This window comes from Hippoglossus hippoglossus, chromosome 12 (assembly GCF_009819705.1).
Source record: "Hippoglossus hippoglossus isolate fHipHip1 chromosome 12, fHipHip1.pri, whole genome shotgun sequence".
Lineage (NCBI taxonomy): Eukaryota > Metazoa > Chordata > Actinopteri > Pleuronectiformes > Pleuronectidae > Hippoglossus > Hippoglossus hippoglossus.
Window position 1 is genome coordinate 4,215,293 of NC_047162.1, and position 144,179 is coordinate 4,359,471.

The 144,179-nt window shown below is 42.2% G+C and overlaps 4 protein-coding genes across 15 annotated transcripts; 2 read left to right on the forward strand and 2 right to left on the reverse strand.

The window, feature by feature from the left end:
• Positions 1–54,761: 54,761 nt before the first annotated feature.
• arhgef28a (Rho guanine nucleotide exchange factor (GEF) 28a) lies at positions 54,762–111,150 on the reverse strand. Of its 10 annotated transcripts, none has more exons than XM_034602253.1 (37): positions 111,144–111,150; positions 103,184–103,276; positions 99,275–99,329; positions 91,438–91,582; positions 90,700–91,077; positions 87,879–88,068; positions 86,027–86,216; positions 85,296–85,365; positions 83,545–83,591; positions 83,281–83,356; positions 79,852–79,964; positions 79,509–79,765; positions 78,994–79,177; positions 78,774–78,885; positions 77,358–77,444; positions 75,336–75,378; positions 74,049–74,150; positions 73,337–73,460; positions 71,732–71,867; positions 71,588–71,643; positions 71,426–71,483; positions 71,125–71,260; positions 70,340–70,455; positions 69,696–69,836; positions 69,305–69,555; positions 68,974–69,099; positions 68,754–68,871; positions 68,376–68,630; positions 67,642–67,718; positions 67,293–67,471; positions 67,116–67,207; positions 66,853–67,038; positions 65,200–65,435; positions 64,432–64,479; positions 63,279–63,797; positions 60,738–61,023; positions 56,989–57,191 (listed from the first exon to the last, which is right to left on the reverse strand). In XM_034602253.1, the coding sequence occupies exons 3-37, from the start codon at positions 99,305–99,307 to the stop codon at positions 57,016–57,018; spliced, it is 5,343 nt and encodes a 1,780-aa protein (XP_034458144.1). In that variant the 5' UTR covers positions 99,308–99,329; positions 103,184–103,276; positions 111,144–111,150; the 3' UTR covers positions 56,989–57,015. The 10 variants fall into 10 exon arrangements, with proteins under 10 accessions (XP_034458154.1, XP_034458146.1, XP_034458144.1 ...); XM_034602254.1 differs by lacking the exon at positions 111,144–111,150 and having other exon boundaries at positions 103,184–103,233; positions 103,275–103,447; XM_034602255.1 differs by lacking the exon at positions 111,144–111,150 and having other exon boundaries at positions 56,606–57,191; positions 103,184–103,447.
• On the forward strand, positions 106,948–111,232 carry ankra2 (ankyrin repeat, family A (RFXANK-like), 2). The gene is made up of 9 exons (XM_034602264.1): positions 106,948–107,050; positions 108,480–108,826; positions 108,932–109,090; positions 109,193–109,258; positions 109,582–109,679; positions 109,789–109,914; positions 110,073–110,139; positions 110,278–110,358; positions 111,165–111,232. The coding sequence occupies exons 2-9, from the start codon at positions 108,535–108,537 to the stop codon at positions 111,218–111,220; spliced, it is 945 nt and encodes a 314-aa protein (XP_034458155.1). The 5' UTR covers positions 106,948–107,050; positions 108,480–108,534; the 3' UTR covers positions 111,221–111,232.
• A 1,693-nt stretch (positions 111,233–112,925) lies between these two features.
• btf3 (basic transcription factor 3) lies at positions 112,926–117,905 on the reverse strand. Of its 3 annotated transcripts, none has more exons than XM_034602701.1 (6): positions 117,794–117,905; positions 116,468–116,536; positions 115,552–115,665; positions 115,263–115,464; positions 114,260–114,316; positions 112,926–113,447 (listed from the first exon to the last, which is right to left on the reverse strand). In XM_034602701.1, exons 2-6 carry the CDS (start codon positions 116,534–116,536, stop codon positions 113,401–113,403), a joined length of 489 nt encoding a protein of 162 aa, XP_034458592.1. In that variant the 5' UTR covers positions 117,794–117,905; the 3' UTR covers positions 112,926–113,400. The 3 variants fall into 3 exon arrangements, with proteins under 3 accessions (XP_034458592.1, XP_034458593.1, XP_034458594.1); XM_034602702.1 differs by having other exon boundaries at positions 117,731–117,853; XM_034602703.1 differs by lacking the exon at positions 117,794–117,905 and adding an exon at positions 117,658–117,717.
• Positions 117,906–128,472: 10,567 nt separating this feature from the next.
• foxd1 (forkhead box D1) lies at positions 128,473–130,443 on the forward strand. Its single transcript, XM_034603044.1, has one exon. It carries the CDS (start codon positions 128,772–128,774, stop codon positions 129,846–129,848), a length of 1,077 nt encoding a protein of 358 aa, XP_034458935.1. The 5' UTR covers positions 128,473–128,771; the 3' UTR covers positions 129,849–130,443.
• Positions 130,444–144,179: the final 13,736 nt, after the last annotated feature.

A 144,179-nucleotide genomic window follows, 5' to 3' on the forward strand; every position in this document is an offset into this window, starting at 1 on the left:
GCAGCGCGGCCTAAATGAAGACAGACACATTTGCCCACACAGTCACCACCCTCTGGTCGGGCTGTCAGCATCAGTCAGTGGGCGTAATATTTTAACAGGCTGGGGTAATGTATAGGCACTAATCTAGAGACCGCTGACGTCCCTCTGGCGGGCGGCCAGGTGGGTTTCCTTCCCAAACTCGGCCCCTCTCGTCTCTCCTCTCTCTCGCTCTGCATTTCTTCTTTTTCTCCTGTATACTTACCCCCCCCCCCCATCCTCTCTTTATCTTTCCCCCACCCACAGTCTCTCATTACATTCTTATCGCAACTATTAATCTCGCACAAGTACTTCACTCAGCAGGCCTTATTGTTAGAGCCACCTGCCCTGAAGTGGGGGGTAATGAATATGATTGCTCCATTCACATTAGCGACCGCCATTGCCCCATTTTCTTTTCTTCTTTTTTTTCTTTTTATCTTTTCTTTTTACTCATAATTTTCATGTTTACTCACATTTCTGTCAAACCAGGTCGTGGTGTCCTTTAGAGGCACCAGTGCCTCAGCCGGCTGAGAGCCTCCTGACCCTCTTCGAAGGGGCTGTATAGCTGCTTTCAGACATGCAATGAACTCCGAAGATTTTCTGTGGAGGATGTGCATGTGCGAACGCAAATGTCCAAGTGAGAGGCTCCACAGTTTCTGCGGACTGTCTCCACCTGGCCTCCTAGTATAAAGTCTGAAGAAATCCAGGAGAATCTGATGTGTAAACACAGCAGGGGATCCCCCACGAGCAAGTGGGGGGTTTGATGAGGCTTCTAACATGCAGCAGACAGACCTAACAGAACAAATATCTCGTGGTGAAAAGGTGGTGTCATACACGTAGAAGAAACCGCCGGAGATGTCTGGAGAGTTTGTGGTGATAAGAGCTGACACTGGTGATCTCCGGAGTTAATACGTCACTTCCTGCCTCTGCCTGTGGCACCCCGCTGCTCCACCTCTCGCCTGAATAATGAGGAGGATTTGTTGCTGTTGTGAACGCGTCAGTGGAGAGAACCTCACACTGTGCTGTGCATGTGTGAACGGCAAACTGCGGGTAAGCTCTGTAGCCAATTCTCCGGATTTTACCCTCAGGTCTTGTCTGAAAACAGCTGAAGTGTGAACGTGAACGTCTGAATGAGAGCCTCCAGACTTACTGCTGGCTTTCTCCGACCAGTCTCCATGTAGAAAGTCTGCTGAAAGTCTGAAGGAGCCAATGTGTGAAAAAACATCGCAAAATCCTCCACAGGATTCACTGTGAGTGAGTGGGTGTGTTGATGGCATTTCTAAAAGGCTGCAGATGCAAAACTGAAAAAAATATAAAATAAGTCAAATATCTCTGGATGAAAAAGAGGCACCTTTTCCACAGAGGTACTAATACATTGCATCCTGCCTCAGTCTGCGGCACCACCCCTCACCTGAAAGAGGTTTCTGTGTTGTTGTGAACACATCTGAGGGGAAAACCTCCTGCTGTGTTGTTCGTAAAAAGCAAAGTCCAGAGAAAGTCCAGACTGAAAATGTCTTTATCTGCACATGCGGCACAGCAGGTTTCCTGTTGAAAACACAGAGCATCACCATCCAAGTAGATCCCTGTTTCAGTGGATGTGAACGGATGTGATGAGTTGAACCAGTGTGGGAGATTTCTGAGCCAAGTAATTACTTCTGATTAAGGCTACCGTCACTGTCATGATAATGCTGCTCTATTATAGTGAACTCGAAACATAAAACCTCAATAAAAAAGTAAATTGATTTCTGTATATAGACGGTATAGATGGTAGACTTAGACTTAGAAATGTCGTGATTCCCTGTGGGTTTGTGCTTGGACTTGTGGGTGGTGTGTTCCTGTGGAGGTCAGGATGTAGACTGCAGCATCTGTTTGCCTCCTCTGTATTTTGTCAGGCTGGAAAACAACCAATGTGCTTGGTGCTTGGTGACATGTCCTTCAACAGTACGAACCAGACCTTTAAAAGCAGAAAGAAATATTTGGGGAATGTTTATGAGAATCAGTCATTTTCTCTTGAGGATTGCTCAAAGGTTTCACTTTCTTGTTGACAGCCTCAGACCGTCGACCTCAATGTCAGAATGCAAACAAGGGGATTGAAAAAGTTATATATTCCTTCGCTTCTTTTTATTGAATAAATAAAGTTTACTGGCACCAGCGTGTGTTTGCATCCATGTGCAACTTGTGGGTTTCTGTTTGTGCTTCTGAAATCCAATGGCAGACGTTTACATCTGATCCCTGGATGGTTCTTGTCTGAGCGCACTCCGTGACCCCACCCCCCTCCGAAGGCACCCTGTCGGCGGGACAAAGAGTGTGTTGTTGTACGAGGGGCTTTAGATGTGTAATTACCCCCAATCTACTCTGCAGGAAGCTCCTTAAACACACAACTACATACCTCGCACCTGAAAATTACCCTGGGTAGGGGCAGCAGATAAATTCTTTAGAGAAGCACATAAACGTGAGTGACAGCAAGCATTGAGCAAACAACCTTTTCCTCCTCCAGCTGCACAACCATCAAATTGGTGAAACCAGATATTAGGAGACAAAAGCAAAGATTTTTTATTTTTTGGGGCACATTATGATTTTCTTTCCTCGGAAATGAAGGGAATCATCTTCCACCACCACCACTTCCTCTGAAGAAAGGGGGCACTTAATTGTGTGCCTGCCGGCTGCAAGATGCTGGTATTTGCCTTGAAATTTGCATATTGAGCATTTCATTAAAATGGGTGACCTTTTCCTTTTGACCCTCGGGGTGATCGTTTACATTCCAGATTCACATGTGGGAGGACGGGCCACGCAGCGTGAGGAGTGAAAAGACTGGAGGATAAAAATGAAAGAACAGGGGAATATGCAGTTAAACTGCCACCTCAATAAATCACTGTCATCTTGGAAATCTTACACACAGTTATGATGACATGTGCTTTTCTCCCCACACACCGATTAAAAGATTTACACATGAAGGTTTCAATAAATCATTGAAAGGCCTAAGCCAGTATTTTCCGTCTTTGAAAGGAAAGAACATTTGCTGCTTACTAAAGACATGACAGTAAATGAAATGTGGGAGACAGTGAAACCAGTGTTCACACAGAGACACTTCCTCTAAATCAGAGATCTGACAAAGCTGGATCAACCAGTTTGGTGCTGGCACCCGACAGATCAGCAAACGGTCACACACAAAGACAAAGAAGAACACAATAATCACGGTGACACACACACATACTGTGTGCACCCACAACCATACATGAGGGACCTTCATTTTAGAGGATTCAAAGTGGCTGACATTACGGAAGCATGCTCTCACAAGCGTGAAAGACATTTGACCTCTGGGGAGGATTTGCATTTAAGAAAGATCAAGGTTTAAAGACACGGCCTGACATAGAAGCATTTTCTCGGTTCTTAGAGCTCGTTCTTTAATTATTCCTTCACACTCTGCTCTTTGTGTGGGCAGCAGCAATGCAAAGTATATTAAATGTGGTTTCTATGGGTTTATAAAGGGAGACACAGCCTGACGAAGGAAGGTTATATATATATATAAACATATTTAATTTTGTAATCAGTCACCAATTGTTTAAAGGTCGTTCAGAAGCATTGATTCAATGCTTAAGTTCACTAAATGTGCTTATCAGCATGCTAACATGTTCGGGTGGGGGGTGTATCTGGATGTCTGTATAAAATGTCATCTGCAATCCATCTTCAGAGCCAGGATGCTCATGCATTAAAGGAAACGTGTTATTACTGGATGACTTTATGCATCGTCTCACAGCAGCTCCCTAAATATTGTACCAGGAGACATACATTTTGCATGCGTGTTTTCCATTAAGAACATTATATATGAACATGTGTCTACTTTATAGATGAAATGATAATTTGCCATAATTGAAAAAACACCTTTAGCCTGGCAGGATTCATTTGTTTCTATTATGCCTGATTGATATTTCCATTTTCCTTCGTCCTGCTTCTTTCTCGGCTCCGTATTTATGCACATGGCTAAATAACCCTTTATTCCCCCCCGCTGCTGCTCTGATGCATCTTCATTCCTCTCAGTGTCTTTACAGCGCTGGCCCCTGACCTCTGCGATCCCTCATTTTGCAAGTGGAGTGTGACTGATCCTCCCGCAGCCTCCTCCTGTGAAGCCGAGCTCACGTGATCGACCCATCCTTCACGTCTCGATGTGGGAGCCTGACTTAGCCCAAGTTCCTCCTGGGTTAACATTCCACTGCATTCCACGACTGGACTTGACATGGTGTCATGCCTCTGAAACGCAAGTTCAACCATGTCCAAGGTGCTTATTTTCCCCCACAAGATAATTTTCCTTCATAACAAAAATAAACGCAGGCTGCATTCCTAAATATGAGGTTAGAGTATCACACCCACTCAGTGCTCCCAGAGATCCTCTGAAGATAAGTACTGTGCAGTTTGTGTGCACCTATGTGATGTCTGAATGTCAGAGGCTGTAAGCTTCACTTCACTTCTTTTATAGGAAGGAAAGTGTGACAAATCAGCAGTAACAGTTTGTAGGTTTTTGAGAGGGATGTTTTAGCATATATATAAGATGGCTGATAATAATAGGACTCATCTAAGTATGCGAGAATCCTTTAAATGATTCACTGCTTGTTCTTTCTAAACCTGCCTGTCTGGAATGGGCTGTTTGCTTGACCTGTGAATTCTGGTGGATTCTACAGGATTCTCTATTTTTGCACCAAATATATTTATGTTTTTCATAAGATGAATTAGCTTTGTTACTGTGGTTCTGTAATTCTGCTCGGTATAAAGCAAAAACAAACGCTGTGCTTTTAATTTGGAGAGAAATTGCTAAAGAGGAAGTGAATGCTGGTGCCATGAGATCAGTGAGAATGTCTGTGTCAGTCTGATATAGTGAAATAAAAAGAATCGAATTATCAAAATGATCTGGACAGATATTATTTCTGGCGGCCAGTTTTGACCAGTTGGTCGCCAGTTGCCGACCACTGATGGAGTCTGAGGATGTAGAAGAAGACGTATTCAAGTCAATCTGCAGACTGCCAGTTTGTGCACGCTGCCCGGCCCCCACTTACTGCAATGTGCAATGTTTGCCTGTTCATTCAAAATGTATTAATATATAAAAAATGTCACACCAAATTCTACACTGCCCTCCCGTGGGTCATTAACAATACACACAGGAAGTGTGAAACTGATAAGATGAATGGTTTGTGAGACAAGTGTTGCACAGACAGACAGACAGACAGACATTTGTTGGAATTAGTAGGTAAATGCAGCAAGTGCAGTGCAGAAAGTAGAAAATGGTGCAAGAGGTGCAAATGTGCGACGAATAAACAGAGCGGTCCGCAGGGGGAGAGAGAGAGTGCGCGGGCTGAGCAGAAACGCACAGAGCCTGTGATATGAGCGCAAGGTAGTTTACATGTGTGCCGATATTCAGGGGAGGCGGATGCAGCACAAGGCTCCACTGTTGATGGCAGGATGAGGGGAAAGGAGCAGCTGACTGCCCAGCCAGGCAGCGATAGCCCCCCCCCCCCCCCACCCCCACCTCAGCTGTCAGAGCCCGGAGAAGTGGTCAATTCACACACAGGACATTGGGCCAGTGTTCAAGGACTGATGGGACATCGAAACTCGCGGCGCACATAGAGGAAGGAGTGTGTTCGCGACAACATGCATGGGAGCAACACAAACAGAAGGAGGTGTAGGAGCAAATGTATATGGAGGCTTAAAAACAACGTACAAGCACAAACATTATATTTGACACACTGCAAAATATGCCTCATTTCATTTGCTCTACATCTTCCACAGCTGAACCATAATCTGTATATTCAGCTCAAGTGTTGTTTTTCATCAAGCTTTATCATATGTTCTATTAAAACACTATAAAAGCTCTGGAGCTACTTATTCCTTGTCATTAGTTAGTCCTCCTCAAACAGTTCTACAATACGCTGACACTTTTTATTGTTTGTGTGCAGAGATTTTTATAAACAGTCTATATTGCAGAGTGAAGTTAGAAAAGTTTGTGTTCATCCTACCTGGTTTATCTGCAGTGACTATTTTATAGTCAATGTTTTTCACAAAATGAAATTGGATTTGATTTATTACTGTTCTCATGTGTGACAGTAATAACTGCTGTTATTTTACTTGCCGGCCATTCCAGTGGTCTGTTAAGCAATTGACACAATCTTCAGACCGAAGTTCCCAACTCTTCATAACAAAAGCTCTGTTGCTAAAAACGTTGTGCTTTTACTTTGAAGAGAAATGGCCAACAGCTAGTAAATATCTGAATGTTGTTGCCATGACAGAGGTCATTGTGTTCTTTGTGTGTGTGTCCCAGTCCTATATTGTGTAAAAAAAATAATAAAATAATAAATAACTGTCTTCTCAAAGGCCACATGGAGCCAGTGGTCAAGGTCGAGCACTTTTTAATCGGCTGATTGCTGCTGCTGCTTTTGTGTCTTTGCTCCAGAGTTGGCTGAAGGAAGCCATGGATTGTTTTAATTAGCAGTTCCCACTTAACTCTGTCCTGTCAAATAAAGGCATAATAAACTATAATATCTTTAAAAAAAAAAACTGCAGGTAAAGCTATGATGGATTAGAGTACATCTATGCAGTTAGTTGAGACCCATCTACCCCCTCAAATACACAACACACACACTCTACAACACAAAGTATAATTTTCCTGATTATTTTCTTCAGGCTACACACACATCTACATCCACCTCCTCCCAATCTCTCTTTTGTTAATTAAAGTTTGCCAGATGATGGACTTCTTTCCCCGATATCTGTTTGCCACATTTGTCTTGTTCTTTTTCAATTAAAGTGACACGTTAATTCCATCTTTATCTATTGATTTCCAGATGGGGGGGGTGAGAAAATTCTTTAGTGTCCACTTCACAAAATTATCCATTCTATGATCATTCCACCCAGCGACTGCAGATATGAAGATTAATGGCCTGGTGATGATTGTGTAATGATTCTGCCAGCTACCGTTATTAGCTCTTTCTAATTTAGAAATGTTTATGCAGTTTATCAATTGATTGCAAAGCCTTGGGCGGCCATAAAGATGTCATGTGTATTCGAAAAATAAATAAGATCCATGTATCTTTACAAAGTAAACAGTGATTTGTTAAAAATACTCACCCTGTTTGAGGTGGATTTTTATGGTTTTTAATAAGTTCTGTTTGGTTCTTTACTGTAGAGCCACATAAAGAACAAGGCAAGTACATGTCGCTGAGTAAGTGACAAGATTTACGTTGATCATAACTGTGAGAAATGAGGGTCTCGGATGAAAAATATCTCAATTCAACCGAGTAAATCCCTCTTGTATAGGTGGCAATTTACAGCTCCCAGTGTTTCCTGGGGAGGAAGGTACCGCCAGTGAAACGTAAAGCAAGGAGGTAAAAGAGAGGTCAGGCGATGATGGAAAGAGGAAATCAGCAGAAAGATAAATGACAGTGGTTTGGGAAGAGAGGAAGGAATTCTCTCTCTCAAAAAAAAAAAGAAGTAAAATACCAGGGAAACTGGAGGGAACCACGGGGTGGAGTCTCACATCTGTGCCTGCAGAGGACAAATGTGCAGAGAGTAACGCGAGGGAACTTCTGACAACTCGAGAGACAAAACACAGGCAGCAGGAACGACTGGTTCCTGCAAATAGTCTCAAAATGGTTTCAGCAAGAGACGGTGGGAAGGTTAAGAAAAGGGAAGCCGCCTTGTCGCTGGTCTGCTGCAGATTAGAGCCTTAACTTCCATCTTCTTTTTTATCCACCCGATACTGTGTTTAACTGTAATTGAAGACTGGAGAGTGAGACACATTAGGTGCAGATTTGACGCCTGCTAAGGTTTCTTCCCTCTCTCTTGGTAGATGTAGTGTCACCATTTGGAGGTTATGTTTTCATGCCCATTAAATTGTTGGTTTGTTTGTTTGCAAGAAACGATACACAAAAACTCCCGTACGGGTTACCACAACACAATGGTTCCTCCGTTTTTTCAGTAATTCATGGATCTTGATGAAAAAAAAATCGGGCATATTTACAGAATTGATATCTATAGTGTGTCGAATGTGGTGCAGCTTGATTGGATTTAAGGGGATTGCTGGGTCTTTGCAGAGGTATGAGCTCTACTGACTGCCAGTTGGTTTATTTGTTTGTTAGTTTTGTTTATTTGTTAGCAGGATTACTCAAAAGCTACACCAAACTTGGTGAAAAGGTGGAGCCTGGGCCTGAGAGCAACCCATTCATATTTGGTGCAGATGCAGACTAAGGGGCAGATCCAGGACCAGAATATGTTGTGAAGGATGTATTGGCCTCGGTGGAGGTCCAGTATGTGCCATCCTAGTTCTCTTTTTTTTTTAAATTCCTTTAAGCTCATTGCGTTTGATATTAAACTTTTCTTTGAGACTTACAGACAAAGAAAATATAATTGTGGTCAAAATATTTTGAAGTCATTCTCTTGCAGAGAGCTAATCTTCAGCTATTATCGAAATCCCTGCTGATTTCCTTTTAACTCACCACTTATCAAAAGCGAAATTGTTCCTTGAATAGACCTGTGCGTGGATGTTTGTCGTTCTTCTACACAAAGTAGAAGTGAGGTATGAGTCTGAACATGAATCGAGGGTCATATCAGAACATCGGAAAAGGTACTGTGGAGAAATTGTTCCTTCTGGGATAAAGCAGGATTCGTTTTTTTTTGTGAAGTTTTCAAAGCTGCTGCACAGCCTGAGCTTGACAGAGTGAACCAAACTGTTGGTAGTCTGCTTCTTCAGGTCTTTGTTGTGAGCACTTGACACCACATCCTCCTCTATGCGATGTTATGAATAATGGACTACTGGAACAGTTGAGACTGACTGCCTCGGGCTGAATTCCAACATCAGGTGGTCTCGGGCTTGCGGGGGGGGGGGGGTTAAATCAGACACCATTGTTCTCTCCGGCTACAGCGAGCTGCTGAGGCCGCTCTGTGGTTGTGATAAAATGCTTCCAGGCAGCCCGGCAGCGGCCCAGGTACAGAGAGCAACTGACAACAACAGAGACGCGAGCGCTCAGTTTTTCTTGCGTGATGAACTGTCCACTGAATCACTCATCCCATGCCAATATTTACTCTGCATCATATAAATATTATGGATTCATCCGCTCAGTAAACATGAAGTTGGAGTCAGTTCCCTCACAGCGAGGGTTTTCCATAGAATCACGCAAACTGTTAAAACATGTACAACAATAAGGATTTCCAGCTGATCCGGAAAAAAAATTATATATACCACTGTCAAATCCAGTGCTGCTTCAGGTGAAGTGCTGGTTATGTCCGTTGATGCTTTTTGTTATGCTAGTGAGTGGGAGATTCACTGTGTTTGTGATTGTTGCTGCAAACAAATAGAGAATAAGAATCTAGAACCATCTTGACCCAACCTCAAGGTGTGGTGGTGTCCACTTACAGTGAACTGCTCCCAATATAGCCGAAAGTATGATAAATAGTTGCTCACGACAGTTGTGCTGGTGATGAATTAATATGAGTCACTGCTGTCACCCTGTAACTGATCAGGTGACTTTGGCGAATGAGTGAGAAAGACCTGGCACGTGTGGACGAGTCATGATGGGATACGATACCAATACATCAACCCCTCCTATTAGAAGCTTTTAATGTCCAGACAGAGCGGAACAGATTAAGCTAAGTGTTCATTAAAGCTTTGTTAAATGATCTTTAGATGCAGCTCAAGTTCAGTTTAACTCTCTTTGTAGTAAAGGGTAGATGAACTGATCTTATATAGCACTTTTCTACCTTAAAGGTCAAAGCACTTTACAAATTGGCCCCTTATTCACATGTATTTCCTCTGTTATGAGAACACTGAAGGTACCGGACTACATAATGCATTGCAGCAGGTGCCCATATGATTACATCCCCTCCCTGTATTTTTGCTGTGACGCGTACACAGGTGCTCGCAGCAAACCTGCACGCCTGTTAGCGCATACTGACTAAAGTGCACACAATTTGCGTTATGGCCAAAGAATTCAACCGATTTTTTCCAAATGCAAGACACGGCAAGATTCATCAAGCTTATCAGTAAAGCTTAGGGGGGAAATTCCCACTGTTCCATGCTCACATTCCCCCGGCTCGGCATCGACATGGATACTGTTTATAATCTGTGGGCTGGTGACAGGAGGAAATTGCTGGTAAACAAACAACCAAATCTTAACCCGATGAAACATGAAAAAGAAAGGCCTGGCACTGTGTGTGTGTGTGTGTGTGGGCAGACAGCGAGTGTTCATACCTTCTCCCCACGGCGTTTGCGTCCTTATCTCCCATCGGCACATGAGAGGATTCCCGCGAGCAGCCGTCCCTTTGAAATCCTCCCGGCTTGTTTGTTTATGTCAAGCACTCGCGTGTTTCAGGGATTACATCTTTTCTTTTCCTTTCCTGAATTCCCCTCCTTCCTCGGAGGAATTCAGCAGCTACTTCCCCCCCCTTAGCTCCTGACACACACACACACACACACACACACACACACACACACACACACACACACACACACACACACACACACACACACACACATTTTCTTGTTATAGAATACTACCTTCCACTCTATGTGGCAGGGATTATGAGAGGTTATTAGGACAATTTCTTGTACAGCAACACATGTGGGATTGCATCACAAAAAACTGCAGAAAACAGGATGAAAACAGGGATGTGGATAATTTATTAAATGTAAATATTGCGATGCGGCAAGAGAACAGTCGGGAGCTTCCTCTTGCCAACGTGTAAAATATTTGTTGCACCGCAGTTTCTCTCTCTCTCTCCTTCAATCATCCTTTCGGCTTAACGGTCAGGCTAATTAGGTCTTGAGAGAATTCTGCTGTCAGACCAGTCAGAGTTGTCACTGGAGAGGAACCCAGAGAGACCATTAGAGCCTCAATTGATGTCCACTAGACAATCCCTGCAAGGGTTGTTCATTTGAGACTAAATGAGCCCCGGCAGCTACACCGGTGTACGCAGACAGAGTGCTCCAGTCACTGTTGGGTCATTTCATATTTATAAGTGGTGTGAACACTAGTGTGTGTTAATGACATAAATATTACATTCATTTATGAATAATCTGCATTTGTCTTTTAAAGAAAGGTCAATTAAAATAACTATATTTTTATCAACATAATGTCAATACAGAGACGATGTAAAAACACGTGTGAAGGCTTCGAGCACTGACATCTATTTAAATGTTTTTTCTGGAACTGTATAAACAAAGGAAAATACAATGATCTCGACAGAGTTGAAGCAATTTAACACGTCAGCATCAGGCTTTAATGCACTGCATATGTAATTCATGAGCCACACATTATAATCAGCTCGTTCACAGTTGATGGATGTGCTGTGGGGAGCTATGGGTGCAGGCCTCCATAGACGAAACTCAAAAACACATGATCACAATGGGCTCAGAGTGCAATCCTGAGCTTTTTTAAATGTTAACTAAGTTGGTATTGTATAGAAGGGCTGAGGAGTTCATTCTGATATTTTAATCAATAAAAGTACGGAATTTAACATAATTTCTGTGAAACAACTCAGGTTTGAAATGTTTATTACAGCAGCAGACCATGGATAGAGAGGTTGGCGTCCAGGCTTCGACCTCATATCAATGACCCAACCCCCCCCCCCCCCCCGTCGAAGCCAGCAGGCGGCTGCTGCTGGTGGTGGTGGGGCTGAATCGACAGGCAGTGACACAGAGGCAGGGCAGCAGAGGCATTGAGAAGCAAAGGGAGAGATGGGAAATCTTTGCAGTTTAAATAAATCGCGTACGGTCGAGGATTGTGGAGAAGGTGAGGTTTGTCGCCTGAGGAGAGCAGAGCAGCTCAAGTGGACTATAGCTCACCAATAGAGCTCCTTTTACTGTTCCTTCTAATGTATTCATGCAGAATTTTGCATATTATTGGTAACATTCAAACTGCAGGAGACTGATGCAAGATCACAAAAAACGAATTTTGAGGACGTCTGATAAAATATGCAAATATATGCACCGTTTTTTTTGAAAATGCAGGAAGCACATCAACATGACACAACATAAATAATTAATAGGATAAAACAAATATATGGATACCACAGCTTAACGATGTGAGATATGAGTACTTTTTAATATGTTTATATAACGCAGGTCAGACAAGCTGCTCTTGTAGTTATCGCCTTGACAATACAAGCTGAGGGAGGTCTGACGTGCCAGGAATTCAACCATTAAGACCAGTTTGCGATGAGAACGCACACACACACACACACACACACACGTACGCAGACCCTCACACAGCAGACGATTGTAAAGTGAATTTCATTTCACACTCAAGTCTCATTTTGCAGTTTGCTAATTAATCTGTGAAATTATCGGCATTTGGGTGCAACCTTGAGCAGAGGATGAAGTCTATCCCCTTGCCTGCCATCACTGTGCCTATGAATATGCATGAGGAATATATTACAGCCAGTGTCAGAAGACACAAAGCAGTGAATTGTTTTTAAGGTACTGTGCTTTCTGTGGGCGGATGTTTAGCTGGAACAGAGACAGCAGGGAGGTTTAGAGGAAAACACAAAGTTTTTTTGCTTAGTAATTGCCAGTGTCTGATTTAATATGACCTTAAAGTGAGATTTATAAGTATTTCTTTGACTGTATGAAAAAAGTCCCCTCATGTCATAAGTCGAGACCCCAAGTCTCAGCTGTAAAACAAATCCAGAGTGACATCACAGGTAAGCACAAGTTCCATCTGATGTAACTCATACAATAATCAACAGTCTGGATATTGTACATCCTCAGAGTCGGTCTAATGAGCTGCGCTGCCTGTGACTCACTCTGAGTCATGCAGCAGGCGGCCGGAGAGGTTTTGGAGGTCCCTTCAACATTATAAAATAATTGATGTACAGTGTTTGCATTCCTTCTCTGCCTTCTGTTGCAGGCTCCCACGGATAATAAGCCTGTCTGCGGTGACGAATGCTTTATGTAGATGTATCGAATGGTTCTTCATTTAGAAAACAAACTTTCCTGCTGACGCTCTCTGCAGCCCAAATGGAGAGTGAGCATCCTCATCTATTTCCCACGTCTTCCCCCTGAGCAGCGCCCGGACGAAACCGTCACTTTGTGGTAGTTTACTGCAACCACTGTGACTCTCGCGTCGTTTTCGTTCATTTTAATGAACGCAGGACGTCAACAGCAGCTGTTGTCTCAGTTGAACGTTTTATTTTGACACTTGCCTGTAAGATCAAGTCATGCGTTACGGCCTCTCCTCTCAATCATCTTCATACTTTATTAATTAATCTCTCATCTGAGGTGATAAACATTCAACTTTCTGTCACTGTTTGACATAACTTCAAAGCGAGCTCAGAGTTGCAGTTGGCCTTGACTGAGTGAAGTATGCAGCTACCGCCCTGTTCACAGTGGACTGATCAAGTTCCGACCTGAACACTTGTCACTCACTTTGATAAACTGTCTACTTATAATGTTTAGCTGCAGGTAACAGTCGCCCCAAAGATTTAATAAGCACAAAGGTCTCTGAAGGTCATCAAACTTAGTTATGTTAAATTAATTATGTTTTGCTTTTGGCGTAAGTGTGAAAGGAAATGTCAAATAAAATTGATGTACGTTTGCTAACTCGTCAGAAAAGCACGATTTTGCCTAAAAGAGATTGTGAAATATGTTAATTTGATTCATGGCCAAGATTTAGTCAAGAAGATTGAAACCACCCTCATAATCTGTTTGTTAGATCGAAGGGTTGGGGTAGAGTAAGAGACATTTAGCTAAGTTTAGCTTAGCATAAAGACTGGAATCTGCAAGCCTGAATCTGTTTGACAGCAACAAACCTGCACAACAGCACCTCGAACTGTTAACGCTGTACGTGGGACTCAAAAAGGACGGACATCTCATAAACCAAGCCTCCACCATATGAGTGGATGGGACATGGACCAAACTAAAAAGTCTGCGTCAAATACATTTTTCTCAAAGATGGTTTCTGTCATTATAGGTAGTTAGTCACACTGATGAAGGAACCAGGAAGTGAACCAAAAAATACTGAATACAAATTCCACCATTGTTAAAATGTATTCCTCCGATCTTTAGGTCGTCTCACGTGAACTATTGGACACACTGTCCCCCATGATTTATTGTGGTACTGGGAACGAGGAAATGAACACAGAGTACGGACAGAAGGCTCCATTTCTAAATGTATCTGTTGATGAGCTAACCTAATCCATAACAGTGTTGTCTAACTCACTGCTAGAAAGTGAATAAGTGAATTTCCCAAAATGATAGATGTTTGCTGTAAGCATAAATTGGCTACATGTCATTTCAGGGTAAAAGACTTCACAAGGATTTTTTCTACTTCCAATATAAGACTCATATACAAATTGGACAATACATTCAAAATGCTCACACATAATCTGTTTTCCTATATGAAACGGTAAAAAAAAGAAAAACATCATTTCTTTCTTCTCTTGACATTGGTTGTGGTGCTCCCAGCATATTTCTCTCCCTGCTTTCTTCCTTTAATTCGGCAGAATTAGATGTAGAGGCTTCTGTAATGGCCCCCTGGAGGCATGAAATTATGAGAGCGAGCAGAGAGAGCAAGGTAATTACCGTCAAGACTTTGGGCCTCAACCAAAAGCACATTACCCACTTCAAACGCTGGGAGAGAAACGTAAGCACAGAAGCAAGATAGCTACTGAGCTGTTTTCCCTGAGCCCTCTGACCACCCGTTTCTACCAGGCCTTTGTTTATGGAAAAAACAATATGTGAAGAGTTATTCGTTTCTCTTCTGTTCAAAGATGCATTCATGGTGCTCATATATATATAATTTAATATATTGAATTTAATTAGTTTAATCCTCCCGTGAAAATGTTCTCTGGAGGTTACAGCAGATTAATTGAGTTTGGTAGCGTATATGTGCTGTAGAAGGAGATGTGAGGAAATACCAGCACACTCACTTGCCCTTTTCAGACATGAATTCTGGAGAATGTCCGTACGAGTGGGCCCGGACTTTTCTTTGAAGAATGCAGCAGGTGAGGGGGGGGGGGGGGGGGGGGTGGGGGGGGGGGGGGTGCAGCAGGCGAAGGCAGGATGTACTAATACCACTGTGGAGATCACAGCATTACAGCACATACACCCTGGCGTCGGCCCTTATCATCACAAGCTCTCTTGACGTCTGCGTCGGTGTAGGGAGGTCTGAGTGCACGGCACCGCTTTTTTCATCCTAAAAATATTTGTATTCGTTTAGTTTTTTTCATCAACACACCCGCTTGCTTCGTGGTGAATCCCCTGGAGGATCTCCTGCTGTGTTCCCCATTCGAACATCCTCCTGAGTTTTTAACCAGATCACATGCAGGCCCTCCAGAGAATGTCAGGAGACTATCTGGAGTTCGGTGCATGTGGGAAAGCAGCTACTGCAGGCGTGTTCCTCATGAAGAAACTTTGGTTCATGTCAACAGCAAAGATAAGTTAGTCTTTGAAAATACGTAAGTGTGTTTTACAACAGTGTATTTTGGGGCCGGCCTGAACTTAGTGGTGACTCAAGGCAAATATGGTGCCTCTTTTTATCAGTTTTTCTGCTTGTGCAAACAAAGGCTAATTAGATTTTTACTGTTTTTGGAGGATACCGTTTCCTGCCGTGAAAATGACAGAGCACTGTATACAAACTAATAATGTACTCCATCTTTTAGAATGACTGCTTAATGGTTTGTGTATTTTATGTTTTATTAGTTTCTCTTAAACTATCTCGGAGCCTCATTTGTACAGTCAGCATCGATTCAGTGATGCAACCATTACGCTCTCCCCAATCAATAGTTCTCAAAATGGCACTAACTAGATGCAGTATATATGGAGATCATCTCAGTGCGCGCTCTCGCATGACTGGATCAGACGGCCAGCACAGGGAGGACAAACAAAATCTATAAACAATACAAACATGGCAACGAATGATTATGTGAAGCCTATTCAATCCTGACCCCAAAGGTAACCGTTAAAACTGAAATAGCGCTTTGGTGCTCTTTGTAAAACTGCTTCCGCAAGGGAACAGAAAGTGTTGTAGTAAATAAAATGGTGGAGGGAGCCTGGAGATTACACGCTGCGGTTATTACTGTGCTCCGAGAAACGCTTTCCTCTCCCTCAGCAATAACTGCGGGTCTCTGTGCTCACCGAGAAGCTCATTATTGCACTGAGCATCCTCTAAATTAGAATATAACGCAAATAAACATAAAAATGGGACTGTGAAGTCTGGAAAGAGGAGTAAGAGTATGATAATCAGCCAGTTGAAGGTATAAATCTGCATTTTAAGCACTTAACAGACTCTAAAATGTATAAGTAGTGTGTAATATTCACACTAATGGCTGCTGTGTTGTTAATTATGAATAATGAAGCGGTCATGCCCATGAGCAGCTCCTTATATCACACTGAATGGTATTTTGCGGGGTCTCGTCTCGTCTCTCTCTGAGGTCGGGAGCCGTTCTGCTCCGGAGATTTAATTTTCACCAGCATGAAATTGGACCTTTGTCCAGTGGAACCTCGCTGCACAGGAGTGTCAGGACCTGACGTTTTACCCAGTACCGACACAAATCTGAACCAGGCCTGAACGCAGCGCGGCGTAAACAACAGCAAACAGCCCCACGGAGCCCAGCGTGCTTTCGAGTGACCCCAGTAAAACCAGGGGCCGTCTATTGGGATATTGATCTGTTTCTAATATACTTTATTCGAAGAAGCAGTCTTCTCCTTTATATTCATAACAATGCACCAATTAGAATAATTGACTAAGTGGTGCTCCTGAGCATTGGAGCTTTTAGAGGGCTTGTAGTGTACATATACAGTACATATTATTCACAATATACAAGTAACAAGTCTCTGAGGTGCAGTTAATTGAAGTGGTACTGTAAGAGTGTAACGGAAAGCTTCTGCATACATTATATCATAGCTGTGTCTGTTCAAGGCACAAGAATATGTGTATTCAGATATAAACTGCAAGAACCACAAGTTGTCAGAAAACGCCAGGATTGTTTTCAACAGACATTGACTATATTCTCCGAATGTCAATTAATTTAGCAGCCAACAAAACACCATCATATTTTAACCTACTTAAATCAATCAAATAAAACCCAATTTGCATTTAAGCTGAATCTGTATAAAATGGTCGGGGAGGAAGCGAGTAGAAGAAATCGAACGCGAGGTTCAAGTTTATATTGTAGCCAATGTTTTTCTTTAAAAAAAATGAGATTATGGGAGGATGTTGAAATAAATAATGTTGAAACAAAGTCAAGTCAAGTCAGTTTTATTTATCAAGCATGAAATTATGTGAATAAACAGCAGGACATCCTCTGGAGGGTTCACCGCGAGCGAGCGGGCGTGTTGATGATGTTTCTCACATTTAACAGATGCAAAACTGAAAATAAAACAAAAATAAAACAAATAAATCTCAGGATGAAAAAGCGGTGGAAAACACACATAGAGATGTCAAGCGAGCTTCTGGTGATAAGAGTCGACGCCGGTGTTGATGTGCTGTAAACAGAATGTTTTGATCTCCGCAGTGGAATTTATATGTTACATCCTGTCTCTGCCTGCTGATCCATCCCCCCCCCCCCAACTGAACACTCCAGAGATTTCTGTGTTGTGAACATGTCTGAGTGGTGATTCTCCTGTTGCTGTTGTTCATGTGTGAAGATGGAAACTCTAAAGCCCCAATTCTGTGGAGTTTCTCTGGAGTTTGTCTTAAAACGACCTATGAAAAATATGAGAAGATTTTACTGTTGGGAGGTTTGAGTATTTATTTATATATTATGTTTATGTTCATGTCCATCTCTGGATGGAGAGAATTCAAAAGATTGATCCACTTACTGGAGATTTGTAACCTGGTGAATTGGAACAAAGCATCAAGTGCAGCATGTATCTAAAGGACAAATCCCTCTTGAGTTCCTGCCGATAGATGGATAAAATGTAATCTAATGAAGGGTTTGTTGTCCAAGGTTACACGGAAGCCTCGCCTATAGTCAAAACAAGACGGACAGTTTGGGATAAATTTGTTTTGACTTCAAAGAACAGGAGACAGATGGATCAGCATTAATTTAAAGCAACTGCCAAATGAAAGAAAAAGAGGAGAGAGACGATGGGTTCTTTCCCTGTACACACTCTCTCATGTATATTTTAATTGGTCCTTTCGTTTGCACATTTTTGCTTCAGAGAAGCCAAAGTTCATTAAATGTCAGGAGTCTTGTTGGAGATACTCAGAGGACCTCACTGACTCATGGCTGGGGTGTGGTGCTGCTGTACCTGCTTCGACACATCACTCCTGTTCTCCATCTACCTCCGTTTATCTACACACCTTATTGAAATAATTCACATTACAAACGTATTAGTTTACCTCAATTATCAAAACCCACAGGTTTATTCTCCTATTGATTTAATTCACCTTCTGGCCATTATTTAGCTGTGCTGCATGCGGAGATCTTCTGTAAAACAGCTGATATAATTGTTTAAGCCCAAAAGCTGGACCCACACTGTGCAACTTCAGAAATGTTGTTAAATAGTCTGGGATGAAAAGCCAAACCTCAAGATTTATGTGTTAGTAATGTAATTTCTGTTTGACACGACTTGACTGATCACGCAGTTCGTTGCGTTGGTTTTGTCAAAGAAGAAGAAGAAGATAAAGTGTATTTGCTAAGAGGGTTGAAACATCCTGGCTTAATCATATGTGTCATTCTGTGTCGAAACGTCCAAAGAAAAGAGGCGTCGGCATATCGACACCCATGTGGTTTGGAAGACGTGGCAATACTTTACTTTAAGAACCCATTTATCTTTTCTTTCTTGCTTTACAAATACTTCCAGCCAATAACTCCTCCATCTCCTACTGTTGTGTTTGGTCATTTTTTCGCAAATTTCCTGAGGGAATGTGTTGATTTTAGGGGGAATCAACTTGTGCTCCAACTGTGCAAGAGCCTGATAACGGCCCGCCAAAATGTCTCACACGTCCGAATGCTCCTCCCACCCCTCTGTAGACTGCACGACCTACGATGCTGGAAAGCAAAGCTGAAAATCTGTCCGACTCTTTAATTTTCCGAGTCAAATGTCTGAGAAATCGCGTCACAATGGGGCTCGACTCGCACAGTGTACGTCTAGTTTTAGCCGCTGGAGATGTTTGTTCAATAACAGTGTTTTATTTGCACTGTAATATGTGTAACCAGCAGTTTTAAATGAACATAAATTGTGCTGAACCCAGTGATTAAACACTCTGACAGTAATTGGCCAGACGGAGCAAATGGTGTTTGTTTTAATAAAGTAATGCTCCTGAATAATTTGCACTGATGGAGTTTTTTCTTTTCCTGAAGGTGATTAAATGTCTAGCAGTATTCCTGCCGGCACATTTCACATGAGAAAATGAAAAAAGGAAATGTCTGTAACACCCACAGGTAAACGCTCTTCCCCTCAATCTTAAAATCTCAGTCCTACTTCCCTTCAATAAGCCTCCACACTTGTTTCAGTCACAGTCGCAGCAGTGAATGGAGATGTGGGCTGAGAGAAAACACTTGAGAGGGATCACGGAGAAGTAGTTGAACATGTGTGCGGTGAGACAATTTATTTGTCTTCTGTCACGCCGCGTTTATTGAAACATGAAAGTAGGAAATGACAGGACCTCAGCTCATTTCCATGGTGCCTTGGGGAAGATTATGAACTCAGACAGACCGATTTTCTGACTGATCCTGTGAAAACACTCGCAAAGACGTAACTGGCACAGCACGCCACTCGGCTGAAGAGGGTTTCGACAGGTTCTCTAAAAGTAATATGAAAAGTGTCAGTCAGCAGAGATACCCACAGGTAACCCTTCCAGGTCCTCAGGATCTTATAGAGGGTGATCGTTGCAGATATTTAATTCATGGAAAGAAAAACTGTCCAAACTGTGGTATGTCTGGACAGAATTAGTGTTTACGGAAACTGTGGGATAAAGACAAAGCCTGGGTTTGTTTCTCTTAGCACATACTGGTTCCATATGGGATGTTCGTGATGCTTCCAAATTATGTTGAGGAAAAACGGGCTCATATGTCTGCAGCAGTAATCTCACATCAATAAACAGCTGCGAGCAGTGACCTGCAGTGCTTGGGAGGTCAGAGAGGGATCCTTGATTTCTGTTGTCTTTACCATTTCAAATTCCCACCCAGTGAAGAACAGCGTTCTCACATGCGTGTGAACACCGTGCTCATCTGTCCCTCCTGCAGCTGATGTGATAACAACACAGGGTTCACTACTTTTGAATAAACGGACATTCATTGTGAGAAGGATTTTTATAATTACATCTTTTATGTTACGTCTGTTTGTCTAGCAGGTGTTTCAAGGGATTATTTTCAATTTTTTCCAGCGGACGTCATGATAGACGGTGAACAGAGCGTAACGTGTTTGCGTGCAGCGATGTGACATCAGTTCAGGTCCAATGATATAGCACAGAACAGAAATAGAAAGCCCAGTTGTGGCTTTGTGAGGGATTATCTGACTCTGTGGACGTTGTTTTTCTTACTGTATGAGAGCAACAACTCATGAGCCACGTCCACACTAATGCAGACAAACCTGAAGCAAGGTCCTGCCCACACGTCACGTTACAGGCTTCAGATAGATTTTTAACAGCCATACTAAAATTAAAGGACAATCAGTCAAACATTGTCTTCTTCTTTGGCAAACAGCAACACTGCACATGGCCGAGGGAGCGAATCAGACTGTTTTGAGAGACAAAGCCGGATTCTGAGGCTTCAAACTAAAACAATCTCTGTCCACACGAGCGTTTTAATCCCCGTCCATACTAACACGCCTGAAAACGCATTTCACAGGGTCACCCTCGCACGCTGGGCATACACGTGCAGGTGTAAACAGGAAGCATTTGGTTGTTAGATGCAGATTTGTCACAAATCTAATAATCAAATAATAGCTTGTCTCCTACAGCTGTTAGCTAAGACAACAGACATGGCTTTCAAACATCTCCATTGCTGCCCGTACTAAAACGCTGCCCCTGATTTTTCAAACTAATACGGTCTAGCAGCGTTTGCAACCTTCCCAGTTTCAGGGACTATAAAAGTCTGGAGCAGTGTGGATGTCGGGTAAATCAGAAGCAGAGGTGACGCGTTTTCAAATGAAAACATAGTAATGTGGATGTAGCCTGAGTTAAAGCGCCAGTCTGTGGCGTCTGACTCTCTGTAATCACTCATATTGTGTTTTAATATGGCTGAACACATAACACCAGCGTTGACATTAGCTTTTGCTCATAAAAAAAAAAAGAGCTTCAACTAATTTGATACTTTAAATGCGTCCTGGTAACTGAAGTAACTCCTCTGATATCCTTTATGAATAAATGACAGGAGGAATATATATTACAGAATTTAGTTTTTAATCCTGCTGCTACAGAGAAGTATTAAACAATGTTTGCAAAGATTCACAATCATAAGTCAGAGTGTGTCATTTTCAAATTCTCTTATTTTGAAATAAAGAAAGAAAGAGCATGTTTTTTTCAGATACTGTATTTCTGCATTAGTATGGATGTGAGCACATACTGTAAATTCAGCACAAATTTATGAAAAGAACACGAGTATTGAGGAATAAATCATGATCCGTTCTCAGAAAGAGCGAGTCGGGAGTCATGCATAGACTCGCGCTACGAAGAAATGTGAAGAAAAGGCCGTTATTATCAGCACCCTGTAATTTATAGTCTCATTAGAAACCACATCTAGCCTCTAGCTAATTCCCTCCCTGGCTCATAAAATGCACAGTGGCAGAGAGCAGATAGATCGAGTCCGTCCTTCGCATGTTGCATATTGAGGCATAAAATGTTGCTTGGCATTTGCAATTCAAACACAATGATGCATCCCCCGGTTCATTTCTAAATCAATATTTCTTTTCAGCGGCACTTTTGCTGACTAGTCTGATGCCTGATCAGCTAAATAAGATGCGGGGACACAGCAATAAATGATGATGAATATCATGACAGATGTGCATGCGTGTGGATGTGTGCGAACGTGTGTGTGTGTGTAGACATATCTGATAAACATGTGAGTTTCCTGTTGGCTCCGTGGACTAATAACATTTGTTTTTCACATCATTTTCCCACAGTAACTGGAGGACTCAAAAGCCGTGTGGCCGCTACCCCAGAAACAAATGTTTGTTCCCATGGCAACAGCAGCTTAAACATCTGCCCCTCTCGGTGGTCGGATGATGAGAGTTTTCATCACGCCAACACAGACACTCCCATGTTTACATCAGGGAAACGTCACGTAACAGGTCTGCGGTAATGACAGGGAGGCCCCTTTATGAGCGTCAGCAACAGGCCTGTTACAGAGGGCTGCGTTGAATGTTACATGAGAATACTTTTTTATGGTTTCCAGGCACAAAGCAGACGAAGCCCGACTGGTTGGGCCGACCGCATCGTAGGTTGAATCAGTTACGGAAGAGAGAAACAAACACGAGGGAGCTTAAAAGACAATTTAGTGCTGTGATTTAACAATGAGCTGGCACGATGACAAAATAACAAATCCAAGACAAAACAGATCAATCTAATAATAAATGATATTATTTAAATAACTAGTGCAGTGCCTGCTCTAAACCTGCCTGTTAACTTGGCCTGTGCTAATACTCCAGAGATACTTCAGATTAATTCCTTGTCATTAGTGAGTCCTCCTCAAACAGTTCTACTGTCACTTTTTATTCTTTGTGTGCAGGACGTTGTGTGCAAAGCTTTTTATAAACAGGCTATGGTGCAGAGTTAGAAAACCTTGTTTATCTGCAGTGAAGATTTTATAAGTCAATGTTTTTCATAAAACGAATCTAAATTCACTTTATTACTGTTTACGTGTGTGGTTTATATATTTTTGAATGATTTACTTTACAGATGTTATTTATACTACATTTCAGAGGCCTGTGAAGCAAACAACACAACATTCAGACCAAGTTTACACATTTTTCAAGTCAAAGCTTCGCAACTCTGTTATAAAGCAGTGCAGCAACAAAACAAACCTGCTTTTACTTTGAACACAAATTTTTCTTGACATTTAACGGATGTTGTTGTCATGACGGAGATCAGCACCTGCGACCTGGGACTCAGTCTGATGTGGTTCAAGAAAAATAATCAAATTAACATAATGATCTGTTGACGATGTTGACCCGCAGACTGACCCAGTGACCACTGCTGTAGTTATTCTTTTGTGTATATTTAGAGAAAGATAGTTGCAGAGCCCTGGTCGCCTATTTATTAAATCTTTATTAATATGATGTATCGCATGTTTAAATTGCACCAAACAGGGCCCTTCACTTCCCTGAGCCATCAACAACAGACATGTCAAATGTGAAGTCGATTAGATTAATGGTTCCACACACAGACAAACAGACAGACATTTGTGGAATCAGGTTGATAAAAGATGTCAAACTGAATGTGTGTGTATGTGGAGGAGGACAGACTGTCTGAGGTGACCGAATGGACGGGAAGAAACAGAGGCAGAAAGTAGGCCAGACGTGTCAAACCCCACAAGTCTGAGACATTCCTGAGGACCAAACTGTGAGAGTGTGTGTCGGCATGTTTATACACACGTCCTTACAAGTGTAAATCTCTTCTGCGGAGTTCGCCCCGGCACTGCGGCATCCTGGGATGTGTTTGTGTGTTTGTGTCATGGGAAAAGACAAAGAGAGTGAAGGGTTGTGTTTGTGTGGTTTGACGGAGGTGCCGAGCCACCCAGGGCTAATGGCGTCGCAGCTGTGGCAGTGAACCCAAACACCTGTAAAGAATTCTCAGGGCGGATTAATTCGGAGGATGAAGGAGGAGGATGAGAACGACATCATCAAAAGCTGCAGAGGAGAGATTTCCGGCCTTCTCAGCGTTTTTGTACAAGCTTCGGGTTTACTTCATTCTGAGTTGCTCTGTGACTCTGAAGTGTTTGTGCCTCTGCCTGCCTGATGCACTGGATCATTATCATGTGCCACCGACTTGTTTAAGGATGAAGTTAAGGAATTCGGAGCCTGGGTGTGATATTTAGTCAGGCTGTGTTAAACCAGCACAAAGTGATTCCCGGAAAACAGCTACGAGAGGATGTCTTTGAACAGGGCTGGTGGTATGTGTGGAACTTTCATGACAAATCCCAAAATGAGGTGTATGAGATTGCAATAGAACTGAGATAAACACATTCCTGTGCACCACAAGTATTGTTAGAATTTGAACAGAGTCATTGTTGACAGACAGCTTTCACTCTCTCGCCCAGCAGAAGAAGATACGAAGCAGGGGTTATCGTTAGAGAACAGTGAGTGACGTGGCAGCAACAAAGTCTGTCCCATCGTATACAGCACAGCATCGGGCTGATTGGAACCAGCTCCCACCAGGCTGTCACACAGCAGGATAAAATGCAATATAAAATATCAAATTACCCAATAATATCCTATATAAAATGTGTGCTGTCCAACGTACTTGCTGTAACTGATAGTAAGAACTCAGTTCATGTGGTGACAACAGTGCTCAACAAAGTTTTTAGAAAATGCCTACGCACACTTTTCATTTTATATGTTTGATCCATAAATGTAATATGTTTAAAGAATAGTTTAAGTTGTGTACCTTGTTTGTCTTGGCAAGAAACAGCAATGAATGTTGTTATCTCCACCAAAGAAGTTATGTTTTCTGGATGTTTTTTTGGTTTGTCCATCTTTACACAAAAGTACATATTTATACAAATACCAGACGGTTTCCCAAAAAATGACTCTTTCTTTTCAACATTTTTGTTGATTTCTCCGAGAATAATTCATTTATCTTGAACAAAATCATGCATGTTGAGGGGAGTGATATCAATGAGTGTGTCCAATTTGGTGCAGATCCAAATAAAAATCCAAATCTGGTGCATTTCACAGTGGTTTGATGAGGGGATTGCTGGGCCTTGGCAGAGGTATATGCAGTGCCATTCTTAATGCCATTCTAGTTTCACGTGTTATCAAACACAAACACATGTAGCATGCTGAGTAATAGAAGTGTTGGTTGGAGTATTTTGCATCTATGTAACCAGGCCAATTGTTTCCCCTGCTTCGGGTCTTTATGCTAAGCTAAGCTAATCGCCTCCTGGCTCTCTATCGCACAGACATAAAAGGGCTATCGCTCCTTTCATCTAACTCTCGGCAAGAAAGGCGAATTGGAGTATTAGTGTTCAACTATTCAGCAACACGGAAGAAAATCTGCAGGCTTTAATGTTTTGAGTGAAAAAAATCCACTGCATATTTATCACAACCACAAGCACATCAAACCAGGTTGTGATTTCAGAGACAGAGCCACATCTTACGCCAGGTGCTACAAATCCTCGCCTCAAACCGAGCCAACACCGCCCACGAGTAAAACGAGTGTGGTTGGATGAAAGATAGCATGCATGTGTGTGTATGTGTGTGTGTGTGTGTGTGCGTGTGCACAGTGATGAGAGATTAGGTTATGATCAGGTTGCATTCCTTATTGACTTATTCACTGCATGATGTTTATTCTTCCCAAAATGTACCACTTCATTGCAAAATACAGTCAAAGTTATATTTGTAGGATATTAATGATGAATCAGTGTGTTTGTGTGTAAACAGGTTAATACAGAATGAACTCCAGGTCAGATTTAAACACGAAAACATAATGCGTCTCTCTTGTTACAGAAAGGTCAGCGACATTAAGAATCCCAGGTCTTCAGACGTGGTGTGAAAAGGTCCCACGTGGGTCAGCTGTGTGATGGAAAACATTTGTCTTTAGGATATAAAGAGCATTAGTATCTGCTCTCCAGCTCCGTAAAACTGTTTACTGGATTTGTAGTTAAACAAAGTCCCGCTCTCATTTTTCCTCATTTATTTTGTTTTATTTTCCAATCACATAACGGATTGATACAGGAACAATTACCATTGCCCAGACTACGCACCTTCCATCAGCCACTGTGCCACGGGCTCCACTAATGAAAGTAATTTAAGTGTTGTAGAGGATAGGGTTTCATATTGGTGATGGATGATGGTGTTCGGAGACCTATTTTGTATTATGGTGGAGGTGTATTAATCATTATTAAAGACGGCTTAAATGCTTTCCCTATACGCCAAGGTAATTTAGACTCCTGGGCGTTCGGTGTGTGTAACACTGAGAGACCTGCTGCTGCTGGTTTCTATAATGAAGCACTTACTCAACCTGCTGCCAAGAGACTGCAAGGTCACGATAAGCTGTTCTAGTCAAGGTGAAGCGGTTCCTAGGGTAATCACAAATATACACATGCACGTGCTGGCACATATGACAACACCGTGATGTGGCAGTGTGTGCAAATATTAGAGAATTAAACAACACAGTCGCTGGATGAGAACGGGCGATACTGGATAAGTCACAATCTTTTAAAGTAAGGGAAAGATTGTGTGCAGTGGGAAACAAACTTTGGTGGAGGTATAGTTAGATGTGGGCAACAAGAACACTTTGTCCCTCTCTCTGTCTCCGTGAGCCGAACCCCGCGTTTATTTTATAACACTGACACCACAGCTGCAGGATCCAGATCTGACACCACTCAACAACAGCAACAATTATTCTTATTTTTATTCTTATTCTTATTCTTATTCTTATTCTTATTCTTATTCTTAGCTGGTGCTGTTATCATTAACATCATCAAATCGATAAATAGCTCACTTATTATCTTATTCTATTATACCCAACTAGTCTGACTGAGAGTAAATATAATGGTTATACTGTTTCCTGGTCCCCCCCCCACTCCATCTTCTCTCCCCTCTTTTCCACCCACCTCTCCTCTCTCTCCCCCATTTTTCTCTGCTCACCCCAAACCGGTCGAGGCAGATGGCCGCCCACAGGGAGTCTGGTTCTGCCAGAGCTTTCTCCCAGTTAATGAGGGAGTTTTTTTTCCCTCCACAGTTGTCAGTGTGGTTCACTGTTGGTACTGTTTCTCTATAACTTTGTAAGGTCTCAACCTCACTCTGTAAAAGGGTCTTGAGATAATTTATATTACGATTTGATATACAAATAAACTTAAATTGAGTTTGTCAAGGTTAATACTGTGCTGATACAAAATGGATAGCTCTTGATATGTACTAATTAATCTCACTGACATGACGCGGGTTGCAGTTTTTTCCTGTATTGTGCTTTTTCTGACACGAGGATTCCCAAAGCATCTCACAGATGGCTCCCACACTTTCATATACACGTACACAAACAGAGCGTGGCGGTTCTCCGTGCTCGCGGTGAGAAGGTATCGGAGTCTTAAAAGTGAGCAGTCATACGGCATGACACTTTATTAACTCCGCTCAAGTCAACAAAGCGCGCGGGGTTTTTATGCGCACAGGCATGAGCATCGGACCCAAAGACAGCTAGAGGTATCATGAAAGACTGTTTGATTCGAACCCAATCAACAGACACATCAGCGACTTCCTCCATCGCTTCTGCTTAGCGAGAGGCTCGTGTGTTTGTGGAAAAATGTAATTACCGCGACTTGAAAGGGCCCATCAATCTGTCCTCTTTACGGCGCGCTGCATGGGTTTGGTTTGAAATGCCATAAACACTGCAGCGCTTCCTCAATATTTCACTTTTTATGCCACACAAATGGATACGGAGAGAAAGGGGAAAGGAAGAGACAGATTTAAAGGTTAGCAAACACAAGTGGGCAACGGAAACTTTTCAGGTTTAGCGATCAGATTAAAGGGTATGCAACTTGTTTGGTTATGGTTTCAAAAGTAGTGGGTTAAGTTAGGTTGAAATCTAAATAGTTGGCAACAGATGTGAGATATTTAGCAATCACGTCCCCACTATAATCATTTGAAGGAAAGAGGATAAAGAGATGAAGTCCTTAAGAAAAATACAAAAAAATCATTGTACACAGATTATTTAGGAGTTTATTAGCTACAGTAAGATAAATGTAATGTTTGTGTGGTTCCATCTACTTCTTGAAAATGTCCACCATTTTTTGCAACTTTGGTAGAAAATGCTGAGTTTATGTAAGATCCCATGACTCACCGACGAAGTTAAGAGCTTTAAAGTTTTCCAAATGATCGAACTAGCAACCAGCAACACAGAGAGGATTCTTCATTCAGTGAATGAGAGCAGACAGGATTTGAAACAGAGGGAAAGTGCTGTGTGTTCAGTGTGGTGCATCTCCTTTATGGAACACTTTTATTATAGTGTTTTCAGATTTCATACAAAGACCACATTCATCAAATGGAATGGACTGCAGTTATAAAGAGCCTTTGAGGTCTTATCGACCACTCAAAGTACAAGTCATATTCACATACACACACACACACAGACACACACACATTCATACATCGCCTCTGTATGCAGGGTTTTCTCTATCACATCCTTCACACACTGCTGGCACAGTTTGTCGGCCAAGGACACTTCAGCATGTGGACCGGAGGAGCCAGGTGCTGAGCCGCTCTTCTTTCTGAGCAACAGCAAAATCATTTCCCCAGGTCGATGCTCAGGTGCCATGGTGTGATTTGCAGTTTTGTTGACTTAAATTGACTCAATGTTCCTCTTGCAGCGTTTCAGAAAATTCAGTAGCAACAATATTATCAATCAAATTTTATTTTGTATAGCCCATGTTCACAAATCACAGTTAACCTCAATAGGCTCCACAAGCAGGAAATAAAATGTAGAAACCTCAGAGAGCCGCTAGTGAGGGATCCCTCTCCCAGGACAGAAGTGCAATAGATGCTGCCTGTAACAGAGCACTTCAACAAAATAACAACATTTACAACACTGATTAGAAAAGACAGCGTCTAACATAAATGGAGAGGTGTATCAATGTTTAAAGTATTTGTACAAATGTGTCTGACAGACGAATGGAGCAGAAAGACCATCGTAACGATAAATGTATTGGTCATAATGGTACCATATGTGAGTAGACATATTGTTTATCCAAGCAATCTAGTCGTAATCATAATCCACGATCAGCTGCCACCACCATCACAATCCACGATGCGGCTGTGGCAGCGATCCTGGACCTGCGATGACAAAGCACAAGGGGAAGAAGTCAAGTCAGTAACGTCGATGTGATGAAGAGGAAGAGGAGGAAAAAGAGGCTCAATGTGTCACATGTCCCCCGACAATGTAAGGCCTATGGACCTGAATCAGCTTTAACTATAAGCTTCATCAAAGAGGAAGGTTTTAAACCGACTCTTAAATGTAGAGAGGGTGGCCTCGCTAACTGAAACTGGGAGATGATTCCACAGGAGAGAAGCTTCAGAGCTGAAAACTCTGGTTCCTTCTCTCCTTTCAGAAAGTGCTCCAGTGGGGTGATATGGTGCCATGAGCTCTTTAGGGTATGACGGTGCCATAGCAAATTTAAAATCTTCTCAGACAACTAAGCATCAAAACTGAAACAAAAACAGACGGTAATCAAGTGAGAAGTGATCAATAATAAGAAATCAGTGTGAGGTTCATCCGTTCTTTCGTGTGGCTTCCCCCCCTGCCAGCATCACTGCGGCCCTCCATCCATCAGGCCCAGTGAGCGTCCTCTCCCCCACACTGTGGACCATCAGCCTCCTGAAATGAATTACATTTCCTGATAACCAGAGAAAGCCGGTGCGGAAACAGCCTGTGAGTGCATAGCAACAGGGGTGAGAGAGGAGCCTGATGAATAGCTGTTGCACGTACAACCACTTCTCGGTGACCCGGCAGGTCAGGAGGGCGAGACCCTGGTTAACACGGACTGGAGTCGGAAATGTAACACTGTGATGGGCCTTCCTTATTTTAGACAGGGGGGAAATGGACACAGAGGCGTGATTGAAATGGGAATATAGATTAGATACTTAAACCGGAACCACCATGAAACAGATTTCTTGGAAAACTCCAACTTACAGTATATAAGGTGCTGTGAGCAAGTTTATCAAACAGTAGTGCTATGGAGAAACACAGTCCTACTCTTGCAACAGAGCAGTCGGATAAAAGGTGCATTCAAATGAATTAGCGATTACCAATTTAAAATAAACAAATACATTACCTAAAACTAAAAACACACCAGAGCAGCATACAATAGAGAAATATAAAGCCATAATACAGTGACACACACACTGCCATTGTGCCTCCTCTCTCTGGAGGGTCAGGAAAATGTACCCCTGTACGTACATATGCATGTATTAATTGGTTCAAACTGCTAAAGTCTGGAGGAGTTATGTCACTCTGTCTGTCTGTCTGTCTGTCTGTCTGTCTGTCTGTCTGTCTGTCTGTCTATCTATCTATCTATCTATCTATCTATCTATCTATCTATCTATCCATCTGTCCGTCCGTCCGTCCGTCTGTCTGTTTGTCTCGATCTGTCTATCTATCTATCTATCTATCTATCTATCTATCTATCTATCTATCTATCTATCTATCTATCTGTCCGTCCGTCCGTCCGTCCATCCGTCTGTCTGTCTGTCTGTCTGTCTGTCTGTTTTCATTTAAAAATGCATCAACTCATATTAAATTGATACAGATCCAAAATGCTCATATGGACAGAGACCATTTTAGTTTGAAAGTGCCGGTTTCAAACGAAAGTGATGGATGTAGCCGAAGACAGATGATGGATGAATGAAGCACAGCCCATCTTGAAGGTTCCTCAAACTCAGCTGACTCCTTGGCTCCCTCCTGACAAAGGACATGTCTCACTGAGCTTCCTTACCAGGAGGTTTTACTTCTATCCCTCGTCATGCTGTTTGAATGGCAATCCTTTCACTCACTCTCCGGTGTCTTATCACAACCAGCTCAGCGTCTGACCTCGTCTTTTTACAAGTTCCCCTGACACTGGAGGCACCGGCCACTGATGCGGAGAACGCTCTCATCCCTCCATATTTCATGAGACTTTCCGAGAAGCAAAAGTGTGAAAGAAGTTCAGCGTATGATTCACTTACGGATGCAGCCTCGACTACTGGCCGACCCGAGTGAGTCACGCCTGTGCGAGCTGACAGATCCGGTGACATCATGAGCTGACCCGTCATTTTCGAACCCCGCGTTGTTTGCTCCGTTCTCTTGTCGGAGTGTGACAGTCTCACGGGGGGGAGTTAATAATTCAGCCGCAAATAAAAGCCATATTGCAGCAAATTACCTCACTGCAGCATCCACCCTTCTTACTGGAATCCTGATAATGAAGTCATGGGACAGATCAGTTTCAGAGAGCATGACTGTTAAAGAAAACAAGAAATAAACATGACATCATCAATTAAAGGCCCTTTGTGGTTCGTATTATACAAATTTTCCGTATGAATGTGTTTGACTAGTTTCTGGCAGATGCAGTGAACACAACAGCTGTGACACCTCACATCAAAGTTCACTTATTTTAATGAAATTAAATCTCTAATAAGGCCTCAACACTGTTAGTTTTATTATAGTTGAACATCCCTTGAAGCTGTAAATGCAGCAGCTGGCAGAATTTATACATGTTGTTCCGCTGGAGCTTAATTTAGGGAGTTTCATAGCACACACTGTGAAATCCATTCCCTCTGTTAACTGCACACAAGCTGTTTTATAAACGAACCGCGGTGACAACCATGATAAATAAAAGAAAACCGCTCGGCAGCCCCGGCCCATGAGGAACAACCTTCGAGGGGAAAATGAGGGGATCGTTTCTCGTGCTTTCTGAAACCCCTGGTCAGATGGCAGAATGGACTTGTCAGACGCTAATACAGGAGTGGAATTAAATAGATAAATCTCTCCCCCGCTGCCATCAATGGTCGTCCAAGAAGCTCGGAGGCGTGCGCCGGAGGTCGATAATGGCTTGAACCGCCGCCGCGACACCGCTGCTCTGTCGTGATTGTTGTCTCTACCGAGAGCCACAGCTGTAGATTTTCAGAGAAACTATTGTGATGTTCGTGAATACATCATTTTGTCCATCTAACCTCCCTCTGCTCAACAAAGCCACTTTACTTTTTTTCCCTCTCAAAAGCAAAAAAACCCAAATTAAATACAATAAGATTTGACAAACACCCGTAGCAAATTGTATATTGTCTCACCCACTCTGTCCACCCTCGCAGCGACGGTGCAGACATGTGGGGGCGGTTATTGTTGTGTTGCGGAGCAGAATTAAATATGCGGCTGCTGCTTGTGCGTTTGGATTTATGCCATTCGTCCGGGGACATTTGTTTGTGTCTGAGCCAGAATGACTTTGAGCGTTCGAACCGCCAGGAGACTGTTTTTATTTTAATTCACGGCAGATAATGAACATTCGAGCTCCGACAAAAACAGAATCTGTCTCTGCTGAATGCTCGCTAATTACCTGCTCTGCCTTCTTTCGTGTGGCATTGGAGAGGAGGTTGCAGAACCACTGTATATTAGAGGGTGTAACAGTGATTTTTTTTTCATTGTGCTACCTTGATTTAATACGTGTGAGGAATTTCTGCTTGTTTATTCTACTGCTGCTGAACAATGCTAAGAGCTGGTTGATCAAGTGGTTTTATTGTGAAGAGCTGCTTTTGTTTTGTATTAGACGTGCTGCTGGGAAACTTTTAGAAACCGGTCAGAGAGAATCGGTTTCAAACAAAGGTCAAGGATATATGTGTCAAAGGTGAAACATGGGAACATGTGAAGTTACTCTATTTTAGATTTATTGCTGCAATGCTGTAATGCAGAGGTTCTCAATTTCTTTCTCATCCAAGGACCCACTGCAAGATATAAATTATTATGCGGACCCCTGATGTATTTCCCTTATAATAATTTAACATAGCCTCTTTTTTTTACACTTCTACTTACACCTGTGAAAGAGCAACACAAGAGAAATGTCTTAGCTACATGTGAGACATGCATTATAAATATTTTGTCCATGTCACAGAATACCCACATATCATGATCAACTTATCAGGGAGCCATTGAGCCCTGGGGGAAAAGTACTACTTCGATTTTTGTCCTGGACGACACAGAGTTTGATTCACGCTTTGCACTACACAGATGCACCCAAACACAACTGATCATTGATTTCAAACTTACAGGACATAACGCATTTATTTCTTTCATTATTTAATTGGTGTCATTTTTATTTTGGTTATTGACAAATATTTCTTGGCCTTGCCAGGGTTCTCATTAGCCAGCCTGTATTATTATAGTGGAACCCCAGTTAGTCCAGCAATCCATTTACTTTAATTTGTGTATTTAGGATCATTTAAGACCATATGTGATACAACTATAGCCACCTTACTAAAAAAAAACTTGAAATGAAGTAAGAACCTTATTTTATCATACGTTACACGAATTGCATTATCTTATTTAAATGGAGAATGTGCAGATTTTACTTGTGAAAAAAATGTATACCTTTGTCTTCATCTGTGACTCAGGAGGAAGCCCTGCAGAATTAGATAAATTGCCTCCGGTGATGTTACACGGCCGCTCCCCATCTCTGCTTGAGGCTACATTAGCCACTGCTTGCATAACAAAGGAAGGGGTGCAGCATGGGTGATGTAGGAGCCAGGTATTGACAAGGTAGAATAATGCATGGGATAATAATATCTTTGCTTGTGCTGCATCGATTTCAATACTTGTTTTAAAGGTTTATTGAGAGTCCATGTCCAATGCTAGATTGGAGAAATGTTTTACCTCACAGTCAATAGAGCCCCTATTCTACTGGTCCAAAAACCCACTAATGGTCATTTTGTCATTCCCTTCCTGCTCAAATGCCTCTGCTGTAGACGGGAGTTTTTAAAGAAGGTTCTTTCTGTCTGTCCCCAGTTAGCTGTGTCTCTCTTTCCCATTTCCTGAATAATACCTTTTGTGACACATCATGTTCCGTGTCGATGTTTTGATTGTGTTTGTGTACGTAGAGACGGTGCTGCCTAAAAAAAGCGGTGAGTTTAGGGTGAAACTAACGATTAACAATGTGGGACTTAATATTGACTTTACGCTCTTATCTAACCCCTAACCCTAACCCTCGGTAAAATGGTTTCAGGTTCCTCTCGCCACCGCCAGCAAACATGAGAAGAGATTTGAAGAAGTGATTTCTGTGCCGGCCCAACAGGTTTCAGTTTCCTCTCAGCCTTTGCAAGCAGCAGGGGAGTTGGTGGAGGAACCCAGCACACAATCCACCCTCTCCAATAACTTCTCGTGAGAGCCCGCCTGCAGACTTAAAAGTTTTTATTTAATCGTCAAGTGTATTGTTACAAACTTTAATAAGAAATAAAGAGTATTAGGGCAAACCCCTGAGAGCTGTTGTGCTATTTGATATGGAGTAAGGCTCTAACATTTGTGCTCCATTCTCAAGAGCAGGGTTTACATGATCAGTTGTGGATCAGCTGAACCCCCGCGGGCTTAGTGTGGCGGTGTTGTATCGACCAAACGTGGTTCCCTGTGTACTGACACCTGACCTCAGACTTGTAGTCTCGTGAGTTTGAATGCAGTCTGTCTGGTGTAGTCGAGCGTTTGTTCAGATCACAGATGTTTCTGCTGCTTTTGTTCATGTGCGGTTTGGACTGGAAAACAAAGGCATCTTTTCAGAGATAAGCCTAACCCAGCCACACTATTAGGAATTTGGTGTGCGTGTATCTGGACCAGTATCGGTGTCAGTGTGTGTCAGGCAATGTGCGATGATGAGCACCTAAGTATGCAGCAGCAGTCATAAGTGTCAGCTTTCAAAAGGCTAAATGAGCGAGCCAAACGTTTCCAAGCAGGGCAGACCTGTAACAGGGAGTGTGTGATAATTAATGTGTCACATAACACACACACACCTGCAGGCCTGCGCGGCCAAGCAGGATTTGTGGTTAACGAGGGTAATGACGGCGGTTGACTTCATTTACCGGGGTTCATCGCCATTGGGGGACTTCTGCTGCGCACCTAACCTGCAGGTTAGATTAATGTGTACAAACGCACCGCCTACTGACCAATCAGTGCTCTCGGAAAAGGGTATCATCATTCATAGAAGACCCCAAGGAGCTCAGGGTCAATGTCAAAGCTATTTCACTGTGCTGCTGATATCATCCCACGACAGAGACTGACTGAAGCACTAAGGCCTTGTACTTGTACAAGATATGAAAGTAAACCTACTTAGCATTTTGACTAATGTTTACCTCCACACATGTTTTCACAAGTGTTTTTTCAGTAGGATTACTCAAAAAGTACTGGACAGACTACCAGGCATCTTGGGGGAAGGATGTGGTATGGGTAAGGTGAAAAACTCATGACATTTTGGTGCAGATCTGAATCAGGGGGCTGTCCAGGAATGTTTTTTTTTAACTATATTTTTCTAATATTGTGAGATAGGATTTTTTTTCAACATTTTCCTTGATTTCTCAGAGAATAATTCATGGATCTTGTTTAGGGGACTGATAGTTATGACTGTGTGCAATTCAGTGCAGATCCAAATAAAACACATTCATATAATTAAATACACATATAATCATAATCAGATATGGCAGTGATATTGTACATTTTCGTCGCTCTTTTATTTGGAAGCTGCACCTGTTGTATTCAGCCTGGATTATGTTTGTAATTTCTTGGTACTGTTTGTGTCGCTGTCTGTTAAGGCTGCTGCACACTAGAGGATTTTCAACTCTCACCGCTTTTGAAAAACGTGGGAGACTACAGACAGATTAAACGTCGGAACGCACACACTGGATGATTCGGCCAGAACGTCAGACCACACACTTGCTGCTTGTAAGAAATGATTTCACAGTGACGATTCCAGAGACTTGGAATCTCACAGAAACTTCCTATAATCTTCTTCTTCTTCTTCTTCTTCATTTGTTTTTTTAATGGCAGTTGGCAAACAACTTTTTGGTTCATTACCGCCACCTTCCTAACTGGAGTGAGGAACATTGAACGTGGCCTCAGAACAAAACAAACATGGAGGAGGACCGACGTTGTGTGTTCTGATTTGCAGCAAAAAACAAAACAAAACAAAAAAACTCTAGATGTTGTCATGGCGGGATTGGAGGTGAGTTGGAAATGTATTGTTGTTTTTTGCAAATTTTGAACCTTTTGCGTCTATTGCATCCCGTCATTTGGATCATTTGCATCATCTGCGGCCCTCTGTTAGTGACGTGAAATTCGAATCTATTCACATATTTGCATTGACTTAGTATGAAATTTCATTGCGTGAAAAATTGACTGAAGGCATCACTGCTCAAGGCTGCTTTCAGACCTGCACGGACATTTTTCAAAAGGATGTGAGAACACAAATGTCTTTCAAAAGTCAGTTGCTCCTGAACGAGTGGGCGTCTTTATGCAAAAGTGAACAAACAATAGAATATAAACATTTCAGGATGAAAAAGAGGTGCCATAGACCTTGAGGAAAGTCTACTTGGAAAAGACAACGCATTTCGAGAGCTTTTGATTTTAAGGCTCGAAGCTGGTGTGAATGTGCAGTAAACAAATAAGGGATTTCAGAGGACAATTTACATGTCATGTCCTGCCTCCTGAATGTTCTGGACATTTTGCTATAGTCCTGAACGTGTCCGACTCAAACAATCTCCTGCTACGTTGTCAATATGTAAACTCTGGAAAAAGTACAGACTCAATTTTCCAGACATTTGCATAATCTGGCTTCCAGTGAAGCCAGATTAGAAGAGTTACAGTATTTCACTGTATGAAACTTTCAACGATTATTCCTCACTTGTTTGTGGTTAGAATGAAAATGACAGTGAAATATATTGAAAACAATAAAGCTTCATATAAATGCCCCGAAGGGTAGATTCACCTATACCTTTAGAAGATAAAGAACCTTTTTAACAAGCATGCACACAAACACCCACACGCTCGGAGTGAAGGTTAGCCAAGGACTGTGTGCTATCTGATGCTGTGCTGTGATTTTTCTACCCTCCTTGTTGATTTACAGCAGCTGGAGTGGGCACAAACACTCCTCCGCGGAACGGAGCGATAAACCTACGAACGTATCTCACCACGTAGCCGGGGCTCAGCTAATGAAATGGATTTATCTCTAAATCAGTGACTTCTAATGCACCTTTGTATCCGGCTGAGGCAGAGTATCTCCATCTCAGCCCTCGGACAATTCATGCAACCTCTCAGGAAGGACACCGCTACGGAAGAACAGCTACACAGAGAAAGGACACAGACAAGATCAGTGATTTCTATTCTGTCATAACAATACTTTGACATTCTGAGAAATGCAAACGTCTAAATGTGTTTGCTTTCTAGTCAAGTGTTTGAATTTAATATTGATGGCCCTCCGAGCTAGAATTGGAGGTTGATAAGCTCAGCAGAGCACTGTACCACTTACACCTATCAACATGCCCCAAGTGCTTTAATATGCTGTGTCCTTGTGTAGCTGTATTTGTCCCACTGCAACTTAACTAAATAGAAACACAAGTAAAAACACAAAAATGCAATAGACGCATAATAATATATATATATATGTAAACAGAATATACTGTATAAACATCTATCCACCATTAGCACTTATCCTCTTTAGGGTCACGGGGGGAGCTGGATCCAATCCCAGCTGACATTGGGTGAGAGTAAACCTTGGTACATCCTGGACAGGTCACCAGTGTATCTCAGGGCCAACATACAGAGACCATCGCTCACATTGACACCTACTGTCACTTTAGAGTCTCTCATCACCCTAACCTCAATCTGCATGTCTTTGGACTGTGGGAGGAAGCCAGAGTACTCGCAGGCAAACCCTCGCATACGTGAGGAGAACATACCAACTCCAGTGCCAACCTCCACACCGCCATGTTGCCCCTGCAGAACCAGGATCACGCATACAAGATATAGAAAATGTTAAGATTGAAACTGAGTATTGCAAAGTCAAATGAAGTTAAACCTGAAAGAGTTTACAGATCAGTGCCGGAAACCGGTGGTTGTGATCGACTGGGAGCAGAGCCTGTTGAATAGACTGCAGCAGGAAGGGACGATCTTCGATACCTCTCATTCAATATATATAGATATCTATATCTATAGATATCTATATATATCGTTTTTGGGTTTTCCACTGAGCTTTATAAATGCTAGTAGGCACTGGTGATGGTAGAAGTTTCCAGACTGCAGTAACAAAAGTTGTATTTTTCAAAACAAAACCAGGCAGATAGCCAAACTGTGCTTTAACCGTGAAAAGTCCTTTCCCATGTTGTGTTGCCCTTCAGCAGTTGTAGCAGTATGAAAAAAAAAACACAAATAGGCAGAAAAGCTCCATGCAGCCTCCAGAAAAGCAATAAATTCCAAAATATGAAACCATTCATCTCTGTCCAGAGATCGGTCCGGAGACTTTTTTTATCTTCATAAATCCATAATAGGATTTTCAATCAATAAAACAATTTGTGCAGATTCGCATACAGCTGTGGTCAGAGACAGAGGGACGTTTTAGTTAACGCCGGGTTTATTGTTGCAGGAATGTGACCTGCCTCTAATCAAGAGGAGAAAACAGCAGATGGAATAGGTCGGGTGAGGGGGTTCAAAAAAAAGAAGAGAAAGGTCTTTTCTGTGTGAGTGCATGTGTGACAGCTCTACCCCCCCCCAGTGCTGGAGGGACAGGTCTGTTTCTGCACGACTAAATTGGCTGTCAAAGCTGCCACAGACGGCCGTTCATACAAGCAGCCCGCTCATATTTCTCCTGTAATATGACCCGGCGCGTGGAAGAAATGCAATTACCGCTCCGTTTTTCGTATGTCATCTCTGTCATGTATGATGGTAAAAACACAGAGCTGCTCTTGTTATAATGACTCCCCCCCCAAAAACTAATTTTCCACTTCCACAACAGACAGTGTGTGGCATGTGGGATCCTATTACCTGAACCACATAAGACTGTCAAACCTGCTCAACATTACGTGCTATTATTCTTTATTTTCTCTCCGTTTTAATCAAAGCTCCTCAATATACGGACTCCCCCGAGGCCACAGAGCTGGAATTACATCATGTCCTCTTGTCCAGTGGTCTCAGGGCTTTTTGTGTTCCTCACAACAGAAATGCTAATAGTCCTTTCTCTGGGCTTAAGAGGAGTCAAACAAAGACACACCGTGCAGACCGCCTGACATCCTCATTACAATCATTCATCACAATTTCAACATAAACACTCTACAGACTCAAAGAGGCCACCACTGCTCTTCTTTTTAACGCAAAGTAACATAATGTGAGCTATTATCCTACAGCACTACATCATCACATGAGCTGGAGCCTCAGACTTAATTAAGGGAGAAGTGTCACAATGTTCTACATTTTTCTTAGTGTTGACAAATCCCATTGAATGTATGTATCCAAAACCAGATATATCTTAATATGTTTATGCTGCTTTCACACCCAACGCAAAACAAATTTGTTGCATTATGTGCACAAATTTAGCCGCAGGATCAAATCAACACAACCTGCTCATATTCGCCCTTTCTCCTCCGGAAAAGAGCAGAGGATGACTACTGGCTGTACAGTCATGGTTCCAAATCAATTCATATTAATTAAAAACAATTTTATTGTCATTTTTTGTTTTATTGAAGTATCTCAAGGACAATTAGTTGGATTATCATGACATTGGTGCAGATATTCCTGGTCCCCATATGAACAGTAATAACTTTACTCACATGCAAAATATCAACACATCAGCATTGTCTGCAGCCACGCAGAGCTGCAGTAGTTTTGGACTCATACACAACATATGCAAAGTACATTTTTCCATTAAATTACTCGTAAATACTATTTGCCGCGTTTACTCACTCCAGCAATGTGTGTAAACACAACCTGCCAATACCTGCTGATTGCTGTCAGGACAAAGAGAATGAATGGCCAAATAATAAAACAGTTTTTAAAGAAATCAACAGACACACCAAACCTTTTCTCAGAAGACAAAATGAAAGCAAAGTACCAGTTCTTGATCAAACTTTTACCTCTTTTACACCAAAATGAGCGGGTACACGCAGGTTTTCTGAAACATGGGTAAACCCACAACAAAAAAAGGCAATTAACCAATTTCTCATTGCCAGGAGAGGAGTTTGCCTCTCTGAGTATTTTCCACAGTGCGTCACGTTCAACATTACAAATGCACCGACTACCGAGTCCCTCTCTCTCACCTCGCCGTCTTGCCAAATTAGAGCATTCACCTGGGTGTTGCATTTCTATCGCTGCCGATCAGAGCCGGAACCGATTAAAACCCTTCAAGCAAAACCGATTAGAGTCATTTCAGTCATTTTAAGTTAGTGGGTTTTTTTAAACCAGTGGAAAAGGGGCTTTTGATTCACCGTACCTGCCGTAGTTGTGAGGAATGTGGGATTTTGTTTGCAGTTTTTCTCGGTTTAAACTAAAATTAAAGTAGTAGTGATATGTGGATAAATTGTTGGCTTGTTTAGAACCTGTCTCACTACTCATGCCCTCTTGCCCTGTGTGACGACGCTGCCATATTTCCAGATTCAATTGAGTGCAATGTTTTCATAAACCATACACACGATGAACAGAAATAGAAGAATTGTAATAAACAGTAATTATCTGTTTATGATCTGCAACCAGTTTTATTGCTAAACTGCCGCGGCTTGTATTCCACCCGCACTACTGTATGGTTCCCTCGGTCACACTTTAAATTCCACCTAATGTCTCCCGGTGGGGATACAGCCCTTCTTTATTACGACACTGTATATCTGCTATCATTTTGCGAGCTAAAGCGTTTGTGAGGACTATTTGAATTTTTTCACATCACACTAAATTTCTCCCGGGACACCATCTTCTAGACGTTTGAATTTGAAAATGATTGACAGCCGCCCACGGTCACAAACCCCTGTCTCCGCCCCCTCTCTGCTCAGAGATCGTCATTAAATGCGCCGCTATGACACAGCAGAGGTGATCGATGGCGCCGCGGTCCCATCTGTGCGTGCCCCTGACGCGATTTATCATTTTCCCTCCCCCAACTCCATAAAAAACATCTCTTCCATGTCACCTGTTTATGTGTGTATAACAGAGGTCGGTCACAATCAGGTGTGGGGGGGGGACTAAATAACATGTATTAAGGAAAACCTAATCTCAGAAAGATTGGTGTAAACATCTTTAAGGAGCGACAGGCTAGACTTCCAGACAGGAAGCCCCATCACAGTGAGTCACTGTTGTGTTGTTGCTGAGCTCCAGCTGCCTCCACTCTGGAAAAGACATTTCCACCAGCTGATAGATCGCAGGCAACGCTCTCCCCCATATTAAAATGCGGTGTCTTTCTTCTGCCGCTTTTCTTTCTCCCCTCGACACAAGAGGAGGTGATTCACCAACTCAAGGGAGGTGGAATAGGCCCTGATGACTTGTATGACACGGGAACTTCTCACACTCTCATTACCCATCATCTATCATCAGCAGCCAGCCGGCCTGCTCTCTCCACGGCTGCAGCGTAGAGCCGCGGCTGATGAGTGACCGCCAGATGAATCACAATTAAACACTGCTCCCCTCTCCTCTGTCACCACCGCGGCAGCAGTAATATCACCGAGCGTTATCAGCGCACGGCAGCCCGGTGTGTAAATTAAACGCCGACAGGGACAGGAGCTGTCAGTCACCCTGTTCAGAGTGAGTGTATCCATCTGCGTCCCCGCCACCGAGCCGCGGAGGCACCAAGGACACGCAGCGGCCCATCGCCATTCAGGAGGGGTTCCCATTTCCCACCTCGTATCTACTGTCTGATTATTATGTGCTTCATGAATAAATTTGGTTTCGCAGCAGCACAGTGCCTTGTGTCCTCAAGTGAAAAAAAAAAGCAACAATTAACAGGGACCCAGGGATGTATTGGTGCACGCACAAACACACGCAAACACACACACACACACACACGCAGAACATGCTTTTCGTTGCTGGCAAACAACTGTGTGTTTGCTGTTTTTCTTAGCAGCCACAAACAGCAGAAACATAAAATGTGTGCCAGGTGCATATGAATACATACACACACACACACACACACACACACACACACACACACACACACACACACACACACACACACACACACACACACACACACACACACACACACACACACACACACACACACACACACACACCCAGAGGCACGGCTGCTATTGGATTTCCGTACCTCCTTTTCGTATAATGAAATGCAGATGCTCTATTGTGTTCCAGACAACACAGTTCTCCTCTGCCTTCAAACATTCAATCACAGGATTAGCATGTGCTGCACAGTGACGCTGGCACACAGCTGAGTTGTATCAGTTACAGGAGTTAAAAGACAAACTTTCAAAGAATAACCACCACGTGACTCATCACGACACTTTTCGTGGTATTTAAAAAAAAAAAGGACATTTCTTTTCTACCTTATCCTTTTTGCATGGAAGACATTTATCGTCCCCGCTTGTGCCTTTTTCTTTCTTTTAGATGAATTGGGCCGTTAAAAAATACCATCCAGCCAGAAGTTAGACCATCTTGACCATGTGGGTGTCCATTTCTTATTAAATGAGGATCTTTAAATGAGAAAACTTTTACAGGCCGCAACTTCATACATCAAAGTTTCTTTTATGCCGCTTTATGGGGATCCAGTGACTGTTAAATGCTTTTCTCTCATTAAAGGTCACTAAGTTAAGCGTACATGTGAGTCATGCTGGGAGGGTTTCCATATTCTCGTGGTAAATGCATGTATTTAGAGTCTTAGCTCATTGCCATAAAAATTCATTTAAAGTCCTGACGTGTGCTTTTTTTTTTACAAGAGAAACATAAAGAACAGATTCCAGGGGGGAAAAACATTTTTCTTTATCACACATTTTAAAGAGCCAGATTCATTATCCAAAGGGGGTCCACTGCGAGCACTTTCGCCTTCATCGCCCGCTTCTTGTTAGCAGAAAAGAAGGAGGCCTAACAGGATCCTCTTCAGTTGCTCTTTCTGGAACTAATTGGCCCCTGAAACTGCCACGCGCTCAGTAATTGGGGCCCCGTGTCAGAATTTGCACTTCACTGCTTAACATAACTGTCATCGAAATTCAAATGAGCTCAGGGGTTAGAGGTGTGCCACTTGTCCATATGAAGGTGGATGCACCCTAATACATTTTCAATTGAAAGGCTTTTGCAACACCTTTGTAAAGAAAGGGGGGGGGGGGGGGGGGGGGGGGGGGGTGACAGCAGCCTTGTACCTGAGCAGAGCTGTGTGGAGAGACATCATTGTTACTTCTCTTACACCTCATATCTCTCATATCTCACGTTGAATGCTGAGCACAAATCAATGAATACGAACCTTGGCGGCCTGATACAGAAAGTGTAACAGTGACGTTATCTTCCACACCGCGACCAGAGCTGAACACATTCTCGATAAGATTCTCAAATCATTTCACAGCTTAAAAAATAATTACAGATCAAATATATGAACTGAAAAATAATACCACTGTCTCGCAAATTAAAAAACTCAATTAAATTCAGATAATGCCGCAGTTTCTCATTACTGTCTACATGACTAGCTGCTTGTCCATCTTGCATTCCCACCTGAAACTGTTGGATCTACTTTGAAGTCCAACCATGACCGATTTGAGAGAGCACGAGCAAAAAATACTGTCTGTTGTTTGAGTCTGTGTTATATTTTGTTTTCCACCATACAATATTGTATGTGTACTGAAAGATGTATTCCTCTTTTCATTATTAACTAAATCAGATGCCTGCGCTCAGCTATGAACACTGTTAACCTGGATCCTGAAAAGATACAGAAAGTTTTGATGTAAGTGTTTAAAATGTTTTTGAAGGATTCTGTATCTTTACGCTGTAATGTCGCTTAAGCATTCACTTAAAGTATAAAAGTATGAAAACTGACACGTATAACTACTAGTTCAAACACAGCAAAGGTGACATTTAATCACACAGCTAACAGTTTGAGATTTAGATTGAAATAGAGTTTGCTGCAAACCTAACCAAACCGGTCACAACAGTCACAAAGTTACTTGGTTGTGGTTTAAAGCAACACTATGCAACTTTCTGATCAGCAACAGCAGCCTAGTGTTCTGTTGGGTGCCAAGTCGGAGCAGGAGCTGCCTGTGCTCAGCCCCACTCACTGAGCTAAACACACGATATTTCCTTTGCTGATTGATAATTAGCTTCCTTGACCAAGTTGTAACAAACAGGCCAAAACCTGTTCATAATTATTGATGTTTAAAACGTTTTCTCACTGATGATCTGAAATGAACACTGGTTATTATTTCTAAGTCATTTTAACTGAGCTACCATTACTCTTGAATTTTCTGGGCCTGATTCCAGTGGTTAGAGTCACCTTGTTGGAGACTGTACCCACTCACCAAAGATACAAGGTGCAAGGACAAACATTTGGGCACAGAGACAGAATGAAAGAGGCACAGTTCTATCTATTATAAGTCATTGTTCTGTCAAAATGAGCTGTTTTTAAGATAGAAGAGATGCACGATGTTGCTTTATGTAGCCTGATATTTGCTGACACCAATAACAGTGAACATGTCACCCACCACACATAGAAATGGATAACATTAAGTTAATGCAGCTGGCAGTAAACAGTAAATACAAGGACATTACATTAGTTCATTTAATTGACTATTTAGTGGGCCTATATTCAATATTGCAACTTATAAACCTTAATATTTGCCTTATTTGTATTTTTACATGAAAAACAATAAAAACCTTGACAAAACAATACAAATACATATTTCTTGCTTGTAATGAATTCATTTTTTATTTAAATTTAGAAATTAGGGCATATTTGGTTTTATTAATAAATACGTAATGATTCTGATGTGTGTCATTGTTGATGTACTTATGAAAAAGTTCCAATTAACTTTATCCAAGGGTTAAAAATATAACCAAACAAACATGTTGGTTTAAACCTCTTAAATAAAATTCTAAACCTAGATATTCAAACCAAACAGTTAGTAAGAGTGCATCAGAACAACTGTGTCGCTGACTGATGCACAAATGGGCTTAGGATACCAGCGTTAAGTGCTACAAAGCTCTGAAATGTGTTTTTAATATCAGACAAATAACTTGATGATTGCCTCGCAGCGTAACAATGCTACATCGATCGTAAAGACAAGTGTGAACAACGAACAAACATGGAGCCTCAGTGGCTCAGCTGAGGGGAGGGGGACTGTGATTTTAAAGCAATTGTTCTGTGATTGAAGTACTCCGCTCCCCAGCCCAGAGCTATCAAATAAAGTCTGATCCCTCTTCCTCTCTGGCCTCCAAAATCTTTTAATGAGGCCAAATCCTTTTAACTCTTGCCTTAACTGCCGGAGTTATGGATATAACTGTGTATGTATTTGTCACCGTGTCTGTTTGTGTGTGTGTGTGTGTGTGTGTGTGTGTGTGTGTGTGTGTGTGTGTGTGTGTGTGTGTGTGTGTGTGTGTGTGTGTGTGTGTGTGTGTGTGTGTGCAGCTCAGAGCATTTTTTATATCTCCTGTCAGGGTGGAAAGGGAAGAGCACCAGTTTCCTCTGGAGGAGAAATCACATCAAAGACATCAAAAGAGCGACAACGTGGAGCATTGATATCAGGCCGAATGAGATTCATCTCACAACACCAACCAGAGTCTGTAAACCAGAACTATACCATCTGCAAGATTATTATCGCTTAACTGCATCTAGAAAATAAATCTTTGTGTCCTGTTGCAACTTTTTCTAACCACAGAAATGGAATGTAAAATTATGACTGAGGATGTAAAACACTAATCTTCATTAATAACAACCAATTCAATCTTAACATAATGTTACATTGAGTGACAACAACAAAATAATTTCAATTATTTGACAGGCATCAGTTAGCTTGACAGGATCACATATGTATAGTGGTGGTGGTCTATGCTAGTTTAGCCAACAGGAATGGCCATATCAAAATCAAATGTTTTCAGTTTGCCACAGTTTTTTGCTAGGAACTGTCCCTGAGCAGAGTTGGTCATTACTCTGTCGAACTACAAAGTAGAAACACATGTTTCAGTGGCTGTATCCTGGCACTGTAGTCTCAGTGAAAAGCTGTAATACTCATAATGCACTGTCAAGTTATGAACATCCAAAGATCAGAGAGCTCCAAGTTTGTAAACTTCTATAAAGTCTTTTTTAGCCAAGCCATCAATCTGTCAGTGGGTCGGTCCACCACCATGGTCCAGACATAAGTCATAAAAATAATGAACCACAACTGGATGGACTTCCATCATATTGTGTAGTGACATCCATGGTTCAAGACAAAGTGTCCAAGTGACTTTGATAATCCCCTAACTTATCCTGTAGACTATGAATGAGGTTCATAGGGAAATATGTACACAACTATTAAAAGGATTGCCACAAGTTATTCATTATCCTAGTTTTGTGTTTTCTTCTAGCTTTTATGCTAGCACCACCAGCAGGTTCAACTGTTCAGAGTGCACCAAGTATCCCTCATCCACTACATAGACTGGCATGTTGTACCAACAGTAATAGTTCCAAATCAATTTATATAAATCACTTGCACAATCACAAGATTTTATTATCATCTTAGGTTTTATTGAAGTATCTTAAGTAAGACTATTAGATGGATCACCATGACATTGGTCCAGATATTCCTAAAGAGGATGAACAGAAATAACTTTACTCCCCTGCAAGATATTTACACACCAGCATCATCTTGCATATCAGCATGATGACATTTAGCATTTAACGCAAAGCACAACGGATCTCATAAGTACAGCCACTTAGAGCTGTAGTAGCTTTGGCCCCAGGATCATCCGAGTTTACTCGCGTGAGCAACATGAGTAAACAAAACCCAGGAATATTCACTCGTTTTCCTCTGGAAAGGAGAACCGGAGGAATACTGGCTGAAGTAACTACAGTTGCTGCTCCTCCAGACCATCGGGGGGCGCACACTGGGATTTCACAGTCTTCTCCAGGAGCTGTGTCCGGATGACTGTCTTGAGGCTGAACGTTGGCCTTTTTGATGACCTGCTAGCTTGGAGCGGTGTAAGGACCTGTCTCCAGTAAGTTTCATTCTTAATGCTAAATGTCTTTGGCATTGCATTGGGCAAATTTGCCGTTCGAGTTCAAATATATAAATTTACGAGAGTGAAGCATAGACTCTATCGGAGTGAAGTCAATGATGCGAAATGTGCGTCTATTCGTGTCTTTACATTGACTTTGTATGTCATTGCGTGAAAAACTTTGCTACGTATTTGGTGTGAACGCATCATTACGACTTGTTCTTTAACATGCTTCTGGTGGGATCCGATCTATGTACAGGTGTGAATGCACTCGAGATGCATTGAGTTTACACTGAGATCTGATTACCGCTCAGTTGGCTCTAAAATCACCTGAGCTGGGTTTGTCCACGATGTCTAAAAACTTTGGAGAGTACTTAAACAAACTGCATTAAACATCTTGGGTGGTTTGGTTTACCTGAAGCAAACTGTTTTCATTTCTGCGTCCAACAGATTCGAGTTTGTATATAGTAGACTAGTATTTGCAAACGGAAATCATTTCTGTATTCATTTGCATATTCAACAGGGAGGTGAGATCCGATCACAAGCTTGTCAGTCTGGATTCATTGAACTTAGAGCTGGCCACTTGAAATCCAATCACCTATGACACATGTTAACGCTGGAAATGAACAGGGCCTTGGGTTTTAAACATTTTGAAATGGTCTGCTCATGTCAGATCAGTTCTTGTGACTGAATGAAACCCACTCGACAACAGAAGCCAATCATCATATATTAATTCAGTGTTTAAATGCATCTAACCACTGACGCTTGGGCTGTGCATCCTGGATCCATGAGAGAATAGCATTTGCTTAAACACAGAGTCTTACATCATTCCACTTCATTTGCAATTCAAACAATATGCAAACTATCTGTTTAGCCCCGTCCTCCTAACCTTAAATGACACTACGTTGCTGAAAATCAAAGTGAAAAGTGGTGCTTGCTGCTTCCTATCGTGAAATAAAGGACACAGCTTTAAAATTAGAGGACATAGTTAATCACTTGGAAGACAAGAGTGTGTTTGCCTTGATCCCAGCTGCTGTTATTCTCGTGTGTGGAGCTGATGTAACGCACAGCACAGCTGAAGGTGACACATGATGATCTGAGCAGCCTGGGTAGCGCTGCATCCCAAACAAAAGGGTCAGATACAGGTGCAGTCATGTTGAGTTTTGCATGTGATCTCATACACAGGACGATCAATGATTTCTAATTTAAGAAAAGATCTTAGATAAATCTCTGAAGTTCTCTCAGCCATTAATTTCCCCTCTCAGCAATGTCAAACTGAGTTTTGGACAAGTGGCTGAAAGGATGTCTGTGATGACCCACTTCAGTCGTGGCGTTTCCAACCTGTTTCATCTTCTATGGCCTAAATAGCTGACGCACAGAGCATCACTAATTCCCACCTTCTCGGCTGATCACAAGGCTTCAGTGCCCATGACTAACAGCAGATGACCTCGGAAAGCTCTAATTGTTGGTTCCTGTTTGTGCACGGGCGGATGGAGGTGTGGACTCACCTTGTTTTCACCTACTTTAATGACTGAGTGCTCATCATCACACTGAGAAACTCTGACTCCTCCTGAAAGCTCTGCTGTATCTGACTGACACTGCATATAATGTGCAGGAGCTCTCGCTTTAGATAAAAAACAAATAATACCTCTCGTATAATAGAAACGGCCATGTATTATTGTTGTGATGTTGCTAGTGTAGTCAGATTAGAGAATAGTCATCATATGTTTTTATTATGTACCGTATCTTCATTATAATATTATATGACATCTATAGTTTAGTTCCTTCCTGTAACATAAAGGAGAAGTTGAGACCAAGAAGGAAGTTACATACTAAGAAGTTCCGTAAGTATTACTTACAGGACAAGTGTTTTTGTATATATATATATATATTTGGTTTCCAAAAGTCTGGGTCCACTTTAGTTAACCTCCCGAGGGGGTTGTGTTTTTGTCTGTAGTTGTTTATTTTTTAACAGGATTACCCAAAAACTTCTCAACTGATTTCCGTGACATTTTGTGGAGGGGTGGGACATGAGCCAAGGAACAAGCCATTAAATGTTGGTGCTGATCTGGATCAAAGGGGACATCCAGTAATCTTTTTTTCACCCTCCTTAACATTGCAAGATAGGAGCTTGTCAACATTTTCATATATTTTTTAGAGAATAATTCATGTAAAGAAATAATCAGGCCAGTTTAGGGGACTGATATATGTGCAATGTGATGCAGATCTAAATGAAAATCAGGATCTAATGAATGGAAATGTGTCATAAGGGGACTGTTGGGCCTTTGTTTTACTAAATGGATGAAAAGAAAGTACATACATTCAGACTTTTCATGTATTCATTGATATTTTCTTTGATACTTTAATTAAATACATTTCCATTAGCTATTTGCAGAGTGTACTGTTGTATTCTGTTTTCACTTTCTGCTTTGGCAAATTAATGATGGTTTTTGCCTCAATTGTATTTTTAGCCTTGTTCAACTGTATGTTCTCACAGTTCAATCTCATCCGTTGATCATACATCTGATCAGTTAAATTAACCTATAACTCATCCTGTAACTTGTACACAACAACCCATATTCTCCCTTACCCAGAGCTTACGCTGCCTCGTGCTCACACGCTCAGTGGACACCTGACAGTGGGCTATACAATTTAGTGGGACAAAGAAGGAAAATGAGGGTCCTATTGAGAAGCAGGTGGGTGGGTTGGCCTAATGAGTGAGCCCATTGTTGAGGATTAGCCCACTGTCACGGTGCAGGATCAGAGTGAACAGCTCATCCCCGCGCTCTCACGAACCCCATCACACGCATGTCACACGCTCCTCAAGTGCTGACAGGTACAGGTCTTGTATCAGTATGCCTGTGAGAGCACTCCCCTCCCCTCCACTGCGAAACCACCAAGACAGCAATTAAAGGAGGCATTTAACGCCCACCCCAAGTCACCTTTAGAAAAACATTCTCCCTGCCTGCGCTTGGAGCCGATGGTCTGCGACCAAAGCACACACACATGATTAAGTGTAGTTTTCTCCTTTGCGTGCAGACCAACACACACCTACACATGCCCCTGCAGTGCTGTTGTGCCAACAGCATCACAGGAACAACTGATGGCCCTGCTGACAGGAAGAATGGAGCGCAGAGACGGACTGCAGGCGGTGAGCACTCAGAAACAACAGCTAAATGCAATGTAATGTAAAGCAGAAACATTATTGTGTTTCGGGGGCGGAGCTTTGATGAGAGGTCCAATGGGAGAAGGTGGGATGTATCGGTTGCATATTTTTTTCCAGCTCTCCAAGGATTACCAACCCCAGCTTTAACCTACAGCAAATAGTGTGAATGTTGTGCATGTGAGTGTTGAATACATGACCTCTGCTTTTAATCAGACCATGTGTCACATCATCATCTCTCAGCGTCATGTGTAGTGACACTTCCAGCTGCACATGTGCCTCAGATGTGGCGAACAAATGACTTAACCACTATTTCTGCTAAATAACTTCAAAGATAATTACACCATCACATTTATATTTGATGGGTGTGTAAATCTACAAATGTGTTTATGTGATTCTAACGCATTATCTCACATGTGGCAGAGTATAGCAGCTTGTCAGCATCTCTGTGTGTTTACAGATAATTATTACCATATTATTTAGTTTGGATGGAAGTTATTTAGATGAAAAATGTTGAAAAGAAAACAAACTGACTTTATGCCACTATTGTACATTTTAGACTTCATTCTTTAGTTGTTTTTTTTGTTTCAGCTGTAGGCACGCTGCTAGAGATTTAAAAAGCAGCCTCATAATAACATTGTTGGCGAGGTAATTAATGTTGCATTCACGTCACGCGGAGGGAACATATTTGCCATTTTCCAGCTAATAAAACCAGCATCCAAGTCATAACGCTGTCCAGCTGATAGATGTGTTTTCCCCGAAGCTCTGAAACATCCAACTTGGCTTTAGACTGTATGGAAATGACGGGAAAAGCAAACAAACACGGGCGTCTTGTGTCAAATCTATTTTAGCTGTACACATTCTTTATTATTCTTCACTTCCACACAATCAGTTCTGATTATCCTGCGGTGGCTTGTTGCTGGATAACTATCAGTTTCAGGGCTAATTTGAATTTATGTGCCTCTTGATGCTCAGACAAAAGGAAAAAGCAGCCAAACTGTTGTTATTTCAATACAGGACCCTTCTTCTAATATCATTTTAGAGCCAACTGGAAACACAGGCGTGGTTTTAACTCTTGCGCAAAGGCATTACCCATGTAATTTTCCGAGGCATGGGAAGAAATATACAGAAATAACTTTTCTGACTTCTCTACGATGGTGTTATAAAAAACTGGTGTATCTCACCTGCATGCCTTTTCTTCAAGGCGTCGGTTTGCGGCTGATGACTGTGACATTGAAGCTGTCTAATGTAAAAATGCTATAATTAGCATTTATTTTGGGCTAAACAGCTTTGCACTAAGTCTTGACACGGCTGCCGGAGATGACCGTGACTTTAAAGGGACGTGACGAGTGAAACCAATTAAAAACCAGGGTCAAAAGTAAGGATCAGAGCGTGTGCGCACTTAAAATAAGGCTGCATTCTTTTGGAAAGAGTGCAAAGGCTGCAGAGACAAACCGTAAGGATCGTGAGGCGTTACTCCGGAAGATTTAGAGCCTCAAAACACACAAGCGGAGAAAAAAAACAAATGCCTGGCACTGTTACTGAAAGTCAAAGAAGAAAAAACCCACAGTAAGTTGTTCCAGACACTGTAGATGTTCTCCTCCAGGAGTCTATATATTGAGTCTAGCCTGTCACTATATTTCTCCCCAAGAGAAATCTAATAACCTGTGTATGTGCTGTATATTATTCAGGTTTCTCATGAAAGCATTCCTCACTGGTATAAGCTATAATGGCTATTATTTATATTTGGGCTGGGCAGGTTTATTCAGTGCGCCTACAGAAATCATTACACTGCCCCCTGGGAATGGCCGTAGCAATGCATGCCTCACCCAGGCAGATGACTCAGCGATAATAAGTTTCACATTTATCGTTTTTTTCCTTCGGTGGTATTGGTTACCATCCACTGGGGTCATTAAAAAACAACTAGGGGAGACAGCACTGGGGTTTCTTTCCAGTGTAATGAGAAAGGAACAACTTATGATTATTGAATCCACACAGGCCGAGGCTGAGGGGGACTGTGGTACTAAAAGAATAAGTATTTAACACATATTCCGGTTTTAAATGTGTAGTGTTTGCTTTAGTGAACGAAAAAGAGATCTGAGATGTGAAACTTTTCCGGCTTATCAGGGAAATGAAAAGCCGTTGTGATGTTATCAGGGAATGATATCAGAGACTCTCGGCCGAGCTGGAAATATCCAGATGGCTGACTGGCATTTACGTCCTTGTACGAGAGGCCGCAATAACACCTGTCGCACTGAAAAACACACAGGTGCGGCCACGTCTCCATGCCTTGCATACAAAGAGCTTGTGTTGTAGCAAAATGTGCTCTTCCCCTTTCCACACTTTCCACACCTTCACACACAAACAGTCCCCCCCCCCCCCACTCAAACAGCTGTTTGGTGCCTTTGACAGACTTACTCCACAGCAGACGACGCACATAAAACACAGGGACACGTTTGAAAGTACGTGGACCATGAAATGATTTGCAAAAGCAGTTGCTCACCGAAACGTACAGAGACTTTCACAACTGATTGGGTGAGGTATTCCACCACGGGCCCAGCGAGGGCTGATGGAGAGGAGTGTAATCTCCATTTTAACGGCGGAGGTGATAAGTTTGATGGATCCTTGAACGGCTGCCAGATGTACAAGGAGGATCAAACAGAGGTCCGACCACATCTCCATATGCTCCTCAGTGTAAAAGATCAGAGAGAGAGAGAGCGGCATTGGAAAAACAGCGCTTATACAAGGAATTGACTACGTACTGAAATATTTAACGCTTGATGAAAATCAAAAGTAAAGAGCAAGACTTAATTACCTGAAATTATATTACAAGTAAGAAACTGAATATCAGCAAATTTCATTTAAGTTACGGTGCAAAAATAGCTCCAACTTTAGTAAAGTAGTGGTAAACACAACAACATTGATTGGGACAGGGTTAGATTTGGAGCAGACCTCAGATCTCGTAGAAGTTTATTCCAGATTTGTGGTGCAGAGAAACTAACTGCGGCCTCTACTCGTATATGTTGTTTAAAAACTTGAAGGCAAAGCAGTCCCAGATGACCCCAGAGGCCTGGAGGGCTCCTGAGTATTCAGCGAATCAGAAGCACTTTGGGTTTTGTCTTATAAAATATATACATAACAAACAACTGGGAAGTAATTAATAGCATTTGAGAAAACATATGATGTATGTCTGTTTGCATATTTCAGGTTCTTATTTTAATGAAATGGAGAATGGTTGTGAACACCTGATTACCCTTAGTAAGACCTGAGAGAGAGGGAGGTGTCAGATTGCTATTGAGGCCTAGAAAAGCACAGTTACAGCAAACCAGCCAACCATAAATCAATGGAATTCTTTCATTCTCTCTTGTAAATTGTGCATGTGTTGGGGACTATTAAGCCGCAGATTTGGTGTTAGTGAATATTTACAGCAGAGAGGATGGTGCATGTGAGTTGGTCTCAAAAGAAAATCACATTGCCTACGTTCATGGTAATGGAGGAAGAGCCAGTAACAGTCAGCCTCATTAATGTGTTTTGAATAGTTCTGGGGCCGAAGCAGCAGTCTGTGACACATAAGAATAAGATACCAAGCTTTGGATACACAGCAAATACTTTCCACTAGGATCAAATCCTTGATGGTTTTAGGCTTTTTATGTTTTGTCTTCTTTACATGATCATAGGGAGGGAGGACATTTTCCTCAGGGAATTGTTTGGCTGCAAAACGAAACAGATTTAACTTTGATTGTCAATTTGCATAATTCAAGGTATCAAGGAAGCAAGCAGGGAAATGAACAGAAGCCCAAATATCAATCCCTGGGGAACGCCACATGTCTGTTCACTCCAATATGACACAATTCACCTCTGTTTTGTTATTTTCTAAATTAATAAAAGCTGTCAGTGCGAAGTGACAGATTTTTTTGAGTAGACATACTGTATACAGTCAAAATCAAAGCAAATAGATGGACAGTTAGGCAGTAAGTTTTTCAAAATCCTCAAAACAAGTACTCACACTTTGGTGGCGTGTTGATGGTTATGATTAAATCTTGATGGGATGGTTTTGAATAAGGGAAATGGAAATGAAAAATACCTGTTTGTACTTAAACCAGTGTAATTCCACCTCAGCTCGTTTTCACTCAAAGATCTTCTCAGGTTTGAGACAAATCCGTGAAATCAATATGCTAATTAGTATAAATGATTATTAAAGCATGGATTATTTGGGAGATACCTGTGAATTCAATTAAAATTCAATTTAGCAAAGCAAAGAAATTGATGAGCTACAAAAATGAATGAGGACTGTAGCTATCAAGGGAATAGAATGGGTGTTTGTAGAGTAGTTGGGGACATAAGGTGATCTATAGACCCAATTTATCTGAGGCATTGCTCTTTTGTCGAAAAGGGAAAGAGCAACACAAAACACACACGTGGAGCCGAGGAAGCTCCAGTTGAGGAGTCAGTTTTCATTTTTAGCTTTTACGAGTGTGAGTTTCATTGTTAAGAATCTTTATGCGTTGAGAATGCAGCAGCCCAGCATTTTTTATACAGGCATGTTTGTTGCTACACAACATATCGCTTTCATCCGATACGGATGTTGTTTTTTTTTATTGCACTTCAGCGGTGCAGCCAGACAGGAAATCGGTAACAATTGAACACCTTGTCTACCACCTGTCACTGCTGACACCAGGACGTGCAGCACATTCATGTTCACCGCTTCACATTCAGACCACGCACGTGAAAGACGTGATATTTGTACCCAAACTACAACGTTGTGTTTGTGTTCCAACCAGTTTGCTGTATTTTTGTATTAATGCCCTCCATCGAGAAACGCTGTGTTAACCTAAGGAAAAACAAAGCACCAATTCAAGTTCGACAAAAGTAATTTTATCAATAAAGCTGTGTCTGCATATATAACACACGAGTAAACAACAAGAAAAACACCCTTTCATCAGTTTACACAGGCAAGCTCCTATTTAAAATACAACCCTCCACAAAGCACTGTAGAACAACTCTTTTGTAATGTAATAAATAAATAAAAGCACACACATATAGACACGGTACCAAAATCACATCAAAAACACCGCCACTGCCTTATTGTCCCATTAGAAGACTGCAATGTTAATTCAATTCATCTTTTATAGTGTTGGTAAAAACACCTAAAGCATTGCAGAGACCTCTTTAAACAAAAACACCCATGAGCAATAAGAAGTAAATATACAACATTAAGAGGATGCTCTGCATCGGAACCTGCCGGCTGGCCGGGGCCTTTCTGTGTGGAGTTCACATGTTCTTCCTGTGTCTATCTGGGTTTTTGTGCGGGTACTCCAGCTTCCTCCTACAGTCCAAATACTGTACATGCAGGTTAGGTTAGCAGGAGACTCTAAATTGACAGTAGATGTGAATGTGAATTGTTGTTTGTCTCTGTATGTTGGACCTGTGCTGGACTGGGGACATGTCCATGGTGAACCCCGCCTCTCATCCAATGTCAGCTGGGGTTGGCCCCAGCCGCCCCCTGCCACCCCGCTAAAAGATAAGCACTATAGATAATGGATGGACTATGTGAATATTCAAGTGTAAGAATGAGGTGTGTCAGGTACAACTTCATATTGTACTGGGTAATAATTTAAGAATAACATCTTACCCCCTATAGAACTTGGTCACACATTGGCAAATTAAGTGAATATCGCTGGCCAAAGTTTAGCAAAGTTGAAATCCAAATTACTTTACCAGAGGAAGCAGACGTTGAATTTGCCTACTTGCTCTCACAGAGTCACTGAAACATTCGCATATGTGGGACCTCACCCTTACAAATAAAGATGAAGTAAAATGGTCTTTTCATTAAGTGATGACAGAAAATTTAAATAAAAAGGTTCTATCGATAAAGCCAGGATGTGATGCTTATATCAGCAGAAAAACACTCTCAATGTTCATACTACCATGTTGATGGTTAGCAGGTAAAATGTTTACAGAGTTCACCATAATTAGCACTAGAGACAAAGAACAGCTGAATCTGAAGGGAATGGCATGTGCAGGTATTTGGGCATAAGCCAAAGTAGTGGACAAATACAAAGTTTCACCTGGACTTGCAGCTAAAGATGAAAAGTTAAGCGATGACAAGTTGTTGTAATTCATCCTGGGGTGAACACAAATGTCTGAACCACATTTGTGGGATGAGTGTGTGTGAGTGCGAGTGTATGAATGTTCATGGGGAACAATGAACATTTTAACAAAATGTAATGGTAATCCGTTATGTAGTTTTTCAAGTGCTGGAGCAACTGACTGTCGGACATTACTATCCCAAGATAATGAAGGAGAAATAAAAGAAAACAAAACTTTTGCAACACAACTTTTTTTTTTACATTGTGCAGATGTGCTGAAAAGATGCTTTCTCAGGCTTTTGTGGTAGAAATGCTGCGCAGTGATAAAACGTAGAGAGATATTACTACAGCTGCAGCATCTTTCTAAAAATCCCCATCTGAGCTTATTTTTCCTAACAAGAAAAAACATTCTTCCGATAAAAGAGAAGTAAATGATGGCTACAGGCAGTGAGTCGGAAAAACGTGGGACTGACGCTGTCGCGCCTCATCTTTCAATTCGAATGCTTTGTGCTCTGCATTATGCTCGTACATAAACATAGCCTGTCTGATAAGTGACAGAGAGACAGTTTACTCTATGGCAGGACAATCACCCGCTGGAGAGATGCAGCCTGATATTGGGTTTACACTTTCTCCCCCCCCTGTGGTACATTTAATAAATATGTTGCTCCAGAGATGAGATATGTGGGACTTGAGGAAGGGAGAGAGGGAAAAGAACGGATGCAGAGGCCCAGGCAGACAATTTAGACCACACGCACAAACACAAATAACAGAAAGTAAAGAGACAGTGAACACCCGGTGGGGCTTTGAGTTAAGGTGCATGACACATGTGAGATTGAGTCTGAAACAACCTCAGTTTCCTTATCTCAGTTTCTCTCTGTGTGTTTCCAGTAACTCTCCACGCCACAAAAAAAAAGACCACACAGCAATCTTTCAAATATAGAAGAAAAATGGGAAAAAAAAGGACTCCATTAATGTCTCTATCTTCCTGGGTTGGCTTTTTAAGTCTCTTTATGGATATTCAGAGGTACACTATGGTTTCTTCCCTGCCCTCCTCCCCGCCGCTGTCAGTCTCCAAGGAAACCAGCGCACTGAGGTCCAGCTGAGGGTCTCTGGGATGCGGGAGCTCCGGATACAGATCAGCTCCACTTGCTCTCGCCAACCAGGTCTCCCCGATGTAGCTGTGACTGCTATGATCTGTGTGGGCACATAAAACAAAACAATATTATTATCGGTAATGCAGTGACTTTATTAAACCTGCCTGTTCTCTTGTCCTGTGTTGATGCTCCGGAGCTACTTCAGAATTATTCCTGGTCATTAGTGAGTCCTCCTTAAACAGTTCTACAATATATTCTGTGGTGCAGAGTGAAGTTAGAAAACGTTGTGTTCATCCTGCCTGGTTTATCTGCAGTGAAGATTCACTGTTTTTCATAAAATGAAACTGAATTTGCTTAATTACTTTTCATGCATGTGGCTGGTGTTATTATATATCATATATTGCATGTCAACTACCTTAGGTGTCTGTCAGGAAACCAACACAATCTTCAGACCTAAGTTTACAACTTTTCAAAATAAAAGCTCTGTAATTAAAAAACATTGTGCTTTTACATTGAAAAAAAACTGCCAAACAGGAAGTTATTCCGTGAGTGTTGATGCTATGATGGAGATCAGCACCCATCTGTGATAAGCTGATAAGATGAACGGTGTGTAGAAGAAATGCAGCAACTGACACTGATAATGCATCTGCCAGACAAAAACTAAGGAGACTTCATCGTTTAGTAAGCACTGAAAAAGAATCACCAGGATGGGACATGTAGCCACTGTTTAATGAGCTCAGTCTAATTGTTTAGCCCACTTGTCTAATCGCTGACAGCGTATAGATCTGCCACAGCTGCTGCCTCCTGCGTGAGAGTGAAAGTCAAAACAGAAAGATCTTCTGGATATCCATCATTCCCCCTGTACTTAGAGGTGTCACGTTTATCATTATCTCTGTCAGCCCACTCAATCGTCACGGGCGCGATTCGATGACACCTGCCTACGCGCCCATTCACGGCCGACAAGACGAGATGAGGAAACCAGCGGAAGGAAACGAGGAAGGATGAACCACCAGGATGTGTGTGAAGTGTGTTTGAGCGAAATATTATATTTCCAGCTCGGGGCGTAGTGTTCTCATCATAAGAGCAATAACATTATTATTCAATTACCTGAAAGATAATGTCTTCTTGTGCAGAGCTGATAATGTGTCCGTGTGTGTGTGTGTGTGTGTGCTTGTAATTGTGTGTGTGTGGCGGGTACCATGTAGCATTAGGGGCAGGTGTGTGCTGTCATGGCAACAGATGGTGTGAACTATAAATTGCCTCATTGTGTCCCTGTAGGAGAGTGTCTCCGTTTGATTAATTATATAAGAGTCTGTTAGAGCAGCACTGTGAGCCACCGCATAGGCCTGAACTTTGATATATGAGACATCGGCCACATCATAAAGATTCTCCACTGAGTAAGATTTCAGAATTATTATTATGACATCAAATTGATGCCATGTAAGAGAAAGCAATAAATTGATACAATGAACATTTGTTAAAAAAGCTACAGTGAAATGCAGCTGCAGGATAATAATGTGAGGCTTTTTCAAAAAGCTGGTGATGTGGCTTCAGTTGGTGTCTATCCGTGTTGTTAGAAAGGTGTAAATGTAGCTCCTGCTAAATAATGTTGATAAAATATAGCAACTAATTTTTCATGCAAATCCATTGCTTTTCTTTTCACAAGTCTATGTGATCAGTCTGGGGAAGTTGATTAAACAGTACACAACAACTGATGAAGCACTGAACTTTTAAAACAACAACAACAACAAAATAAATGACGTGAAGCGAGTGTGTGTGATTTTGACTTATTCATCCGTTTCAGTGTGTTAATTGTCCTGATTGGTCAAACAAAGACACATTTCCTGATCTGGAGGGACAAAAAAAGTCCCGTATTAGTCTCTTGCAGTGATCTCAGTATTGAGCATAAAAAAACCTAGACATTACTGTGCAGCTCAAAGCTTTGTTACACAGTCACAAAGCAGGTTTGCGCATCATGCAGCCCATTATACAATAATAATTAATCTACTGTACACACAGCCTCATCCCTCTCCTCAACTTGTAACGCTCTCGTCCTCTGAACGAAACGGTGAGCAACAAAAAACCAATACTTATCAGATGATAAAGTGGTTTCAGAAAATTCCATCCAACTGGTTCCTCTAGATTACATTGTGCCGGGACAAATTATGGAAATGAAAACAGGGTGGGTATGTATGTGTGCATGCATGCATGAGAAAAATGTTTCACATGCTCAGGTGACGATGCAAAGTGAGATCATATTTTGATCCGTGTGACCGGTGGCACGTTGGGGAATTTGCATTTGTAAGAGGTTCCTTTTGTTCTTACAGGAACAAAGAGATACCCGGTTCCTCAACATACCACAGACAGAGGGTGACTGACTATGTGGTCGCAGAGAAGCATTTAAAGTCTGGAGTGCACGTGAAATCCTAAAACGACTCCTTTTTACAGGGTTAAAACTAATAGAAATGATGCGGAGATTGGAAGTTTTATTCAGTTTCCTATAATTATTTTACTGCAGGTCCTCATGGGAGTGGATGGTGAGTAGATGTCAGCTGGAACGCACCTTGCATCGCAGGCTGCAGCCAAGTATGTGCCCCGGGCTTGTTAACAAGTGACTCAGGTTTCACTGGAGCCTGTGTGTGCTCAATAATGAGGAAAGGTTAATAAGCTGATCAATGAGGAAGAGATTGCTCCGCCTGTAGCTGGCAAACAAAACCAGGAAGTCCACATCAGCTGCAGTTAACACTGACCCATTTTCCCACGGGCTGAGTCGAATTGCAACCTGTAATTTCCCCCCCGCCTGTCGTGAATGTAAGCACGAGCGTGTGCATGAATGGATTAGGAATGTGGACGGACAAAAAGTGAGAATGCGGCCGACGCCTTCGCGAGTGAAGCCCAGATGAATCCTTCGTCTACATCTCTCATTCCCCGCCTTTCAACCCCCCCCCCCCCCCTTTCACCTGATGTGATGACAAGTCATGCTGTAATGAGTTTTGTAAAGATTTTTCAAGATCAATGTCCCAATCAGTCAGCCATCGCCCGCGAACTGTGATTCACATGCTGTTGTCTGCCAGTCGATAGATAGAGAGGCCATTGATTTTCCTTTGCTCTGGCAGGCGAGGGACCCCGGCTCGCTGCTGGTGCAGGTGGAGCTGGTGGGGAGGACGGGCGGGGGGGGTTCTTTGTCAGGAGACATTGATTAACGGAGAGGAAGGACAGACAAGGCCTCACCGTGGATACAGCCTTGAGAGCAGTGTGTGTGTGTTGTGTGTGTGTGTATACAGTATGCTCTCACATAGGCAGAGGGCTTGTTTACATTCTCACAGGAAGCACATTTCGCAATAATGTTGAGCCGCTATGAAAACAACGTCCAACTGTGCAATAAAAGAGGCACTTAAGCTGCGTAATGCTGCACCATTAGCTCTGAGATACAGGATATTAATCATAACCACTAATCAAAATTAGCAATTGAGCCACTTGATGCTTTCTATGGTGGATATTTCAATGTCAGATTAATTCCCATATGACAGCAAATTGAACATTTTGACTTATGCACTGTTGCACGGACAAATCAAAATATTTGCAGATTTTAGCAAATTGTAATGACACCGTTTTTCGAAAGCATTGACTTGTTAGTATTTCTTACCAGTGGGTGTGTGCTGCAGTCCCAGCTTTCCTGCAGGGCTGTAGAGGTACCCCGTCCCCATCATCCATCCCTGGGAGTCTGAGTGAGGACTATGGGGGGTCTTAGCTATGGGGGGCTGTCTGCTGTTGGACCTGGCCAGCAGGGTGTTGAGACAATTATGTTTGCTGGGGTCATTCTTTTTGTGGTGGACGTGGCGGTTGTTGATGCTGGTGCTGGCGAACGCAGCCTCGTTCACAAACATGGAGCCGTTACCGCCGAGGTCCCTTGACTGACTGGGTGCCGAGTCCTGAGGGAGAGAACAAATGTCACAGTCACATTCAGCGACAGACAGAAAGATGAAAATCAAGCACTGTGTGAAACGTGAAGAAAGAGAAATTGCATATTTTTATATATAAGGACTTTTAGAGAAAATGGAAATTTATAGCTGGACCATTTCCCCATTGACCCATAGATGTATTCATTAATTATAAAACTGTATATAAAGATGGTCTTCCCTTCTTTCCATTCTTTAAAAAGAATCTAAAATATAGATGCAAGTGTTGCCATCTTGCACTGGTGACAACAATTGGACGCACAGTCTGCACTGGTCACATTTTATTTTGAAATTCGAACATTCACTCCAACGTGGGGGGTGCAGGTTGTATTCGACATGTCATGTCAAAAATATACATGTGTAAAAGCACATCAGAGCATCCAAAGTAGTTTGTCCCCTGATCCAACAGAGGGCGATCACTGTCAGCTTGAGCTACTGCATGCCCTCTTGACCTATTAGTAAAGTTAGCCATTAATGTTACGTTGTTTGTGTTCAAACAAACAAAGTGTGTGTCACGTCAAATTTGATCGAACTTGATTTTTGGAAAAACTGACAGCTGTAGTCTGCAGACCAGTGATAAGCGAGTGGAGTGGTATCAAAATACTGCTGATACACATGCTCGACCAATCAAGAGCAAGTCCCATCTGTCAATTATGATGTGTCAACAACCTGTTTTTATAGCATCAAATTACTAATAAAGAACTAAATAAACCAAACAAACGTACATCATTGTGATAAAATAAGAGAAAAATGTACCAAACACAAACTTCAACTGTTTAATCTGGTCCATGTCCCATCTGCTTACATGGAGGAGGCAGGGGTCTATGACCTATACTGCAGACAGCCACCAGGGGGTCGATGAAGACAATTTGGCTTCACTTTTTGGAGCTGCCATGTCATTCATTTTTAAATACAGTCTATGTGAGTAATAAAATATCAGACATTTCTTGCTCCACCCTCAGCACGAAGGCCGTGAATGGGATTATATTTGTGGAGCTCACAGCCCTGCACAACTGCTTACTCTGTTTTTTATATAGGGGAAAAAAAGCTACATTTCTTTTTGCTTCAAGCGTCGCAAACAAACCTCCACTGGATGAATGTAAGTGAGAAAAGGGGTTTGTCATTTCGGGGGAACTGACACTTTAATGAGAAGGTGTGACAGACTATCCTTGTCTAATACCACCCTTCTCTTCACTCCCATCATCACACCACTGCTGAACCGAGGCAGCGCAGCTAATTAGAGGTGTGTGTGTGTGTGTGTGTGTGTGTGTGTGTGTGTGTGTGTGTGTGTGCACGTCATTTGATCCGTCTCTGACCCCGTGAACTGCAGCCTCTGGCTAAAGCATTAGCGGGGAACATAAGGACCTCCACTACCTCCGCACGCCTTTGTCCCATCACTGCTGTCACTGCACTGACTAAAACAGATGAATGGACGTAAATAAGAAAAAAAACATTCAGGAGAACCTCATCACGTCTCGCCTGCAAGAGCCCTGGGTGGTGCGTAGATTAATGAGGGGGGAGAGGGAACAGTGTAACACAAGTCTGCTCATTTGTCCGTCCGTTCGAGTGCTCTGTGTGCGTCTTTTGAACAGGCACACACACCTGCTGAACTGAGCAGCACAAAGAACGGCTAAACGTGCTCTGTTTGTTTCACTGCTGCTGCTTTTTGCACGCGAGGTACACTGAGACCTAAAGGGCACGGCGAACAGTGCACCCTTTATCCTCCGAGACTTCCAGCTGCGGGGGACATTTCACCGTTGTGCTTTTCAAACAGAGTGTCGATAATTTAGACCCTTTTGGACACGGCTGATTGGTTTCTTGGGCTGCGTGCCTCTGGTTTTAATTATTTCGTCTGGGCTTTTATTTGCAACGGTTTAATTATCATCAATCATTGGGATGTTTATTGGTGAGTGGAGCTGCTGGAGCTCTAAGACAAATGATGCTGAAATTGCTCTCATTATCGCGGGTCGTATATCAAGAGGGGATTGAGCTGCTCTGTGTAAATGAGTGTAACTCAGGATGATAGCTGTCGGAGAAAAGCTTCACATTAATGACTTTGGCTGAGAAATACTCCATAAACACTGAATATCTACACCACACTCTCGTCGGGGTCAAGATCTTTGGTCAGAAACCGTTCAGAGCTCTTGTCGAGTGACTCAGACTGAACACAAGTTATTTTGAAACCTATGAAGATATGTCTGAGGCGTCAGTTGTGTTCGTCCCCGTACCTGCTGCACATCTAGAGGTATGACCATGTGTGGAATCACAGTGGGCAGGCTCCTCTGGCGGCCGTGCGTCCACGTCTGGAGCAGCTTCTGCTGGCCCTCCAGACGCTCTCGCTCCCTCTCCACGCTCCTCTGGCCCTCCCTGAGCCGCTCCAAACTCTGCTGGTACTCCTCCTGCTGCTCGTCCAGCTCTTCCCTCTCGCGCCGCAGCCTCTCCACCTCCAGGTGGCACTGCCTCTCCCTCTCCTCCAGCCTGCTCTCCTGCTCCCCCTGCTGGCTCTCCCTGGCCTGGCACGCCCTGTCCCAGCGCTCCTTCTCCTGGCGCAGTCGGTCCTGGAGCCGCTGAGCCGCCACCACCTCCTCCTTCTGCTTCTCCAGGTTGCGTTGCTTCTCCTGCTCTTGCAGGGTGTTGCCGCGGGCGCTCGGAAGGTGAGGTCGCTGAGCTCGTGGCGACGGGCGCCCGGTCTCTTGGAGGAGGAGCCTCTGGACCTCGTAGCAGCTGTCTTGGATGGTCACTGCAGCCTGGCATAGAGAGGGAAGGGCACAGAGGTCATGAAAACCACAAATATAACTACATGTGCATCTCCACAATAGGCAGCGAGACGGTGATTTGAATGGCAAATGTGATGGAAATGATGTTTTATATGATAAGGAAGCAGTATCTCTTTACATGGTGATAATATCCCACCTGCACTGGCAGAGGTGTGGTTTTCAGGTTAATATGTAAGGAAGGATACTCAACTTTGCATCTGAAAATGTAATTTTGATTAAACCACTCAAACCTACACAGAGTGGACACACACGTCCTCATGCAAACACACACTTTCTCTCTACACAGATTTTACATTTTATACCACAGTGGAGTGTGAGTGTACAGTGAAACAAAAACACCCATCAGCAGGGAAAACAGATCAGATGGATCCTCTCCTTCGGCTTCAAACAGCTGCGGAGTATCACTTCTCTGTTTACTGGAGCCGGAGTGTGCTGAAGCCTTCATCTCCACTGAGTATGACACTGACGTAGCATTGTGTCAGCTCACAGTGAGGTGGTTTGTGTGCTTGTTTGTTTGTTGACTTGCTGACTGGGTGATAATATAGAGGAGGGGGATGTGAGGAACATGGTGGTTGTATAACTGAACACTGAGTAATCCACTCACCTGCAGACTGTAGAGTAACTGCGTCAGGCTTTGGACACTTTGAGAAACCTGTCCATGGACAAAGTCGCACAAGAGATGCAGATTAATATGTCATCTGTACTTTACACGCATGATTTTTAAGATTTCATATAAATGTCACATGACTCGTGCCATGTAACTCATTATTTACCATCTAAGTACTCAGGGAACTAAAAAAAAAAACCCTTAATGGGGAGTCAAAATCTGAAGTTGCATTCATGAAACATCTGCGCCCCCTTGAGGCCGCTTGCTTTTCCTACCCGGGTTGAATTATCACACGGCGGTTGGTAAGAAAAAGATTTCTCTCTTATCGAAGTCATTTACCTCACAGAAAGCTGCTAACGTTGGCACAACGGTGGCGTGGTAATTGGAATAAGTCTGTATATCCATTTTTAATGGCACAATACCTGTGGGAGCTAAATGGACTTCTTCCTTTATTATGAGCTTATCAATGATTCATCCCATTAAGGCTGAAATGTAATTCTAATAGGCCGCGCTGAATTATTAAAACGACTGCTGGCAATCTTGAGCCACACGTCTGTGGAGAAATGGAGGGCGGTGACGTTCAGATGCAGTTCAGAGGCTGTAATGACCTCTAACAACACTGCTGTATAGTGTCTCCACCGTACAGTAATGGGGAAAAAACATCACATCGTAAAAGTCCATCAATATTTAATAGAAACAGCCCATTTAATTTTCTATATCAATTTATATCACGATATTAAGCAGGCAAAGCAATAAGCTAAATACCTTTCGCTTATGTACCTTCAAGTCAATGTCATCCGACTCCGGGGACTGAGGAACGACGGCCTGGGTCCAGCTCCCCTCCCCGGCCTCGGGGGTCGCAGGTGAGGGCTCTGAAGAATCTGAGGGGAGCTGTACATGCGGAGCAGGGCTGACGGCGAACACAGAGTCCGTGTCAGAGTCCGGGCCGTGGCTGGACGGAGAACGGGCCTTGGCTGACAGCGTGGCTTTGAGGTTTTCAGCTGGAAGACATGAGCAACACAAGTGTGAAACCAAAGCTGCTTTTCAGACACGCACTGAACTTTGGAGAATGTCTTTCTCCAGAGTTTCTGCTTCTAGCAAACTGAGGATAACGTCCAAATGAGCCCATGTGAGAATACATAAGGAGGCCCTGCAAAGGATTCACCCCGAGTGACAGACACAAAAATGAAAAACAAGAAAACAATATCTCAGTAAGAACAAGCGGAGCCATACACGTCGTAGACACCGACGAAGATGAAGAGGAGATTTTTCGGTGACAAAGGCCAACGCACATCGATGTGCTTATAACAAAAACACATGATTTCCACAGTGGAATTTATGTGTTACATCCCTCCCCCGCCTGCTGCACCATAAAAATTGAATTGAATTGATTTGAATTGAAAACAGCTCAAGCGTGAAACTCGTCTGCTTATAAGGTGCATGTGGGTTAGAGTTTAGTGTGAGAGGTCGGTTCAAGGAACATAACACAATTATTTTTTGATGCCTTTGAATTTCAAATTTGATTTTCTAGGCTTGTCCTGTAATTTATTTCTTAAGATGTGATGAAATAAAGGCAAGGTAAATAAGTCAATGCCACAGGATTCAAATCTGTACCGCTGCTTTCAGACATGAACCCTCACATATGAGGATTGCAGGAGGAGACAGTCCGTGTCGGACACATTCACAACAGCGTCAGGAAAATGTCCAGAATACTCAGGCCAGAGGTGATGCCTGGGTAGAGCATGTAGAAGGCACCACATCAACACCGCTGTCAACACTTATTGCCAAGAGCTCTTGAATCTTGTCTTTCCAAATCCATGTCTTCTTTGGCATCTTGTAAGTGTGTGGCTCCCTTTCTTTCATCCTGAGATGTTTTCTTTGTGTTCAACACCCAGGGACATTTCACCAGGGGAGTGACAGGAAGCATTCTGGAAAATGTCCGGAGCCACAGACTCGGACATTTGCGTTCTCACACACAGCCCCTCCTCCTCTCTTTGGTGTGGGACTGGGCTGGGCTTTTGTGCTGGTAAGGTGCATGTTGGTTTGACTTGTGTGTGTGAGTTAGGTTCAAGGACCATAAAACTATATTTTGTGAATTTCCTTAGATTGTCAAATTAGATTTTCTGGGAGATGATGGTTCTTTTTTACATTATACCTGAGAAAAATACAAAATAAGCTTATGTCAAAGGATAAATATTTCTTTAAGATACCATCAAACCAAGAACAACAGACCTGCCATTGTCATTGATATTAAATGTATGGAGAAACTAATCTTTGGAAAAATATCAATAAAAAAAAACAAAAAACCAGAGTGCATTTCTTTATATGATTCTTGTTTTGAGTTGGCAAAAAATCCCAAATAGCACAGTACTGTACGTGTGTGTTCATGCGGTGCACAGTGTGTACCAAACATCTCACCCTCCTGCAGAGCTGCAACCAGCAGCTCGGCCGCCTGGGGCACGTCCTCTGAGTGCGGCTGGACGAGCAGCCGCGGCTCCACTGCCGAGGCGTCCGTCCTCCCACTCAGAGCAGAGAGCTCGGTGTAGATCTGCAGCTTCTCCTCCAGGCTGGAGCAGATCTGCTGGTCCTGGCTCATCAGACTCTCTGAAAACACAGGTTCACATCGTTCAAGGACCAAGTAAAATATTCAAGATTATAAAAGAAAAGAAGGACTAAAGTACCTTGTAACTTGTGAATCTTCTGAACACGAGCCTCAGCCGCTCGCTTCTCTTCCTCAGATTCACTCGCGTACTCCTCCTCTTCTTCCGGACAGCTGAGCAGAGGCAACAGTGAAAGAAAGTTAGAAAAACTGTTCCAGCAAACGGTGAACATTTTAAATTCAGTTTCTGTCCACAAACCTCTCCACAGCCTCTCTAATGAGCCTCATCCAAGCGTTCCGCTCCTCTTTGGACGACGTGTGGACCTCGTACATTTCTGGCCCCGCAGATGACGCGCTGATCAGAAACATCCCCCTCTCTTCATTTGCTACTTCTCGCACTATTAACTTCTGCAGTGCGATGACTGGAGGCTTCTGGTCCTGGAGCACATTCAAACAGGGAAACGTATTATTTGACATAAGATGATAGCAGCTCTACATGAAATGGTTCACTTTATATGAACAGCTAATAGGGTATAACATTCTGATCGCTGTTACAGCTGGTTATTTGTCTATTTGAGATCAACAAAATGCAATTAATGTGCGCGTACCACAGTGGCAAACGTGTACTTCTGGTCTTTTTCCTGCAGGAAGATGAGCGTGTCTGTGAGAAGGAGCGCCAGGACGTCTGTGGAAGTGAGGACAAGAAAGAAAACATTGTCATTAATTCATTCATTCAATCGTTCAACCTGTATTTAGAAAATCATTGAGGGTATGTAACTTTCAATAACATCACAGGTACACATACAGTATAACAGAATAATTGTGTTTAATTAATGTGTAAAATGTAAATGAACTGAACAGTACTGTACAAGACTGTATATTTATACATTGCTTCTATGTGCAGCGCTTTCTATCACACACCACTCCCAGTTTGGTTCAGTTTATTGCCCAAACACTTCAGCAAGCAGACTTAAGGAGCTGTGAATCTAACCACAGATGTTGTGGTTAGTGGACCACCCACTCTCTCCCCTGAGCCACAGCTGCCCAAACACTTAAAAGCTATTTTTTGAAAATTAGAACATGGAAATTAGCCGGCCACTTGACTACAGGCTGAGTTTACGTATGATGGCCTGTTGCTATTTAGGGCTTTATAAATACACTGAAAACAATGGTTGTCTCTTCTCACTGTGAAATATGAGGAATTCAGTCACAGTCAATGACTGAATCTTGGTGCTCCAGAGTGGAGGCAGAGGTGATAACGTCACCATAATCCAGGAGAGACATGAAGATGTCACGTGAGAAATCCAAATATCAGCGTGTAACAATAAATATATATATTCACCTTTCAGTCGCCCGGTGGCAGTCTTCCACAGGAGCAGGCCCTGGTGCTTGAGAATTTGTCCCGGCCCCATCATGTCCTGCTTCCTGAAGGCATGTCCGCTCTTCAGCTTGGTCGAGCTGCGGTTCTCCATGCGGTTCCACACTTCCTGTAATCTCTGATGCCACTCATACTCGCTGACCCTCAAGTTCACGGCTGCTATCACCTCCCGGATCTGAGCCAGGGCTCTCGAAAGGTCGGCACATTCCTCTGTGTCCTCTGAGAAACAATGAAGGACCAATGCAGAGAAGACTGAAGGATCATGTTGTGTTTTAGATGAACATTTACAGATGAAATACCATGAAGAGCAATTTCCCCAGCAGGTGGCAGCAGATGACTTACCTTGAGTGTATTGTAGGATCCTCTCCAGCAGCACTGGGTACTTTGTAATCCTTTGGGTTACGAGCAAGATGCATTCTGGGATCTCTCTCCGTCGCACCAAGGAATTATTACCTTGTTGCTTGAAAAATGAGCATAAAAGATTATGCTAATACCTAATTATGCTTATGCTAATATAGTGATGCTTGTATTAGTATCTATTTATCTGAGAATGTAAAAGTACCTTAATGAAGTTCTGAAATCTTTTGTTGTGCTGCTGTAGTTCTTTGAAAAAGTTGACGGCTTCGTTGTGACGACTGCAGAATTCTCCATATACCTGCTTCATGTTCTCGCCACTCTCCTCTGAAAACTGCAGAAACACACACACACACACACACACACACACACACACACACACACACACACACACACACACACACACACACACACACACACACACACACACACACACACACACACACACACACACACACACACACACACACACACAGTGATTCCCTTGGTCACCACCTCACCAGATACACTAAATAAAAAGGTAGTTTCAGAGGACCGACCTGTTGGAGCAGGACGTCTCCTATTCGCTGGATGAGGTAGTTCCTGTGTCCCTGCGGCTCGGCCGAGCTGTGTCGCCGCTCCTTCATGGCGGCGAAGAGGCCGTGGTGGAAGAGGAGCAGCTGGTCCAGACAGGGGAAGACCCGCTTCACCGCTTCTGAGTCGAGCTGCACCTCCTCCCTCATGCCTCGCCGGAAAACCTCGGCCATGATGTGGAGCGTCTGCAGGTGGTGGAGCTCAGTCTGCATCAGCTCTGCGTCACAGGTTCAACACGCGTGTCACTTAAAAACACTTTTACATCATGTTCCCTCTCTGCAACAATCTGAATCTGTTGCTCAACCCCCTGACAGAAAACGACACATTCCAGTCGGCTTCTTTCTCAACTCTGCTCACCATAGATGACATCCTGCCTCTTGACCGCTCGTTTCTCGAGCTTCTTGCAGAACTCGTTCTCCACCGTCAGACTCCACGACTCTGCCTCGTAATCCGCAGTATCCGCCGAGATGTCACCTTGGATACACGTGTCCACACTGTCTATGTGTATGAAGGGGGATAAAACAATTTTTGATTCAAATTGCCATGATTCTTTTTTTGTTTATCAGTGTAAAACTGTTACTAAAAAGAGACGGGGCTCTTTACTTTCACTTTACTTCAACCCTGCAGATAATTATCTGAGTCTAACTTTTCTCTGTACATTTATGATTATGAATATTGAAAATAGGTACCATACAATCAAAAGTGTCATTTTTTTAAATACACATTTCTTTTTCAAACAATTCTCATTTTGTAACATACAGTCCTCAGAGGGGGTGTGACCATAGCTAGCAGCTCATTTACACTTTTCCCATTTGTTGACTTTGCTTCTTATTACTGGACGGGTTCTAGTGGCTGGCTGGTCACAAAGGGACATGGTAGTAAAATACTGTTTGGGTGCATGGGGACATGTAGAATTGGATAAACCCCTTTGACATCAATCTGTTTTTTCGTGTATTTTTCAGTGTAAATCTGTGAAACAATGAGCTTCATTCATCTCATACCTTCTCCGAAGGATGAGTCCGTGGAGGTGGAGGACGTCGGCGTCGGCAGCAGCTCCTCTGAATGACTGAGCCCCTTCACTGCGTCACACTCTGTCTCTGAACTCTCACTGAGCCGACTGTACCCACAGAGAAAACACAGAGAAACATCATTATGTGAATAACTTTCACCAAAATCATCACACAATATATTAAGTTTGATGCCCAGTCACTTCTTAAAACTTTTATTGCATTGAAATCATAAATTAACCACAAAATGTCCAACTTTGTCCTTAAAATTATTCTTAATATTTTTATTTCATACACCCAGTGACATAATTAGTAATAAGGATTCAGTTCATATTCATACATTTATAAACATAGGTACATATACACATAAACAAAGATTCATAACTTCTTACAAACATCTGCTTATTTAACTGAAAGAGAAAGGAAGGGTGTGTGTGTGTGTGTGTGTGTGTGTGTGTGTGTGTGTGTGTGTGTGTGTGTGTGTGTGTGTGTGTGTGTGTGTGTGTGTGTGTGTGTGTGTGTGTGTGTGTGTGTGTGTGTGTGTGTGTGTGTGAGAGTGTGTTCCTCCTGTAATATTCGCACACTAAGTGTGTGCTTTGTGTAGTTTTACCCAGGATCCTCATATCTATTCCACTGTTTTTATTCTCTGAAAGGTATTTTTTCCATTTCTGAGATTTCCTGTAACGTTACTTTCCATTTCTGAACTGACGGATTTGAGGTTTATAGCCAGTTCCTAGTTATTCACTTCAGGGCTGAGATATTAAGCATTAAATACTGACCTGTCACTGTTGGGGAAACTTCCAGACAAACAGCTTGACTGGGTCACCGTGTCCTTCTTCTCCTTCCCCGTCATGACAGGAAGAGAGGTAGAGATGGGGATCACACACTGCGGAGGTGTGTCTCTCACTGTGAAATCTGTGGGGATACAGAGAAGAAGCCCACATTAGCACATGCCACTAAAACCATGAGAGCAGCCAGGCAGAAATGTTACAAACAGGAAGCTTCATGCAACAAGACGACGATTACGAGAAATCAACAACAGAACAGTCTGTGACCGTTGACCTTGTCTTGTAAACTCACTCTGTGGGAGGGATGCTGTCCTGTTCTTCACCGTGGTAACAGCATATTTATCCTGTTTCTAAGTAATACAAATGAGAGAGGCTGGTCAGAGCGTATAAACAATTGATACGAGGACAGGCTCCGGTGGAGACGAGCAGCTCGAGGAAACAGCACCACGCTCACCTTCAAACATGGCGGCAAAGATTCCTTACAGCCCTTATGGACGATGGCAGTGCAACCTAGGGGGAAAAAAAACATTTTCATCCACATGAATATTCTTTGCAAACAATACGACTGTAAACGTCTTGGATTTATGATTTTACTCACTGGAACAATGCAGCAGGTCCTTGCCAGACGCTGGTTTGTCACACACCACACAGATGGTGGGGCCTAAACAGGACCCTGTCGCAAACCGATGTCCATTCAGCTGCCTGTCCTTGGCCTCTCTGTCCTTCCCCTTCCCCTTAGAAAACCACGCGAGAGACATGGGCGTAAACGAAGAGGGCAGACAGACGGAGAAAAAAAACGTCTTGATTGACAACTATGAGCTCAGGTCAAAACAGGCCCAAGTTCTTTTCTCTCCACATCGGGGCAAAGAGAGTCAAGTTTCTATTTGCAGAGGAAACTCTCCCGTGTGGAGATAAATAAGCCTGGGAGGAATCCCCGCCTTTTTTTCCAAACCGCAAAGATAGTCCTCCGACAAGGAAACGAAGCATGGCGTAAACAACAGATGCAGGTCAGAGAGGGCTTCCAGTCTCTGTGCTGACTCCACAGCAGGGGATTAATCATTAAAAGGAAAAGAGGCTGGATCCCAGGTTTGGTCACTCTGACCTTGAGTTATTGCCTGAAACATTTCCTGGTTCTGCCTCCCAGAGAGACAGAGACACATATTCCACACCTGAGTCTAGATCAGGCAAACTGAGTTCTACAGAACTGTTTTAATTTTCACTATATTATGATTATTATTATGATTATTATTATCATTTAGACTGACATGACTTCATCCCCGGAGTCCTTGTGCTTTATCGTTGCAGATCGTGGTGACGTACACTACTATTATTGCCAATACTTCTATCATTACAATTTCCATTGCTGCTCCTTCATCTCTGTCAGATACTTTCTTTTGTATAAATACTTTAAACAATTAAACACTTTTCAGGTCTTTTAATCAGCTCTGCTACATGTCTCATCTACTGCACTTGAGTTTTCAATGTTTTTTCCCCTGTTAATTGAGGTGTTTTGGTAGTTTTTCCTCTCTCGGGTTGAGGGTTAAGGACAGAGGATGTCACACCTTGTTAAGCCCTATCAGATGAAGGTGAAAATTGGTTTTACAAATACAATTTGATTCATAATATTTGATTGAAACTAGAAAGATAGATAAACGTGTAAAGCTGACATGCCAGTACTGCAGAGGGAGGCCAATAACACGCTGCCGACCAAATCTGGCCCTCCTATGAAAATATTTGTCCGCAAACAGAATCTAAAGTTTTCTGTTTTATAGTTTGCGTCAAAATATTTGCAAAAAAAACAAAAACAAATGTATTGTTGGTAATGTGTGAATATCACAGTCAATGTCCCAATAACTGATCATATTTGGCATCTCAAACACAAAAAGTGACAGTATAATAAACTTGGTGTGCTAATAAAAAACAACAACAGTATTTCCTTTAACCACATGAAATAACCCACTGTTTTGTTGTATTCGTGTTTTAATGTTAAATTCTGGCCAATTTTAAAGTCTGCTGTTGCACCAGGCCTTTTGTACGTGTTTATAAATGGGTCTAAATAAAGTATACTGTATACACAGACAGAAGATTTTGTCTTTTTTGCACCACCACACATTCCATCAAGCGACCTTTCTGTTGTTTAGCTGACACCATACTTGTATTAATGTAATACGTTTTAAGGTGTGAGCAGTTCGTGGTGTTTTACCTTGGTCTTGCTGCGTGTGCTGGACATCCTGCTCTTGAGGAAACTGAAGGTGCGGATGACTTTGTACTTCTCTGACTCCGCTTTGGTTGGGATGCTGTACTTATCCAGCTCCTCCTCTTCAATTCTGTTGAAACGTTTAAAATAATGTCAGGGAAATCAAATTTGTGCACTATTATAAAAAATAAAAAACACTCAACAAGTCACTGTTGCGTTAGTTTGATTTTATTCTATTCAGAAGCAAGGACGACGAGCTCGTGTACTGCAGGTGCAGACAGAAAGTCCTCAAAGTCCACGAGCATGCCACTGGTTCATGACCTGGATGTGGTTAGTTCAAACTGCAACTTCCTGCCATGAATTAAACACTTCATCATATCAAGTAACCTGATATCGCACAGTTTTTAGTCTGTGGTAGAATAAATATTAAGGAAAGCAATCAAAATAAAACTCACACAAACACACACAAAAACAAATCCTTTGTTAGTCACATTGTGTGCGGATTCTCTGCAGCCCTGTGCTGTGAAAGTAAATTCTAATTAGTAGATTGTTAGAGACATGCAAAATGACGATGACAGTCTTTGGTGCACATTGTTAAGATATAATAACAACTCCATTATTAGAGAGGAGGTAAACAAGTCACACTGTGAGTAGGGTTTTAAGGTTAGTTTGTTTAAGATGGACGGTCAAGAGGAAGGTTCGACCCCCCCCCACATACTCTTTGAGGAACTCAGACAGCGTGAGGTGTTGGAGCGACTCTGCCAGCTCCATGCTGCCCTCATCATCCGCAGACTGGGCACGACTACGGAACCTAAACTCCCTGCAAAGAACAGCGCACATGGACGTCTCAGTGCTGATGAAAAGCCACAAGGGGCAAACGATACAAGCTACAATCACACATGAGGAGGCTGCAACTAAAGAATAGTTTCATTATCGATTCATATGGACAAGTGTGAAAAATATCCTCGAACATATAGTTATGTGATTTTACGTCTTAAGTGTCTGAGCCTATAAATATTCTATCTGTCATAATGTAAAATCCCCACATTTGAGAACCTGGAATAAATAAATGTTACAGTATTTCACTTTATATATGATTTAGTTGATGATAACAATAATTACTGACAATTTTTTGATTAACTATTAATTATATTTATATTTATATTATATTAATTAACTAATAGTCGCCGCTCTACTTCAAACACAAAAAAATAAGCACAAAATCACTTCAATCTTCACTTGGCTTTTTTACCCCTGCGTCCGATTGATATCTTCCACTAGGGGGGGCTAATGAAGTGTAGCAGGTAAATTCCGGTGTTTATACATTTATACAAATGGCAGAGGAAATATCCGTTGGCATCTTTCCTAATGGAATGGCAGTGAAAATAGTCCAAGTGGAACAGGAAGTGGAAAGGATGTCCTTCTTTTTTTTAAAACAGTGCCACTCCTCTCAGAGCACACAGAGAGGGCATGAAGTCACTTTTGGTCATTATCTTAAACTACATCTCCACTTTTTTGAATTCATAAAGCATCACTTGCATGTACATACAGTACATGTTTCATGCATTGTGATGTAGCCATGATGCCGCCGGTCATATGTGAAAATGAGCTACACGGCTGCAAGATGACACTGTGACCCAGAGATGAAAAACAGGGCAAAGAAAAAGTATCACAGGGTCCAACTGATGTCTGCACCTCACTACCTCTGCTGTCGCTAGAAAAGAAGAAAAGGATCAAAAACAGCAGTAACACATGAAACCAGCTTCTGCTACAGAAAGCACCAAAGAGCCTCAGCCAACTTGTCAGAGCGCCTGCCGGTAACCGTCCGGCCTAATCGCCATGGTCACAGACATGTGTCGCTCTCGGCACATATCTGGTGAAAGGTAGTGTTGTTCTTACGGAGAGCCAACGCCTCAGTGAGTGAGGCGGAGTTATTTAGTGTTTGGCCAGAGAGAAAGACAGAAAAAGGCAATAAAACAAGTAAATCCACTTAAAGCATAAATACCTTTTCTCATGTGACTGCTCTGAAATACTGGAGGCTCTTTGCTCTGCAGACAAAAAGAATGGAGAGAGGTTATTCATCGGATAGTTCAAGAACCTGACAACATGATTGAGCATATTTAAAGCAAAATATCTATAAAATTCAACCCCTGCAGAAAAAACAACATTCAGTGCAACGACTGAAACAAAATTCTGAAGTTTCATCCTCTATATCTGGCAGTTTTTTCTACATATATATGTAAACAAAGCCTGTCAGGTTTCAATTACATGCCAGATGTGCTGTTCATTATCTGAGTAGGTTAATATAAAAAGCATCTGAACACAAACACAGCTGATGATCTTCACATGTACACAACCAGGACAGAGCGAGACGCACAAAAAGTTGCAGCACAAGCAGACGCACAGTGCCGACCCTGAGACGCCTCCTGTCTCATCAGGCTGCAAAGCAATCAGTCATCTGCTCATTTCATCCCAGCAAACCTGATTTCTTCTTGCACTCCTGCGGCCATTAAGATCACAATACGGGTGTGTCTTTAATAGGCAAGACACACACACACACACACACACCCACCCACACCCACACACACACACACCCAGGTCTGCTCAGACACACATGCAAACACACGTCAAGGTTATTACAGCCTTATGATCTTAATTTAGTTCTTACAGGGTTTCCGCAGGTTTCAACAAGTGAAATTTAAGAGCCTTTAAGATCATAATGAATGAAAGTTAAGGCCTATGTCAAGTACGACAGAAATGAGGGAATATCAGAGTCCCAGGAAAACGTTACTTTCCCGTAGGTGAAGAAAAGTTAAAGTGGCATTGTAAAGACTTAACCACGTTAGCTGTTTTCATCAGTTCCACATTGGTATTGTGTGTATTTACATTTTTTTGGTACTTTAAATTTACATGTCACAGTGTACACTACCCAATCCAACAAACCCACGATGATAAGGTGAACAAATCCATTGAGAAATAGTTGGGAAAGAACTGAAAGACAAAAAGCTCGTTCTAAAGGGCAACTGAAGCAGCATTAAATAAACGCTGACATAAGTAAGATCTACATAATCATATTCAAGTCCTAATACGTTATATTTTAATATATTTAAGATGTTTTATGGCTTGAAATTCAGATTATTAGACTTTTTAAGACGCCTGCGGAAACCCTGTTCTTAGATTTTACTTTCAATTCCCCACACTACTCGCAACTCCTTTTTGACTTTTGGCTTTTTTTCACTCATATATTTGTAGAGTTAAAATTTAAGATGATGAGGGGAAAAGCAGCAGCTGATAACGGAATTTCATTTCCTGCCGGTTGCCTCAATTGTGTTTTCGAATAATGTTGGATAAATGCTCGTACATTTAATAAGCAGCTGGCAGTCATGACAGACAGTGCTGTTCTCTCCACACACACCGGATCAAAACAACTTCACATTCATGTTTCTGTTATGGTAGTAAGATTTTGGACCATTAAAAACAGCTTTTATTCACATGGGTTGTACAATTTTTAAAGATGTATAAGCTAATAGCTAATAATTAAACTACAACACTGTAATATAGTATTATCACAGTCTCTTAAGTTGATATGGCACAAAGTCCAAGTTTCCCTCTCACGTTGCCTCTGTTGTGGAGGAAATATCTGGCTCTTCAGCAGCTCAATGTTCCAACATATTCAATTGTTAGTTGCTCATTTTTCGTGCCGTCTTTTTCAGGAGTGAATTTATTGAGCTTTTTTCAGTGCAAGGGGCCATGAGAGAGAACTAAAAACAAGGCCAGGAAACCAAAACAATGAACTGAAACATGCTGTAAAGCTACCAGGAGAGCGGTAATGATTCTCTGTGGGTTAAAGCCACTTTTTTTTCCATTTAGTCCCATGTTGTAAAAAGTTTTCATTTTCAGCAGCTGAATCAGTTTCCAGTAATAACCTTGACTTCCCACACGCACACACACACAGGCACCGACACTGACAGCGGCGTGATTACGGGGCCCAGGCGCGGTGTGACGGCTGCAGGTGGCCAGTACTTACTACCAGGGTGGAGCAGAGACAGAGATTTAGACAGAGAGAGGGCCTGAAGGAGAGATCGGCTGTGGCTGACACTGTGGAGCACGGCATCTACAGGGCACAGTGGACAGAGGGCGGCTCACACATCAACTACAGAGGGTGCAGACTACAGACTGGGAGCTCGTACAGTACATCACTACTTCATGCAGTGCTGTGGGCGGATTGTGAATGTTGGAAATTAGGGGGGAAAAAAAATACAGTCTCTCTCTCTAGTTGAAAAATGAAAAACAGCTGTTAGGGAAATTGTTTAAAATTGATGCTCTCTTGCTGAGATTTGGATGTGAAGATTTAAAACACTCTCTCACACTCTCATGTCTGTACTTTCTACAGCTGGGTCTCAATTCAGGGGCTGCGTCCTTCGGAGGCTGCATTTCTTGATTGTGGTCCGACAACACTTTTCCATTTCGGAGGCTTCTTCCAATCTTGAGAAACGAAAGGATCTTCCCAGCCCAACATATCCAAGTATAATTTTTTTTAATAGTGGTCCGAGCTGGTGACACTGGTCACGGAAAGCCTCTGTAGAACAGACCGTCTCATTTCAGTTCGACCTTCAAGGTCTATGCAGCCCACAAAGGAAGTGGTCTTAATGGGCCGGGTAGGCCGCGTCCTTCGAAGGATGCAGCCCCTTCAAAGGTAAGTCAATGATGATTTGTGGTTTGTGTGTGTGTGTGTGTGTGTGTGTGTGTGTGTGTGTGTGTGTGTGTGTGTGTGTGTGTGTGTGTGTGTGTGTGTGTGTGTGTGTGTGTGTGTGTGTGTGTGTGTGTGTGTGTGTGTGTGTGTGTGATGGCTGTGATGAGAAGTCTCCAGGAAGCTCGCTTCTGACCACAACCTGATATTTTTGGACACTTCTGTTTTTGTATAGATTAAACACACGCCATAATGTGTAGTGAGGTTTAGTGATGTTGGCATAAAAAAAATGTATTTCACAGACATTTACTGAATTATTTTGCCTTTTCTTTTCTAAATAAAGCACCTTGAATCTACCTGTGTATGAAATGTGCTTAATAAATAGATATGCCTTGCGTTCTGTCAGAGCCACGTTTCTTTAGCTGAATCTCTTTCTACTGTAGCTTCACATTTAGTGTGAGACATGAGAGCAGTATTGATCTTCTCATCTAGCACATTGCAAAAAGGATTGTTTCCAAAAAACTAACAAAAAGGCTGGACTATTCTTATGGGCACATTCATTCACTGTGAGTTGATTTGATTATATATTAGTAGAGAGGGAATCTACAGGTGGAAGTTAGTGAAAAATGAACACAACATCAAATCAATCCGGCTGCTCCGTTAGTGATCATCAAAAACATGCAGTGGAAATAGCGTTAGTTATGTGTAAGACTGTAACTATGTGAGGTGGGTAACGGTCCCAGTGTTACTGACCAGGGCTGATGTCCGAAGTGGGATTGTCCCGGGCAAAACGAGCAGGCCGCAAACTGATTTTTGGTGCGGAGTAGGAATAGGAACGCAGTCGAATCCCCTGGTCATTCAATTCCTAAACAAGGAAAGAAAAAACAAGCATCCGGAGTAAAGACAAAAGACTTGCCTCTCATTATATAAAGGAGATGTGGAAATTTCTGAGAGAAGTGAGAGGGTTGTTTACTTTTGTGGGGGGTTCGCATGCCGCAGAGGCAGACTTGCTGCGAGTGCAAGTGAGGTCAGCGGAGGGACAAAAGGCGTCTCCTTTGTCTTCGTTCTTCTCCACGTCTGATGAGAGCGGTGAAAGCGGAGACTTCATGTCGGCGCTGTCCTCCTCGCTGTCCACCTCCAGAGCCACTAGACTGGGACTGGAGAGAGAAAAGACCAGTAACACACAGAGACAACCACAACTAAACAAGCCTTCCTAAAGCCATTTTCAGACATGAACTCCGAAGAATGTCCGCACAAACTGGTCTGGACTTTCTCCGGACTTTTCCTTTCACATGTCCATCCAGCTGATTTCTCACATGGGCTCATTCAGACATTATCTTGAGTTTTTACTAGGGGGCTGGATGGAGTAACTCCTGAGAAAGTCCGGAGCCTCTCACTCTGTCACTTGCGTTCTCACATGCAGCCCCTCTGCAGAATATTCATTAGTTCAGTGCCTGATGTCTGGAAGCAGCTTATGATGATTAATACCTGAGGTCGCAGGCGTCCATGGGCGGAGTGTCCCTCTCGTCGGTCGGCTCAAAGGAGGTGGGACAGCTCAGCTTGGCGAGGGCCTGGTCAGCAGGTGAGCTGTGGAGTTGGGGGCAGAGGTTTTCTGGACAGGGCGGAGGAGTGTCAGTGGTGAGCAGGAGATCCTGCGTGTCCACGGCGTCCCATAACCCGCTGTCCGTCCCTGTGCTGTCGCTCGTCACTCCGCTGACGCTGTACTTGAGGTCGACATCATCCGGCTGAGGCAAAGGAAAGATGCATTGAGCTTAAAAAAATTTGAGAAAACGTTAAATCGTGTGTTTGGAGAGAGTGGATGATGCACAACCTGCGTCTGATGTCCGGTTTTCTGATCGATGTCGAACATGGAGAGCAGAGGGTCTGTGGCATGCTGGGTAAAATGGCTCTCGACTCCAGCGGACTTCACAGGATGATCATATTCTGTGATAAACACACAGCACAATCTCAGTTTAGTTAAAATAAATAAGGTTAAATAATCACCTGCCCCCCCCCCCCCCCCCCCCCCCCCCTTCTTTACCCCTTCTTTATCATTGCTGGATGATTTACTGTCAAAGAAAAAAGGTGAGAAGCCACTTGATTGTTATAATTCATCCTCCTATTAGCTGAATGTCTGCTTGAAGAGCGAGAGCAGCTCATGACACAACCAAACGTTTAAAAAAAAAACATCTGATTTCTTGATCATATTTACTTCAGGTCTGATCTCCATTCTGGTAATATGTGATTTTTGTCAAACCATAATTTAATTGATCTTTCATTGCTTAAATGTCAAGGCTTAGAGTGAAGAAAGGGAAAGATAATGAGACAGCACACCGACTCCCTGTTTGACCTTTAAAGCCTTGTTTTCACAGAACCCTCCACATATCACCGTAACCAGCAGGGTGCCTGTTTTATGAGCATGACAAAAGTGGATTATGGTCTTGCATTGAGTCGTACTCTCTTTCCTGTGTTAGGTTTGCTTGGGGACGTTTATCTGAGCGCACTAACATATTCATAGATAAAGATCACCGTTTTAACACCATTTTACTCCTGTGATTAATATCACTGAAACATCTCCTGTCTTCTATGGTTTTATCCACATGAGCTGTGCGCCTCTACGAGCTCTCCAACATCGGTCAGAATTCTGTAACGTACAAAGACACCTATTTCTTTATGACAAAACATCTGGAAAACCAATAATGCACATCGATGTTGCATGAAAATTGCCTGAATAATGTCAATGAACAAAAGTCTCAGAAGAAAACCTAACCTCTAAAAGTATTTGTGTCTAACCTCTCTTACTTTGATGCTTTTATTGGTCACACATGATACTAAACAGAATATATCTGGATTTTGAACCTTTGGACAAAGAAAACATGAAAGTGGGAAACTGTTTTGTGGCATTTTGTGGACAAAACAGTTACTGATTAATTGAAAAAGAAAATAAAGTTTGCAGCTCTACTATATTATACACTATACTATAATGCTAGGTGTGTAATGTATAAGAATACATAATAATGATTATCACATGTTTGGGCATAAATGTAATCTGCACTAGTCATTTTGGTTGTCAAATTATAACAGTGTAAAGAGGACAATTACTTTCATGTAATAAAGTTGAAGTACAATCAGCATAAAGTAAAGAACCTCAAAGTTTACTTAAGTAAAATAAAGTGAAGTTACCATGAACAGCATGTGTGTGTGTGTGTGTGTGTGTGTGTGTGTGTGTGTGTGTGTGTGTGTGTGTGTGTGTGTGTGGTTGGATGGTATTTCTACTATAACAATGTGGAAAATCACCTCTTGATTAGATGCCATTTTCATAGAACTCTGTGCACTTTCCAGCCAGACTTTGATGTCTGGATCAGCCAAGCCTGCACTAATGTAAAGGAAATCCTGGGCATCACAGAGGCATTTCCTCTCTGCTGCTCTCACACAGTGAAGACATTAGCACGGAGCTCAGACATGCAGCGCAGGACAAACCTCTTCTATCCAGTCATTGAATTGATCTGGTTTTCTGCCTGCTTTCATTTGATTCGCTCGAGATAAATGCTCAGTGTGTGTGCAGTTTTATTAACAGAGAGAAAAAAAAAACTCCAATTTTAATTTAACAGTCAGTGAGGTACCGAAGCAGCATTAGTCTCAGCCGGTAGACTAATTGTCACACTGGTTAGCACCGAGTTATTTCATTGTTACTAGAAAAAACCTTTGGGCATGCAATATCTTCAATATTGAATAAACCGGTCAGTGGCGGAGGGGCAGTGTGCCTTCAGGCTGTGGACAAAGTTGAAAATGTCTTCTTCTATGGCCTCGCATAAACTACAGCAGCTCATTCTCACTCAAACGCATTTATATAAACCACACACGTGAAAAAGTAATAAGGCAAATTCAGTTTTCATTTTATGAAAAAGACTATAAAGTCTTCATTGCAGATAAACCAGGCAGGATGAGCACACAGTTTTCTTAACTTGCATTTGCTCTGGACGACACCTTTGTCCCACAGCAGCCCTGAGGCCCTGTCTCTTCACAGCAGATGCCCTCAGCTCAACAGTGAGTTCGATGACATGAGCAACAAAGCAGAAATCTACAATGTGCTTGAATGTGAGACACTGGGATCACTGCCCCCACGTTTCCACTCGTCAGTCCTCCACAGAGACAAACCATCATACACACACTCGCACTCCAGTTTACTGGCCCAAAGTTTACAGGCTCCATTCAGCAGCACCAGAGTCTCTTCCGATTTTACAGCAAACTCGTTTTTCCTCCACAACAACGCACAGGAAATTAGCATTCACAGTAACCGTGGCAACACCTGAAACACATTTGGGCATCCTCCTCACAATTTTTCCTTTTTTACTAGCCAGCGAGTGTTTGCGCTGGCTTAGCTCATGCAGTCTTCCGTGTTCGCATGTTTTTAAAGAGATATCAAGGTTATTGTATGTTGCTCGCCTAAAATGTCAGCTTTTGTAAAGACGAGGACATTGGAGCTTGTTAACAACCCCCCCACCCCCCTCGCTTCAAGTACACAGCTCCAGTGTGTGGGGAAGTTGTGACGGTGGTCGGTGGGGGGTTGGCAGGGCGACAGGCCAGAGTGGGGCATCTCTCAGCTCAGACAGAGTTTTTAGTTGGGACAAGCCTGACCCCATTCCTGTCTTTGTCCCAGTGACGGGGCAGATTCCTGCGCTCTCAGACTGTGTCATTGTGGAGGCCGAGCAGGAAAAGACCCGACCTGCACCGTCCCGGGGACATAGCACGTTCCATTTAACCACAGAAAAACTGCTGCTCTGTCCCACATGAAAGTGCATCCCTGCCTGTGTCCGTGAAGCAGTAGGTGTATTGATTTCCTACGATGTGATTCACAGCGCTGCATGCTGTGCCAGCACCACAAGAGAAAGGATCCAGTCAGGGCTTCTCAACCAGCTTAGTATGCATTGTTCCCACACCCTGCTGTTCAGCACAGCCACAAATATGTTGTTGTGTGTTTTTTCTTCTTTTTTTTTGGGATTACCCATTCATCATTTAAGCCAGATGTCAGGGTATTATTGCCATAATATTGAAATGGAAACTGTATTTAGGCCTGAACAAGCTACTATTGTGTCATAAATCCTGTAACTATTGTGATTCCTTGAGATAAATAAATAGAAGGTTTTTGATAGATTAAGAGGAGAGAGGAGAGGAGAGAAGAGGAGAGAGGAGAGGAGAGGAGAGGAGAAGAGGAGAAGAGAAGAGAAGAGAAGAGAAGAGAAGAGAAGAGACGCATTACCAGATAATGACGATGGGTACTCTTTTACATCATCGTCATCGTCGTCCAGAGACAGAACAAGCTGCTCTTCAAAAACCTTTTAACAGAAAAAAAACCCACAAAGGAAACATGAGTCTTAAGAAAACTTAAGAAGTGTGTACTTCAAAACATCCAAATTTGCACATGAGAACCCGCAGCAAACTGAAGAGGCAAATCTCTAAACATATACAACACACAACACACTCCCTTCCACAGACCAGCACATACAATTGTAAGTACACTCACGTTGTCCACCAGCACGTGCTGTTCCACTCGCGGCTCCTTGCTAATGCCTGTGCAAAATAAAAACATTTAACTCGAAGTTGATGCATGGCGCCCTAACTCCTCCTTCTCCTCCACAGGAGAGTCGTGTGGACGGCACAACATCAGGTCCTCTGGGTGTGACGCCACTAATGGAAACATGGCCAATGAGACGTTGAGCTCATCCAGAGCAGCACGTCCAGAGGAAGAGCACATACTCCCCACTGTGCGCTTGTTATTTTGAGAGGATTAATGGACGGCTGCTAGAGTCCGGACAGGGTTAAGGTCAATACTGAGGAACACTTCCTGCTTCTCTTCATGAGTCGATACTGCCATCTCTATGGTAACCAAAAAGAGTGGCCACAGGTAAAGTGAGAGCTAAATGTGTGTGTGAGAGAAAGGTAGTGGTTCGGAACTCTGAACGGATCTTCTTCTTAGTGTGCGGTTGCATGCCAGCCTGAGCATGTCACCCCCAGGACAGCAAAAACAATCTGCCCCCTGAGTTTTCTCTCAGTAATCTCAGAGGAAGAGCAAACACACGTGTGGAGGAGTGTGCGCCTTTTATGGCGTCGGCTGGAAGTGTTTTCTTAGTCTCTTCAGGTTGTAAGTGATGGATGTCAGACCGTACAAATGTTTGCTCGACTGAACCCGTGGCGGTTCGCTTTCCACCTCTCGTCACTGACATGTCTGTCTGCGCTCGCATACCGCCACACACAGACAGACAGCAAATATACGAGCCGTCGGTGCAAACAGAGCTCAGTGTGACGTCTACGCTAGAGCTGAAACTAGTAGTTATTTTTATTATTTGGTAATCTGATGATTATTATTTTTGATGAGTCAAATAATCACTTAATCTCCGACATGTCCTGGAAATAGTCAAAACAAAAAGGGCCATGTCGTTTTCCCACAGCTCAATGAGACGTCTTTAAACTACTTGATTAGTCAAACTATATTCAGTCCTCAACAATGTCAAACATTAAAACTCTTTCATAAATGCATTAAACTGGGAATATATTTTTCTATCGATTAACTAATCATCACATGTGTGCAGTCTATGCACTTAGATGCACGTCAATGTGTGTGTGTTTTTGCACGTGTGTGTGTCAGCATGTCCGATTTTTTTTCCCTCAGCTCATGTTTCAGCCGTACACAGGTAACGTGGGACCAGCGTGGGAGAACATGAGGGAGAACACAGATAACGCACGTGTCCGGATGAGGCTCGTCTCTCTCGTGCAGGTGTGTCATGGGAAAACCAGACACTTGATTACAACCGACTACAATTACTTTTACTTCCTGTGGCACATAACGGACTAAAATCCAGTCTATAGTGTTTATTTACAACGTATTGCACAATCCCTCCCCTGGTGCTTATAGTTATAGTTTTATATTTAATTTAGTTTTTTATATTTTCCTATTTTTTTATATTTACACCTGGACAAATACACCACAGTAAAAATCATAGTATGTGTAAACCTGCTTGGCAATAAAACCTGATTCTGATAACTGCAATAGAGTACAGTTTACGTTACAACACTTTTATTTATTCTTCTAAAATCAGTCCCCTGTACTCTGCTGATGTATTTGTACCATAGCACTCACAGTAAAAGAATTTCATAGTAAAAAAGACTTTGTGATACGTCACTGATAAACAAGCCTGATTATCTGATTACTGCAAATAAGTCTGAAGATAATAACTGGCAACTAGAGAAAGGAATTAAAAAAATAAATCTGCTTACCTTCATCAACAGAAAGGACTTCATCTTTACTTCTCTCCTCTTCCTCACTATCAGCTCTGAGCACACTGATCTGAAACAAAAGCAGACGTGATGTCAACACACTCATATAAAAAATTGCCCCTGTCCTCTCTGTCTTTTTTAAAATAAACTAGTTACTAACTAAACAATAAATGTGATGATTGTTAGGAATGTTTATTTCCTAAGCTCTCTGAAGGACACAATGTGCTTGAACTAGGAACAATTTTTTAAATGTATTCAATGATTTGTGGGTCTGCTCAAAGCTATAGAGCTAATAGTAAACAGGAAATGACTTAAATGTGCACCTTACTGAATCAGGACTTGTTTTTGGATGCTGGACATATAATTGGCCCCTCTGTATAAACTGTGGCCCCTTCATGGCCCCCTATATCTGCCATTGCTAATATCACTACAACCTGCCTTGTCTTTTCATGTTAGCCTCTCTTGGCCTTTCGATTTACTGGCTGCCATAGCTCCAGTGTTTGTTTACCGTTGCTGACTCAACTCTTATCGAAAGGTCAACTTGCACGTTAAAGGGTGTGAGACTCAAGTGCGTGCTGTTTACACAAGTCCAAACAAAACCAGCCCGAATGGCCTAATCGACAGCAACGGCACATGATGCACAAAGATCCATGGGAGTATTCATGAGCCACTTCTCTCCCATGTGCAGGAGTATTCTTGAATCAAGGTTTTTCCCTGTGGTCTGCCCTCACCAGTCTGACAATGCTGTGGTCTTCCTGTCTGTCTCGCAGCACCATGATGTCGTCCTGAGGGCAGCTGCCGGGGGCCTGTCGCACAGTCAGGGTCAGGGAGTTTGTCCCGGGACAGAACCTCAGCGTGCGGGAGCTGTCGGACCACACGCTGCACACACCTGCGGCGGGGCCGACTCCGGGACCCGCGGAGCTGATGAGGAGAGAAGAAGTAGCTAAATGCACCCTTAAGGAGAATAAAGATTATCAGTGGTGAGGTTGACACAAAGTGAATTTGATGAGAACAGAGAGGAGACTGCTGTACGAATAAGCTTTTACTGAAGTCATCATGTGCTCTCGTTGTTCTAACGTTTGTTTGATTTTGTCTCTACCGACAGGCTCTCGAGCTTTAGAGATTGTTGGCAAACACCGGAACAATTTTAGGTGTTTAAATGAGCATTCTGTGTACATGTCTGCTCTTATTTCACACGTCTACATGTTACTCCTGCAGTGGTGGAGGAATAATATTCTACTTCAAATATTTTACAAAAATGTACTCAACTAAAAGTACTACATCAACTTTTCTTCTTGAGTAAAAGTAAGTACAATCATACATACATACACATATATGTAAAAGTTTTAAGAAGAATAAGTATTTAAAGGAAAAGTACTTCCTGATTGTAGCCTATTCCCTAATGCAACTGTCTACTACATCATTTACTGTGACGACTGTATATCCTGTTTGATACGAGGAGAATGCAGACTGTCATATGCATCAAGAATGCTGCAGGTGACGCTGCTGAAAACACATCCATCCATTATCTACACCACTTATCCTCAGGGTCACGGGGTGAGCTGGAGCCAATCCCAGCTGACATTGTACAAGAGGTGGTCGACATACGGAGGTCAACCAATATTCATATAAACCTAACCCCAATCTGCAGGTCTTTGGACTGTGGGAGGAAGCCGGTCAACTGTGAGGCGACAGTGCGAAACCCTTAAATAATTGCTTTGTCATATTAACGAATGTCTGAGTCTCGGCTGTGACCTCTTCAGAATATTTCAGGTGTTTCATCACCAGTGATGCTGCTGCTGCAGGAGGCGGAGTTTAATGTTACATGCCCGTTCTGATTGGATCAACGGACCAATTCCCCTCTCCTGAATGATGACTTTTAGAAACATGTAAAAATGTAATGAACTAGAAATCAGAGATATTTGCTGATATATGTAGTTAGTGAAGTAAAAGTGAAAAGAACCTAGAACTAAATCTACTTAAGTAAAGTACATATACATGAAAAATGTACTTAAGTACAGTAATGAAGTAAATATACTACATAGCTGTGGTTTTATGTGAGGTTAATGTTTTCCTTTGCTGGTGAGAGGATTTGTGTAGTATATTTGTGTTTTTTTACATATAGGGAACACCAAATTGATCTTATACATGGTTCTGATCAGCTCAAAAGCAGGAGGTTCATGTTTGATGTTTGCATGTGTGGTCTTCCGAAGACGTGGCAGCTGAAAACAGCGTCCGAGTTGTGCTTTTTATGTGTTGTTTCTAGCAGCTCATCAATATTATAAGAAAGGAACAGCATGAGCTTCACTTTGGATAAAAACGGTGCCAGACAGCTAAACTAGTTCAAGAAGTTCCCTTTAAAAGACTTCTGGAAGCCATTAAAAGGTGTCTGTCTGAGAGCCTGAAGGAAACATAAACCTATATATATATATATATATATATATATATATATATATATATATATATATATATATATATATATATATATATATATATATATATATATATATATATATATATATATATATAGCTGTGCATTACAGTCTCTCAAATAGGGACTGGACAACAGATACTGTAACTTACGCTGCCAGCACCCTGAACACAGCATGTTGTCCGTCCCTCTGAGCCAGCTGCAGAGGAGTGTCTCCCTCCTGATTGGGCGAGGTCAATGCCCTTTGACCTCTCGGTTGGTGAATTAAGAAACGGGAGAGATGGACCAAACCCAGACGCACCGCCAGGTGAAGCAGGGTTTCTTTGGGCTGAATCTCAGCAACTAGAGAGAGAGATAAAGAAGTGGGAGATACAAGCAGATATATATATATATATATATATATATAATGCATTAAATTCAAAAAAGTAAAGAATAAATCTTGTTAAGTAACACTAAAGCCGTTTGCAGACATGATTTCCGCAGGATGTCCGAAGAATTGGGTCTGGACTGTATGCAGGTGAGGGCTGGTGCAGCAGGAGCCAGCACATAATGTACTAATTCTGCTGCGGAGATCACATGTATTTGTTTACAGCCCATCGACACACTTTTTCATCTGGAGATATTTGTTATGTTTTTGTTTTGTTTTATATATTTACTCGCTCATGGTGAATCCTGCGGACATTGTGTGGACTTCACTGGCCGGAGAAAGTCGTTACTACTCCTCCTCCTGAGAATGTCCGGAGGATCTCCAGAGTTCAGTGCAGCTTCAAATAAGTGACTGTCTCTACTTCAGGTGAATGAACTCACGAAACACACTGCTTGAGGACAACAAGCCCCACATTGCTCATCCATCCTCTCTACCAGCCTCGACTGAGAGGAGATGTACGGATGATCTGCTACGTACAGAATGTATGGTATGTGTGTTATAGGCACATTGCACAGAGTGAGGGAAGACAGGCTCTTGGTTATATAAGGTCCACAGTTTATCGATAATGTTACTACCTGGAAAAACTGGATTTTTTCCTGAGTCGACACCTGCTGTGAAACATTTGCTGCCTCATGCCTCGTGTGTAAGTGATAAACAATCCTGGTTCCCTGTGATTCTGGATGATGCTTTAACGTGCACATTCTGCATGTTCATGGTGACTGATCACTGTTTAGCAAACACAATTATTGTTTTGTGAGCACCATGTGAACGACTGTGGTGCTCCATCTTTGGCCCTTCCCTGTTAATGTGGGTGTGTGGGTGACGGTTGCCATGGCACTATCTTTCAAGCGACGATGCAGAAGAATTCAACTATTATTTTTATCTTTTTAATCTGTGCCCCGAGTTGAACTGAAACGGCCCGTCACCTGCAAAATGGCAGAGCTAATCATGACCCAGTTTGGACTGAGTGAGAGGAGCGAATACTGAACATGCTCTTCATGCAAAGTTCAGCACACAAGAATGTCATTGTCACACTGACCAGTAAACACTGACAGAGCGAGAGCCGACTGCTACTTTGCATTTTCAGCACGCCCGTGTTTTGCATGGACATTCTGTGTTTTCTATGCAACGCATGCACATACTGTATAATGAGAGGGCTTTCAACAGGTGGCTGAACAGACATGTACATTTGTTGTGGGCTCCAGTCTGTATCTGCAAAGATTTAGCTTTTTTACGGAGGCAATAAGTTACTGTATCAACGACAGCATATAAGCTGTGCGGTAAAGTTTTCATGCTAGGGTGGGTGGGCTTTAAAATTTATAATCATCCAAAAATAAACCTATGTTTAATATAAGGTAAGACCATGGCACACTGCTAGTGTTTCACATTTCTGAATAATGCTTTGAAATAATTGAACATCATAAAAAACAACACAGGTTCTGGGGCCAGACGCCAGGAACAACTCTGACACAGCTGTGGTGTAAAGGAGCGGGCGCGCGGTGCAGAGGGGGATTGTGGGAGTTGATTTAATAGACACCGAGGTCTGCAAGACAACTCTAATCTGACGGAGGAGGAATAATGGCAGTAATTGCTCCGTCTTTGGAGCACACCGGCCTCTGCCTGGCTGGTCTGGCACATCATGTGATGAAAGAGCTGGGCTGTACGGTCAGATCTCATGTTGGGTCTGAAACCTGCTGAACAGCAGAGCCCCGCCGCAATGATATTAACCTGAAGGTCTGACCAGCTGTAGTTCACATGTTAAAGGGTTGCTTCATCAAACGTATAAAAAAAACATGTTTTCTCATTACTTATTAGTTATTAACCTACATCTAGTAATATCTATGGAAATGGTTTTGGCTCAAATTTTGCCAGGTTTTGAAAATATCTGAGGAAATGAGATTTTCTTTGTATCGAGAAATGTATAAACGGATCTTTAATCCTCTTCAGTTACTTCCATCCATCCATTAGTTATACTGCTTAAGGGTTGCAAGATGGCTGGAGCCAATCCCAGGTGACATTGGGGTGAGAGGCGGGGTACACCCAACGTGCAAAGAATAACAACCATTCACGCTTGCATTCACACCTACGGGTGGGAATGTGAGGTGGTTAGCTATGCACCTCTCTCTCTCTCTCTCTCTCTGTTACTGTTATTGTGGATGAACTGTTGCCATATCTTAGTAGCTTGACACAATTTAGAGAGACAAACTCTACATTTGATGATGAACATGACAAAGGGCACAAGGTTTATAAATAATGTTAGTGTGGACATCAAAAGTAGGAATGCAGACTGCGTGCAGAATGGACCTATAAACAAGATTCCTCTAGCAACACCAAGAAATGAGTGTAGGTATTGCAGACATGAATCTCTGACATTTGACCTCTGAGGCCCCAATCCTTCATTCTTCTGACAGACTAAAATGAATCCACATCATTTGTGCAGGACTCAAACCTCCATGTGTGGGGGGCCCGCACTACAGGGGAGCGAGCGGGCGTGTCAGAAAGCGTCAATAACAGGGCAGGTCTTACTGAAGAGTCCACACATTTACCTTCCCTTTGCTGACTGTCAGTGTTTCTCCACTGCTGAGGGTAATCCATGTTGGCCATCGCCTGTGCGATCTTCTCATCCAGCTGCCTGAGACCAGCTTCTTCGCCTCTACTTTCTCCGAGCTGCACCTCCTCTGCATCACCCTCATCGCGGTCTAACCCTCCGAGTGAGAGCTCCTCTTCAGGCAGCAAAGGAAACCTCTTCAGGACCTCCAGGTAGCTCTGGGTGCCGAGCTGCTCCCTGTGTGCACTCAGGTACTCTGCTGCGTCCTGGGCAACGTCCCTGACGTATTCAAGAGATGTTTTACCCTCGCATGGCCTGACTCTGTCCTCTGCATAAAAGTAGGATGTGACAGAGACAACTTCCACAAGGTCGTGACCTATGGGAGACAGAGAAGTTCATGACAGATCTTTGGAGTCCTATGAGGCAATAGCTGTGTCTCAATTCAGGGGCTGCATCCTTCATCTACTCAACCCACGAAGAGAGAGAAGGCCAAACCGAAATGAGAAGGTCTGTTCTACTGAGGCTTTCCGTGATCAGCGTAACCATTGAAGTACAATTAATCATGGGATGGTCTGGGCCTGGGAAGGATCGAACCGATGGAGCCTACCTACGTATAATCGCACCACAGTCGGACTACAAATGTAGCCTCTGATCGATGCAGCCATTAAATTGAGACACAGCTAAATACAGGCAGTGAATGAAACCCGGGTGTTGTTAAGGAGACTGAGAGACTTACCAGGAACGGTGAAGCAAAGGCACATCCCATCATCTCCTCTTTTCGCTGCCGTCACATGTGTTAGTCTGGAACCTTGAACAACAGCATAAAACTCTGCGTCTTCAGGAGCGCTGGCTGGTAACTTCACATTGGCCTCCACTTGTCCCTGAGACGGGGGGAAAAAGAAAATCCATCCATTCAGTTTACAACACAAGCAAAGTGAATTATTGTCAATAAAGTCGAGGCAAACGGCTCCAGTTTGAGGTGGAAATAAGGAAGGAGACTTGGCTAAACTGTTTTCTTTAGAAGGAAAATGTCTTCTGTGGTCACCCCGCTGACACCGTCTAATCTACTTCAGTCAATTTCACAAAGTTCACAGTCATTCTTGTAGTGGATGGAGGGAGGGAAAATGGGGCAGCAGCGGGGGGAAAAAAAAGAAGAAGAAAGACACCAGTCATTTTCTCACAATGGGGGAGAGCTGCACCCCACTGAGCGTCTACTTCATGATCCACCTTCATAATGAGATTCATTATTTCTGTTACATCAGTGACCTTGTTTTTTTTTTTAACGACCTCGTATAAACTCTACTGTTTTCTTCGTCACCTCAAAGACGCCCACAATCTCCCATGAGTTTCAGATTGTGAAATTCTAGGATTCAGATTATAACATATGGATAGATTTACTAGAAGTTGATCTTTTTTTGTTTGTTTTTTTTGCAGTGGGGTTAAATGTGGTTGTGGTGTTTACTTTGTTTATGAGGGTTTGTTCTTTTCCTGTCGGGTGAGTTATTACATCCGCCAAGGACATTATGTTTTCGCCAGCGTCTCTTTGCTTGTTTGTGCCTTAGTTGGCAGGATTAGGCCAAAACTACAGGACAGATTACCACAAAACTTGGTGGAAAGATGTGACGGGTCAGGAAAGAATCCAATACAATGCAAAAAAGTGCGGATCCAAATAAAAATCGAGATCTAGTGAATTTAAATGTAGTTTCATAAGGGGACTGATGGGCCTTGGCGGAGGTGTGGGCTCTACTGAGTGACACTCTGGTGTAAATTCGGTTGCCTTTTACTGTTCACGATTGCCTTTAGACAACAGGTTCATCTTTCTTTTTAATGGTTAACACTTAATTTGCATTTTGAAACATTTACAGCATGTGACAAGTATCTTATGGTAGAACAGCTATCGATATTATGGTCTGTACTTGAACATGGAAATGATAGAAATGCTTAAAACAGACGGACGAAACAGAGAAATCAAATTTATTAAAAAGGAAAATAAACAAGTAAAACAAATTAATAAGGACACACAAAACCACTCAGCGATATCATACAGGTTCATCTTTATGTTCCATCTGTAAACACATGTTTGGATAAATTTGTATCTGTTCATAAGTGTTACAGAGTGTCCATAACGTGTAGCTTAAATAGCTTTGATAGGAAAAGATTAAAAAATAAAATGTCATACTGATTACAGAAGACATGGAGGGCAAGACAAGCAGAAAGATTAGATTTCACAGCTTGTGTTGTGTCAAGATTTTCTCTCCGTTTCCCACTGTAGTCAATGCATCTCATGTGTTTCTGCAGGATAGCAAAATGTAGGGTTATGTGAGTATTCAGTTATGTACGAAAAAACAAATCTATATATAATATATCCTGTCCTCAACGTTTATATGGACGTGCTAACAATAGAAACCAGGACTTAGTTCACCTCCTCTGGTGACTGAACTCTGTAAGAGAGTGTATCTTTCGAGAGGGATCACATACTTGAAGTTCCAAGCTTGTGCAATTTTATCTTCTGTTTTCTTGTGCTCAGCTAAGGGCTTTCTCTCGTGATTAATGGGCCGTCCTTAATTCACTCTTATTGTTAGCACTTTAGGCGGAGGCATCCATCATGTTTAAATATATTTTTAGTGCCTGCATCATCTTATCGTTTTAAAAGAAAGCAGCCGTTTCTCTCTTTGCGGCTTCTCTGTGCATCGCTGTGGTCCAGAGTCTTAACAGTTCAGCAGAATCTCACTAAATACAAGGGGATACAAAGCACACACAGGTGACAATTACAGTGTAGAGTGTGCATGGATTAAATATAATCGACAGTATTATTATACAAGACTAGGAGCCACGCTATAGCAGCTGGGTGAGGCTGTACACGAGCACAGCAGCGCTTTGGGCTAAATGCTAACGTCAGCAAGAAAATATTCCCACCCTGATGATTCTTTCATGCTGTTTCCCATGTTGTTCACCCCATGTGGTTCGAATGACTTTATCTTTTGCTAGTGTTTTGCAGCAGTACTGATAATTCCTTTTTGGCCACTAGTCTGGATAAAATAAACAGGACTCTCGATTTGGATACTGAAGACTGTTTGGAACAGAGTCAAATTTTAAGTAAAAGTAGAACTAAGTATGGCTGGGGTTGATGGGGATGTCGACTGACGTTTGCTGTTCTTTCCCTTGAGATTACATTATGTTAATTATTCTGGACGTACTCAGGGGTAAAATGTAATTACAGGCCAAAGATTTCTCGCACAACCTCCTAGGGAAAAGCCATATGCTCCTGGTTAACGAATCAATAATGGGGTTAATGTAAAGTCTGCAATGCACACTGAATATTAACACTGACACCAGTCTCCCTTTGTACTCGCTGTGTCACTGAACTCTACAGGGGGCTTTGAAAAGTTGCTTCTTTGAGTCTATAGTCCAGCGTGATAATGGAGGTCTGACTCAAGCTGCAGCTTCTGCGCACTAAGTGGTGAGCGGCAGGACCACTTAGTGCGCACTTAGCACTGTTAATGTTATCACTGATTGTTTTTCCACATAATGTAAAGATTAGATGTTGGCCCATGGTTTGGGCAGCCATTCTGATTTCAGACTAATATAGACACAAGGAATCCATTTAGAAAAGTAGAAGAATCATTTCCACAGTAATTTCTACAGTAAGTTATTTTAACATTTAAGAAATGGAGGAATTGGATTTGGCCATAGTTTGCATAAACTTGTACAGAGATCTGGTCAATTCAGTATATTTCTAAATCAGGGGCCATAAAGGGGCCACAATTACACAGTTATATGTTAACAGCCATGCGCAATTCCTGATTCAGTGAGGTGCACATTTAAGTCATTCCTTGGTTACTATAGCTTTATAGCTTTGAGCAAAACCACATATCATTGAGTATATTTTGAAAATTGTTCCTAGTTCAAGCACATTGTGAACTTCAAAAAAAGCTTAGAAAATAAAAATAGAAGAAAAGTCTTCCGACAGGACAGGGGCACTTAAGAGGCCAATTAGATTTCACCAGGGGCCACGGCCCCAGTGGCTCTGCCCATGGGCCGATTATCCTTCCGATAAATCATTAGCATCAAGAGGCTTTATCCACGGCCTGTCCTATTGTATACAATCTATTGTCTTCCAGCTTTTATATTTATTTGTCTATGAAATACAACGCAACATATGTGAACACTTCTTTCCAATATCTTCTGATTTCGTTTTCTGTCCTCCGAGGACGCTCCGGCTCTCGTTTCGTGGTCCCAACAGTCTGCAGCAGCCTCAGATGATATTGCTTTACACCAGCACAATTTGATCAGAGAGAATTTGCTTGATCCAAACTGTATCTATTGTGCCTCAGGAAAGAGGAAGGAGTGTGGCAGGGTGGTGATAAGATGTCGGACTGATGTGATCTATGGCCTTTTCTCCTTGGCGTTATCATGACACAACCTTATCCAGTGACAATGAAATATTCAACACCTCGTGCTTTTTCCTCATGCCTCCCACATGGGCAGTTTTCAGGTCAAGCACAATGTGTCAATTATGGAAGATGAGGAGGTTTCTCACTTAATGAAGAGCTCACTATAAATCTAAAAGGCAACAATGCCGTGCAGGGGTCACCTTTAAATGACAAAACAATTATCGGGTATTCTATTTAATACCGATTACCCTTAAAACAACCAATCCAATGACAACAGCGACATGATTTTGTAATCCCCACATGTTGTTGTCCGACCAGTCGGGGGGGAAAAAAACCTGCCTGTGGTCTCCAGGAAACCAGCAGTCATCAGGTCTGCAGCTCTCTGCCATGATCTCTTGAGAGCAACACGTAGGTGACGTCAGGGGAGCAAGATCAGTGCCACTGCAAAAACAAAAACAGCTCCAATAACAGTCAGTTGTCTTAGTGAGACGGCAGCCTTGACGTCAGCAGCGACACAGCATTGTTTTTTTTAAATATTAAGTATTTCTCATGGCGTAGTGAGGAGCTGTTGTAAAGGAGCTGACACGAGGGGCCGTTTTATTTGTCTCATTATGAAAAAGCCTCAACAACTCCTTTTATAAAATTACAGTGAAAACAAGACAACTGATGGAGTCACTTTAAATCAGTGTAACACAGCATGGCTTTGATCGAAAGGCAACAGACGGCTGAGAAAAAAGCTTATACTTGGAGGTGTTCCGTCCAGCCAATAAACATGCAGGATAATAATCAAGCAAAGTATTTTTCAAATGTAAACGTGTACGACAACATTTCAAAGTGACGCATTAGCTGCTCCTATCTGAGCTGAAAGAAAGTCAGTGGACCAGAGTCTCATTGCAGTCTCGAGTGTGACAACTAGCACTGCACTGTGGGCCTGTTCTCATACGGCGCTGAAACACATACCTCCGATTTAATCTGCTGTGCAAATGAGATACTAATACCGAGTGTACATGTCAGAAAAGGCCGTCAGTAGAACTGGCATGGTGTCACAAACATTTCCCATCAAAGAAGACCGCTGCCAAGTATAGACTTATTCTTATGTAATAATACCCAGAAGTGCTGGGATTTTGAGGAATTTGTTTTGATTTTGCTGAAAGCGATAACCAAGAGGCTTGATCGTATCACAGGTTAAGGTTGATTTTAAGATATTGTTGAAAACCTTTAAAAGGCACTGCATGGCCTGGCTCCTGATTATATTTGAGACCTTTTAATCCCGTATGAACCTCTGCGTAGCTTCAGATCCTCGAACAGAGGTCTTCTCACTGTTCCACAGACCAGGTTAAAAGGGGACAGAGCCTTTGCAGCCAGGGCCCTAAAGTTCTGGAATGACCCACATCAGGAAATAGGTCGGCAGAGTCATTGTCCTCTCTCAAGTCTTAAAACAAACCAAAAAGGCTTTTTTTTTTAATTATTATTATTATTATTTAATCTGAGGCTTTTGTTTATTTCTCTTTTACTAGTAGAGGTACATCCAAAGGTACTTCTACCAAAAAGCCTTTCTTGATTTTATCTGTGCAGTTTCTTTTGTATTCATTATCTGTCAATTTTATAGATTTGTTGTCTTGCTCTTTAGATCTGTTTTGAAAAGGACTTCATAAATACTTTATTATTATAGTGTTGATATTTTAGATCTGCAGTACCTGAGAAAGTCACTTTTATTGTTATTTGCTTTTGTTTTCTTCTTTTATGATAGACTGGATTATCAACACACTGACTGGCAGGGGGGGGGGGGGTTCTCAGTTGGTTCAACATGTGAAAACCATTGTAAACAAAATCAGTCCAGCACTTAAAGGAGGAGACAAAAATCATAAACCCAGAAAAACACCTTGCTAATGCAAAGAGCATGTGATAAGCATCCCAATCAAACCGTACTGGAAACTGAGCAAACATGGTAGAACAAGGATATGGCTAATCTAGCCCCATTAGTGAACATGACGTCGTGCTGAACTGAGATAACAGGCTCACAATAACCGTGGTGGAGCAGCTCAGTCTCCAGACATAGGCCACAATCCCATTACTACGGTTTGGTGTGAAAACACATCAACTCGAATACACCTGGCGTTCGCACTACTCTGGAGCTGTGGAGTCGCTAAAACAAAGAAGTTTGGAAATGCTGCTGGCCCCAATTTATTTTGAAAACTTTGGTGCTACGTTGTAGTCTGTACGGGCAGAATTGGCGATGTTTGGAAACTATGACGTAGACACTCACCACCACTTGCTGATTGGGTCTTTTTGGTCACAACATAGCCTGCGCTGATTCGTCAGGCTCCTATCACATGACCCTCCTCCGGGAAGAAATGAACCGGCATCAGCCTCGGCTACCAGTACAGAACGCAACACGGATAATCAAGTGTTGCTGACCCTGTTGTCTTTGCTAACTGCTGTTGTGCAGTTTTAAAATGATACAACTGTTCACATGTGTAGCAGACGAGTTGTTATTCAAGCAATCTGCGACAATTCTGCAACAAACTACCAAATGCTTCCTGTTTACACCAGCACGCAATCTGGTTTTAGATTGTAAACGCCATTTTTAAAAGAAAACACAACCTCGTGGGGCTGGTTTGGGATGAACTGAACAGAAAGTGAAAGGGAAGCAAACAGTGCAACACATCTGTGGGATGAACGTTCGAAAGAATATTTTCCGTCAGGAGTGTGTTTGGCTGCTAGATGAGTCCAAAATTGTATTTTTCGTCTGTGGTTTGATTTCAGAATCCCTGAGACATTAAACCGTGCAAATTTGAAAAACAGCAGGGTGAAACCGAGGGGTTGTAAAACGTCCAACCAGTCGTGCGCACACCTGGACGACCGAATCCCTCTGACATGAAGTCCTGCACTGGGGCGCAATAAAAACCTCATTAAACCCCCTCACTTTCTGCCTGCAATTGAATGCACCCATTTATCCATTGATCTGGCCTAACAGTATCTCCTGTGGGTCTCACACTGTGCTGAACGTGTGGAGGTGCACCATAAAACCTTACCAGGCGTGTTACAATAACAGCCTTTATTTCGCAGCAGTGTGCCGTGGCTTGTCCACACAAAGGCCGCCATTGAAATCTGGATCTCATTCAGCAGTGAGAGTTGCTCCTGTTGAGCTGTGACCTTCGAGGGTGGAGACGCCACTTCCTCCTAATGGAGAGGTGTGTGTGTGTGTGTGTGTGTGTGTGTGTGTGTGTGTGTGTGTGTGTGTGTGTGTGTGTGTGTGTGTGTGTGTGTTAGAGCCTGCAATGATTCACATGCCAGGGTTTCAGAGCGGTCCTCAATCAGCTTCTACCAGCGATTACAAGCGAAGGTTTCGGAGCGAGCCTCCCACCCCCCTGTCTGAAACTGGTGACACAGCAAAACAAGCCGGCACTCTGCTTACCAGAAATCTGGCAACGCTTCAGTGACTGGCCCACCCACGCTTCCACGCAGACGGGAGAATAGGGGTGAGAGAGAGGGGCAGACTGAGAGAGAGAGAGTGAGGGTGAACGATGGGGGATACGGAGGATTGAAGGGGAACAGGAGGAAGAAATGAAAGTACCAGCACGAAACAGAGTTTTACTATGTCAAAGAAAAAGGTTTAAAACAATAATTCAAACACACCTGCACACCCTGAACTCTATTACACACTTTCCAAAAGAAAAATGTTTATTTATTTAATTTGAAAAATTGGGTGAGTAGTCTTAGAAAAGCCAAGAAACAAATGGCCATATTCTCTTATTCTGGGCCCCATGCTCACAGTGGAAGCCATGCTTTCAGGAGGCCTTGTCGGTCGGTGAACAGGCTGTGTAAGGCCCTGGCTTCCCGAGGGACTGAAACCCTCCTGGCTTGGGTTTCACCTGCGACACAAGGCTTGCCAGTCAACCAGTGCACAGACGGAGAGTCAGGACTGAGACACAGAGAGAGAGAGAGAGAGAGAGAGAGAGAGAGGGGGGAAAGGGGCGGCTGCAGGGAAAGACTGAGGAGTGATCTAATTCTGGTGAGAACAAAAAACAGGATTGGGTCTAAATGTGGGTTAGAGTGACCCAGAGGAGGGATTCAAGGTTCGTGTACTCGACCAACCACTCCCAAAAAAAACAGACCCCACGACAAGACTAACAGCACATGAGAGAATCACACAAGCAAAAACATGTAGGCACTTACATATAGAGGCACCTCTCTTCTGTTCACCTCCATTTTCGCCCCATCCACCAGATACCTAGAGAGGAAATAATCACGTTACTACAATGTAATGATGGACAATAACAATTGAAACTTTTTGACATTTAAATGCATAGTATAAGAAAGTAAAGTATAGTTTGTTTTTGTCATATTGTCATATTGTCTAATATATGTTGTCTTTCATAGCCAGAAACAAGAGAAACATCTGCAGCCAGTGAACTGAGCTGCTCCAGGAATAAATGATGATTATTTGAAAGTAACTAACAACAGCCCCTGAGCTCACCGTCTTACGGCGAGCGATGTGAGATGTGTAAACCCTCCGATACATATATGACGCTCTGCTTACAGCCTTGAGGTCAGTGAGGTCAACAACAGTGTGGATGATGAAACTACAACAGCTACAGTGTCGGAGTCTTCAGGCAGAAAAGAGCAAGGGAGGGAGGAGTAACTGTATCTTCTGCACACACCTGATCCCCTGTGACTTCCCTCTCAGCTGTGAATAGTGCATGGACTTCAAAGCTGCACGGCCGTATCGGCTCTGCAGGCCGCACTTTGTCTCGACCAGGGGTGGGAACCTTTATCCTATCCAAGGCCATTTTAGTTTCTATGACATCCTTTGCTAAACACATATCACACTCTTTGTTCAAATGGAACTGCTTCTCTTTAGCGAGGTGTCTGATGTCAGATGGTAGTGATGATGATGATGATGATGATAATGATGATGATGATGGTGATGCTCCTCACAGCTGATTTTAGCAGAAACAACTTGCTCAAACAAATCCTCACCTTTGGTTGAGTCGGGCGTGACTGGCAAAGACAGTATTTTTGGTTCAGTTGTCAAACTCAGCACACACAAAAAATGGCTGGTTGGTCTGTATTTTCTATGTCTGTCGTTTCATTGAAGCCCAGAGAGAAAAAACTGGAAAATTCTCATGTACTTTTGAGTACTTTTTAAAAAAAAATAACTAGTGTTTAATCTGTTCTACTACTGTTCTTCAGGACAAAGTGACGCTGTGGAATAATTTTAATGTCTGGTTTTGCCTGGGGAGATCTTATTTTGTTTCCCACGTATATTCTGTTCATGATGATGAAAAAGTTTGAACTCGAGCATGTTTGGCGTTTCTGCCTAGAAAATTAGACTCAATCAATTGTCCAAATATTTCAGGATCAACAATTGACTCATCAATTAATTGTCTAGTAATCGATTCAGCTTTACACCCAATGTTGTCAATATAAACTATTATTCAAGCACAAGCAAAACAATAAACAAAACACAACCAATTACTTTTTTATATGTTGAAATGTACTCCATATAAATATAAAGTAAAATTGTAATGGTTTGGGGGCACTCTCTTCTGAATCTTAGTAGCATTATGTTGTTTTGTGAAAATGAACCTGTAAAGTAACGCAGCACCAACAACAGGATTCAGTGTCTCAATAGCAAGTCCAGTCACGTTATACTGTAAAGCACTGACTGGTGTCCTCAGGGTTTATCTCACAATAATATCACAATTACATTTGTGTACTGTCATATTGTGGCCAAAGGACATCTTATCCATAGAGGAGTGCAGCGCCACAGGCCTGGGCGTCTCGCTCTGTTTTTAATCCTCCTCATATCAACGGGGCCACATGTGGAACTAGAGGAGGAACATTTCGTATTGTAGAATAAACATTGTCCTAGATTGGCAGGTTACGACGCATCAGGTCAACACAACATGAATATTCTCTCGTGCTTTTGCTTAAGTAAGGTTTAAAGACAATCTGAATCCACACTCTGAAGAGAATAAAGAGGATCCATCAGAGCTCAAATACAACTTTTTAATCGTCTATTAGCCAAATTAAACGTAACATGAACCCAAAATAAGCCTCCGTACTAGTAACAACTTGTCTTTAAATCCGCAGATTAGGGTTGAGTTCTTCAAGTCTGCACAGCATTTGTCAATCATTGTCCTCAGCCTGACTTTAGCCTCTGACATGTTCAGTGTGAATAAGAAACCTGACCTGGCTGATGGCCACGCACTCCAGAACAGAGCGTGAGAACAGAGATTACACACAACAAGACAACGCATGCTGTCAAAAAGCATCAGGGAAACTCATTTTTACTTCTGTACATGTGACGAAAATGTTTTCAGACGTGAGCAAGTTGATCCTGTTGTCCTTAGATTTCTATTTTTATTCAGGTGATGCATGATTGAATAATTCCTTTCACGTTTTGGTTTTGACGGATTGCTGTATGAAAATGTGCTTGTTTTTCCGCTTTCAGCATCTTGTATAAACACTTTCATTTACTCCACACTCTTATATTTGGGCATGGAGCAACATTTCACAGCAGTGCTACTCATTTCTTGAATGTGCTCGATGCAATGATGAGACAAGCACAGAGGCCACAATTAGCTGCATCGCAATCGCTCAACAGTGTCACTGTGACATCATGGGATGCAAAGGTGTTACCAGATAATTCAGGTAGGATGAACATAGAGTTTTCTAACTTCAATCAGCACCACAGACTGTTTATAAAGAGCTCTGCACACAACGTCCTGCACACAAACAATAAAAAAGTGACAGTATATTGTAGAACTGTTTGAGGCGGACTCACTAATGACAAGAAATAATTCTGAAGTATCTCCAGAGCAAGAGAAGAGGCAGGTTTAGAACAGGAACTGCATGAGCTATTATGGGTGATCTGTTATCAGCACAGTGTAAACAAACTCCTGCCACCGTTTCTAGCTTTAGAAAGTTGGTATATACACATTATCAGCACTTAAAGGGATAGTTCACCCAAAAATGAAAATCCACTTATAATCTACTGACCACTATGTGGATGGAGGGGTGGGTGAAAGTGTTTGAGTCCACAAAACACTTTCAGGGGTAAACAGGGTTGCAGCCAAATCCAATACAATTGAAGTAAATGGGGACAGATTCTTTAAACAGGAAAAAACAACAGAAAAAACACATGAAATGCCTCCATACTGCTCCTGTGGTGTCATCCAAGTGTCCAAATTCAAATTCAAATTCAAATTCAAATTGAAGCAGCGTCATTTACACAGTGTTTTTAGGCTAAATGTCCTCTGTCATCCTCCTCCTAGTTACTGCTGCAGTTCTCTCAAGAACTCGCGATAGCTGCTGTTACTGCTGCACTTGGATGACACCACAGGAGCAGTATGGAGGCATTTTATGTTTTGTTTTTGTTGTTTTTTTCTGTTTAAAGAATCTGTCCCCATTTACTTCAATTGTATTGGATTTGGCTGCAACACCGTTCACCCCCTGAAACTCCAGAAGCGTTTTGTGGACTCAAACACTTCACCCACCCCTCCGCTGGCATAGTGGGTGAGCAGATAATGAGTGGATTTTCATTTTTTGGGGTGAACTATCCCTTTAAACACCCCACAGGCACAACACACGACCTCTGCTGCTTTTCGCCGTGCAGTGACGCTCCTGCATGAAACAATCAAATCCAGTCAGGGAATGAATTCATTCGTGAAGGGATCCCATCACCGACGGAGGAGTGAGAGTTGGTGTAAAGCCTGAGTGCAGACCCTGGACCCTGAACATGGCATGCCTCTCGCTTCTTACGTTCTACCTGTGAACGCAGCAGCATTTCTATTTTATTTGTATAGCGCCAAATTATAATATTATTTATCTCAAGGTACTTTACATAGAAAGTCAAGACCCCTAAAATGTTCAGAGAAACCTAACAGTTCCCACAATGAGCAGCACTTTGGCTGTGGAGAGAAAGAACCCCCTCAACAACTGGAGGAAACCTCCAGCAGCAGCTACAGATGAAGCAGCGGATGCACATCAGGTGACAAACACTCGATCGTGTCCGTGCACAGAGTCCTTCTCCTCACGGTCCGGTTTGAAATCTGGAGTTTTACAGTTTCCAGCCGTTACCTGCTGTCGTGTCCCCTCTGTCCGGTCCGCCGCAGGACCCAGATCCGATGATCGAGACTTTTCGGTCCGTGGAAACTTTCCCCCCGCTGCTCGCTGCTTCTCCTCCTTCACGTGATCACTGGAAAAAGCCTCCGACGCTTTTATTCCGCATTGCTGCTGCGTCTCATCTTGTCTCTCCTCGCTCCGGGAGGGAAGCGGCTCGCGGTCTGTTCGCAGGTGTCGTTGGAGAAGTTTCCCTCTCTGCGGCCTGCCCCCTCTGTGGGCCAGCCCCCTGACACACACACGCACGCACGCACGCACACACGCGCACACACACACACACACACTGGCTCTCATCAGCATTAATGTACGCATATGCGTTTTCTATGTATTTTTACGTATATTTTTCATGAAAGAATGAACAAACTCTGGACTACCTGCACAACCTTCACAGGAAATTACTTTGTTCTATTAACAATATGTTTGGTTTTGGTCAGAGTTTGTATTTATTACTGACAGTTGTAGACTATTTGCACAGCCCTTTAACTATACTTTACAGCCTCAATTCTGAAGTGCTTAAGTCCGACCATGTATGTGCGTTTTAAGCTATACTATCTATCTATCTATCTATCTATCTAACTATCTAACTATCTATCTATCTATCTATCTATCTATCTATCTATCTATCTATCTATCTATCTATCTATCTATCTATCTGTCTGTCTGTCTGTCTGTCTATCTGTCTATCCATCCATCCATCCATCCATCCATCCATCCATCCATCCATCCATCCCTCCCTCCCTCCATCTAAAGCCACATCAACGCAGCACTTCATGGTGTTAGTGGGGGAAACATGGAGTCAGTTGCAGTGGCAGATCTAAATCAGAGCCCATAAAGAGGCCACAATTTACATAGAGGTGCAAATTATGTGTCCAACATTTACACACAATTCTTGGAAAATAAAGAAATTAACAAATAGTCTGATTTGCTTTTAGTATTGTTAGTAAGTGACTTCTAGCTGTAATTTGTCATTTTAATATCCTCCACTTAGAGACAAGAAGGATTGACACCACTTTCATTTACGTTCAGTTGTGTATTAATTATACTTGCAACGTTTGAACCTGTTGAAGTACAATTATGTTTAAAGGTAATTAAACCTTATTTTAATTTTATAGCCTGATACCTAATATTGAAACTCCACTTCATTTCAGTGGGCAATACTGTAATTTCTACTTCACTCCTTTTATTTTACAGCTCAACATATAAATCATGATTTATTTGTATTGGTTAAACAGTATATATAGTATATAAAATTAGCTCTATCTAAACCTCATACATCTACATCAATAACAATCAGCCAATAAGCCTATATAATAATACTCTGCTTAATACCTTTCCTTCTATTAACTAAATTATATCTATAATATTTATGGAACTTAGTTTTACTCATAACAGAGCTGACATGCATATATGAAGAGATAACACAGAAATGCAAACGTATGGATTGGATATGCTGTTTTGTCACTTAATCAATTTTTTTGTCACAAATAGCAGAGACCAAAATCTTGACTTTGAGTGAAATGGGTCAAGCTCTAATAATGCTGGATCCTACATTTCATAAAATGCTACAAACTAATTTTATTCAACCTTCATTTATCTTACTCTGGAAAGTTCCTTTGTGACTCCTCTCAAATTGGCCTCAGCTATGTTTTCTCATCGATCATTATCCTGTACATGGGATCACTTTAAGGGTGACGGCTCTTCTTTATCTGTCGTAATTCAGGCTGTTGCATCAATGTACAAATGCGAAAGGCGATCTCTCACTGATTTGTCCATTCTGGGCTACTGTAGAAACACGGTGGTGCAACATGGCAAACCCACTCCCTATGTAAATATATGAGAATTATTTCCATATAATTTCTATGCGCTTTACCTTTAATACACGTATAACTACTGTAATGTGACAGTAGTACTATGCATTGACATTCAGCGTGACACAAATATATTACTACTAATATAATGTAACTGCAGTGAAAGATGTGAAAAGTCAAGTATAAATGACTTGTGCATTCAGGGGGGAATCACAGCACTGTTTTATACCAGTGTTCACTTTACATGGAATACTTTCATTCCTAATGTTCCTCTGTTTCCTCTGAAAATCGTCCTTCTCTCAATTGGATTGTAACTCTAACCAGACAACAGAAGACACAGACATGTGACGTTAACAGGAAACGAGAGGACAACTTTCCCACCCTTCCTGCTCCCAGACTTATCCCACTGACTGATAATGAGCTACAGATTACACATCTTAAATGATGTCAGAGCTGACGGGCTACAACAACACTGGCACGCAGCACTTTGTAACACAGTCAGCAAGCTGAGTTAATCCAACAGGTTCCACCCGGACAGTGTTGTCTTGCTTAAATGAGGTGATGAGAGGGTTAAAGGCCCTTTTGGAGATGAAGAAAACCCACAAACACTGCTTGTACTGCAACTATAACCTCTGAGACTGTGGTGCCATCTGTTGGCACAAGTGTACCAGTAAATAAGAAAGTGAGTGAACGCACAGTTCTGCCATCTTGTGGAAGTTCTCCATATAACATTCCACATGGTTCATTTTTAATCTCACATTTGTTTTTTCTATGCTGCAAAATTCAAGGGATGTCCAGAGAGGGTAAGATCTAAGAAATCTGGACTTGTTGTTTTCAGTGCATGTGATCCTGGCGTCCTGCAGGTAGTGAGAGCAGCACACTGTGGATTTCACTGCACACATTGAGACTCACACACTGTCAAAACAAGGCGGCCGAGACCATAGTTACATGTGATCTTTGCGTCTCATTGCTGCTGACTCGGGAAGCTTTTAAATCCCTAGACCCCCTGGTGTCATCAGAGCACCGTGGTGGAATAGCCACGGCCCTTCACCTCCTGATTAGAGACTACAAATAAGAAACTAAATGACCTCCCTGTCTGCCTGTTGAACTGCCTGATGGTGTGATGGACAAATATCAATAAACAAAGTTGCACAAAAATACAAAAACAGAAGGCTCCTCTTTCAGCACAGCCATAATCAAACATTTTATTCAATAATTTTACCCTCACGTGTTTTCTCAAACACACTGATAACATAAAACGGTCTTTAAATCGGGACTGAGCGGTTGAGTTTGGCAACAAAACTATATTTTCTTTGTTCTCTTCTCATAAAATTGTTCAGTGTTTATATATAAACAGATTTTTTAGATTGTTTAATATAATCACAGCCTACATAATACATTATCTATCTATTATCATTGTATTTAGGACTAGAGTAAATTGGATAAATACTACAGGGACTTCTACACTGTTTATCCTGCAGAGCCTAATCACATCATTAGTAAATCACTAACTTTAGGTCTTCGACAGTCACATTAAAACAAAGTCAAATAAAAATTGAGATATATAGATTATAGAACACCTTTTGTAAGACTTTCCATGGACAACTTTTGTGTCATTTTCTATATATAACAATGGCGTAGTATATGCGTTTGAATTTCTTTTTTTTTTACCAAGTCCACACTGATATTATCAAAACAGTGTGTAAATTAATATGTTTTAAAACTACAGATAAGTGAAACTTGTACAAACCTACTGTGACATCCAGATTATGCATTTTGTTTGTATAAGATTAATTCTTTGTAGATAAATAAAGAAGTATACCAGTGTAGTATCAGCTTTTTATATCAGTTTGAGTATCAGCATGATTTCGAGGCTCCGGAACTAAAAAGGAAAACAACGGGGGGAGGTTAATAGTGGACGGACGTCTTTGTGGACGCCACCAACTGCGCATGCGCACATGTACACAAACACCGACAGCCGAGGAACAGATATCAGAGAAAAACAATGTGTTACCGAGTGAGTTGTGTTTTCATTTCTGAACAAAAGGCTTTTATAGACGTCTGTAGACATTATGTGTGTCAATGTTAGAGTTCAGTCAGTGAGTTAGTGTCCCTGATGGAAGGTTACGATAGCTAGCATGCTAACTGACAGCTAACAGATAGATAGATAGATCGATGTACTGTATTGATCCCAAATCTGGACATTATTGTGTGACAGCAGCAAGTCAAGGGCACTGCACATAGAGCGAAGTAGCAATCAAACAGATGCAAATAATAAAAATAGCTCAAAATAGAATGTAATAAACATAAAATGTACTAAAACTGTACGTACTGTAAGTAAATGATACACAATAAAGTACTAGAATACACAGTAAAGTAGTAAATATAATAGAACAACGAATAAGCGTCTAAACAAGAGACTAAATGATAGATGATAAACTATGAACAAGTGTGCAAAGTTGCAGTAGTTGTTTGCATTTAAAGACAATGTAATGAGGTTGGTAGGAATATGAATAAAATAGGAATATAAGGTGTGCACTTTCACAGTTATTGCATCCTCTTGTGTTTGGCTTAGCGTGAATGGCTGCTTGGGATTAGGGTTGCAAAGGGGCGGAAAATTTCCGGTAAATTTCCGGAAACTTTCCGGAAACTTTCCATGGGAAGTTAAGCTCGGGAATTTTGGGAATTTTGAAAAAAAAATGTTACCGCAAATTAAATGCTGAGCAATAAAAACGTCATTCAAAACTCTATTTTAAAGATATGGATGTAGCACACGCATCCTGGCATCCCAGCATCCTGCACACTACAGCAGGGCTATTTAGGCCACACTACTGCATTAGCCCAAGGACTAGTCAGGTAAGTTTTGATGATATTACTGGGGAAAATATATTAGCATGCTGATTGAGGATTGTTCATCTGTTCATCTAGCCTATTTCTATTCATTTATCCATCAATTGTAAAATATTTTTAAAGACGATTCCAATTGTTTAGCTAACTATTTATATCTCTGGCATTGCATTAGTGTTTTTTACAAGCTTTTTTTCTCATCTTATTCTACAGAGCAATGCCACGTGCACTATCTCATGTGTGGAGACATTTCACCCCAGCCAATGTAGAAGGAAAGGCTGTGTACATTTGCAAATACTGTGCAAAGACCTATGTTAAGAATGCCACAAAGATGCAGAAGCATATAGTCAAGTGCCCAAAGTTTCCTCAGGGCTCAAATCAGCTTATGACAAAACAAAATGTTTATATTTATGTCTGTATATGACAAGGTAAATACAGTTAGTATAAATTACCCACACAATTTCCAGTTTATTCCCGTTAATTCCCGTATATTCCCGTTAATTCCCATGGAAAGTTTCCAACTTTGAATATTCCCGGAATTTTGCAACCCTACTTGGGATCTAATCATAGATTCATATTTAAGTGTTTCTGCATTTCAGGCGCTCAGTGGCTTCAGTTTAACCTCAGTGTGACGGCTCCGTGAGTGATCAGAGGATGGACAGCAGCGGCGTGTCAGCCTCGGATGGCACAGGAGAGTGTTCCATGGGGCCTGAGGACATGGAGGGGATCTGCGTGATGCCAGACTTAAGTGCCATCAAGACTGAAGGCACAAGCCCAGATGACCCAGGCACCCAAAATGTGGCCATGGGCATCAAGTTCATCCTGCCCAACCGCTTTGACATGAACGTCTGCTCAAGATTTGTCAAGTCGCTTAACGAAGAAGACAGCAAGAACATCCAGGACCAGGTGAACTCCGATCTGGAGGTGGCTTCTGTTTTATTCAAAGGTAAGAAGGAAGAGGCGGAACCTTGTCTATCAGTTTTTTAAGCGATCACTGGTGTTATCTTGTGAGAAAAGGCTGTAACTGATATGAGTCTTCCCTCTCCTTCAGCTGAGTGCAATATCCAGACCTCACCCTCGCCAGGGATACAAGTGCGCCATGTTTACACACCATCCACCACCAAACACTTCTCCCCCATCAAACAGTCCACCACCCTCACCAACAAACACCGCGGCAATGAGGTTTCTTCCACACCTCTCCTGGTTCATTGTAAGTAGCATCGTTGCATTGACTTAATTCGTTATCAATTTTATTTAAAATGAATCAAGTCCACATTAATCCACGTTAATCGATACACACATTTCCTCTCAGCTTTGTCCATTCATCAGCTGGCAGCCCAAGGAGAAATGGTGTTTCTGGCCAGCAGGATTGAACAAGGTAGGCAGTCCTCAGGTATATATATATATATATATATATATATAGAGAGAGAGAGAGAGAGAGAGAGAGAGAGAGAGAGAGAGAGAGTGTATATGTTAATACAGTATATGGTCTATTAACTATTTTGAATCCACAGAATAAGTACTTTTCTATGGTTCTAGTTCTACATGAAGTTCGATCTTTATTTTAAATATTTTACATGTCTGCCAGTGCCAGCTGGGATAAGCCCCACCCACTTCAACATGTATATATTGATAATGAATGTGCTAATGGTAGGTATGTATATGAAGTCTTCATGTTTTTTTTATGTGTCGTGTTGATAGAGACTGTCATCAATCACCAAGATGAGGAGGGCTTCACTCCCCTGATGTGGGCAGCTGCACATGGACAAATCGCTGTTGTTGAGTTTCTGCTCCAAAATGTATGAAAAAATGATCTTCCCATAATACTCAGATCTGATGGTTTTATTACATCAGAGCTACAGCTGTATTTATTAACTGGTTTTCCTTCTGTGTCCTTCTTCGCTGTAGGCCGCTGACCCCAACGTCCTGGCCAAAGGGAGGGAGAGTGCATTGTCTTTGGCTTGCAGTAAGGGATACACTGATATCGTGAAGATGCTCATCGACTGTGGTGTTGATGTCAACGAATATGACTGGGTAAGAATACTAACGTTTTTTATGTTCACTGGACCTGGTTAAGTTGAATATGACAATAAAACTATTATATAAGGGAGATATTTCACTTACTTTGTAGTCAGCGTTAAATATTGGTATCAACGTCAGTCTTGTAGTGATGTTGCCTCTGTGGGTTTCAGAATGGAGGAGCCCCTCTGCTGTACGCTGTCCATGGCAACCATGTGCGCTGTGTTGAAATCCTGTTAGGTGAGGACAAGTCTTTTGATGACAGTAACACCTCTGGCCATTATCCATCTGTATTAACATTTGTCTAACAAGAAACATAATATACATTACATTAAGAAGGACAATACTTATTTTCATGTACATTTGTATGTCTTGCAGAGAGTGGTGCAGATCCTACCATAGAGTCGGATTCTGGGTTCAATGCGATGGACATGGCTGTGGCTATGGGCCACCGGAATGGTATGTAAAAAGATAAACATATAGTCTGAGCTTGAGGGCTAAAAGACGTGAGGGTACACACAGTCTGTGTGTCTCACATGTACCTTCTCTCTTTCTGTCAAAAATTCTATTCTATTCCAATTGAGCTATCGAACGGTCTCATGATCCCCTGAAACAAAGTGTCATGATTCCTCACCACAGTTGGTTTATACAGACTAAAGATAGATTTGACCTCAGAGCAAAAAAGGTTATAAAATACTTTCAAAAACTAGAATGGATCTCAGAAGAGTGCATACCTCCACTGAGGCACAACAGCCTCCTTAAATCCAATCTAGCTGAACAAATTTTCACACACTCATAAATATCAGTTCCCTAAATGTGCCAGATTTGTTTTCGTCAAGATCCACGAATCTTTCACTGTCTAAAACTGCCCTATCCCATACCGCATCACTCCACCATGTTTCTCTTGCTTACAACAAACATACAAACCAACAAACAGACAGCGGTGAAAACTAAAAGTCCTTGGTAGAGGTATTACACTTTTTGGACACCTAAACTAATCCTATCGCTCTGATATCTTCATGAAATAATTACAAGACAGTCAGAAAAAATACATTAAACAATCAGAGAATGTGTATTTAATTTCCTGCTCAGCTTTTTAAACGAGGCAAATACTTCACTTCGATCGGAGCAGAAAACAAGTTGTTGACAAAGCTTCCATTTCCGAGAGTAAAATTTGCAGCTAAGATATCACAGTCACTCTCCTCTGCAACAGGTTTCCCCTTTGACATGACGCACAATAACACACTGTATGTTTCTCTGTTTAGTTCAACAGGTGATGGAGGCACACTTACTGAAGTTACTGATGGGAATCAGAGAGTGAACTGGGACACTCGAGGGACATCACTGGTCTCTGGACAGTCATGTAGCACGCCCACGTCATCAGCCAACAGGAATATTTTGTTCCATCAACAGCATTTGCATCACGTCAGCGTAATTTTTATCGTGTATGATGCTCATGAAGGTTTGTGCTGTATGAATTATCAATTTGAACCTTTCAAACTCAACACTTCACATTGAATATGGAGTTGCAAATCTTAGCAGGATTCATGGAGGGATTTCCAAAAACTAAATGCATAGTTCACTTCTTGTCTACAGCCCAGCATGCACAGCACTCCACCAGTAGTGTGCTGCCAAAATAAGCAGTGGAGAGCAGGTTTATTTGTTCTTCAGCTAAGCATGGTGGCTCTGTTTTGACTTCCTTTATAATATGGGATATTTTTATTAACTTATTAACTAAATAATGAAGAATTTTCAATTGTGACAGAGTTTTATTGTTGGTTTGGTTCATGTTGAAACTCACTGGTTTTCATAGTGAGCGTATTTCCCGAGGATGAGATTGAAAATATGTTCCTACAGACTGAAATGCACGTGGCACAGACGGTGAGCTTTCATGAGGCTGCTGAACTTTCTGTTGATTCTGAACATCCTCGTGTCGTTTGTACTTGGTTTATTTATTTGAAAAGTTAAAACAATGTGTTGTAATGTGATAAAATTCTCGTATTGTTGTAACTCCCATTTGTTTCATTGTATAGTAATACTAATGTCCAGGCATGTTGTCTATTTTATAACTTTGTTTTAAATGTCCCACGTGGTTATTGTGGTGCTGTTTGCTGCTGTATGTTGAAGTTATTTAATTAAAAGATCTTTATAAAACATACAGGTCGCTGTCATGGGGAGAAAAGAAAACACACAAAACGTGTCTATGCTTGATATGAATAAAATAGCTGAGATAGTAAAAGTTTAAAAATACTTGGAGTTATTATAATATATTTCATCCTGCTTCCTTTCACTATACGTTATTGCTAAAAAGTCACTATGTAATTCCAGCAGTTTTTATTTAAAACTTTTATTTTCCCAACATCTCAGAAGCAGCAACCAGTCAATTCACTGGCTCTGCCTGGTTTGTCTTGATTGAAAGTTGGCCTTAGGAATTAAGCCATTGCTGAATGTATCTGGTTACATTTCCCATGTTCACCATCTCAGTTCAGCATGTTGGCATGAAACAAAGTCCATCTGTTTGATACAGACCGCCAAGGGTTATTTTATAGTCTTCATAAATCTGGTGTGGTGATAAAACACAGTATGGGACTAAATTCTAAAGTTATTCCAGTTCATCTTGAACAGGGCATGAATGTGTGTAGAATCCACCCACTATTTGAGACACTGGTGTCATGGTGGAACCAGAGGGATAGTTAATGGGTTGTCAAGGTTGGGATTTAAATCTCTGGCACAATGAATGTTGGTAAATGGGCCAGCAAGTTCTTTAATGTTACAGGTTGGGTTCTATTGATTAAATTACATCTGATGATGCAGTCGTGACAGAAGCAGTGTGAGGAAAAAAAATCATTGTCTTTTCTATTTTACCAATAGGTGATTTTATGGTAAAATGCTCCTTCAACAAAACTTCATGTTGAAGCAAACTAACTTCTCAAAGATGAACTTGCAAACTTGCAGCATGCTGACCAACTACAGAGGGACAACTACAGTACTCCAACTATGATACTTGAATGAACAAATAACAGTCGTTTTGTCAATTTATTGACAGTAGCAAAGTTTTATTCCAGATACTGTGGTTTTAACGAGGCCACAAAGAATTAAGGTTCAGTAACATGGAGGAAACAGATGCACAGCATGAGCCTGAAACACCACATTTTATACACAATCACTGACTGGACCACAGAGCACAACAAGCATTTGGAGAGTCTGGTGGCAAAGAGGTGGAATGAGTACTAAAATACCTCCTGCTTAAATACTGCTACCCCTGTGTTTAATACTTCAGAGTACTAATCTAAAAAGTTAATCAAAAATAATTGACTTAAGAGTACGTAAGTAATTTGCCCAGGTGTTGCACATATTACAGAATGCTCACAACCAAAAGTTGGCGGATTTCACATCTTCTCTGGTGATTTATTAACTTTCCACCTCTCAAAGTAGACATTAAAACATCTTGTGCCCACATGGTCCTGTCAAGTTTTGACACTCCGGGATGTCCCATTTCCTCTAGTTAGCCTCATCCTTGGATGCTTCATCAAAATTCTCCACCAGATCTGAAACAACAAAAGATTTGGCTGTAAGTTGACTGAAGTAGAGAGAAAAGGCAAATGACTCTCAGAGGTGCCAGAGCACAATTCAGGAAAAGTGCATTTATCTGAAACATGATACTAGATGTAATGCAATCCCACTGCTTTGCATATCTTTCCCACTTCCACTTAAACGGCAATGTGCTCAGCACATGAGGCCCTTGAAAGTACTTCAGTAAAGTTACTGAAAACAGCTGTAAAAATTATGGTGCAAAATTACTCAGAAATCTGCGTCTCTTGAGTTTTGCCGCCAAGAGTCGAGGGTTCAAATGGAAACAATTCAAAAGGTCTGAGTAAACATGCACCTTCAGTGAGAGAACAAAAAGGAAACTTAACGCCAATAACAGCATGATGGCTATGGCTGTTAACCCTGTGTCATCAGGCTTTGAATGCTCCTATTGCTGAGTACACGTGTAATCGTTTGTTACATTAGTGAGAAGTCGGAGAAGAGAGAGGTCCTGGGAAAAGCTGAGATTATTGTAATGGCATCCTCATGTGTTTGGGCCATTTTCATCACCAAAGAAAAGCAAACGGAATCTTAAGATATTATAAACAATGACGATAAGATTCAAACCAAAAGCTGCATTGCACGATCGTCTAAAGTAACTGATGATCATTTAACTGAGGGAGAACAAATCTCCTGCAATAATGGGTGAAGGAGAATTTCAGAGCAAGACTTCAAGGCAACCAGATTTTACTTAAGACATTTTGAAGTGATATTTATTGTGAGTCAGATAGACAACTGGATTTAAACACAAGTGGGACGTGTTTGCGCTCACCTGGAACATCGTCGTCTTCTTCCTCTACTGTTGCAATCGGTGCTTTTCCATCTGTAGCTGTGAGAGCAGAAAAAAAAGTCTGTGAGAAACTTCAAGAGCAGTTTTAATGTCTGGCAGAAATAATCAAGCTGCAGGTCCTGAGGGCAGGACTCACGTCTCTAATTCTGACCAAACAGAAATTACACATATGAACCTATAGTGAGACTGTGGGGGCATGTGTGTGTCCATATCAGGGATTTGAGGAGCCTTTTCCACACTGACGTTCACTACATTGTGTTCTACTGCATGCTACAATGCAATTCAACATGTTAAATAAGTTTAAGGCTCAATCCATACGACTTTAACAATCTCTGTCTGCACAAGCGTTTAGACTCTGTATCAGTTTTAATCCCTGTCCATACTAACAAGCTTGAAAATGCATATCAGGTGACAACTCCCATACACTTGGCGGTACACAAGAAGCACTTCATTGTTAGATGAAGAATTGTGGCAAATCGCAGCTCGAATAATAGCTCGTCATTGAGGAGCTTGAAATACCGAACTCGTCTCCTACACGTCAGCAGTTGCAACATTGTAAAAAGAAGGATTTAACTGCACAACAGCTGTTAGCAAAGACAAAAGAGTCAGCAACGCTTGCAATTGATGATCCATGCTGCGTTCTACACTGGTAGCCGAGGCTAATGCCGTTAGTTTGATTCCGGTAAGGGGTCATGTGACAGGAGCCGGACGAATGTGCAAAGGCTACGTTGTAAACGGAAAGACCCGATCAGAAAGCAGTCGTGAGGTTATACATCACTGTTTCCAAACATCTGTTTCTAACCATCCAGACGCAGTGCTGGAGTATTCAAAATGAACCGGACTAGCAGCGTTCTCAAACGTCTGTTCTAGCGGCTCTAAAACTCAGGTGCAGTGTGGACGCCAGGCATAGCCGTAGCAGAGTTGATACATTTTCAAACGAAATTGTAGTAGTGTGGATGTTGCGGTAGTGTCATAGGCCACTGACCCTGTTTGGGCAGGGCCTCTGCGAGTCTCCTGAGGCTCGTCAGGCTGTCTGCTCCCAACTGGTTCAGGATGCCCGGCAGCATCTCTGTCAGCTGCTTGGTCTCAGCGTGGCCAGTGATGGTGAAGGTGTTGGCGGCGAGGGAGGCCTGCACTTTGGGATTGTTGAAGTGGATGACTGTTCCTTGATTTGTGAACATGTTAACCTGTAACGGGTCAAAACAAACACAGGTGAAAACACGTTCACCTTAAATCACAGTGGGACAAGACTTGAGACAAAGGTTCAGAATTACCTCCTCAATACCGGAGATGTTGTTGACACCAAGTTTCTTTAAGGAGAACTGGAGCTTCTTGTCATCTGCGGTTGCTGTTCTGTGTACAACCTTCTTCTTCCTGCGAGCACTACCCTAAGAAGACATTGATAAAAACATATTTGATTAAATACAGGGAATTTAAAACGCTCTATTAGATCGTTTCGATTCAATATAACATGTATTCTAGATATTGTACCTTTTTGGCCCAAGGTCTGCTGTTTGTTATTTATCATAGTTCACTCTCTGGCCCACAGTACACTGTTCAGTACACAGTGTTGTGAAGACTGTACACAAAAGGTACACTGCTGCTTTGATGCAAGAGATAAAACTGCAGGTTGTCATAGAAACAAGCTATAAACGTCCTCAGAGCTTTCACTGTACAGTGCTGCTCTAAATGAGCTTAAATCTCATTTCACTAGATTAATATTCTTAGACATTTGCATAGTCCTGCAAAGCATCTAAATTCTCATTCACACATACAGCAGTAATACGGCCATCTCTTGTCAGTTAGAGCATTTGTTTTTCCAGGTTTTTATTTAAGTTCAGTGTTTCCCCTGGGATTTTATCTTGGCAGTGGGCCACCGCGTTGTATCATACTCTGCAGGAAGAACTTCTCTCCTGTCTGGAGTGTGTGTCTGCCTCCTCACTGCCTGGGAGTGAGGAGGGAGGACATGCAGCAGGGTAATACAGCACTGTACAAGGATACCAGATTCATAATGTGTGTCTGCCCTGATCCTGAAACAAGGGTGGTGATAATTTTGTGGTAGACTGCCGCTGCAAAATTATTATAGGGGAAACACTGCAGTATAATAAAATCTGTGGAAATTTGTTTTGACTCTGTTGTCAGTGTCTTAAAGTATCAAGAAAGTGAATACTTAATTATTTTTTGTATTACCTTTCCACCGATGCGGACTTGTGCCTGTAGTTTAGCAAGTTTTTCTTGATTCATAATTGCTTCTTTCATCTGGAAAAAGACAGAACATACATGATTATGTTAGCATCTTAAAACACAGCTGATATTCATATTGGCAGCCTCCAGGTTTCCCTGAAACTTAACCAGCTTCATTGCTAGTCTACTGTTTACATAGTAACAGTGACTACCACAAATTCATTCACTCTGATGCCAATGAGCCCTGCAAACGACAACTATACTCTCAAAACCACACAGCAAGCAGACATGGATAGTGGGTGTGTGGGTGTGTGTGTGTGTGTGTGGGGGGGGCTGATGCTGACACTGATGCTGTTTCTGTGATTATGTATACACTGATCAGATTACTGATGAACATGCAACAAGGATAAACCCAAATCTGCCAAAACATTAAATCCAACCTATAAGAGTAAAAACTGCACAGTGTATCAAAGAGTGATCTCGCCAGTCTACAGACAAAGACTTCAGTTCACAAAATGTAATGAGAGATCAATCCAGGAGACGATAGAAACCTGGTGTAGCTGTCCATCGCTGCAACACTGTAAAGTGTAGGCGAATTATGAACAGTACTTTGAATGTAAATAGATTATCAACAGTTCTATATTTGAATCAGATCACAAATATTTACAATCCAGATTTATATAATCACTGTGAAACTTGGCTAACAAAAAAGGTCTCAAGTCGTGGGAAATTGGCAGCATCCCAATGACATGCAAGGTGCAAAGAGATGAGGAGAAATGAGGCCAATGCTATTTGAACGATACACACATGTAAACACACACACACACAGGGAGCAGAGTGATCAACGGTGTGCGTTGAATCGACACAAGCGAGACGTTGCTGTCAGAATAACAGTCAAATGGGCTGTTATTTAATTAGCAACATGCTAACGCTTTCACTCATCTGTCTTGTGTTGTGGACAACAGGCGAGGGAGGCTCAACAACAACAAGATGAAGAAGAAACGCAACGAGCTAACAGCACCGCAGCTAACGTCGGGGGGGGGGTTCGAGCTAACAGTTGCTGACTAATTGAAGCAAACCGCAGCGCAGAAACAAGGTGCGGTTTTAGCTCCGGTAGCCTCCAACTTGCAGGCTAACTTGGGCTAGCCTCGGAGCTAACTGTGAGCCCGAGGACGGCCTGTCAGTCGCAGCCACACACACACTGTCAGCGGGATTAGCCTCGCACCGCGGCGGACCTCAGCCGTCCGGCGAGGGAAGGCTTTCGTTTACCTCTGGCCGTGGGCTCGGGGGGGAACGGTGCAGGGAAGAAGGTATTGAAAGCTCCTCACTGACCTGTAAACTAACAGCAGACACATGCGGGGAGCAAGATGGAAGCGAGAGAGAGGAGGGAGGAAGTGACGTAGGGCCAAAAAGAGCAGGCCAGCCCCTGGGACACTGCTGCCCCGAGTCAATACTTGCAGGTAACACCTTAACAACCCCCATCAATCAATGGGCGAAGGTTCATGTTAGATATGGACATGTTTCTGAGCTGCCCCCCACGTGCATTTTTATATTATACATGCATATGATCATTATCATTTTTTATCTACCTGCTAATACCACAAACATCTGCCTGTGTGTCTCTGTCTGTATGTGGAAGGCAAATCACACGAACCCTTCTTCTTATCAGCTCCACACGTAGAATGTGTATTGTCAATGGCCCAATGAAGTGCAGTGTCAAACTTGGTACATTTTGGACACGTGGTATGTTCAATATTAATACATTTGAATAAACAGGCATAGAGCGCGACCTGCAGCAGTCAGTTGGGGGCAGGGCCTTTATGTGCAGTCTGCAGACCAAGTGGAACTTTCTCCTGCGTCCTTTGATAAATTACAGCAGCGGTCTGCAACTGGGTCAATTCGCTGCAAGATCGTTTTGATAATTAGACTTTTCTCATTTCACCACATCGAACTGATACAGACAGTAACAGGGGCTGATCTCCATCATGGCAACAACACAGGGTAAACAAGTCAAAGTCAATTCTGCCATATGGGCAGAACATAGACTTGTTTGAAATGCTGTTTCTCTCTCTGATCCCTGTGTAAACATGTAAATAGACAGAACATATAATTTGGTACACAGTACAACGTATGCAGTCACAAGGCACAAGGTGGATTGTATAAGAGTAGTGCATGATGGGTGGATGAGAGTGCAGAAATACTGCAAGGGAAGTAATGTAATGCACATCTACACGATGTGGTAAATAGCAGTTAAAGTGCGCAGCAGTTGTAATTTGATAGACGCATTTACAGTTTTAAAAAAAAGAAGAAGATGAAATTACTACAAAAAGTGACAGGTGCATGTTTGCATTGAAAAGATTCAGTAAGGGTTCTTCTTGTGCAGGAAGAAGAATCCCCCTCACACACAGTCTTTTGCTGCACCAACACAATGCTGGTGGCTCTGTGGGCTATAGGCGGGTGTTGTAGATGTCCAGGAGGGAGTGAGGCCCCGGTGATCCTCTGTGCAGCTCCCAAACCACACAGTAAAAGAGCTGGTCAGAATGCACCCGAAGGTTCCTCGCTAGAAGATGCACATGATTGGTGATGGTGCTCTGGCTCTTTTCAGGTTATGGAGGAAGTAAAAGCGCTGCTGAGCTTATCATTCGAAGGGGGATGTTATGTTAATATTAGAAACACCACCCACTCACCACCTTGTCAAAATGACAAAGGTTTAAAAAGGCAGGGCTTTGCTATGTTTCCAACTCTGGAATTTTACTATGGAAACTGTGAAACAATGAACATTGGTCCCAATAGAAAAAAAGAGTACAGCCATTAAGAGGGTGGGACCAAGGACAAACCCAATTAACTAAACTTTGCAGCGCGGGGGTGCGTCAAGGATTACAGCCAGCCATCCCACCAGGTTCTTCACTATGTGATATTGATTTTTTTATGGAACACATGGATTCCTGAAGTTTGTTTGGTTGTTTGTTCCTTTCTCATGTGGCCACGTCTAAATGGGGAGAGGGTGTTTTATTGTATTAATGACGTTTTATTCCATTTTGACCTTTAGGACCTCAGCTGTTTCTTTCATGCTGCTTTCAAGCCATATTGCTTTGACGATGTTTCCTCTTATGTTAGGATGCCCCTGTCTACCCCTCATTTTTCTGTTCATCAGTGGTATGGAATTAATGGATTGTCCAGATACTTAGCAGAGGGCCATGGTTGTTTTAATGATTTTCTTTTACTGTATGAACTTGTTTTATTTACCTGTGGTTGTAGCTGTGGTATCTAACAGATACAATGTGTGGGTGACTGGAATCATGATACAAAATATTTACATTTATCCGTTTTCCTTTCTTCAAATAGACTTTTGATTAAATTCAGTTAGAGCAGGCAGAAAATTACCTTGAGTACCTCACCACAGCCACTAGGTGGCAATGCTGCACAAAATGTCACTGTTATCTTGATGATGTGGGGCAGATTATAAATAAACACATCCGATGGTATATCAAGATATTTTATTGTGTATCTTAAGGTTTTAAAATAGTTGGTTAAACAAAAAACAAGAAAATGTTACTTAACAGTTCATATATACTTAATGTATACTATTTCAACTAACATCACTCTCTTTACAACTCTGCCTAAAAACGTCCTCATCCTCTTCAGACTGCTGGCTCTGGCAGGATGAGTCTCTTCACAGAGCTGTGTCTCCTGAGCTTCATCTCTCAGTTGATTCCTCTGCATCTGAGCCAGCAGCATCAATGTCTGCAGTCTCATCCCATGGGGGATCCAGGTCTTCAACCCTGTCACTGGAGTGAGGAGCAGCTGAGCCTGTGTCCTCTGACTATGGTACGGCTGAGCAAAAGCCCTCATCATCATCGTCGTCGTCCAAGTCTAAGACCCCCATTTTGTCCAGACAATTCATTAAACTGAAAAAAACACAGATCAGCGGATTAGTCAGTGAACAATCAATCAACAACTCATTCCATTAATACATCTACGACTGAAACCAGTGACTTACTATGGGCATTCCATGTCACCCATCAAGTGGACCAATGCAAGAAAGGGGTGTGAGAGACCCCTCTGAGGTGTGAGCCTGCTCTTTGGGTCAATCTGTAGGAGGCCTTTGAGGAGACTGACGAACTCTCTCCTGTCCTGGAGCTCATTGGATCCATTCAGCACTGGGTGAAGCTGGATTTCAAATAAAGTAGGTGACCGTTTAACTACTTCCTGTCTCTCAACCACAGAGAAACTTGGTACTAATTCTTTCTTTGGTAATGAAATGGACAACTTACTGTGATCAGGTCAACCAGGCTTCTAATATCACCCGCCCTCTCCTTGGCTTGGATGCCAGTCCCACGTTCAAACTCACTTGGGGTCTACAGGAACAAAACATGTTGGTCAGATACTTTTTAATTTGTTCAACATTTTGAGAAGAGCTATTGTCTTAGTGGGAGAAAAATATTTTAAAACTGGTTAAAATACCTTAATCGACCACTCTGGGTCCCACCGGTGCTTGTCCTCCATGAAGAAGTGGCGGGTGTATTTTCCAGCCTTGAGGAAGTCGTCATCTGGCTGACCCAGCATGTCTACAATTCCTTTCATCTGGAGAGAGAATTAGAAAAATCACATCAGCCTGTTGATTTGAACATGTTTTTTTGTGGCCGAATGTAACAGTCTTGGCATTTAAATCGACACATATTTGAATACTTACTCCCTGGTACCTGCAGTTGACTGCAAACGGGTGGTTGGCGAGGTAGAGGAAAAGGAGCACGCAGCCAAGACCCCACATATCAATGGCCTCTGAGAAAGCGAGGCCCAGGATGACTTCGGGTGAACTGTGAGTGAAAACAAGAACCAACATAGCTACAAAGTCAAATTCACCATGTTTACTGAAGACTGACACAATTTCTGCTGGTTCCTTTACAACACTAACACACAAGTGCACACAATGAGGTTGGCACATTGATCCTACCTGTAGCCCTGGGTGTGGGTTTTCTTGCAACGCGTGTCCTCTGAGGTCATGAAGGACCCACCAAAATCAATGAGTTTCACCCTGAAGGGCTCCCTCTCGTGGTTCACCAGCATCACATTGTCTGGTTTGAGGTCTGAGTGGACCACCCCGATGCTCTTCAGTGCTTCAAAGGCTGTCAGCAACTGCAGAAACAGTGTGAAATGTTAGTTACAGATGTAGAAGACATACAGGTATGTTACCACTTGATGATAGGTTGATTAAAGAGCCCCATCATCTTTACCTGGTGTGCAATGGGCCGAATCTCATTCAGAGTCAGCGGGTGTCCACGTCGCCGTTGCAGCAGCTGGTACAGGTTCATGTCCAGCCGCTCAAACACCAGACAGGTTTGTCCGTCGTCCTGAAACTGCTCCATGAAGTGGACCACGTTGTTTTTGGCGGGGTCAAGAGCGCTCACTGCCTCAAGCATCCTCAGCTGTGGAGGAAAGAGTAATTATGATATGGGGGCTGTAGGTGACACCGCATGGTATCAGCAGTTCTTTTAATAAACAAGTTAGGAGTGAGAAAACGTGAAACAAAACTTAAAAATGAACAAGATTACATACCTCTCTTTGAGCCCCATGCTTGAGGATCTTGAGGGACACTGGTTGGAATGTGTTTACATTTACAGCCTTGACAACTTTGCCAAAGGCCCCCTCACCGCACACCTCCGTGATGAAGTAGCGGTTGGTGCCGCTGTACAGTATGCTGCACTGTGGCGCCTCAGAATCCCCTGACGCCATCTGTTCATCTGTGACCAAGAAGAAGAGCATTACAAGGTTACATGGAGTTAGCGAGGGCAGAGAGAAAGCAACCAGCTTCATGCAACCCTGAACACACAAATCATCAACCCTGGACATGAACTTTAAACAACACATTCTCTTTCTTCATCTCTTTCCTGCTAAACATCTTTTTCTTTACGTTTATACGGATTATGTATCTTTTTGACAGTGTTCAACAAAAGTCTGCTCCTTTGACATTTTTACCTTGAGATATAAAGCAGAAGAAATCTTAGATACTTATAGTATAGCATTCTTAGTATTGTATTTGAGTAAATGTACTGAATTACTCCCCATCTCTGTGTGTTGAGATATACATACCAGGTTTATCTGCTGTCAAACGGCCGGCTGAAACTGTTTTGTCTCTCATTTTGGTGCGATCAATGTCGATGTTGCAATTCTCTTCTGCAGCGTCTCCTTTCTCTTCTTAAGCCAGCTGTGGTTTGCAGCAGGTAGTGAAGTTTCCGAAGTCAGTGATGAGAAGTCTCAACAAAGTCGGGTGTCCGCACGAAGTGTCCTTAGGAAATGATTACTTGAACGTGAATGAAGTGGTATTTGGATGAAAGGAAAGTAACAATATGGGAGTGGCCTCTAATGTTGTTACTTTGTGTTATCCTTTGATTGATTACATTTCATTTAGCTGACGCCTTTATCCAAAGCGACTTACAATATAAGTAACACTAAAAAGTGCTATAAGTAAGTGCCATTTAAGTGCTACTAAATTGTTAGTTTTAAAATTGTATTCGAGGTATAGTCGGAAGAGGTGTGTTTTTAGTTTGCGGCGGAAGATGTGTAAACTTTCTGAAGTCCTGATGTCCATGGGGAGCTCGTTCCACCAATTCGGAGCCAGGACAGCAAACAGTCGTGATTTTGATGAGTGTTTAGCTCGCAGTGAGGGAGCAACAAGCCGATTGGCCGAGGCAGAGCGGAGTGAACGGGCTGGGGGTGTAACGTTTGACCATGTCCTGGATGTAGACTGGACCCGATCCGTTCGCAGCACGGTACGCAAGTACTAGTGTTTTGAAACGGATGCGGGCAGCCACTGGTAACCAGTGAAGGGAGCGGAGGAGCGGAGTAGTGTGAGTGAATTTAGTTTAAAGACCAGTCGAGCTGCTGCATTCTGGATGAGCTGCAGAGGTCGGATGGCACTAGCAGGTAGACCTGCCAGGAGGGAGTTGCAGTAGTCTAGTCGTGAGATGACCAGGGCCTGGACCAGAACCTGGACCAGAACCTGCGCCGCCTTCTGAGTGAGAAGGGGGCGTGTTCTCCTGATGTTGTGCAGCATGAATCTACAGGAACGTGTTGTTGCAGTAATGTTGGCCGTGAGGGAGAGTTGGCTGTCGAGTGTCACACCCAGGTTCCTAGCAGTCTGAGTGGGGGCTAACACGGAGTTGTCCAAGTTAATAGTCAGGTCATGGGTGGGAGAGCCTTTCCTTTTGATGTCCATGAACATGAACATCAAAGAGTTCAATGTTCAGTTCAATTATTTGATTGTCGGACAAATTGTGACACATGTACACCTGCAAGCATTCATACGCACACACGCACACACAAAGCATTGCCTCATTGGACTCTGACTGAAACTTACACCAATGTCGCAACATCAGCATCACAAAATTCCCAAGTACACAGGAAACTTGGATTATTTTTCCCAGCCACATTCTGTAAAAGTGAAATGAAATGAACACATACGATATAAAAACATAAATTAACACAATACTCATCTTATGGGGCATTTTGATATCAAAAGGCTATTGGTGTTATGGCGTAATTAATTAGTTTTACTTCTTTGCACAGTCATCACAAACGTGAACATGAAACAAAGACGACAATGAACCTCTTTAGGAACCGGTTTCCATCCAGGCCAAAGATAACAGATTGTATAGCACAAAGATGCCATGAATTTGTACATAATAAAATTTATATAATCAGAAAAATCTGCTCATCTCTGTCATCCAGCTCCATAATAATCGCTCCGTGATTGCGTTTTGTTACCGATGCTATTAGTGAAAGTCAAGTGCATGAATTTGTCGTTTAAATAATGAATGCACCAAAAATAGTCACCCTCAAGCATGAAAATACTATACTGGGAAAAGTTGAACTGCATATTCCATCATCACCATGTATCAATGCAATTTATAACCCCATCTCGGTCTGTAACTTCATATTAACTGGTTTTAGTAAAGATCTGGAAATATGTGAAGAGTTTGCTTCGTTAATGTCACATTGATCAAACGGAAAGAGGAATTTAGTATTAAATTCACTTTATATATCTTTCCCTTCCCTAGAGATTAAACCCTTTTCAAAAGGTTTCACGTGTACAGTCTGTAAAATAATCCAAATTACAGCATCTGTTTTTTTTTTTGTTTCTTTTTCTCTATAGGCGATGTATTTAGCTCATATCAGTGTGATTGGTCCTCTAGTTTTCTGTAGTTTTCCTCTCAACAGTCACCGCTGCAGGCTCAGTGTCTTTGTTGGTACCTTGTCTCGCCTTTTCTTCTGCATGTGATACACGTTAATCACCTGCCTCCAAACACCACTATCACACAGTGACACACTGGAGGGTGTGTGTGTGTGTGTGTGTGTGTGTGTGTGTGTGTGTGTGTGCGTGTGCGTGTGTGTGCGTGTGTGCGTGCGTGTGTGTGTGTGTGTGTGTGTGTGTGTGTGTGTGTGTGTTGGCGGGGTCACGCAGGCGTTTAAAACATCGAAGTGCTTTCTTGGTACCCCGTGGCACGGAAACACCCTCGGATCGCAGAGGGGGAATTTAGAAACACTTTATAAGTGGTTTACCACACATGCTAGTGCTGCTGCTGTAAGTGTCAGATCATATAAAGAGAGAGAAAGAAAGAAAGAAGGAGTCTTTGTGCAGTCCTGGCTTTATGAGGCGTCCTTTTTATTTTGGCCAGATTGTATAAATTAATGATAATATCTCATTCAACAATTAAAATAACTCACGACATGGATCTAATGAGTTCTCTGGATGAACCCAACGATTGGTGTGAAGGTCTTTGGATTTACAGCTGCGACTCATTCATTATACATGCTTTTAAATGCAGGTATATAGGCAGGGAGGACTAATTTAGGGTTACATATATACACTTGTTCCTTTTTTTAATTGGGCTTTAAAAAGTGAGGGCTGGAATTTCATTTAATCAAACCAGGGTGGAGTGTTTCCGTCTATATTGTTAATAATCACACAATCCTTAGAAATATCATAAAGCTAAAAGTGATCGGACAAAACTATTCGTCTACAATAAAAGTCTTATCTTTTAGAGCGAATCTTGGTTGTTGCAACAATTTCTCACCATCACTGATTCATCTTCACAAAAATGTTTTAAAACTTTATATAAAGTGTGTGTGCGTGTGCGTGTGTGTGTGTGTGTGTGTGTGTGTGTGTGTGTGTGTGTGTGTGTGCGTGCGTGCGTGCGTGCGTGCGTGCGTGTGTGTGTGTGTGTGTGTGTGTCACTTTATGTGCTTTTGTATTTAAAAAAAAAAACAATAATCAATATAAAGTGAATTAAGTCTATAGGTGATCCCGCAGACTCGTGTTATATTTCAAACTGTGAAGTGGTCGTGATGCATAACAATCAACAATATACAAAAGCATCAACTCCTTTATTAACAAAATAAATTACCACAAGCAAAATTAAGAACAATTATCGGTATTATTTAGAAATTGATTATGATTAAATTTATAAATTCATAATACACTTTAATTCAGATTTTCCAACAGGATGTTACAAACAACATAAACCCTCAGCCCACCCCCTTCCCACAAACTGCAACAACGGAAAAGGAAATGAAGAAGGTCGTTTAAAAATGGAGATTAAAATGAATAGAAAGAAAATTCCTAGTGTTAAAAGTGTCAAAGCGATATCGTGATGAAGTGCGTCCTGACAGTGTCCATAAGCATGACGTTAAACACTGGCGACACAACTGTCACTCATTCAATGATACACAAATACACAACTGATTATGAAGGTGGCATAAATCTATAAATGGTTTAAATAAGAGCTGTAGTTTGAAGCTTTATATCAGGATGATACGTCAGACAAACGATATGTTCTTCAGCTGATAAACTCTGAAAAAATATAGATTTAAAATACATTTAAATACCTGTGGATTTATGGTTGTGATTTCTCTCTTTTATGGGCAACAAAAAAAGATATAAGATAACTGTGAGACAAGTTCACCACTAGATGGCGCCGGTCAAATGAGAACCATAAGAAAAGTTAGTGAAGAGCCACACAGCACCTGAATATAACAGTTTGTTATAAAGTCACGATAAGTACAGAGTTTTATATATATTTATATAAATATACTTTATTATAAGTTTTAATGCGCTTTTAGGTCAACTGTGTCTTAAAAAAATATCTGCAGTTTCTATTTTTCACTGAGTGGAAAAAGTGAAAAGTAAAAATGTTTGGGAAAGTTGTTTTTCCTTAATAATTCGATTAAACTCAGCAGAGTGTGGTGTTGATCTGCTTTTTGGGTTTGATTTATTTTTGCTAAAGAAAATTAAGACCATGTCCGGAGTTATCTGCGGCCAAAAAACAATGGAAAAGTCACAAAACAATTTCAGTGCCAGAGTCAGGTTGGAAATAAGATAAAGATAAAACAAACAGATTTCATGTGTATTCACACTCTCTCAACTTGATTTATAAATATAATATAAATTAAAAGATGAATCACACACGGGAACAGAAGTGTAAAATCAACAAACATGAACTCCATATGTTTTATTCAGGCTCGCTTTTAAAATAAAATACAGACACTCAGGGTATATTCTTTTTAATATTTTATGAAATCTTGTTTTTTGATAGGCTTGCAAACATTGTAATGACATTTTCACTGGACACTGCCACTGAAAATTAACTCTTAATCTCTTAACTGAGTATCTCTTTAATCAGAATTGTACTTTTGTTAAACAGGAAGAAACCAACTCCCAGAAATATTCATGCCATCCCCCGCAACCAGGGCAGATAATATAAAATTACAGAGATATACACAGCAGCAGCGGCAGCAGCAGCGGCAGCCGCACGATGCTGCAGACGCACGGCAGAGCAGAGGCCTTATATCTGGGGCTTGCATGCTCTGCGTGACCCGTGACTGATTCGAGTTAACAGCTGACTCTTTTCCATTACAAATGGCTCGCGGATAATCTAGATAACTACCGGATCACGCAAACCGAGCTGCCTGGATACGGTGCACCACTCCCCGGCACTGCATCACTACACATTCATATTAAATAGCCTATCGTGGGTATTTTTTACAGGTATTCTTCACAGTGGATATTTAGACTAGTATTTTTTATTTCCAAGTGCTGTTTCTTTACATTAAAATAAAAAATCTGCAAGTGCTCTATATGACATTTTTACCCATTAATATATGACACTGGTAATATAGGCGATAATATATACATATAATATATATAATATAATAAATATATATATAAATATTATGGCCAACCTATACCAGTGTATATAGGTTGTGTATATACCAGTATATACCAGTATATACACTCTTGTGTATATACCAGTATATACACTGGTATAGGTTGGCCATATAGGCCATAAATAATAGGTAAACATATTATATCTACATATTATATCATAAATAAACATATCACATACATATATATGACACTAATATAGGCTATATACACTATATACACTGGTATAGGCTGGTCAAATAGGCTATAAATAATAGATAAACATACCATATTTACATATTATATAGTAAATAAACCTATGCAATTAAATATATACATACATACAAATACATAATGTGTTTATTAATTATATAATGTATAGATTTATTTGATACATAATTGTAGCCTATACTACCTGCCTGTGTGTGTGTGTGTGTGTGTGTGTGTGTGTGTGTGTGTGTGTGTGTGTGTGTGTGTGTGTGTGTGTGTGTGTGTGTGTGTGTGTGTGTTAGTGTGTGTGTTAGTGTGTGTGTGTGTAATTGAACTTTCCTGGACATGTTTTTTCATCCTCCAGAATGTATTTTTGCTCAGAGCACTGAGGTGTAATGAAAGCTTGACATTAGTCATACATGTGGACCATATAGACCTCCATGAATAACCACTAAAAAGGATGTTGGCCACACAAAACTTTTTTTTTTTTTTAAAGACCCTGTGTTTTGTTATTTATTTCTCTCTCTCTCTCTCTCTCCCTTCGTCGGCCCTGGTGACGTCTCCTCACCATGTGACCAGGGCGCTGGTATAAACACTGAGAGGATCCACCCCCTCTGTGATTCAGGTTTGGCCCTTTTGCAGGTTTCCCGGCGCATTTCTCTGCCCGACATCGACTGGATCGCTCGTAAGTCGGCGGGGGGGGGGAAATTCTTTTAAGAAATAAACCTGCCGACATATGGAAATAGCGAGAGAGCGGGGGGGCATCTGTGACCGGCGGCGACACGTGCTCCTCTCCTCTCCCCCTCCTCCTCACGGGAGTTTCTGAAGAGGGAGGGCGGCTTGTGCATCCCATCATCGTCTTCCTCATCTGGCGTCGGAGGGCACGGCCGAGTGCGAGCCATGACTCTGAGCTCAGAGATGTCGGATGCCTCCATCCTTTCGGAAGAGACCGACATAGACGTGGTCGGAGAAGGGGAGGATGGGGACAGCCAGACGCGCTCCTACGTGGACGAGGTGGCGCAGATGCACGACGGCATCCTCCTGGCCGGCTCTCCTCCTCCATGCCTGGACAGCTCCACCTCCTCCAGGGATGCCTACAAGCCGGCGGGCAAGAACACCCTGGTGAAGCCCCCTTACTCCTACATCGCCTTAATCACCATGGCCATCCTGCAGAGCCCCAAGAAGCGGCTCACCCTCAGCGAGATCTGCGACTTCATCAGCAACCGCTTCCCGTACTACAGGGAGAAGTTCCCGGCCTGGCAGAACTCCATCAGACACAACTTATCCCTCAACGACTGCTTCGTCAAGATACCGAGGGAGCCCGGGAACCCCGGGAAGGGCAACTACTGGACCTTGGACCCGGAGTCGGCTGATATGTTTGACAACGGGAGCTTTCTGCGGCGGAGGAAGCGCTTCAAGCGGCAGCAGGCGCAGGACTTGCTGCGGGAGCACAACGCGTTCCTCCCCGCCGCCGCTGCTGCCGCTGCGGCGTACGGGTACGGACCGTACGGCTGCGGAGGATACGGCATCCAGCTCCAGTCCTACCACACACACTCTGCGCTCTTTGCGTTTCAGCAGCAGCAGCAGCAGCAGCAGCAGCACCAGCAGCACTCCAGGCATTCGCATTCACACACGGGAACCATTATCCCCGCGCCCTCTCTCATGCCCACCACCACGGACTTAGCCAGGAGTAGGTTTTACCCGCAGCTCAGCTCCAGCCTGGGCTCCGCCAGCGCGCAGGCTGCGTCCCCGGTGCAGAAGTCCAGCTCCCCGGCGCAGCGCTCTCCCTTCTCCATAGAGAGCATCATAGGCGGCTCGCTGAGCCCCTCCAGGACTTCCCCGGTCCTCGTCCCGGTCTTACCCTCCTCTCTGGGGCCTGCGGCGGGGGGCCAGCCGCAGACCGTCCACCCAGGAACTGTTTTACACCCGGCTGAAAACTTTCCGAGCAGAGTGGTCAGCGGCACAAGCGGCTGCTAAAAGTCTGAACTGCAAACTTTTCCAGAAAGTTAGACAAAAAGAAAACTGCCACAAAACAAAAAAAAAACGCGCCCCTCTTTGAAGGTAGGATTATTTTTGTATGTTTATTTGATAGCACACAGCTGAATGATGGACATGAGAACACGATGTGTGCCTATATTCACGCTGTTTATAAAGATATAGGCTATTTATGTTCATTTATCTTCGGTGTGAATCAGACTTTTTGACCACGAACTTTCCTTGTACTTTCAATGAAGTGATTCTTTTCAGTCACTGTTTTTAGGGCGTCTCAGGATACAATGACTTAATGAGCAGGTTATGAATGATCACATGTTTGAAATAGGCTAATAATAATGTATTTGTGTCAAACACATCCATGTTCTTTTTTTATTAATAGTTATGGCAAATCAAAACAGTTTTTTTTTTCAAGTTTTGATTTGAACTTTGTATGACACAGCAAGCAAAATCTTACATTTATAATAATATGCAGTGTGTGTTTATTTCAGTAATAAAACATTGTACATTTTGGGGCAAGTGTTGTGTAATTGAAGTGTGATATTTTTACACAGTTTGTTTTAAACAAGAATAAATTTCGTTTTGCAAAAAAAAAAAAAGCTAATTTGTTTGGAAATAAATTTGTTAAATAATAATTATGGGCTTATAGTGCTCACTCGACTGCTTAGAAAGATATTGGGTCAAATCATTTTATAAAACCACGAAGTCAGAGGTGTTTGTTATAGGGATTGTGTGTTTAATCAGCTAATAACAACTGCATGGCTTTGGATGATGGATAAGAGTGTTTCCTCCAAAAGTGTGTGTTTACGCGTGCGTCACGGACCACAAAAAAATATTATATATATATATATAATATTTGCAAATGTTTGTTTAGATGTGGCACTCACTCGTGTACTCGTGCTGTTCACTGTGGAACATGCGCACACCGGCTCCTGCGCGTCCTGCGTCCTGACCTCTCACACGCTCATCCTCAATAATTACGGTGAGCGGACATGGAAGGTGTCGGTGGCGGTGGGAGAGCGGCTGTATTTTTAGATTCTTATTTTTTCTTTGCCTGGTGTGGGTGATTCTACCTGTGCTGATGCCGACAGCTGGTCAGCTCAGGAGAGGGGGGGTGGGGGAAGTCAACATTTCAATATCTGCTGTTATTTGACACAGTTTTGCCGACGAGAAAATGACGCGCTGCTCTTGTGCGCCACGCAGAGCGCATGGATGCGTGGACAGGGGGTGTTTTGGAGGTTAGAAACCACCGTAAACAACTCAGCATTAGTTTTATTGTTTATTCGCTTTTATTTAGGGTTACTACCTCCCCCACGCAGGAGAGATCACGCCTCATTTTGACCCAAAAAAACAAAAAGGGGGCTGATTTTACGCACAGAAATTTGCAGACAATTAGACACCATGGATTTTTTCATTTTTAACCAGATTGCTCGTCCCCCCCCCTCCCCACATGTCTGAGGCGGTTGCTGGAGCTCGAGGCTGCAGCAGCACCTGTGTTGCCGTGATGCTGCGTGATGTGTCAGACCTCTCGTGTTTAATTTTTCACGACCTGTGTATGTTGCCTATACTGTTGGAGCCCTGCTGCTTCCGTGACTGGATGTGTGCGGCCGTCGACTGCATGTGTCTGCTGCATCCCCTGATTCAAAGCAACGTGTGTGTGTGTGTGTGTGTGTGTGTGTGTGTGTGTGTGTGTGTGTGTGTGTGTGTGTGTGTGTGTGTGGTAGATATAGCTACATGCATGCAGGGCGCTTCGAGCCAGTTCACTAGGCCACGGGAGGACAGCTCGGGCTGTTGCGTGATGATGTAACACGCAATGAGAGACATACACACACACACACACACACACACTCACGCTGAGGAGAGAGGGAGAGCAGCAGGGAAGCAGGTCAGTTGTACTATATGGACTAGTTTAAATACCAGGCTGAACAGGGAGACGAATATTTAAAGCTATAGTCCGGGTCGTTTTTTGCTCTAGAGTCCTGCAGGGATTTAATCCGTGGTATTTAGTTACTTGTAAATATAAAAATGTTGTGGTGTCCATCTGTAAAATCTGGGCGACCCATGCAGTTTGCAATTAGATTTGTGTATTAGATGTAATTGGCCTACACTCGCATATAGTTTTTATCGCATGTGTGTGTATCTGAAACATTTATATCTTCCTATAATGGGCCAGTGGGTCCATGGTCCTGGGGATTTCATACTCAACTCAGAGTCCGTTTGGGCTTCAGGTCCATTTTAATTGCGTACTTGCCCTGGTTGGATACATATTAGTAGCTAATAGTTGAGGTTTAATAAAGTTAACTTGCACACACGTATCCAGAATACGCAGCAGGCTTGGATCCATTTAGAAACTTGATGCAAATCAAGGTCCTTCATCCAAAACATCCCACGTCTATTTATCTATCTATCTGTCTATCTGTCTATCTATCTATCTATCTATCTATCTATCTATCTATCTATCTATCTATCTATCTATCTATCTATCTGATTAGTGATTATGGCAAAAACTGTCCCTCTGAGGGCTCTATCTTATTTTCAGGCTAAACGTTTAAAAGCTATATTATTATCACTATATATTATCACTATATCATTGTTATTATTTATTCGTTTATTTATTTAACATATGAAATAGACTGATCCAACAAAGCAGTGGCTACTAGCATATTTAAAGTTAAACTAAAATAAAGTTGTTTTAAGTATTAAAAAAAGACAAGTTGCATTTGAAAAACTGAATTCATTGGTCTGTTGGTTAACAGGTTTGTCCTATGGTCACAATGGCAGCAGCAGCAGAATCAGTGTAAATAGTGGTCCAGTTAAAAAGGAGGCTTTTCATGAAATGTCACGGATCATGTGGACATCAGCCTCCTTGAGCATGACTGAAGCTCAGTTAGCAGTTTATCCTGCTGGGTCACAGGTCATGAGGAGAGGGGATAAAGCACAACACTCAGCCCATAAAAGACACTGGCCTTTGGGTAAATGCGTTGGGGCATTTGGAGGCACGGAGAAAATAATCTATACGCTTCAAAGAAAGTCATAAAGACGTGGCAACTCTGAAGTAAGCTGCACACCAGTTAGCACGTTATTTTGTATCCTTTATTAACAAGGGGTCTTAGCGTGACCCCAGCACCTCTGCTTATACTGGACAGAGCAGCAAAGATGTATTTAAAACAAGAGAGATACCAACAACCCTGAGTTTGAAGATGGAAGTGGTGGCATTGAAAATGTACAAAATCACACTAAGAGAAAATGGGATTTATTGTTGTTTAAGATAAGTTCAGGTGAAAAAATGAATAAATAAAAGTGCCAATATAAACAGAAGGTTTAAAAAGGGAAAAAGCTTTTTCTAATGCATTCCACATGCAGCTTTAAGTTATGGTCATTTTTTCCAGTCTTTTATTTTGATAAGCTTTCTTTATTAGCACTGTCTGAGAACTTATTTATGATCCCATGTTGTATAATAGTAATCTGTTATAAAAAAAGAAGTTGTTTCCTCCAATCAGACATTTTGATGTTAGATATAAAAATTATAAAAATGAAAAACAGCTACAAAACTTTTAGCTTTTCAATAAATAATGAATTCAGGTTGCCCTGTGCAATTACTGAAGCTCATTTATTTTTTCCTCTATAAAAGCTTTTAACGGGAAAAAATCTTAATTTTCTGGCCCAATAATGTTTCTATTAAATAATTTATAACCCCACAAAAACGCTGCATTGAGTGTAACCAGGAGTTCACTGTGGGATTAACAAAAATATTCATACGTTCTTTTATTGCTCTATATATTATAATAATAAATAGGCTAAGAAGGATAGAGCACTCATCAATATCATCATGAAAATCATTAAGTGGCACAAATCATATAGGGTCATTTTGTTTAATGTTTTTATCTCATAAATGATGAGAAGTCCATATTTACATTTTAAATTAAAAAAGCTTTTAAAATCAATAAAAAATACCAAAGAATAAATAAGTGAGGAAAGACGACTTAAAGGATTTCAGAGGTGAAATCCAATTTGAAATGATGAAATTATGTGAATCTGGATGACACAAGTAACAGCTTTATAGTTGTATAAAGTTTTATAGTTTTGATATATTTTCAAATTACTTTTAAAAGTTTTACTGACCAGAAATGTATTTTCTTTTTTCATTTTTGATCCCCACAAGAGAAAAATCAAGAGTTTAATAAATTAATACATTTGATAAAAAAAAGTTTTTTCTCATACTTTATTCAGCGAAGTGTATAACATGAAATACAGAATTTAAAGATCCAGTACTCCCATCTTTTCCCCCCATTTTCAGTAAATCACAATGGAAATGAAAAACACACATACAATAAAAAAGAAAACAACCACAACAGCACACAAAAAAGAAAAAACAAGTACAAACGAACCCTTTCAACTACCCCCCCACCCAGGTAGCCTAAACTATTAGGCAAAGTTCTGAAGTACAGTAGTTGTGCTGTGAAGCTACAGTGTGATATCAGACAGACAGGGGACACACAGAGGACCAACTAAATTAATAAACACAGCAGACAGGTCAGTCTCACTCAGGAGGCTACATTTGTTTTTATTCATTCATTCTTTACAATCACATCACACTGTGTTGTCTGAGTTTGGACTGAAAGACCAAAGTTGAACTCTTCTCGTGCATCAGTTTATTTCAATTCGAGGTGAAACATTGTGTGTTTACACCTCAGAGCGTCTGATGGAGGTAATGTGTGGAAAACACAGGAGAAACATAAGAAAAAGAGAGCAATTGGGAAAAGGGTAGAGTACAGGGAATGGAATGAAAAAAAAAGAGTGAATACCTCCCAGGGAGGTGCAGAATCTCTCCATCTGCTATTCAGTGTATGGAACAGTCGCTACACTTATCCCCGCTCTCTAAAAGGAGCTCCGCTTTCCACCCCATTAAAAAGTTTGGGAACTAATGCCACCCCTGAATACTCGCCTAATTAGAGGCTGCTCAGAGCTGCAAGGACCTGCTACACAAGAGTGGCTCTGGGATACATTCTGCTTTTCCCCTTTTGTAATGCCATCGTTTTGCTCTTTCTTTTTCCGGCCCATTTCATCTCTTTCTTTCTTTCTTTCTTTCTTCCTTTATGTCGTCTCATCAGAGATCTCAAACAAAAGGCGGAACAAAACTTTTTGAGCACGTCTAACTCCACAGGGACTTTCATCCACACTGCTAAGTTTTTGTTTGAAAACGCATCGACGCTGCTACGGCTTCGCCTGTCGTCCACACTACTCCTGAGTTTTAGTGTTTCTACAACAGATACGTTTGAAAACGCTGCTTCAGAGCTGCGTTTCAGTCTGGATGGACAGAAATGTCCAGAAATGGTTGGAAACGATGACATACACACTAACAACAGATTGCCGATTGGGTCTTTTCTGACACAATGTAACCTTTGCTGATTCGTCAGGCTCCCATCACATGACCCGCTTCCTGAAGAATTGGCCTTAGCCGTAGAATTATCACTAGCCTTGGCTATCAGTGTAGAACCCAACATAGATAATCAATTAAAAGCGTTGCTGACCCTGTTGTCTTTGCTAACAGCTGTTGTGGAGTTAAATTCTGCATTTGACAATGATACAATGAGACAAGCTATTATTCAAGCAATCAAACAATTCTCATGAACATTGGCCCGCACTTGCCAAGTGTATGAGGGTGATCACATGATGTGTGTTTTCAGGCGTGTTGGTATAGACAGGGATTAAAACTGATACGGAGCTAAAACGCTAAATTGGATAGAGATCGAGTTAGTTAGAAAATGTTGTATTTTTCAAAATAAAACGTAGTAGTGTGGATGTAGCCAGACTGAAAGTTCGGAGTCTGTAGGTGCAAAGTTGTGATGCGTACACATGATGAGAATTACAGTTACAGTAACAGTGGTAGAGATGTATGAAGTGCTGTTTGACAGAGGAATTAAAGACTCTGGCTCCCGGCCACCTCACCCCACACAGACCAGGGAGAAACACTGAGCTTTCACCACCTCATGAAGTGCGAGCGTACGCATCCTTGCACATCATTTATTTAGATGAAGACTTTCGGGGGGGGGGGGGGGGGGGGGGGGGGTGTTTTTATTTGTTCTACATCTTGCCTGTCTCACCTCGGTGTGAACCCACAGATCTGGGATCCGCTGTAGAATTATGTTGCTGCCTCTCACTGCATTTTTCACTTTTTTAGCCCTGCACGTGTTTGCTTTGGCATGCTATCCGCTCATACAAACAACCGGGGCCCATAGCTTATCCATCACGCTTGTGCAGAATGTGATGATAAAATAACAGGCGGCTTGAAACAAACCATTTGTTACAGCAGAATTTATTATTCTGTCCACTTGAAACAAAGTACAGAGGTTACCTAGACATCTCCTACTTAGGTTACAACAATAAATAGAACCAAAAAAAAAAATTGGCTCCATGTAGCCAGGGCATCTCAGCCAGTTGGAAAGTCCCACTTAGTCTTGGTTGTTCCTGAGTCCAGCAGCTGCGTGATGTCACCACAACATCCGCTGACCATTCGCATCCTACACATCATTAAGCATCATCGCGTTACCGTTCGGAGGGGTCTGCCAAAGAAGCACCGCTTGCGACTACCGGCTTCAGGCCTGATTAGTTACATGCAACAACGCCTCTCGGTCATAAACACTTCATTGAGCTCCAGCAGCCCGTTCATCATCGTGACACCCACAGGTAATCCACACCAACGGCTGCAGCTGACACAAGGCAGAACCCAAACATGTCCTCCGAGCGGGACCCGCTTCTAAACACAGACTTCCAGCAGTCTACACAGCAAACACAGAACGGCACACACGCTGTAGAACGCAATAGCATGCATCCTGTAAACCTGTGCATGTATATGTGTGGTTGATGTGGGGAATGGGGGTGTAGTTCAAGGCTTCTACCGTCTCAGACAGCTTCCAAGTTTGAAATTTCAGCCTGCATCCTCTGGTTTGTGTCATTGATTCCTCAGTGACGACAAGCTTGTCACTCAAAAGGCAAAAAACAAACATCAGCAGTGAAAGCCACCCATGTAGGCCCAGTCACTCCTCACTTTTCCTTCCCCTCTCCTCCCCCGTACATTCCCCTCTGTCTGTATATTCCTTTCCTCCCATCCTCCTCTTTCTCTCCAGCTCTCCGCCTCATTGACTCGACCGCAGAGTGTCTATACGGGGGATGACTCGGATCTGAGGAGGGAGCAGGGCAGACGCCGGAGCTGAGCGTTTAAGTGGTCGGATCAAGCCACCCCACCTCACTCTCTCTCTCTCTCTCTCTCTCTCTCTCTCTCTCTCTCTCTCTCTCTCTCTTTGTCGCTGTGCCTTCTCAGGCTTTTGGAAGTTTGCCTAAATCTGTCTTGATATTTGACAGACGTGCTCCTCTCACACAGCAACAGATTGACCCACAATTAGATCCAGAGATTTGAGGGTACACACACAAGAGCAACCCCGACTCTTGGATGGAGCCTTTGGCAAAATGTGGGCCACATAAAAGACAAAACCATGACCCTCTGCAACACATTAAGGAGCTGAGCTTTGATTCCCTGCTCACACACTGTATGAAATTGTCGAGGTGAGGAAAATCCCTCGGAAATACACTTTTCTAACTTGTCAACTGCCCCTCTGAGTCATGACCAAGTAATGCATGGAAAAACAATATATTAGAGTGTGTGAGAGGGAAAGAGTGACAGGAAACACAGTAAATGTGAGTATTTGAGTGCGTTTCCTTCCATCTATTTTATGTCTGCATGTACAAATCACAGTGTCATGCGGTTAAAGGTGTCATTTCATCACACTTCTCTCCATTCCCCTTTCTCTTCCTCCACAGGTTTGGTATAATAAAGAAGGAAAACACACAACTAGTTTGCAACGACAATGTTGACTCTCTCAAAGGGAGGAGAGAAACTGTACAAACACCATACGTCCATGTGAGACCTGTCTGAAAGTCGCCTTTTGTCTGAGTGCCAGTTTGAATAAAGTCCCCACAGCAGAGATTCCAACTGGCGAGATCTCACCAAAGTGGAAAAAAGATGCTGCTTTATTTGATACTTCCTCCCAAGGTGGTAGGCACTTCCTTTTCCTCTGTCAAAAAGGTTTCAGTCGCCTCCATCAAAGTGTAACATCGCTGTAGGGGGGGCTTCATGGTGGTCAAGCTCGTCCGCTCATTTCTAAGCGGACTTCTGTTGGACATGTGAAGTGGCTCCATCGGCACGTAACTGGATACATTTTGAGGACACAGCAGGGTGCAGCGGACCTGCTGAAATGTAGCCGAACTCTTGTGCTGGCACAGGCTAAATTTACCAGCTGAATTCTAATGTTAACACAAAGTATATATATATTACCCGACCAGGGACCAAAAATCTCAATTTGTCTAAACCATACCAGTTCACAAAGAAGTAAAGAGGTCCAACTTGTGTGTTTGTCATCGTCTGAACTCGCTTTATGCATTCCAGTTGAATCTACAATCACTCAGGGGGGTGGGGGGGCTTCACATGTTTTATCTCCCATGCTTGGAGTGGCTCACTTATGCTTCCATTTTGCCCTCTTGTACACGGCAAAGCTGGAAAAGTGGCTTTTACACACCCACATACCCTCAGTGCGCACATAAATGCGAACACCAAGACTAATTACCACCATGCAATAGTGGTAATTCAGTGCGATCATTATGCAAGCGGGCTTCTCCAGCAAACAGCAAAATATCTGTTTTACCATGAATCAGTGGTGTTCCTCTGACTCACCGGTGATGTGGTGAGGAGCAGCAAACTACATTGTCCTATTCGATTTTATATTTACAGGTGATAATCAACTATGGGAACAAATGAAGTGATTTAACAACCTGAAGAGAAGTATATATCATAAACAGTATTCGTAAAGAACTTATCGTCTTATCGACCAAGCACTTTACAGTTTATAAGCCACTTTCACCCATTCACACACACAGCGATTCTATATGCTGCACTTACTTGCACTGCTGTCACACACCCTGCCGGTACAGTCGTCAGGGGGTTAGGGGCTAAATCTAGGGTTCTGTGTCTTGCCCAAGGACACTATAGCCATGTGTGTTTCTTATAAATATCTTTTAAAATCCATAGGTTTTTAATATTATTTTTTATGTATACTTATACCTATATATATTTAAATAACAGTGTGTGATTTATGTTTTCATGTTAAATTGTGAAATGATCTAATATGTCTATCTGAAAATCAGGTGGCTATATAGTATGTAAATTCAATCTTTGTTGTATACATGACATCTGAAAATCCCATTTCTGATGTTTTAAATGTTACACATGAAAAAACGACAGGTGTCAAAATATAACACATTAAATGGGTTTTCAGATTTCTAGCGGCCCTGGCAGTCGGTGGGAGGATTTGAAAATGAAACGAATGATTAAAATCGGAAAAGGTTTTGGTAGCTAAGTCAAAATTACTCTTGGTGTGAGTTGGCACAGAGGGGATGAATGAATGTTTGACTTCAGCGTTTCTAAAGACTTGGCTACAGCCCCGCATCGGTCCATTAAGACTGGTCTGTTCTGCTACCTATAAAACAAAGCCTGAGCACCTGGTGTAGCTATGCCGTATATGTAAAATGTAAGAAAATGAAAGTAAGATAGTGCCGGACCTTTATGTGCAGTGTTGGGTCAGGTGTTCCTCTTAGGTGCCTGCAGGAGTCTACTGTAGTTTACTTTCAAACAAAAAGCCAAAAGAAAGACAAGTTTAAAACAAGTTAAACCCTTACAGGATATATATGTGTGTCATCTAAAACACTGTAGACAGTATCTTGGAGGAGTTATGCTTGTTGATCAGAAGCGCTTCTCTAATTGTTGTCTGATGCATGTGACGCAGAAGACAACTGTATCCGTCTGATTCCATATCCCAGCTACTCACCATTACTCGCACTATTTTGAATGAAAATGTCATTTTGCAGATTAGTGTCTTCTTCCACATTATCTGTATAACGTATGCCAGTTGTACTACATTATATCACACTGTTCCACATGCATGCTCTCTTACTGTCTTATTGGGAAATTTTATATTTATATCATATCGTATACTACATTGAATTCATAGCACACATTATTTTATACTCATACTCATTTTGGATACCATACCTGCCTATATAACAGTTTTTATATGCATATATACAGTATATTGATATGTCTATTTTATTATCTTCTTATACTAATGCACAAATACAGTTTACAGTTGCCCATGCAAGTACATTTCTTTACAAACAATATTTCTGTCTGTAGTGAAAGGTGTATATATTATGTAAATGTTCTCTGTATTCTTATTTACTTTTTTAATTTTTTAAGCCTATGCCTCTTTTATACTCTTGTCTACCTCATTCTGACTATCTGCTGCTGACTTTACTTTAATAAAGTTTATTCTTATCTTATCTCATCTTATCTCATCTTATCTTATCTCATCTTATCTTGTCTTGTCTTGTCTTGTCTTGTCTTGTCTTGTCTTATCTTGAATTTGTATTAAAGTCTGTATTTGTGTCTGGTGGAAGACTCTTAAACGACGCCCTGGACGGTCGTTAGTGGCTGTTTATTCTTTTCTGATTCATGCACAGCACTGCAGCCCCATGCAGCCAACTCAAACACGGTAGAATAATACATTTGGAAACTCTCAACTAAAGGGGATTACAGAGTGAGGTCTTGTTATGAAAGCAAAGATATTAGGAGCCAGATAAACATAGTTGAGAATTTTGATAATAAGTTGGACAGCTTACAGTAAAACCTCCTCCTGGAAGTCATAAAGGAACTCGCCATGTGTTCATTAAGAACGAGATGTTTGACTGTAAACAAGGACCCTAACAACAAACCCTGAATCCAAGATGAAGTTGTGTTATGATTGTTATTTATCGTTATTTCTGTTATCGCTGATTATCGTTTACCACTTTTTTTTGTAAAGCACTTTGGCTCAACAATGCTGTGTTTAAAGTTCTATGTAAATAAAGTTGAAGTTGTGTGAAACAGAGTGCAGGCAGGACGCAGTAACAGCGACCCTTTTTTCAGTAGTACCTTAATTGATTCACTGGTCTCCTCCTCTTGATCTCTCCATCCTCTCCCCTCACTCTGCACTCAGGTGGAGGCAGGGTGTCCAGGACATGGCCTGGGTCCAGCACGAGCACACATGCTACACAGATCAGTGTGTTTCCATTTTCTCTGCTCGTCACCGGCGGGGGGGGTGATGTGCCGATGTGTGCCGATGAGGGAAGAAGGGGTGAAATGCTGATGCTGAGATGTCACAGAGCAAATGCATAAATCTGTGCATTTCTCTGGCTCAGAGTGTGCGTGAGTGTGTGTGTGTGTGTGTGTGTGTGTGTGTGTGTGTGTGTGTGTGTGTGTGTGTGTGTGTGTGTGTGTGTGTGTTGGTGCAATTTAACAGAACAATATATAAAAATGTAGATTATCTTAGTTCATAGAGTCTATGAGATGAAGATGCAGTTGTAAACGGTTTTAATAAGCTTAATGACCTTAACTTAACTTCACTTACAGGAATAAATGGTTCTTTTATCAAATTTACGGTGAAAAACAAAGAGCATAAGTTGGAGCTGGACCCTGAAAATTACATCTAGACCACTATATCTGGAAATTGACGTTTCCCTGCAATCAATTTGATGGGCCTCACAGTAGGCTACTAGGCTACTTAATTTCCAAATGGAAAGTTTCATTTTTTTATGACATTTGGGGGAATAGAGGTTTTAACTTTCTGGCCTGGATTAGAGCAGTAAGTCAAGACAATCTCATGTCTCTATGGTAAATATGCAGCTGGAGCCAGCAGGTAGTCAGCGTAGCCTATATTCCCAGTTTGCGCCTCCAATGTATTACTTTTGAATTCAAGTAAGTGTTAAGCATGTGAAAAATAAGTACCTGTCAAACCCAGAGAGATGTTCTGACAGAGAATGTACAGTAATCAAATATTCCTCAAATAATATGAAGGAAATAACATTCTAAAGTTTATTTTTACCAATTTCTCAAGTTGCATTAATAATGGGTAAACGTGTATTTTTAATCATGCACTAGACCGTTTTTTTTACCTGACAGATGGTTTGAGCAGTAAAATACATGAGAGGCTCAAACTGTGGCTACACTCAGTTTGGCCATTCAGCCACACATACATTCATTCAGTGCATATGCAACAATCTCTCTATCACACATCACTCACACACTATCAGGGGCAATTTGGGGTTCTTGCCCAAGGACACTTCGGCGTGGGAACTGGGGGAGACGGGGATCAAACCGCCAACCTTCTGGTTATCTCCTGAGCCAAGACACAAAGACAGTAAGTAGCTAGCTTGGCTCTGTCTAAAGGTTAAAAAAACTATCATTCTGTTTTTACACTCTAATGTCTGTACCAAAAATATGACCAAAAAATCATTTACGGTTTGTTAAGATAGTAAATGGATTCCCCCAAAATGTCAAACTATTCTTTTTAATCTTCAATCATTAATCATCACTTTTCTGAGGGCATCAAATATCAAACTGAGCTCCTCTGTAGTTCTTTCCAAACTAAACCAGAAAGTGAGGAAGCATCGTTTTACGTAAACAGACAAACTAAGCTTGAAATTTCCGTTGTCAAATACATTCATCTTCCACCTTGTTTTGGTCGTGTCCCCAGTTGCAGAGGAGTTTAAGTTTGCTCGTGTATTTTGACCTTCAGAAACACAGACTATCAACCAGGCACCAACTTATTGATCAGTTTATTTGAGTTATTGAGCTCAGGATATTCCTAATAAAGTAGCTTCCATTGTCACCTGGTTTCCAGTTTGTAAAGCCGACGGTTAAACAGTTTGACAGGTTGATACTCTGTCGTTAATACTTAATGGCTTTCCCAGTCTAAACAAATAATCATTCTCTCAGTAGCAGAGCAGGGGCGTTCGTGGGGGCTATCGTTTCAATCTGTAGGGATGTAGGAAGAAGGGAGGGATGGAAGGGAACAAGGGCTAACGGCAGCAGAGGAGAGGGGGGGGGGGGAGGCTCAGCAAAGAATTTATCCTCCTTGTCTTTGGCTTTCTGCGCGCTGCTGCTACGAGGGCGGTCAGTGTGGTGACCTCTCCCCGGTAGGAGGGGTCCGCTGGTGACCCCTGTATTCCCCTGCATCCCCTACCAGACCCGGCTCAATGCAGCCCATTCATGAGTGTGTGTTTATCCTAGTGATGCTCCTCAGGGACGGCCTGCTATCCACTGCCATTTTATGGAGCCTGAGGGCCAGACGGAGAGAGAAAGAGAGCGCAATGGAAGCATTTAACTACTCCACTCACACTCACACACAATAACATTTCTATTCGCCCCGTCACGACTTGATTGTTTTCCTTCTCCTCGCACTGAAATGGTGCTATAATGCACCTGATTCCCAATATTCTCTCCCTCAACAAGACACCCTTTGGCTGCACAAATGCAGGAGGATTGATACGCACCGAAGAATAACACAAACTTTCGCTCTCTCACACTGCCTTAGACAAACATACAGTGGAGGCACACCCACCAAGAGCGAGCAGGAGAGAGTGAAGGAAGTGTTGAAGTATGTCATACGGAGCTTAACCAAGTGAACCTTGAAGTTATTTAGCTTCCTTCGAACCAAGCATCTGGATCCCCCCCCCCCAAACCCAACTTACTGCAAACTCCCCCCTCGCCAACATCGGCCTCTGGGGACCCGCCGTAGGACAGGGCGTGGAGGAGATGCATGCGCTCTGTTTTCACAGCTGAGGTCATTAAAGTTGTACGTGCAGGATTAGACAAAGAGCAGAATGAAGCTGGTGATGTCCGAAGACACATCCGCATCCACAGAGAGAATATGCAAACTCATGACACGTTTCCACAAACGAGCAGCCGCTCTGGATCAAGTTATGAGTCATCAACAACATGCGTGTGATCTCTTGCATACATGGAGCGGGATTTGTCCCTTCTCTTCTCACAGGAAGCGTGCCGATCGGCCACCCACACTTCTGACACTTTCTCATATCATTATATCAGAGCAGGTCATCTAATGAATCCTGGAGCACGAGCACCATCAATCACTATGTTTCCCACTTCATCACAGAAGGGCCAAGGCTCAGGAGAAAGTAGAGGATCAGTTTTGGTCGGAATAACAAGATAAGTCTTACATACTCTCTATGATCTTCCTTTATCTGTCTGTGTGTGTGTGTGTGTGTGTGTGTGTGTGTGTGTGTGTGTGTGTGTGTGTGTGTGTGTGTGTGTGTGTGTGTGTGTGTGCGCGTGTTGTGTTAATCATTATGTTGTGGGGACAACCTTCTGTTGACGTCATGAAGACTTCTTGCAGAGTAGGGACAAATTTCAGGTCCCTGTGAGCAAAA

Excerpts from the sequence above, each read along its gene's own strand:
- btf3 (XM_034602701.1), bottom strand. The coding sequence starts at position 116,536 with ATGAAAGAAGCAATTATGAATCAAGAAAAACTTGCTAAACTACAGGCA. Across the intron at positions 115,666-116,467 it reads AAGTCCGCATCGGTGGAAAG|GGTAGTGCTCGCAGGAAGAA; the intron begins GTAATACAAAAA and ends ATGTCTTCTTAG. Across the intron at positions 114,317-115,262 it reads AGAGGCCCTGCCCAAACAGG|CTACAGATGGAAAAGCACCG; the intron begins GTCAGTGGCCTA and ends CTGCTCTCACAG.
- ankra2 (XM_034602264.1), top strand. The coding sequence starts at position 108,535 with ATGGACAGCAGCGGCGTGTCAGCCTCGGATGGCACAGGAGAGTGTTCC. Across the intron at positions 109,259-109,581 it reads GGCCAGCAGGATTGAACAAG|AGACTGTCATCAATCACCAA; the intron begins GTAGGCAGTCCT and ends TCGTGTTGATAG. Across the intron at positions 109,680-109,788 it reads TTGAGTTTCTGCTCCAAAAT|GCCGCTGACCCCAACGTCCT; the intron begins GTATGAAAAAAT and ends TCTTCGCTGTAG.
- arhgef28a (XM_034602255.1), bottom strand. The coding sequence starts at position 99,307 with ATGGAGGTGAACAGAAGAGAGGTGCCTCTATAT. Across the intron at positions 91,078-91,437 it reads CCTTTGCTTCACCGTTCCTG|GTCACGACCTTGTGGAAGTT; the intron begins GTAAGTCTCTCA and ends TGTCTCCCATAG. Across the intron at positions 70,456-71,124 it reads AGTTTCCCCAACAGTGACAG|TCGGCTCAGTGAGAGTTCAG; the intron begins GTCAGTATTTAA and ends CTGTGGGTACAG.
- foxd1 (XM_034603044.1), top strand. The coding sequence starts at position 128,772 with ATGACTCTGAGCTCAGAGATGTCGGATGCCTCCATCCTTTCGGAAGAG.